The sequence below is a fragment of the Pseudochaenichthys georgianus genome, chromosome 9 (assembly GCF_902827115.2).
Source record: "Pseudochaenichthys georgianus chromosome 9, fPseGeo1.2, whole genome shotgun sequence".
NCBI classification, from domain to species: Eukaryota; Metazoa; Chordata; class Actinopteri; order Perciformes; family Channichthyidae; genus Pseudochaenichthys; species Pseudochaenichthys georgianus.
In genome coordinates this window covers 17,791,760-17,919,254 of record NC_047511.1, presented here as the reverse complement: position 1 = coordinate 17,919,254, position 127,495 = coordinate 17,791,760, and the positions used below count along the sequence as shown (strand labels likewise).

The following is a 127,495-nucleotide window of genomic DNA, read 5'->3' as shown; positions in this document are numbered from 1 at the left end:
CAAAGTAACCGGCCTCCACTCCTGCACAGGGTCACAGTTGAATACATAAAACAAACACAATAATGACCCCTCTCTTTTTCCAGTGTGTGGTGGACGACAACGGCGATCCCACAGACGCACTGACCCCCGAGGCCTTGAGTTTCTGCCAGCAGCACGACGTCACAGCGACCACGGTGTCAGGGATCATAGCCAATAAGGAGCCAGCTATCTACACAGCCATTCAGGAGGGCATAGAGCGCGTCAACGCCAGAGCAACGTCCAACGCCCAGAAGATCCAGAAGTTTGTCATCCTGGAGCAAGACTTCTCCATCGGTGGAGGAGAACTGGGTGAGTTACTTTATTAAAACTGGGGCAAAGGTGCAAACAACACTGTCATCAAGGAAGTATTCACTTCAGCGACAACCAGGTTCAATCAGCTTGGAATCGAGGTCAAGTCGTAATAGAAAGTATTGTGACTGTGTTGTCTGCCAGACAACATTCCACGAAAGGTTGTTCGACAGTGATTAAATGTCTCATTTTGTGGGGTGAAACTTCTGTGTAGCAATGCAGTGGGAGTCACCGACTCAGGAAGGAGATACGGGGAGAGCAGGAGCTTTGATGTCAAACACTGATGGTTTATTTGGAGCTTCGGCCGGAGAATTCACAAAACAAGTCACGAGTCAGAGGTTCTGACTTCACGGGAGAGTTGCCACGTAAAATGTGAAGAACTCTACCCCAGACCCGTGTATTTAGCTAGTTCAGAGAGAATCATCAACATGCTGCATAACAAGATAGAATCATAACACCTCTATCAGCTGACGCCAACAGGCAGGAACAGGGAGACAGAACACTGAGAGCACAGCAGCCAAGTTCAGGACTTATCATGTTCTATCATGAACTGATAAACGGGGTCAAAGCTATGGACCTTGGAAAATATCTCCCCAACATCACCCAAAAACATTTCAAATCTGCAGTGGATCAAATGTTTGTGCCTCTACCTTGAGATTTAAGAGCAGAACAGAATTAACCTGCCTTTCTTTTCTAATTTTCGTCTGTGCAGGACCCACCATGAAACTGAGGAGGCCCATTGTTGTGAAGATGTACCAGGAGAAAATTAACGAATTGTATGGAGTGGCCACGGAAAAGTAGTAGACTGTAATTGCACAGATAATGCTGAGGATAGGTGTTCTGAGAAACTGCAGGCATGTTTATGAATGTTCTACTGTGCACAGAGGTCATGTTGAGAAGTATATCAATCTCTTTTCAACTGAATGTTAAACCTTCAAAATACATTTTTTATTTAAGGGGAAAAATCTTAAATCTGATTGTGTTTTTAATAGAAAAGTGTTTTTGCTGCTATGTTTAAATAAGCTTCTGTTATTATTTAAGCTGTTAAATGTACATAGTCTCAAAGCAGCTGTGCACCTTTTGTAAATAAATCATCCAAATCAGAGCCAAATCTTGCCATTTCCCATTGGCATATACAGATAACTTGTACGGAAAACACTGGATGGTGTCATTCATCATTTTTTAGTTTTTTAAGGAACTTTTGTTCTTCCACTGTGGCCTGAGATGAAACTCACGTGGACATAAGCTTACCAGAATGCTTACACTATGTTTGAAGCGGCAATTCATAAAGATTACTACTCAAAGATTTTACAGCATTAATCGCCAAGCAATTTCGTTCTCATGTTGTGAGATCATTCCAATCTAGCAAAGCTGTATACATCCCCCCTAAAACTGGATGAAATATTTGATTTAAGATAAGAATATCAAGTTGATACATTTTTCCCAACACAAGTGCAATTTTAAAGCATACATTTTTATTTGTGCTTCTCCATGTACAGTTTGACAAATATTAAAATGTTTATTTTGTGGCAGATGTTCCACGATTGTCAATAAAGAGGGAACGAATCGACCAAACTTGTTTCAAATTGTACTTTGAAGAAATGAATCATTACTTTAATTTGTACAGTGTATATTGGAGGGATATAAAACACTGCTCTGCTAAATGTATTTATTTAGCTGGCACATATTAACACATACATAAACTTATGAATATAATCATATGTATATGTTTATATACATATAGAAAACAATGCTTTCAGTCCAAAACACTTTGTTTATTGTGCGTAGTGTCTCTTTTTGGCAATAAATCACACATTTGAATGTAAGAATTTACACAACATTATATGTGAATATTTTACATAATATTAACCTTTAAAGTACCGATATATCACCAAAACCCCTAATGTATATACTGTGTATACGTATATGTGTGAGTGTGTGTGCTGTAGTACAGCTCCCATACATAACAATGTGAAAAGTACATCGACAAAAATTCCCTCTACTTCTCAGTCATATCAGTTTGCATTCTTAAAAAAGCATGTACAAGGTTGGGCTGCACATTCACTACTTGACGTCTGACAGACTGTACTGATATCAGTTCATATATCTGGAACATCCACACACTTGACATAGTTTCTTTGAACAGAAAGACGGATCAACTTCCTTCTGTCTGAAAGAAAACAGCATTACCCCCATTTTACCCGACCAACTGAATGACAACCAAACTTCCACATTTTCAACCAAATGTTAAATGTTCTACCAATCATACTACCTTCCAGTTAATATAAAACAAATATCAATAGAAGAAAATTATACTTTTTTGCCCAATGACCAATCCACACAGCTTCCTGCACATTACTCGTCTGAGGCTGATTTAACCATGCATGTTGGAATTGTTAGTAATGGAACTTAAAACAATGAACAAGCTAAAAAAACACATTATTATCCTGTAAATCAATTGAAACACTGACTTAAAGTGCAGCAGCTAACAGTTTAACCAAGCAGGACCAATAAAGAGACACTTGTAGTGCCGTGGAAAGAGTTCCAATCTTTATTATCCATTAATATCAGAGAGGTTAACACATGCACTGCTCTGCCTGATGAGCTAGCAGGAATGGCAGCTAAAGCTACAGTGTTCCCCACTAAAGGGTCCGTGTGGCAATACAATAAGCAAGGTGAATTATGGTCCCCACATGGTGTCACCACACAAGCCCCCCCAGAATTCACACATAAACAAAATCAGCATGGCGGGGGAGGAAGGACACGCCGACCCCCACGACTCCTGAGCACGGGAGTCGGAAAAGTGACTTCCCGCTTGTGTGGCCCCCCGGAAGGGGAGGGACCGGAACAACAGGTCCTTAAATCCGTGACAGGGGGACGAGGCCGGGGGGCGGCCCCGTCGCGGAGGTCGAGCCAGCACCACAGGCTGGTCCAAGTCCAGGTGAGCAGCCTTCACCCGGTCCACCGAGACGTGCTCGGCCTTGCCACCCAGGTCGACCACCAGGTGCTTGTCCCCGTGCTCCAAGACCCGGAAAGGCCCATCATAAGGGGGCTGCAGGGGGGCCTCTGTGCGCATCGTGCCGGATGAAACACGTGCTCCGCCGAGCGGAGCTCTGCGGGAACCTGGGACACCTTAGTACCGTGCTGAGTAGTAGGGATCGGAGCAAAGGCCTCAGCGGCGTCCTGCAGGAAAGCCGCTGGGCCGTCGCCGACCAGGGAGCCGATGCTTTAGGGGAGGAAATCCCCTGGAACTCTCAACGGCTGCCCGTAGACCATCTCAGCCGTAGAGCACTGCAGGTCTACTTTAGGCCCGTGTCTGAGGAAATGTCCGACGGGGTGCCAAAACGACACACCCACGTTGAAGGCCCGGGCAACGTCCGCGGCCGACGTCGAAACGAGCGGGACCGCCTCCGGCCAACGGGTCGTCCTGTCCACCATGGTGAGGAGGTAGGACAAGCCCTGAGAGGAGGGCAATGGACCAACCAGGTCGATGTTGAAGTGGTCAAACCTCCTCTCAGGCACCAGGAAACGCTCCAAAGGGGCATTCGTGTGGCGGTGCACCTTAGCGCGCTGACAAGCCACGCACTCACCAGCCCCAAGTCCTCACGTCCTTTTTCAGCCCATGCCAGACGAACTTTGCAGCCACCAAGCGCACCGAAGGCTTAACGCCGGGGTGTGACAGGCCGTGCACTGCCTCGAACACAGAGCGCCTCCAGCTGGCGGGAACGACTGGCCACCTTGGAAAACTGACGAAGAGGAGCCTGCACGTGCCGCCGACGCTCAGGGCCACTACCTGAGCGCGGCCCCTCCGTTTCCCGGGGGTTTGTAGCTGCACGGGGCGATGCATTTCTTCGCTATTGTCCCGAAACGTGCATGGTAAAAGCACTCTCCGGTGTCTCCACGCCGGCTCGATACAAGCCGTGTCCTGCCTCAGCCACGCTTTCTTGACTGCAGATGGGCCGCTGAGCGTCGCGGCTAACGTCTCTGCACCGGGCTGTTGTGTAGCCAGGAAAAAACAATCCGCTTTCTCAGCCAAGGCACGGAACGTGTGTGACGTTAGTTAATTTAAAGTAAGTTAAAACCCAATACTCACATTTATTAGTGATTCCTCCGCTTGCGGCTGCTTTTAAATCCATTCTGCTGGGGAGACCGGAAGCCATTTCATTTGAAAAAAAACTTCCTCTTCCCTGCGCGCATTGCACCCTGGGATATGGTAGGCCACGGAGTGTACATCAGATGTATCCTTCAAATTGGGGAAAAGTAGGCTGCATTCGTGGGCCGCATCGGAGGAGTCTCGTCTTTTTTTTTAAATTGGGACAGCCTTCTTTCGGCGGAAGTGACGTGTGCGGTATACGAATGCACCCTTCTAAGGATACAACCCCTGAATTGAGACAGTGGCTGTGTCTCAATTCAGGTCAAAACCCAAGGCGCATTAAAACGTACATTTTCGTTAAATAATATGGATAAATATGTGACGCTAACTAGCTAGCTGGACGTACTGCACTGTTGTTTACACTTTTTTTTTTTTAATTGAATTCAGAAGTTTATTAAAGTCATACAGAGATCTGGGCTCTATTATAGATAAGTTATACTTTATATTACATAAATAGACCAAAGTGAAACATTTAGACCGGTATAGCCTACAGTACGGTGGGATTTATAAAATGCTACCCTGACGTCTGCTATTAGCTTTATTTATTTTTCTGACATGTTCCAATGTTTTACTGTTATTAAACATTGGGACAAAATTACAACCTTTTTATTCAGCTCACGCTGCTTTGAGGTAGGGCTAAAAGAAAAGCCTATTTTAAATATTTCCACCAGATTTGATCATCTTTTATTAGGTTAAAGTTTATTTAATTGATCCTAATCCCATAATAATAAGACAATCAAAAATAGACAGCAGCCTTTTGCTTGATGTTAGTTTGTGCTGTCAAAGGGATGCAGGTGTGACTGTCATTTCATCTCTTTAGTTTTTTAAAAACCAGAACATCATTTTAAATGATCCCTTAAGGATTGTTTGTCTGAAATGCTTAGTTACATTTTGCAATAATACTTTTGCAAACCCTGTGTTTAATATGATTAATTCACTTTTTTCTTTTTCTCTTGTTTTTTTCTCTGTAATTAGGACAATTCTGGAGAAACGGATCTGCTGGAGAAGGACCCCTAATCTGAAAAGTGCACAGTGGATCATCAGGACAGAGCTGCATCCACCTGGACACCCCGTGGTGCTGGAGAAGGACCCCTAACCCCAGCGGATCATCAAGACAGAGCTGCCATCCAGCTGGACCCCTGTGGTGCTGGAGAAAGCAAAACGGCGATCAGGAGCATCCTCCACCCAGAACTCTGCTTTACTGCCGTCCTACAGACTTGTCTTACTTTCAGAATTTGATTTTGGGTCCTTTCTTTTAATAGATATCTAACGATTATAGCTTGACTCTGTCTGATTGCCCAAACAGCTGCTTCTATACTTGCTGCACATATAATACAAATAAACAACTCCATAAACACAACTTTGCTGATATTTGTGTTACTGCTGGTGATGTTAAATAACATAATTGATTTCCTCTGTCTCAATGATGAAAGTTATAATAATAGAAGACATGAAGCTGCAGAGAGAGGATGAATATATTCTTACCTCTACTTTGTGATAAGATGAAAATACAATATTAATTGTAATTGTTAAACACATTGTTATTTCATTTACTGAGGTTTTAAAGATTATTTACAACATGTTGTACATAAGTAGTGGAATAATAGGATATCTCTAGGTCATTAAACTGTCTTCAGTTTAATTTTATTAATACAAAAAATAGGTATAGAACATGTTTAATAGTGTCTTTCATACATTTCATTTTTAGGGGAAGCAGGAGAATCTGTTATAATCACAGCTATTAAGATTAGAACACTAATATTGTTAACAATTCAATCTATACAACATGCTTTTGTTCCTTTAAAAACATATTGTTTTATTAGTACAGAAAATTAGACTTATTTTAAATATATGAAATAATATGATTAAATTGCATCAGCTATATATAATGTACTTGTTAACTTACTAATGTAACATTACTGGGGCTAAAGGAACAGCTTCATCGTATTCACCTGGCCATGGTTCTCTTTATGTAATCTCCGACGGGTGATCTCCAAAAATGTAAAAGTAAAGTTTCTGGATCCTTTTCAGCTTAATTTGCTAGCAGGCTGCTGGAGCAGCGCAACCGAACAGCGCGTATCACGTGACGTAAATACGAAGCGCTCCGTAGGCTAGACCGTCTCATTTCGTAGGCCGCTCGGTCCAGCCTACACGGTCTCGTCGGCCGCATCCTGCGTCGACCGCGTAGGCTGCGTACCCCAAAGGATACAACCCCTGAATTGAGACACGGCCACTGCCACTACCATTTTAACAAAATGGCTGCAATTGTGTCAGACCAAATATGGCTTCAGTCAATATCAAAATCGTTTAACTCTTCAATCAAATACATTTTCCCATTCAATGTTCACCTAGGGCTATGCAATGAGTAACACTAATGACAGACTTGAAAGACGCATGTAACATTTGAAGATAAAATGACACCCTTTAACAAACAAAGTAAGAAGTATCTGACTTTCCTTATATCTTTGTCCACTGCACTGCCTCAAATGATCGTCTTCTTACAGGAAGCACTAGGACAGTATACATTATTTCAAAAATAAAAGCGTTTTGTGTAGCAGTAACACCAATGACGTAATTTTGGGTGACTGACATTTATTTGATATTATTAATAATAATTTGCGTTTTTTTTACCATTTCAGTGTTATATTTAATGCTTGTAATGTTATGTAAATATACATTAGATGTATTTATTGAAAAAAAACTTTTAAATGAAAACTATAGGCTCCACTTCCAGAGATGATCAAAGTGACAAGGCAGTTCCTTGATCTTGGCATTTTAAATAAATTGCAATTTACGTATAAAACCATTTTTTATTTATTTTGTATTTAGTACCATTGCAAAGACAATCTCTATTATTCAACATATATAATGAATGTGAGTATTAGGTCAACATCATGTATTTTGGTGTCTGCAAAAGTAAGTGACAGCACTTCCACCTTTTCTATATGACCCACATAAACTACAGCTGACAGCCGCGGTGAAACTCGAGCGTTTAGAGCCGCATCCGGTGAGAACGCAGTCTGTGTCTCTTTGGTCTATACTGCCTGTTTGCTTTTACCTGAAGCCTGCAGGTTCTTCAGACCAGGCGGGCGAACCACCGTCCAGCTGATGTCCTCGGTCTTGTGCAGTAACTTCTCCATCTCATGCATGTTGGTGAGGACGCTGCGGATCATCGGCAGCAGGAGGAATCGAATCAGAAAAGATGACTGCGCTTCAGAGTTAGCTAACATCAACAAGAAAAAAAAACTGAGAAATATCCTCTTACATTCTACAAATAATGTCAACAGAAAAAACATTGTATTTAAGCTCCAAGCCGATCTCCATTTAGACAACACGCATTTTAAAAGGTTGTTTCGCCTGCCATCTTGTCTGCAGACTTGTCAAAGCATAATTCATGGTTTTTACTAACCGGTATCAGTATGTTGTTACTTCGGCGTCATTTTGAAACGTGTATTACAATTAAATCACGGTCAAATATGTTCATTTTGTTATAGTTGCTCGCCTCAGAGCGACGATAGTGTGTTTAATGTTGACTTGTGCCCCCGCTGAGCTCAGTCCCTCGGGGGACGTAGCAACCGTTGCAGGATAACATAAAATAGCATCCCATTGCCGGACCTATCAGCTATAGATGACCCGGCGGCTACACGGCCAAAGCTCATAAAGTAGCCTACCCTCAAACACTTTTCGGACAAAAGAAAAGGAGCTTCGCTGCCCACTGGTATGCCAAGTACACATCCTTGGAGTATAGCATTAGCAAGGACAGTGTGTTTTGTAAAATGTGCCGGCATAGAGAGTCGAAGTCCCTCCCTTTCAGGGACCTTATTTCGGAACAATTATGTATTGAAGTCAATGGGGAGAGAAAGATTATCTTTCGATCCCGTTTGAATCGTGCCATGAATTACACATAATTTTGCAAGTAAAAAAAAAAAAAAAGTGTCGTGAAACTGCGAAGCGTCACTTTTTGTTTTGTGTGTGAAACCGCTCAATGAACTACATCTCCCGTCTCGCACCACACACACCAAGACGGCCGTCACGTTGGCACATTTCACTTCTTCCTGTCAGAATGAGGTGAAAAGTATTAAACGAGGTGAAAATCACTACAAGTCTGGGCATGTTGAGAGGTTGAGAGCTGTACATACACAAAAGGGGAGTTAGTCGGTTCTGTAAGAGCCAGCATGCGGGACCGGGATTCTGGGATTTGTAGTCTTTCTAGTTGCGTATTTTTCATAGTCAGTTTTACGACAAACTGTGACTTTTTGAAATGGAAATTCTTTTTTAAGATTGACAATTCAAACGGGATCGAAAAATAATTTTTCTCTCCCCATTGACTTCAATTCATGATTTTTCCGAAATAAGGTCCCATGGGTCGGAAGTAGATGGGCGGGACTTCGCCTCTCAGAGAGAGGCGGGGCCGCGGGGAGAAGATACATTAGGCTTGTTTGAGACAAGCAAGACCTGCGCAGACCTGCGCAGTTGCGATCAACGTCTTGCTAGTGCGTTGCATGATGGTTAGTCATTTTGTCCGACTTGCTCTGGAGGCTCGCCCACATGAGACTTTGAAATCTCGCGGGACAAAAACGCCCGCAGCCTTGAGAGCGAGGCGAGGCGAGTTGGCGCAGTTGCTCTCCACGAGCTGCGGAAGCGAAATGCTTGATGGGAAACGGCTCGCTGGTATCTCGAGCTGAGCGCTCATTGGTGGTTTTTACCACGTGCTGCTGATGAAACTCTCCAATTGGCTGGCAAAAGTTTGTTGTTGTTTTGTGTCAGTTTTACGTCGCCACATCCATTCCCTTTTTCATCATTGTTCCACAATGTTTATCATCATGCAATTAATATCTATATATTTTATACTATACTGCTTACCGTTTTCATACTTTATATATCTTAGCATATTCATACACACTGTTCATACTGCTCACAGGCTGATATCTAGTGTATTCATACCCCATTGTCTATTCATCATTCAATTCATTCTATATGTTATTCTGTAGATTGTGTACATTACTTTCCACTTCACTGCTTGTTGCACCTGAGAAGCTAAACTGCATTTCGTTCTCTCAGTACCTGTAATATGTGCAATAACAATAAAGTTGAATCTAATCTTGAGCAGGAACAAATGTATTTACTTAGTACATATCTGACATTAACGATTAAACACATTTGTGCATTCTTTATAAATGCAAACCGAGTCAAGCCGACTCCGGAGGTGGCGGTATGCACCTTAAAGTTGTTTGCAATCCGCCAAAAAACCGAGAGAAGAAGAAGAAGATGAAGAAGCCGTCTCCGAGCTGTCCGACTTCAGGCGAGCTTTTTGAGACCTCCCCCAGCTGCGATCGGCTACTCTCGTCTACTTTCGAGGCGAGCCGCAATGTGTCTCAAACAAGCCTATTCAGTCTCCATGGTTACAGGGACTGGAAACACATCGACTATGCTCTCAGTAAACACGAATGTCATTCTAGGCATAACCTATTTTTATTAGATTATTAACAAAAATCGCGAGAAAACATTTGAACAGGCCAGCCGAAATTACATTGGCCCACCCACAATTGAAATCCTGGCACCGCGGCTGGTAGGCCTATTATGTCTGTGTTATTTGATGCTCTTGCCAAACTTCCTCTCCACAAACTTGATTGGTAGGTAGACTTGACATTCCTGTTGAGTATGCGGTATGTGTTTCCTCATCCACTGCACAGCTAGCAGATCGTGTTGCTCTGACACCTCAGGAGTTAAAGCCCACAGTCCAGAGATGTCGGCAGTCCTCTCACTCACCTGACTCCTCTGAAGCTGGCTGTGTCTCGGTGTGGTGTCTTCTGTATTTAACCTGTAACAAATGGCGGGTAAACACGGCTGCCCATGTTGTCCCAATACAGAAGAGCCCAGGGCAGTTCCTCTGTCGACGGCCAAAGCACAGACCGCTCTGGCCCCAGCAGAACAGCTATGGAGCACCAGCACAGACCAGGCGGTGCGGCTGAGGATGGAGGGCTCGGGTCCGGGCTCAGAAACCCCCATTACCGTCCATCAGCTCTTCATGGAGACGGTGGAAAATTACGGGGATCGTCCCGCTTGCTTTCCAAAACAGAGGGCAGTGGGTGACCCTGACGTGGAGGCAATACTACGAGCAGTGCCGTGCAGCAGCTAAAGCTTCCTCAAGGTTTGTTTGACTGCACTTGACATGATATGCATACATTAATACTTGCGCAGTGGCAGATTCTTTTGGAATGTTGTCACTCTCCTTCAGAACATTTTTTGTGTCTCTTAAGCCTGTGTATGCCCCTACATTTATTAACTAAACTACTATAAGTCATTGTTTAAATAGGGGAATTTGTGTGGCACACATAACGTTTTTACCTATGGTTTTTACCTGCGTTGTAAACAGTACCCCAGAGTTCCCCCACTCTCTCAGCGCATAGTGCGTTGTGTGAGAACAGGCCTGCTGAAAATAACACTGGAGCGTGTGAAATTAACAAGCTTGTGTTTCATCTCCTTGTTCCACGGACATGTTTGTGTCCCATAAGGTAGAGTCGCTTTTTAAATTAGATGTAGGTCAAGAGTAATAGAGGACACAGTGCTGCTGCGTCATTAAAGAAACATGCTCCTAAAAAAACAATGTTGCTTCTTTAAGTTGGGGCTGGAGCGTTACCATGGTGTGGGGATCCTGGGATTCAACTCAGCCGAATGGTTCATCTCAAACGTCGGCTGCATTTTTGCCGGGTAAGATCTCATTTAAAGAACTACATTCCCATGTGGACTTGTAGAGATGCTTCAGCAACCTGACACTGCACATTTTGCTCTGTGCATGCTTATCTCAAAGTCCATCTCTTTGTCTCTCCCGACTCCTGTTTAGAACAAAACAGTTTAAAGTCTAAGGAAACCAAGTACTGATGTTAATCTTGTATCCAGCTGTTGAGTAACATTGAACTTGTGTAGTTAAGGCACGAATCACAGGCTTTTGACTGGATTTGTAGTTATTACAAACTTTAGAATTCTTCAAGTTTCAATTACCCTTGTATAAGTGTTAACTGAAACTGCCTATTTTGGCAAACACAACCTTGAAAAAACTATTTGTTTTATCTTACTAGGCTTTCTTGTTAAGCTAAGTTTAAAAATGGCAAACTCCACAGTGAATAATGCGTGCCTTCAACAGAGATGAATACTCTCCTTTCTCTGATTTGTGCCACAGGGGTCTGGCAACTGGGATTTACACCACCAACTCACCTGAAGCTTGTCAGTATGTTGCTGAAAGCTGTGAGGCTAATATCCTGGTTGTGGAAAACCAGAAACAGCTTGAAAAGATTCTGCAGGTCAGGACCTTTTGAAAATGTTTCACTTTTGGAAGATAGAAAGAAATCTGTCCTCACATGACTTTGTGTAATTTACATTTCTCAACAGGTTAAAGATCAACTACCTCATCTGAAAGCAATTGTCCAGTATAAAGGCGAGCTGCAGCAGAAAGCACCCTTCCTGTATACAGTATGTTCCCTCACCAAACATATTGACAAAGTAAAACAAATGATCTGATAGTAAACTGTATGTGATGCTTACAGTAGCACCATTTACATTTTTAAAGCTAAATTAGGATGATTAAATGTATGTTTTAATAATTCACTTAAATGTATTAAACTGCACAGTATCAGTTACATTTAGTCTGGGTTTGGACACATTTTTCACCATGATCTCTCCATATGTGTAGTGGGCAGAGTTCATGAAGCAGGGAGAAGACGTGCCTGACGAGCAGCTGGATGCTGTGATTGACAGTCTTCGGGCCAATGAGTGCTGCACCCTCATCTTTACCTCGGGAACAACTGGCAACCCTAAAGGAGTCATGTTGAGCCATGACAATGTGAGTTATAGACATTTACTTTATTTTTCTTAACTTTTATTGTAGATTAGATGTCTCTCTAATTAAGTGTTTAGTTTTGTAAAATGTGAAAAACTGACCATTACCATCTCCCAAAGCCAAAGAGGACAACGTGGTGTGAAAAGGTTTACTGGGTCAGGAAGAGAAAGACATTTAAAAAGAATACTGCAGGCTTTGATGTATATTCAGATTAAAGGTGGGGTAGGTAAGTTTCAGAAACCGGCTCGAGATACACTTTTTGTTATATTCCATGGAATGCTCTTAACATCCCGATAGCAATGAATATCTGAAGTGCTTTGACAAAAAAATCCATAAAAAAATGTCATCTGTGGAAGCCGTAATACTGTAAAAAAGCACGACCAATCCGTTGGATTGCCGCCCTGTCTGTCAGCCTTCCATCTCGTGCACGCACAAATGTATCTCGTGCCCTCATTGGGCGTGCATTGCATCAGTACTTCAATGACTCGCCAGCAACAGGCGGCCACTTTCACCAGTCTGCTGACGTCATGTGCGCGTTCATGTGTGTTGGAGGAGGTGCTCTGTAAGGAAGTCTGAAGGAAGGGGCGGATTCTTTTCGGCTGTGTACTTTCAAATTTTAGTGCACTCGAGCCAGTTTCTGAAACTTACCTACCCCACCTTTAAGAAGAATAACATTTTCCCAAACCTGTTTTTCATTTTTGAAGATGCATGATCGTTTTAACAGAATCTAGTTTAGTGGTTCTTCTTGTAAATACTCAATAAAGAGCCATGTGGAACTCCTGAAACTGCTACAATGCTACTGCTGAAATGGAAACACTTTTCAAACTGCTTTCCATGCGACAATATTCCCATTAGGAAATGTATTTATCTAGTCTATTTCCAATGTAAACGATCGAGATACGCACATTTATTTTTTGAAATACGCGCCTAATGACTTTGGGCACTTCCATCGATCCGGGACTTTCCCAGTGACGTCACTGTGTGGGTACGGCTTCCTGGGCCAAAGCTCAATACAGCTGCAAACAACATGGCGTGCAATGCACCAGTGGTTTCCAACAAAAGAAAACGGTCGTCGTCAGGAGCGTATTGTATTGCCCCAGGCTGCACAAATGGTTTTTATACAAAGAAGGAAGAAGTACATTCCATAGGCTGCCACTAAAGGATGAGAAGCTGCTCAAAGCATGGGTTATTTCCATGAAACGGTCCGATCCGCCGCTGAATCAGTACGCACGTGTGTGCAGCGAACACTTTACAAATGACGATTATGTCCACAAAATGAGGTTTGATGAGTCTGGATGCCTGGTTCAATACAAAACATCGGATTTGAAGCCAGGATCTGTTCCCACAATGTTCGATTTCTCATCGTATGCAGTCGGGAACACCGACCGTCCCAGCACGTCGGCCGCGCAAGACAATGACACCAGTGTCAACAAACGTGAAGTTCGAGCCACCAAACGAGCTGCTTCAGCTGCCGAGAGAGAGGTAAATATTGCAGCACAACCAGATTACTAGCTCACACATGTATTTACTGACACAGTGTGACCTTATTAATTTATGTATATATATATATATATATTATGTAATAATGTACTGGAACTGGTGGTATCCCACTCAGCGAGTTCAGAACCGTCGGTACTTTCTGCGGATTCCAGATCGTATGCCACTCTAGTATTCGACCGAATCAGTTCATAAGCATAGGCCATGGGATGCCTGGTAACTGTAGATGCTTCCACATCAATTTCATCTCCCGACGAATAGTCAAATTCATCGTTCAAAACGTCGATCTCATTGCAAAATTCCTCCATCGCTGCCATATCTGCCACGTTGTGTTGACTTCCGGTATGGATACCCGGAGCGAGGACCCACACAGTGACGTCACCATTTGGGACTCCCCTAATGGCGGCGGCCTGGTCCCGGAATTCCCCACCCGGCCGGCGGATAATTAATTTTCTTTTGGCGAGTAATATCATATACAATAAATATTACGATCAATATCCATTGTAAAATGAATAAACTACCAGAATATTATAGCTGTAATGGTGTTTCCTTTCCCCTTTAACATTTAATGCTAAAACATCCAAATACCATCAGACAGTCGGCCTCAATAGGGTATTCAGGAGGGTTTTCAAATGTAATATACATAGATTCAGTAATTGATTCCAACCTTTTTACTGCGAAATTTAGAGCAGCTCCTGAGAATGTAAACATCAAAAGGGCATCAAACAAGAAATGGTGGCCCCTCTCTAAACATCAATGTGTTTGCTTTGTGAAAATTAAAGAAAAATGTCTCTGACTCTCTGATGACTCCTACCTTTGTCTTTAATCTGCAGCTGACATGGACAGTCCGTACGGCATCTCTCGTGGCCGGTCTTAAGTACGGTGAGGAGGTGTTGGTCAGCTACCTGCCGCTCAGCCATGTGGCAGCCCAGCTAATTGACATGTGGATGTGTGTTTGTTTTGCCATGACAACATACTTCGCAGATCCAGATGCTCTCAAGGTATGGAAACCTTGAGCTGTATAAAACATTGAGTTATAATGAAGGTTTTCTATCTTGACTATAATCTCCATTCCGTTTTCCCAGGGCTCCTTAGTGAACACACTGAAGGAGGCTCGTCCCACTTGTTTCCTGGGGGTTCCTCGTGTGTGGGAGAAGATGCAGGAGAAGATGAAAGCTGCCGGTGCCAAGGCATCCCCAATGAGGAGCGCAGTGGCAGGCTGGGCCAAGTCCATAGGCCTGCAGTACAACTACAGTGTCATGAACGGGTAAGGACGAGCAAAGATTGTTTCATTGGTGCCATGCCATTTTTCGGAATTCCAAATGATCTGAAAGATTTCCAATTGGATCGAAAGCCCATTTTTCATGTAACAAATAGTTTTTATTCAGATGGCCCATAGCTTAGAAAATACACACTAGCACCAAACAGCAGCACATGGCTAATGATCACGCACAATGATGTCATCGGACCTTTGCAGCTGCAATATTTGTATTCTTTTGTTTAGGTATTAGGAGTGAGGCACAGTTACAATAGCTAATCAGAGGAAGAGTTTGGCAGAGCATGCCTTCACAATATTAGGAAATAGATATAGCCTATAATAACTGGGATGGTCCAATGATGTCCTTCTGCATAATAATTAGCCACGTGTATCTTTTTGTTGTAATGAGAGTTTGTACTTTCAGAGCAGTCATTGATTTTATTATCAGGCAAATTGGCTTTCAGTTTGGACTTTTAGGGTTGCAAAATAATAGGAAGTCCAGCCTCATATTTGCATTATAAAATGGCCAATTAGCACCGGTCACGCTGAACAGCTGATGCAGCTGAGGCTGACTTTAGCTCTGCATGATTGTGGTTTGACATTTTGAGCTTATGATTACACCATATTAAGTGGAGATACAACACATCAAACATCCTGAGGGGGAAATTGTTTGTAGAAAATGTCTTAGCAATCCATCCTGTAGTTATTTCGTTATGGGTCAATTTCAGCTCAACATTGCTACCTATTTTTTTATGGGCCGTTCTTAATTACTAACAATTCATGACTTCAAATATGTAACACGTGAACATGTGACTTTGTATTTGGCTTATAGGGAGAATCAGGTGCCGTGGGGCTTCATGCTGGCTAATAATCTGGTCTTTAAGAGGGTCCGTGAAGCGCTGGGTTTAGACCGCTGCAAGCTCTGCTTCACGGGCGCTGCCCCCGTCACCAAAGACACTCTGGAGTACTTCATGAGCCTGAACATGCCGCTGTTGGAGTTATACGGCATGAGTGAAAGCTCCGGCCCACATACCATCTCTTCTAACAGCAGCTACTGCATCGCAAGGTCAGCAGCAAAGCATTATCTAACAACTCTAGTATATCAAATGTGATGCTGATATGAATGTGAGAATATTACAAGACTTTGTGAGATTCACTCACCTCTTTTTCCAAGTGATGTTACCTTAAGCAGTGTTGGTTGGAGCTTGCTTTGCCTCCTTCATCCCCATGACAACATTGCTACTGTTGATAAGCGGTGATGATGCAGTGTATATGTTTTGGGCTTTAATTGTGAAAGTGAAATCATGACCCAGAGACGGACCGTTTGCATAGTGAAAGCAAGGCTTAAAGGCATCTAATCTAAATGCAGATAGTGTCATTTATTTACAGCCATTTATTGGTGCAATTAACATTTACTTCATAATCACAAGGGAGAGCTAAAGTGTTATCTATTGCCACTTAAAGTTACGTAACATACCTGTGTAAGATACCATGATCTTTTTCTAAACCTAACCATGTAGTAGCGTAATTAATATTATGTGCTCAAGTCAGTTGAAGACGTCCTGACCCAGGGTCCGATGAGATGGGATTTAAGATGTATTGTTTATTAATGTTTCCTCACTACTACCTTCCTACAGTATTTGCAATATGTTTATTATAAGCAGTTATAATCAGAAATTAATTACGAGGTCACAAGCCAAATAAGGTTGCGAACCACAGGTTTAAATTAGTGCTGTCAAAATGATCGCGTTAACAGCGGTAATTAATTTTTTGAATTAATTGCGTTAAAATATTTAACGCATTTAACGCATGTGCAGAATGGCCCGCCCCATACGTGCCACCAGTGGCAGTGCCAGGGTATGGCTGGGGTAGGCTACACCCATACCAAGAAATGGCTTAGCCCCACCATGAAAAATGATGTTAAAGTAAGCAAAATAAAGTCTGCCAACTCGCGGAGTAAATTGCACAGACAGCAGTTAGTAAGATTGATTTCAGTAGCCACGGTTTTGAAAACTTTTGTCACGTAGTGATCGTCTTCTCAATAGAACATCTTTGATAACGGCGTGGTGTTGTTGCAGGAAGTCCTGACGGAGAATACTCTTGCTGTAGTACAGGGCAGAGCCATATAATAGTAATAATATGGCTCTGGTACAGGGGTGCACATAACTGGTACGCAGGTTATGTGCGTCATCTGAAATGCGTACCGTCACTTGTGTCACAAAGCGCATTTGCGTACCGACGTAGACTACTTGTGAAGCTTTTCCAGAAGGCGGTTCGATCACCGGACGACAGAGTCGGTCTCCGTGTGCACAGACAGGGCTGCTGTTAACGTCGGTCTGTACAACGGAACTGTGCCAAAACTACGCCAACCGGCTGCGGAGGGAGACTCCCCGCTTCACTGGAGAACTGCGCTAAAACAGCTGATCACAACGTTCACACTCTGTGGTCACGAAGTACTCCACTAGCCGCCGCCGCCGCCCCCCCCCCCCTCTGTCGACTTTCCTGAAGTACTCCCCCGTTGATAGAAATCAACACGTAATGAATTAAGACCCCACGGTTTGATTATTGATAGGTGTGTGGGTTGTCTTTCATTTTGACATGCAGACATTTTTTATAATAAACATAGATACTGTATGTGAAATGGATATATCCGCCTTCTTTCATTTATCTTTCCATTCCCACAATAATATACATACATAAATGGCATATTTTGGACATAGTTCGAATGGTGATTAATCATGATTAATTAATTTTTAAGCTGTGATTAATCTGATTAAAATTTGTAATCGTTTGACAGCCCTAGTTTAAATATTCACTAAGGAGCATGTTTTCTTTTATTTTGACCTGAAAAATGTTCTATCAATTATGTACATTGTAATGTATTATTTATATGTACTTAAAAGTTAAAGTAGGGGTGCAGTTGTAGTGCAACATTTGGTCACGGTGAGCTTGTTGTTTATTTATTTGTTGACTCTCCAGCTGTGGAAAGGTGATGCCAGGCGCCAAGACAAAGCTGGAGAACCCTGATCAGGACGGGAGTGGAGAGATATGTTTCTGGGGTCGCCACGTGTTCATGGGCTACCTGAACATGCCGGACAAAACAACAGAGGCCCTTGACCAGGACGGCTGGCTGCACTCTGGAGATCTGGGAAGACACGACAAGAATGACTTCCTCTTCATCACAGGAAGGATCAAGGGTACGTTGTGTTCGCAAAGACAAAAAAACATTATAAATGTGATTCAACACAAGTTAAAAGCAATCAAAAGAACTTGTTGGTAACTGAATGGTTAAACGACAACGTTGCGTTCCCAGAGCTGATCATCACCGCCGGAGGAGAGAACATCCCTCCCGTGCTCATCGAGGACTCAGTGAAGTCCGAGGTGGCCATCATTAGCAACGCCATGCTGATCGGAGACAGGCTGAAGTTCCTCTCCATCATGGTCACACTCAAAGTAACCCGGCCTCCACTCCTGCACAGGGTCACAGTTAAATACATAAAACAAACACAATAATGACCCCTCTCTTTTTCCAGTGTGTGGTGGACGACAACGGCGATCCCACAGACGCACTGACCCCCGAGGCCTTGAGTTTCTGCCAGCAGCACGACGTCACAGCGACCACGGTGTCAGGGATCATAGCCAATAAGGAGCCAGCTATCTACACAGCCATTCAGGAGGGCATAGAGCGCGTCAACGCCAGAGCAACGTCCAACGCCCAGAAGATCCAGAAGTTTGTCATCCTGGAGCAAGACTTCTCCATCGGTGGAGGAGAACTGGGTGAGTTACTTTATTAAAACTGGGGCAAAGGTGCAAACAACACTGTCATCAAGGAAGTATTCACTTCAGCGACAACCAGGTTCAATCAGCTTGGAATCGAGGTCAAGTCGTAATAGAAAGTATTGTGACTGTGTTGTCTGCCAGACAACATTCCACGAAAGGTTGTTCGACAGTGATTAAATGTCTCATTTTGTGGGGTGAAACTTCTGTGTAGCAATGCAGTGGGAGTCACCGACTCAGGAAGGAGATACGGGGAGAGCAGGAGCTTTGATGTCAAACACTGATGGTTTATTTGGAGCTTCGGCCGGAGAATTCACAAAACAAGTCACGAGTCAGAGGTTCTGACTTCACGGGAGATTTGCCACGTAAAATCTGAAGAACTCTACCCCAGACCCGTGTATTTAGCTAGTTCAGAGAGAATCATCAACATGCTGCATAACAAGATAGAATCATAACTAGGGATGCACGATAATTATCGGTCCGATATTAGGAATTATGACGTCATCCCGATAAACCCGATACCAGTATTAATAGCCCCGATAATATACAATATTATATAATAATAATAATAATATACGAAATGTTTTCGCCACAACTCTGTTTTCATTTAAACAGCTCCTTATATCCGTTAGCGCAGCTAGCTAGCACCAGATGCTAACAACAACAACAACAACAATGCACGTAAGGTCTCTCTCTCGCTCGCTCGGGCCACACATACACACACCCTCCCGGTCCTCCAGATGGCCAGTCGGTGCCTGCATGGTGAGCATGGAAGTGTGGTCTGCCACAAGCGGGCGGCAGGAGCGGGGCTGTCAGCATCAGCTTGTAGATGGTATTTTAAACTCGATGCGCTCTGAAACTACTGGGCGGCCAAGGAAAAAAAAATACACATGCGTTAATCGCGTTAAAATAATTAGTGGCGTAAAAATGTTTTTGTTATCGGTCTTGAGAAGCAGGAAGTTATCGGTATCGGTATCGGTTTCAAAAAACCAATATCGTGCATCCCTAATCATAACACCTCTATCAGCTGACGCCAACAGGCAGGAACAGGGAGACAGAACACTGAGAGCACAGCAGCCAAGTTCAGGACTTATCATGTTCTATCATGAACTGATAAACTGGGTCAAAGCTATGGACCTTGGAAAATATCTCCCCAACATCACCCAAAAACATTTCAAATCTGCAGTGGATCAAATGTTTGTGCCTCTACCTTGAGATTTAAGAGCAGAACAGAATTAACCTGCCTTTCTTTTCTAATTTTCGTCTGTGCAGGACCCACCATGAAACTGAGGAGGCCCATTGTTGTGAAGATGTACCAGGAGAAAATTAACGAATTGTATGGAGTGGCCACGGAAAAGTAGTAGACTGTAATTGCACAGATAATGCTGAGGATAGGTGTTCTGAGAAACTGCAGGCATGTTTATGAATGTTCTACTGTGCACAGAGGTCATGTTGAGAAGTATATCAATCTCTTTTCAACTGAATGTTAAACCTTCAAAATACATTTTTTATTTAAGGGGAAAAATCTTAAATCTGATTGTGTTTTTAATAGAAAAGTGTTTTTGCTGCTATGTTTAAATAAGCTTCTGTTATTATTTAAGCTGTTAAATGTACATAGTCTCAAAGCAGCTGTGCACCTTTTGTAAATAAATCATCCAAATCAGAGCCAAATCTTGCCATTTCCCGTTGGCATATACAGATAACTTGTACGGAAAACACTGGATGGTGTCATTCATCATTTTTTTGTTTTACCCTCCTGTTACATTCAGGGTCAAATTGACCCGTTTGAAAGTTTGAAAATCTACGAAAAATACTTTCAAGTATTTTTTTTGTATGAAACTTCTTCTACTTACCTTAATTAGTGTAATAAACAAGTAAAATGAAAATGGTTCATGTCATGCATTTGGAACCCCCCCCTACATGTCTATATCACAGAGATGGTATTCGGGTCAATCTGACCCGGCAGTGAAAGTGGAGGCTAAAAGGGGTCAGAAATACACACACACACACACACACACACACACACACACACACACACACACACACACACACACACACACACACACACACACACACACACACACACACACACACACACACACACACACACACACACACACACACACACACACACACACACACACACACACACACACACACACACACACACACACAGAGGCTGGAAGGGGTCAGAGGGTTCAAATGCGATATACAGAATATATATATCGTAATCTTCCATAGACAGACAGACACCCTGCACCTGGCAGTGAAAGTGGAGGCTAGAAGGGGTCAGAGGGTTCAAAAGTGATACATTGTTATTTTTTACTCTCACACAAACACACAAATACACACACAAATACACACCGCACCTGTTAGTGAAAGTGGGGGTCAGAGGGTTCAAGTCTCAAATGTGTAATGGGTAAGCTCCTCCCACACTGGGATACATTATACTCTGCACTTAATGTACAGTATACTCACAATACTATCAGACAAAATGAGCAACGCAAGTGAAGAGAGGACAGCCCTGGGCTATATGGAATACATCCTTGAGGAGGATCACGACAGCGAGATAGAGGAGAACGTTTCCGAGGATGAAGACTACCTTGAGGTAAACGATGAAGATTATGATTATGATCAATCAGATGAGGAAATTGATATTCGCCCAGATGAGACATTCATGTCCAAAAATTGTGAAATTCAGTGGTCCTCATCCCCTAATGGACGCCAGGCAACACTATCGGCAGCAAACATAATGAAGGCAGTGCCAGGGCCCACCAGGATGGCAGTCTCTCGTGTCACAGACATCAAGTCTGCTTTTGAGCTGGTCATTTCAAACACAGTGCTGAAGATCGTTCTGGATATGACCAATCTGGAAGGGAGACGTGTGTATGGGGAGGAGTGGAAGGAGCTGGACGAAATACATTTACATGCGTATTTGGGTCTCCTCATCCTGGCTGGGGTCTACAAATCCAAGGATGAATCGACAGCCAGCCTGTGGGACGCAGACACAGGCAGGAATATATTTCGAGCCACAATGTCTCTGGGGACTTTCCACATTTTCTCAAGAGTGATCCGATTTGATAATCGTGACACAAGAGCTGGCAGACGTGAGAGAGACAAGCTGGCAGCTATCAGGACAGTGTGGGACAAGTGGGTAGAGCGGCTTCCACTTCTCTACAGCCCAGGACCTAATGTCACAGTGGATGAAAGGCTGGTGGCATTCAGAGGTCGTTGCCCGTTCAAGCAATACATGCCTTCGAAACCGGCAAAATATGGCTTGAAGATATGGGCAGCATGTGATGCAAACTCCAGCTATGCATTAAACCTGCAGGTTTACACTGGAAAGCCAGTTGGAGGAGCCCCAGAGAGGAATCAGGGCATGAGGGTTGTGCTCGACATGGCACAGGGTCTCAGGGGTCACAACATAACTTGTGACAATTTCTTCACGTCCTACAGCCTGGGTCAGGAGCTCCTGAAGAGAAAGCTAACAATGGTTGGAACTGTACGAAAGAACAGAACGGAACTCCCTGCCGAAATGCTGGTGATCAAGAACAGGGTCCCTCAATCCTCCAAGTTTGTGTTCACAGACACCACAACCCTAGTGTCCTACTGCCCCAAAAAGGGAAAAAATGTGTTGCTCATGAGCACTCTCCATAAGAATGCTGAAATCAGCACCAGAGAGGATCATAAGCCGAACCTCATCCTGGACTACAATGCCACCAAAGGGGGGGTGGACAACCTGGACAAAGTCACAGGGACCTACAGCACCAAAAGGATGACGGCACGCTGGCCTTTAGTAATGTTCTATAACCTGATCGATATATCGGCCTACAACGCATTTGTTATCTTCACGGAGATCTCCCCTGAGTGGAACAAGTCCAAGCTGTACAGGAGGCGCCTGTTCCTTGAGGAGCTGGGGAAGGCACTTGTCGTCCCTCATATTAAAAGGAGGCAGCACATGCCAAGGACCCCAGCCGCTGCTGCAACAGTGAGGGAGATCCAGGAGAGGGCTACACCAACTACTCCTATGCGTGAGGTAAGTGTGTGTGCGTGTGTGTGTGTGTGAACACTAACATGGAAATGGATGAACGTTCTTTATTCATTGTGAGCAGTCCTTGTATTGGTAGCAATGAATACAATTGTTCCTACATCTCCATGTTAGTGGTTCTTACAATGCACTAACATCAGCAAAAACATAGTAAAATAATCCTCATCCTCATCTTTCTAGGTTGCCGCTGGGGAAAAGAGGAAGAGGAAAAGGTGCCAGGTGTGCAAGCCGTCTGATGACACCAAGACCAGCACGACATGTGTGCTTTGTGCAAAATACATTTGCGTAAAGCACACATTGACAACATGTCCCTCCTGTGCTGTGTAGACACCACACACACACACACACACACACACACACACACACACACACACACACACACACACACACACACACACACACACACACACACACACACACACACACACACACACACACACACACACACACACACACACACACACACACACACACACACACTTAATTGCTGTTACAATAAAATACTTTCAATACAAATCCTTTTGACTCATTTGGCTTGATTCTAAGTGAACGGGTCAATTTGACCCTGAACAGAAGAGGTGTCTCGTCTCTATTTATCAACATCAACCAATTGTAAAAAAAAGTTGGAACATTTTAAAATTAATTTAAAACATGTTATGTTATGCAAAACTAATGTATTTTATATCAAGGTTTTTCCAATGTAAAAAAGAAAATAGAAAAATGTTTGAATGTATATTTTTGAGAAAAACGAGTGACTTATTCTAATGGAATCATGATCTGTGAGGGGTGAATAACACAATTGCACTAAATATTGCTTTCATTGATAGTAATACAAGGTACAAACTATGTAAACAAAATAATCTGGATTTTGGGGCTTCTGACCATTTTTGGATAATTAAACATGCACTGGGTCAAATTGACCCACGAATATTATTGCTGTTACAAAAAACGAATATAACTTAAGGAACTAAGGAACTTTTGTTCTTCCACTGTGGCCTGAGAGATGAAACTCACGTGGACATAAGCTTACCAGAATGCTTACACTATGTTTGAAGCGGCAATTCATAAAGATTACTACTCAAAGATTTTACAGCATTAATCGCCAATTTCGTTCTCATGTTGTGAGATCATTCCAATCTAGCAAAGCTGTATACATTCCCCCTAAATACTGGATGAAATATTTGATTTAAGATAAGAATATCAAGTTGATACATTTTTCCCAACACAAGTGCAATTTTAAAGCATACATTTTTATTTGTGCTTCTCCATGTACAGTTTGACAAATATTAAAATGTTTATTTTGTGGCAGATGTTCCACGATTGTCAATAAAGAGGGAACGAATCGACCAAACTTGTTTCAAATTGTACTTTGAAGAAATGAATCATTACTTTAATTTGTACAGTGCATATTGGAGGGATATAAAACACTGCTCTGCTAAATGTATTTATTTAGCTGGCACATATTAACACATACATAAACTTATGAATATAATCATATGTATATGTTTATATACATATAGAAAACAATGCTTTCAGTCCAAAACACTTTGTTTATTGTGCGTAGTGTCTCTTTTTGGCAATAAATCACACATTTGAATGTAAGAATTTACACAACATTATATGTGAATATTTTACATAATATTAACCTTTAAAGTACCGATATATCACCAAAACCCCTAATGTATATACTGTGTATACGTATATGTGTGAGTGTGTGTGCTGTAGTACAGCTCCCATACATAACAATGTGAAAAGTACATCGACAAAAATTCCCTCTACTTCTCAGTCATATCAGTTTGCATTCTTAAAAAACTGGTTGTGTTGCTGCGGGAAAGTTACAATGGCATTTCTACGAAAAACAGACCCAGTTTAGCTGGACGTAATGACAATTTATCTAAACATCTTATCCTCCGGAATTGTTTTAAATAGTTAAACTGCATGTACAAGGTTGGGCTGCACATTCACTACTTGACGTCTGACAGACTGTACTGATATCAGTTCATATATCTGGAACATCCACACACTTGACATAGTTTCTTTGAACAGAAAGACGGATCAACTTCCTTCTGTCTGAAAGAAAACAGCATTACCCCCATTTTACCCGACCAACTGAATGACAACCAAACTTCCACATTTTCAACCAAATGTTAAATGTTCTACCAATCATACTACCTTCCAGTTAATATAAAACAAATATCAATAGAAGAAAATTATACTTTTTTGCCCAATGACCAATCCACACAGCTTCCTGCACATTACTCGTCTGAGGCTGATTTAACCATGCATGTTGGAATTGTTAGTAATGGAACTTAAAACAATGAACAAGCTAAAAAACACATTATTATCCTGTAAATCAATTGAAACACTGACTTAAAGTGCAGCAGCTAACAGTTTAACCAAGCAGGACCAATAAAGAGACACTTGTAGTGCCGTGGAAAGAGTTCCAATCTTTATTATCCATTAATATCAGAGAGGTTAACACATGCACTGCTCTGCCTGATGAGCTAGCAGGAATGGCAGCTAAAGCTACAGGTGTTCCCCACTAAAGGGTCCGTGTGGCAATACAATAAGCAAGGTGAATTATGGTCCCACATGGTGTCACCACACAAGCCCCCCCAGAATTCACACATAAACAAAATCAGCATGGCGGGGAGGAAGGACACGCCGACCCCCACGACTCCTGAGCACGGGAGTCGGAAAAGTGACTTCCGCTTGTGTGGCCCCCGGAAGGGGAGGGACCGGAACAACAGGTCTTAAATCCGTGACAGGGGACGAGGCCGGGGGGCGGCCCCGTCGCGGAGGTCGAGCCAGCACCACAGGCTGGTCCAAGTCCAGGTGAGCAGCCTTCACCCGGTCCACCGAGACGTGCTCGGCCTTGCCACCCAGGTCGACCACCAGGTGCTTGTCCCCGTGCTCCAAGACCCGGAAAGGCCCATCATAAGGGGGCTGCAGGGGGCCTCTGTGCGCATCGTGCCGGATGAACACGTGCTCCGCCGAGCGGAGCTCTGCGGGAACCTGGGACACCTTAGTACCGTGCTGAGTAGTAGGGATCGGAGCAAAGGCCTCAGCGGCGTCCTGCAGGAAAGCCCGCTGGGCCGTCGCCGACCAGGGAGCCGATGCTTTAGGGAGGAAATCCCCTGGAACTCTCAACGGCTGCCCGTAGACCATCTCAGCCGTAGAGCACTGCAGGTCTACTTTAGGCCCGTGTCTGAGGAAATGTCCGACGGGGTGCCAAAACGACACACCCACGTTGAAGGCCCGGGCAACGTCCGCGGCCGACGTCGAAACGAGCGGGACCGCCTCCGGCCAACGGGTCGTCCTGTCCACCATGGTGAGGAGGTAGGACAAGCCCTGAGAGGAGGGCAATGGACCAACCAGGTCGATGTTGAAGTGGTCAAACCTCCTCTCAGGCACCAGGAAACGCTCCAAAGGGGCATTCGTGTGGCGGTGCACCTTAGCGCGCTGACAAGCCACGCACTCACCAGCCCAAGTCCTCACATCCTTTTTCAGCCCATGCCAGACGAACTTTGCAGCCACCAAGCGCACCGAAGGCTTAACGCCGGGGTGTGACAGGCCGTGCACTGCCTCGAACACAGAGCGCCTCCAGCTGGCGGGAACGACTGGCCACCTTGGAAAACTGACGAAGAGGAGCCTGCACGTGCCGCCGACGCTCAGGGCCACTACTGAGCGCCGGCCCCTCCGTTTCCCGGGGGTTTGTAGCTGCACGGGGCGATGCATTTCTTCGCTATTGTCCCGAAACGTGCATGGTAAAAGCACTCTCCGGTGTCTCCACGCCGGCTCGATACAGCCGTGTCCTGCCTCAGCCACGCTTTCTTGACTGCAGATGGGCCGCTGAGCGTCGCGGCTAACGTCTCTGCACCGGGCTGTTGTGTAGCCAGGAAAAAACAATCCGCTTTCTCAGCCAAGGCACGGAACGTGTGTGACGTTAGTTAATTTAAAGTAAGTTAAAACCCAATACTCACATTTATTAGTGATTCCTCCGCTTGCGGCTGCTTTTAAATCCATTCTGCTGGGGAGACCGGAAGCCATTTCATTTGAAAAAAAACTCCCTCTTCCCTGCGCGCATTGCACCCTGGGATATGGTAGGCCACGGAGTGTACATCAGATGTATCCTTCAAATTGGGGAAAAGTAGGCTGCATTCGTGGGCCGCATTCGGAGGAGTCTCGTCTTTTTTTTAAATTGGGACAGCCTTCTTTCGGCGGAAGTGACGTGTGCGGTATACGAATGCACCCTTCTAAGGATACAACCCCTGAATTGAGACAGTGGCTGTGTCTCAATTCAGGTCAAACCCAAGGCGCATTAAAACGTACATTTTCGTTAAATAATATGGATAAATATGTGACGCTAACTAGCTAGCTGGACGTACTGCACTGTTGTTTACACTTTTTTTTTTTTAATTCAATTCAGAAGTTTATTAAAGTCATACAGAGATCTGGGCTCTATTATAGATAAGTTATACTTTATATTACATAAATAGACCAAAGTGAAAACATTTAGACCGGTATAGCCTACAGTACGGTGGGATTTATAAAATGCTACCCTGACGTCTGCTATTAGCTTTATTTATTTTTCTGACATGTTCCAATGTTTTACTGTTTATTAAACTTTGGGACAAAATTACAACCTTTTTATTCAGCTCACGCTGCTTTGAGGTAGGGCTAAAAGAAAAGCCTATTTTAAATATTTCCACCAGATTTGATCATCTTTTATTTAGGTTAAAGTTTATTTAATTGATCCTAATCCCATAATAATAAGATAATCAAAAGTAGACAGCAGCCTTTTGCTTGATGTTAGTTTGTGCTGTCAAAGGGATGCAGGTGTGACTGTCATTTCATCTCTTTAGTTTTTTAAAAACCAGAACATCATTTTAAATGATCCCTTAAGGATTGTTTGTCTGAAATGCTTAGTTACATTTTGCAATAATACTTTTGCAACCCTGTGTTTAATATGATTAATTCACTTTTTTCTTTTTCTCTTGTTTTTCTCTGTAATTAGGACAATTCTGGAGAAACGGATCTGCTGGAGAAGGACCCCTAATCTGAAAAGTGCACAGTGGATCATCAGGACAGAGCTGCATCCACCTGGACACCCCGTGGTGCTGGAGAAGGACCCCTAACCCCAGCGGATCATCAAGACAGAGCTGCCATCCAGCTGGACCCCTGTGGTGCTGGAGAAAGCAAAACGGCGATCAGGAGCATCCTCCACCCAGAACTCTGCTTACTGCCGTCCTACAGACTTGTCTTACTTTCAGAATTTGATTTTGGGTCCTTTCTTTTAATAGATATCTAACGATTATAGCTTGACTCTGTCTGATTGCCCAAACAGCTGCTTCTATACTTGCTGCACATATAATACAAATAAACAACTCCATAAACACACTTTTGCTGATATTTGTGTTACTGCTGGTGATGTTAAATAACATAATTGATTTCCTCTGTCTCAATGATGAAAGTTATAATAATAGAAGACATGAAGCTGCAGAGAGAGGATGAATATATTCTTACCTCTACTTTGTGATCAGATGAAAATACAATATTAAATTGTAATTGTTAAACACATTGTTTATTTCATTTACTGAGGTTTTAAAGATTATTTACAACATGTGTACATAAGTAGTGGAATAATAGGATATTTCTAGGTCATTAAACTGTCTTCAGTTTAATTTTATTAATACAAAAAATAGGTAATAGAAAATGTTTAATAGTGTATTTCATACATTTCATTTTTAGGGGAAGCAGGAGAATCTGTTATAATCACAGCTATTAAGATTAGAACACTAATATTGTTAACAATTAATCTATACAACATGCTTTTGTTCCTTTAAAAAACATATTGTTTTATTAGTACAGAAAAATTAAGACTTATTTTAAATATATGAAATAATATGATTAAATTGCATCAGCTATATATAATGTACTTGTTAACTTACTAATGTAACATTACTGGGGGCTAAAGGAACAGCTTCATCGTATTCACCTGGCCATGGTTCTCTTTATTTAATCTCCGACGGTGATCTCCAAAAAATGTAAAAGTAAAGTTTCTGGATCCTTTTCAGCTAATTTGCTAGCAGGCTGCTGGAGCAACGCAACCGAACAGCGCGTATCACGTGACGTAAATATGAAGTGCTCCGTAGGCTAGACCGTCTCATTTCGTAGGCCGCTCGGTCCAGCCTACGGGGTCTCGTCGGCCGCATCCTGCGTCGACCGCGTAGGCTGCGTACCCCGAAGGATACAACCCCTGAATTGAGACACGGCCACAGCCACTACCATTTTAACAAAATGGCTGCAATTGTGTCAGACCAAATATGGCTTCAGTCAATATCAAAAGTTTAACTCTTCAATCAAATACATTTTCCCATTCAAATGTTCACCTAGGGCTATGCAATGAGTAACACTAATGACAGACTTGAAAGACGCATGTAACATTTGAAGATAAAATGACACCTTTAACAAACAAAGTAAGAAGTATCTGACTTTCCTTATATCTTTGTCCACTGCACTGCCTCAAATGATGTTCTTACAGGAAGCACTTCAGAGACAGTATACATTATTTCAAAAATAAAAGCGTTTTGTGTAGCAGTAACACCAATGACGTAATTTTGGGTGACTGACATTTATTTGATATTATTAATAATAATTTGCGTTTTTTTTACCATTTCAGTGTTATATTTAATGCTTGTAATGTTATGTAAATATACATTAGATGTATTTATTGAAAAAAAACTTTTAAATTAAAACTATAGGCTCCACTTCCATGGATGATCAAAGTGACAAGGCAGTTCCTTGATCTTGGCATTTTAAATAAATTGCGTAATTTACGTATAAAACCATTTTTTATTTATTTTGTATTTAGTACCATTGCAAAGACAATCTCTATTTATTCAACATATATAATGAATGTGAGTATTAGGTCAACATCATGTATTTTGGTGTCTGCAAAAGTAAGTGACAGCACTTCCACCTTTTCTATATGACCCACATAAATACAGCTGACAGCCGCGGTGAAACTCGAGCGTTTAGAGCCGCATCCGGTGAGAACGCAGTCTGTGTCTCTTTGGTCTATACTGCCTGTTTGCTTTTACCTGAAGCCTGCAGGTTCTTCAGACCAGGCGGGCGAACCACCGTCCAGCTGATGTCCTCGGTCTTGTGCAGTAACTTCTCCATCTCATGCATGTTGGTGAGGACGCTGCGGATCATCGGCAGCAGGAGGAATCGAATCAGAAAAGATGACTGCGCTTCAGAGTTAGCTAACATCAACAAGAAAAAAAAACTGAGAAATTATCCTCTTACATTCTACAAATAATGTCAACAGAAAAAAACATTGTATTTAAGCTCCAAGCCGATCTCCATTTAGACAACACGCATTTTAAAAGGTGTTTCGCCTGCCATCTTGTCTGCAGACTTGTCAAAGCATTAATTCATGGTTTTTACTAACCGGTATCAGTATGTTGTTACTTCGGCGTCATTTTGAAACGTGTATTACAATTAAATCACGGTCAAATATGTTCATTTTGTTATAGTTGCCCGCCTCAGAGCGACGATAGTGTGTTTAATGTTGACTTGTGCCCCCGCTGAGCTCAGTCCCTCTGGGGGACGTAGCAACCGTTGCAGGATAACATAAAATAGCATCCTATTGCCGGACCTATCAGCTATAGATGACCCGGCGGCTACACGGCCAAAGCTCATAAAGTAGCCTACCCTCAAACACTTTTCGGACAAAAGAAAAGGAGCTTCGCTGCCCACTGGTATGCCAAGTACACATCCTTGGAGTATAGCATTAGCAAGGACAGTGTGTTTTGTAAAATGTGCCGGCATAGAGAGTCGAAGTCCCTCCCTTTCAGGGGGAGCTCCATGGGACCTTATTTCGGAACAATTATGTATTGAAGTCAATGGGGAGAGAAAGATTATCTTTCGATCCCGTTTGAATCGTGCCATGAATTACACATAATTTTGCAAGTAAAAAAAAAAAAAAGTGTCGTGAAACTGCGAAGCGTCACTTTTTGTTTTGTGTGTGAAACCGCTCAATGAACTACATCTCCCGTCTCGCACCACACACACCAAGACGGCCGTCACGTTGGCACATTTCACTTCTTCCTGTCAGAATGAGGTGAAAAGTATTAAACGAGGTGAAAATCACTACAAGTCTGGGCATGTTGAGAGGTTGAGAGCTGTACATACACAAAAGGGGAGTTAGTCGGTTCTGTAAGAGCCAGCATGCGGGACCGGGATTCTGGGATTTGTAGTCTTTCTAGTTGCGTATTTTTCATAGTCAGTTTTACGACAAACTGTGACTTTTTGAAATGGAAATTCTTTTTTAAGATTGACAATTCAAACGGGATCGAAAAATAATTTTTCTCTCCCCATTGACTTCAATTCATGATTTTTCCGAAATAAGGTCCCATGGGTCGGAAGTAGATGGGCGGGACTTCGCCTCTCAGAGAGAGGCGGGGCCGGCGGAGAAGATACATTAGGCTTGTTTGAGACAAGCAAGACCTGCGCAGACCTGCGCAGTTGCGATCAACGTCTTGCTAGTGCGTTGCATGATGGTTAGTCATTTTGTCCGACTTGCTCTGGAGGCTCGCCCACATGAGACTTTGAAATCTCGCGGGACAAAAACGCCCGCAGCCTTGAGAGCGAGGCGAGGCGAGTTGGCGCAGTTGCTCTCCACGAGCTGCGGAAGCGAAATGCTTGATGGGAAACGGCTCGCTGGTATCTCGAGCTGAGCGCTCATTGGTGGTTTTTACCACGTGCTGCTGATGAAACTCTCCAATTGGCTGGCAAAAGTTTGTTGTTGTTTTGTGTCAGTTTTACGTCGCCACATCCATTCCCATTTTTCATCATTGTTCCACAATGTTTATCATCATGCAATTAATATCTATATATTTTATACTATACTGCTTACCGTTTTCATACTTTATATATCTTAGCATATTCATACACACTGTTCATACTGCTCACAGGCTGATATCTAGTGTATTCATACCCCATTGTCTATTCATCATTCAATTCATTCTATATGTTATTCTGTAGATTGTGTACATTACTTTCCACTTCACTGCTTGTTGCACCTGAGAAGCTAAACTGCATTTCGTTCTCTCAGTACCTGTAATATGTGCAATAACAATAAAGTTGAATCTAATCTTGAGCAGGAACAAATGTATTTACTTAGTACATATCTGACATTAACGATTAAACACATTTGTGCATTCTTTATAAATGCAAACCGAGTCAAGCCGACTCCGGAGGTGGCGGTATGCACCTTAAAGTTGTTTGCAATCCGCCAAAAAACCGAGAGAAGAAGAAGAAGATGAAGAAGCCGTCTCCGAGCTGTCCGACTTCAGGCGAGCTTTTTGAGACCTCCCCCAGCTGCGATCGTCTACTCTCGTCTACTTTCGAGGCGAGCCGCAATGTGTCTCAAACAAGCCTATTCAGTCTCCATGGTTACAGGGACTGGAAACACATCGACTATGCTCTCAGTAAACACGAATGTCATTCTAGGCATAACCTATTTTTATTAGATTATTAACAAAAATCGCGAGAAAACATTTGAACAGGCCAGCCGAAATTACATTGGCCCACCCACAATTGAAATCCTGGCACCGCGGCTGGTAGGCCTATTATGTCTGTGTTATTTGATGCTCTTGCCAAACTTCCTCTCCACAAACTGAATTGGTAGGTAGACTTGACAATCCTGTTGAGTATCTGGTATGTGTTTCCTCATCCACTGCACAGCTAGCAGATTGTGTTGCTCTGACACCTCAGGAGTTAAAGCCCACAGTCCAGAGATGTCGGCAGTCCTCTCACTCACCTGACTCCTCCGAAGCTGGCTGTGTCTCGGTGTGGTGTCTTCTGTATTTAACCTGTAACAAATGGCGGGTAAACACGGCTGCCCATGTTGTCCCAATACAGAAGAGCCCAGGGCAGTTCCTCTGTCGACGGCCAAAGCACAGACCGCTCTGGCCCCAGCAGACCAGCTATGGAGCACCAGCAGAGACCAGGCGGTGCGGCTGAGGATGGAGGGCTCGGGTCCGGCCTCAGAAACCCCCATTACCGTCCATCAGCTCTTCATGGAGACGGTGGAAAATTACGGGGATCGTCCCGCCTTGCTTTCCAAAACAGAGGGCCAGTGGGTGACCCTGACGTGGAGGCAATACCACGAGCAGTGCCGTGCAGCAGCTAAAAGCTTCCTCAAGGTTTGTTTGACATGATATGCATACATTAAAGAAAAAAACAATAACATTTTTTGTGTCTCTTAAGCCTGTGTATGCCCTACATTTATTAACTAAACTACTATAAGTCATTGTTTAAATAGGGGAATTTGTGTGGCACACATAACGTTTTTACCTATGGTTTTTACCTGCGTTGTAAACAGTACCCCAGAGTTCCCCCACTCTCTCAGCGCATAGTGCGTTGTGTGAGAACAGGCTGCTGAAAAATAACACTGGAGCGTGTGAAATTAACAGCTTGTGTTTCATCTCTTGTTCCACGGACATGTTTGTGTCCCATAAGGTAGAGTCGCTTTTTAAATTAGATGTAGGTCAAGAGTAATAGAGACACAGTGCTGCTGCGTCATTAAAGAAACATGCTCCTAAAAAAACAATGTTGCTTCTTTAAGTTGGGGCTGGAGCGTTACCATGGTGTGGGGATCCTGGGATTCAACTCAGCCGAATGGTTCATCTCAAACGTCGGCTGCATTTTTGCCGGGTAAGAGCTCATTTAAAGAACTACATTCCCATGTGGACTTGTAGAGATGCTTCAGCAACCTGACACTGCACATTTTGCTCTGTGCATGCTTATCTCAAAGTCCATCTCTTTGTCTCTCCCGACTCCTGTTTAGAACAAAACAGTTTAAAGTCTAAGGAAACCAAGTACTGATGTTAATCTTGTATCCAGCTGTTGAGTAACATTGAACTTGTGTAGTTAAGGCACGAATCACAGGCTTTTGACTGGATTTGTAGTTATTACAAACTTTAGAATTCTTCAAGTTTCAATTACCCTTGTATAAGTGTTAACTGAAACTGCCTATTTTGGCAAACACAACCTTGAAAAACTATTTGTTTTATCTTACTAGGCTTTCTTGTTAAGCTAAGTTTAAAAATGGCAAACTCCACAGTGAATAATGCGTGCCTTCAACAGAGATGAATACTCTCCTTTCTCTGATTTGTGCCACAGGGGTCTGGCAACTGGGATTTACACCACCAACTCACCTGAAGCTTGTCAGTATGTTGCTGAAAGCTGTGAGGCTAATATCCTGGTTGTGGAAAACCAGAAACAGCTTGAAAAGATTCTGCAGGTCAGGACCTTTTGAAAATGTTTCACTTTTGGAAGATAGAAAGAAATCTGTCCTCACATGACTTTGTGTAATTTACGTTTCTCAACAGGTTAAAGATCAACTACCTCATCTGAAAGCAATTGTCCAGTATAAAGGCGAGCTGCAGCAGAAAGCACCCTTCCTGTATACAGTATGTTCCCTCACCAAACATATTGACAAAGTAAAACAAATGATCTGATAGTAAACTGTATGTGATGCTTACAGTAGCACCATTTACATTTTTAAAGCTAAATTAGGATGATTAAAATGTATGTTTTAATAATTCACTTAAATGTATTAAACTGCACAGTATCAGTTACATTTTAGTCTGGGTTTGGACACATTTTTCACCATGATCTCTCCATATGTGTAGTGGGCAGAGTTCATGAAGCAGGGAGAAGACGTGCCTGACGAGCAGCTGGATGCTGTGATTGACAGTCTTCGGGCCAATGAGTGCTGCACCCTCATCTTTACCTCGGGAACAACTGGCAACCCTAAAGGAGTCATGTTGAGCCATGACAATGTGAGTTATAGACATTTACTTTATTTTTCTTAACTTTTATTGTAGATTAGATGTCTCTCTAATTAAGTGTTTAGTTTTGTAAAATGTGAAAAACTGACCATTACCATCTCCCAAAGCCAAAGAGGACAACGTGGTGTGAAAAGGTTTACTGGGTCAGGAAGAGAAAGACATTTAAAAAGAATACTGCAGGCTTTGATGTATATTCAGATTAAAGGTGGGGTAGGTAAGTTTCAGAAACCGGCTCGAGATACACTTTTTGTTATATTCCATGGAATGCTCTTAACATCCCGATAGCAATGAATATCTGAAGTGCTTTGACAAAAAATCCATAAAAAAATGTCATCTGTGGAAGCCGTAATACTGTAAAAAGCACGACCAATCCGTTGGATTGCCGCCCTGTCTGTCAGCCTTCCATCTCGTGCACGCACAAATGTATCTCGTGCCCTCATTGGGCGTGCATTGCATCAGTACTTCAATGACTCGCCAGCAACAGGCGGCCACTTTCACCAGTCTGCTGACGTCATGTGCGCGTTCATGTGTGTTGGAGGAGGTGCTCTGTAAGGAAGTCTGAAGGAAGGGGCGGATTCTTTTCGGCTGTGTACTTTCAAATTTTAGTGCACTCGAGCCAGTTTCTGAAACTTACCTACCCCACCTTTAAGAAGAATAACATTTTCCCAAACCTGTTTTTCATTTTTGAAGATGCATGATCGTTTTAACAGAATCTAGTTTAGTGGTTCTTCTTGTAAATACTCAATAAAGAGCCATGTGGAACTCCTGAAACTGCTACAATGCTACTGCTGAAATGGAAACACTTTTCAAACTGCTTTCCATGCGACAATATTCCCATTAGGAAATGTATTTATCTAGTCTATTTCCAATGTAAACGATCGAGATACGCACATTTATTTTTTGAAATACGCGCCTAATGACTTTGGGCACTTCCATCGATCCGGGACTTTCCCAGTGACGTCACTGTGTGGGTACGGCTTCCTGGGCCAAAGCTCAATACAGCTGCAAACAACATGGCGTGCAATGCACCAGTGGTTTCCAACAAAAGAAAACGGTCGTCGTCAGGAGCGTATTGTATTGCCCCAGGCTGCACAAATGGTTTTTATACAAAGAAGGAAGAAGTACATTTCCATAGGCTGCCACTAAAGGATGAGAAGCTGCTCAAAGCATGGGTTATTTCCATGAAACGGTCCGATCCGCCGCTGAATCAGTACGCACGTGTGTGCAGCGAACACTTTACAAATGACGATTATGTCCACAAAATGAGGTTTGATGAGTCTGGATGCCTGGTTCAATACAAAACATCGGATTTGAAGCCAGGATCTGTTCCCACAATGTTCGATTTCTCATCGTATGCAGTCGGGAACACCGACCGTCCCAGCACGTCGGCCGCGCAAGACAATGACACCAGTGTCAACAAACGTGAAGTTCGAGCCACCAAACGAGCTGCTTCAGCTGCCGAGAGAGAGGTAAATATTGCAGCACAACCAGATTACTAGCTCACACATGTATTTACTGACACAGTGTGACCTTATTAATTTATGTATATATATATATATATATTATGTAATAATGTACTGGAACTGGTGGTATCCCACTCAGCGAGTTCAGAACCGTCGGTACTTTCTGCGGATTCCAGATCGTATGCCACTCTAGTATTCGACCGAATCAGTTCATAAGCATAGGCCATGGGATGCCTGGTAACTGTAGATGCTTCCACATCAATTTCATCTCCCGACGAATAGTCAAATTCATCGTTCAAAACGTCGATCTCATTGCAAAATTCCTCCATCGCTGCCATATCTGCCACGTTGTGTTGACTTCCGGTATGGATACCCGGAGCGAGGACCCACACAGTGACGTCACCATTTGGGACTCCCCTAATGGCGGCGGCCTGGTCCCGGAATTCCCCACCCGGCCGGCGGATAATTAATTTTCTTTTGGCGAGTAATATCATATACAATAAATATTACGATCAATATCCATTGTAAAATGAATAAACTACCAGAATATTATAGCTGTAATGGTGTTTCCTTTCCCCTTTAACATTTAATGCTAAAACATCCAAATACCATCAGACAGTCGGCCTCAATAGGGTATTCAGGAGGGTTTTCAAATGTAATATACATAGATTCAGTAATTGATTCCAACCTTTTTACTGCGAAATTTAGAGCAGCTCCTGAGAATGTAAACATCAAAAGGGCATCAAACAAGAAATGGTGGCCCCTCTCTAAACATCAATGTGTTTGCTTTGTGAAAATTAAAGAAAAATGTCTCTGACTCTCTGATGACTCCTACCTTTGTCTTTAATCTGCAGCTGACATGGACAGTCCGTACGGCATCTCTCATGGCCGGTCTTAAGTACGGTGAGGAGGTGTTGGTCAGCTACCTGCCGCTCAGCCATGTGGCAGCCCAGCTAATTGACATGTGGATGTGTGTTTGTTTTGCCATGACAACATACTTCGCAGATCCAGATGCTCTCAAGGTATGGAAACCTTGAGCTGTATAAAACATTGAGTTATAATGAAGGTTTTCTATCTTGACTATAATCTCCATTCCGTTTTCCCAGGGCTCCTTAGTGAACACACTGAAGGAGGCTCGTCCCACTTGTTTCCTGGGGGTTCCTCGTGTGTGGGAGAAGATGCAGGAGAAGATGAAAGCTGCCGGTGCCAAGGCATCCCCAATGAGGAGCGCAGTGGCAGGCTGGGCCAAGTCCATAGGCCTGCAGTACAACTACAGTGTCATGAACGGGTAAGGACGAGCAAAGATTGTTTCATTGGTGCCATGCCATTTTTCGGAAATCCAAATGATCTGAAAGATTTCCAATTGGATCGAAAGCCCATTTTTCATGTAACAAATAGTTTTTATTCAGATGGCCCATAGCTTAGAAAATACACACTAGCACCAAACAGCAGCACATGGCTAATGATCACGCACAATGATGTCATCGGACCTTTGCAGCTGCAATATTTGTATTCTTTTGTTTAGGTATTAGGAGTGAGGCACAGTTACAATAGCTAATCAGAGGAAGAGTTTGGCAGAGCATGCCTTCACAATATTAGGAAATAGATATAGCCTATAATAACTGGGATGGTCCAATGATGTCCTTCTGCATAATAATTAGCCACGTGTATCTTTTTGTTGTAATGAGAGTTTGTACTTTCAGAGCAGTCATTGATTTTATTATCAGGCAAATTGGCTTTCAGTTTGGACTTTTAGGGTTGCAAAATAATAGGAAGTCCAGCCTCATATTTGCATTATAAAATGGCCAATTAGCACCGGTCACGCTGAACAGCTGATGCAGCTGAGGCTGACTTTAGCTCTGCATGATTGTGGTTTGACATTTTGAGCTTATGATTACACCATATTAAGTGGAGATACAACACATCAAACATCCTGAGGGGGAAATTGTTTGTAGAAAATGTCTTAGCAATCCATCCTGTAGTTATTTCGTTATGGGTCAATTTCAGCTCAACATTGCTACCTATTTTTTTATGGGCCGTTCTTAATTACTAACAATTCATGACTTCAAATATGTAACACGTGAACATGTGACTTTGTATTTGGCTTATAGGGAGAATCAGGTGCCGTGGGGCTTCATGCTGGCTAATAATCTGGTCTTTAAGAGGGTCCGTGAAGCGCTGGGTTTAGACCGCTGCAAGCTCTGCTTCACGGGCGCTGCCCCCGTCACCAAAGACACTCTGGAGTACTTCATGAGCCTGAACATGCCGCTGTTGGAGTTATACGGCATGAGTGAAAGCTCCGGCCCACATACCATCTCTTCTAACAGCAGCTACTGCATCGCAAGGTCAGCAGCAAAGCATTATCTAACAACTCTAGTATATCAAATGTGATGCTGATATGAATGTGAGAATATTACAAGACTTTGTGAGATTCACTCACCTCTTTTTCCAAGTGATGTTACCTTAAGCAGTGTTGGTTGGAGCTTGCTTTGCCTCCTTCATCCCCATGACAACATTGCTACTGTTGATAAGCGGTGATGATGCAGTGTATATGTTTTGGGCTTTAATTGTGAAAGTGAAATCATGACCCAGAGACGGACCGTTTGCATAGTGAAAGCAAGGCTTAAAGGCATCTAATCTAAATGCAGATAGTGTCATTTATTTACAGCCATTTATTGGTGCAATTAACATTTACTTCATAATCACAAGGGAGAGCTAAAGTGTTATCTATTGCCACTTAAAGTTACGTAACATACCTGTGTAAGATACCATGATCTTTTTCTAAACCTAACCATGTAGTAGCGTAATTAATATTATGTGCTCAAGTCAGTTGAAGACGTCCTGACCCAGGGTCCGATGAGATGGGATTTAAGATGTATTGTTTATTAATGTTTCCTCACTACTACCTTCCTACAGTATTTGCAATATGTTTATTATAAGCAGTTATAATCAGAAATTAATTACGAGGTCACAAGCCAAATAAGGTTGCGAACCACAGGTTTAAATTAGTGCTGTCAAAATGATCGCGTTAACAGCGGTAATTAATTTTTTGAATTAATTGCGTTAAAATATTTAACGCATTTAACGCATGTGCAGAATGGCCCGCCCCATACGTGCCACCAGTGGCAGTGCCAGGGTATGGCTGGGGTAGGCTACACCCATACCAAGAAATGGCTTAGTCCCACCATGAAAAATGATGTTAAAGTAAGCAAAATAAAGTCTGCCAACTCGCGGAGTAAATTGCACAGACAGCAGTTAGTAAGATTGATTTCAGTAGCCACGGGTTTGAAAACTTTTGTCACGTAGTGATCGTCTTCTCAATAGAACATCTTTGATAACGGCGTGGTGTTGTTGCAGGAAGTCCCGACGGAGAATACTCTTGCTGTAGTACAGGGCAGAGCCATATAATAGTAATAATATGGCTCTGGTACAGGGGTGCACATAACTGGTACGCAGGTTATGTGCGTCATCTGAAATGCGCACCGTCACTTGTGTCACAAAGCGCATTTGCGTACCGACGTACTTGTGAAGCTTTTCCAGAAGGCGGTTAGATCACCGGACGACAGAGTCGGTCTCCGTGTGCACAGACAGGGCTGCTGTTAACGTCGGTCTGTACAACGGAACTGTGCCAAAACTACGCCAACCGGCTGCGGAGGGAGACTCCCCCCTTCACTGGAGAACTGCGCTAAAACAGCTGATCACAACGTTCACACTCTGTGGTCACGAAGTACTCCACTAGCCGCCGCCGCCGCCCCCCCCCCCTCTGTCGACTTTCCTGAAGTACTCCCCCGTTGATAGAAATCAACACGTAATGAATTAAGACCCCATGGTTTGATTATTGATAGGTGTGTGGGTTGTCTTTCATTTTGACATGCAGAAAAATGTTATAATAAACATAGATACTGTATGTGAAATGGATATATCCGCCTTCTTTCATTTATCTTTCCATTCCCACAATAATATACATACATAAATGGCATATTTTGGACATAGTTCGAATGGTGATTAATCATGATTAATTAATTTTTAAGCTGTGATTAATCTGATTAAAATTTGTAATCGTTTGACAGCCCTAGTTTAAATATTCACTAAGGAGCATGTTTTCTTTTATTTTGACCTGAAAAATGTTCTATCAATTATGTACATTGTAATGTATTATTTATATGTACTTAAAAGTTAAAGTAGGGGTGCAGTTGTAGTGCAACATTTGGTCACGGTGAGCTTGTTGTTTATTTATTTGTTGACTCTCCAGCTGTGGAAAGGTGATGCCAGGCGCCAAGACAAAGCTGGAGAACCCTGATCAGGACGGGAGTGGAGAGATATGTTTCTGGGGTCGCCACGTGTTCATGGGCTACCTGAACATGCCGGACAAAACAACAGAGGCCCTTGACCAGGACGGCTGGCTGCACTCTGGAGATCTGGGAAGACACGACAAGAATGACTTCCTCTTCATCACAGGAAGGATCAAGGGTACGTTGTGTTCGCAAAGACAAAAAAACATTATAAATGTGATTCAACACAAGTTAAAAGCAATCAAAAGAACTTGTTGGTAACTGAATGGTTAAACGACAACGTTGCGTTCCCAGAGCTGATCATCACCGCCGGAGGAGAGAACATCCCTCCCGTGCTCATCGAGGACTCAGTGAAGTCCGAGGTGGCCATCATTAGCAACGCCATGCTGATCGGAGACAGGCTGAAGTTCCTCTCCATCATGGTCACACTCAAAGTAACCCGGCCTCCACTCCTGCACAGGGTCACAGTTAAATACATAAAACAAACACAATAATGACCCCTCTCTTTTTCCAGTGTGTGGTGGACGACAACGGCGATCCCACAGACGCACTGACCCCCGAGGCCTTGAGTTTCTGCCAGCAGCACGACGTCACAGCGACCACGGTGTCAGGGATCATAGCCAATAAGGAGCCAGCTATCTACACAGCCATTCAGGAGGGCATAGAGCGCGTCAACGCCAGAGCAACGTCCAACGCCCAGAAGATCCAGAAGTTTGTCATCCTGGAGCAAGACTTCTCCATCGGTGGAGGAGAACTGGGTGAGTTACTTTATTAAAACTGGGGCAAAGGTGCAAACAACACTGTCATCAAGGAAGTATTCACTTCAGCGACAACCAGGTTCAATCAGCTTGGAATCGAGGTCAAGTCGTAATAGAAAGTATTGTGACTGTGTTGTCTGCCAGACAACATTCCACGAAAGGTTGTTCGACAGTGATTAAATGTCTCATTTTGTGGGGTGAAACTTCTGTGTAGCAATGCAGTGGGAGTCACCGACTCAGGAAGGAGATACGGGGAGAGCAGGAGCTTTGATGTCAAACACTGATGGTTTATTTGGAGCTTCGGCCGGAGAATTCACAAAACAAGTCACGAGTCAGAGGTTCTGACTTCACGGGAGATTTGCCACGTAAAATGTGAAGAACTCTACCCCAGACCCGTGTATTTAGCTAGTTCAGAGAGAATCATCAACATGCTGCATAACAAGATAGAATCATAACACCTCTATCAGCTGACGCCAACAGGCAGGAACAGGGAGACAGAACACTGAGAGCACAGCAGCCAAGTTCAGGACTTATCATGTTCTATCATGAACTGATAAACGGGGTCAAAGCTATGGACCTTGGAAAATATCTCCCCAACATCACCCAAAAACATTTCAAATCTGCAGTGGATCAAATGTTTGTGCCTCTACCTTGAGATTTAAGAGCAGAACAGAATTAACCTGCCTTTCTTTTCTAATTTTCGTCTGTGCAGGACCCACCATGAAACTGAGGAGGCCCATTGTTGTGAAGATGTACCAGGAGAAAATTAACGAATTGTATGGAGTGGCCACGGAAAAGTAGTAGACTGTAATTGCACAGATAATGCTGAGGATAGGTGTTCTGAGAAACTGCAGGCATGTTTATGAATGTTCACTGTGCACAGAGGTCATGTTGAGAAGTATATCAATCTCTTTTCAACTGAATGTTAAACCTTCAAAATACATTTTTTATTTAAGGGGAAAAATCTTAAATCTGATTGTGTTTTTAATAGAAAAGTGTTTTTGCTGCTATGTTTAAATAAGCTTCTGTTATTATTTAAGCTGTTAAATGTACATAGTCTCAAAGCAGCTGTGCACCTTTTGTAAATAAATCATCCAAATCAGAGCCAAATCTTGCCATTCCCATTGGCATATACAGATAACTTGTACGGAAAACCACTGGATGGTGTCATTCATCATTTTTTATGTTTTTTAAGGAACTTTTGTTCTTCACTGTGGCCTGAGATGAAACTCACGTGGACATAAGCTTACCAGAATGCTTACACTATGTTTGAAGCGGCAATTCATAAAGATTACTACTCAAAGATTTTACAGCATTAATCGCCCAAGCAATTTCAGTTCTCATGTTGTGAGATCATTCCAATCTAGCAAAGCTGTATACATCCCCCCCCTAAAAACTTGGATGAAAATATTTGATTTAAGATAAGAATATCAAGTTGATACATTTTTCCCAACACAAGTGCAATTTAAAGCATACATTTTTATTTGTGCTTCTCCATGTACAGTTTGACAATCTTAAAATGTTTATTGTGGCAGATGTTCCACGATTGTCAATAAAGAGGGAACGAATCGACCAAACTTGTTTCAAATTGTACTTGAAGAAATGATCATTACTTTAATTGTAAGTGTATATTGGAGGGATATAAACACTGCTCTGCTAAATGTATTTATTTAGCTGGCACATATTAACACATACATAAACTTATGAATATAATCATATGTATATGTTTATATACATATAGAACAACAATGCTTTCAGTCCAAAACACTTTGTTTATTGTGCGTCAGTGTCTCTTTTTGCCAATAAAATCACACATTTGAATGTAAGAATTTACACAACATTATATGTGAATATTTACATAATATTAACCTTTAACGTACCGATATATCACCAAAACCCCTAATGTATATACTGTGTATACGTATATGTGTGAGTGTGTGTGCTGTAGTACAGCTCCCATACATAACAATGTGAAAAGTACATCGACAAAAATTCCCTCTACTTCTCAGTCATATCAGTTTGCATTCTTAAAAAAGCATGTACAAGGTTGGGCTGCACATTCACTACTTGACGTCTGACAGACTGTACTGATATCAGTTCATATATCTGGAACATCCCACACACTTGACTAAGTTTCTTTGAACAGAAAGACGGATCAACTCCTTCTGTCTGAAAGAAACAGCATTAACCCCCCATTCTTACCCCGACCAACTGAATGACAACCAAACTTCCACATTTTCAACCAAATGTTACAATGTTCTACCAATCATACTACCTTCCAGTTAATATAAAACAAATATCAATAGAAGAAAATTATACTTTTTTGCCCAATGACCAATCCACACAGCTTCCTGCACATTACTCGTCTGAGGCTGATTTAACCATGCATGTTGGAATTGTTAGTAATGGAAACTTAAAACAATGAACAAGCTAAAAAACACATTATTTATCCTGTAAATCAATTGAAACACTGACTTAAAGTGCAGCAGCTAACAGTTTAACCAAGCAGGACCAATAAAGAGACACTTGTAGTGCCGTGGAAAGAGTTCCAATCTTTATTATCCATTAATATCAGAGAGGTTAACACATGCACTGCTCTGCCTGATGAGCTAGCAGGAATGGCAGCTAAAGCTACAGGTGTTCCCCACTAAAGGGTCCGTGTGGCAATACAATAAGCAAGGTGAATTATGGTCCCACATGGTGTCACCACACAAGCCCCCCACAGAATTCACACATAAACAAAATCAGCATGGCGGGAGGAGAGGCAACGCCGACCCCCACGAATCCTGAGCACGGGGAGTCGGAAAGTGACTTCCGCTTGTGTGGCCCCCGGAAGGGGAGGACCGGGAACAACAGGTCTTGAAAGCCGGACAGGGGACGAGGCCGGGGGGCGGCCCCGGAGCAGGGACCGAGGTCGACGGCCAGCACCACAGGCTGGTCCAAGTCCAGTGAGCAAGCCTTCAACCCGGTCCACCGAGACGTGCTCGGGGCCCTTGCCACCCAGGTCGGACCACCAGGTGCTTGCTCCCCCGTGCTCCAAGACCCGGAAAGGCCCATCATAAGGGGGCTGCAGGGGGCCTCTGTGCGCATCGTGCCGGATTGAACACGTGCTCCGCCGAGCGGAGCTCTGCGGGAACCTGGGACACCGTTAGTACCGTGCTGAGTAGTAGGGATCGGAGCAAAGGCCTCAGCGGCGTCTGCAGGAAAGCCCGCTGGGACAGTCGCCGACCAGGGAGCCGATGCTTTAGGGAGGAAATCCCTGGAACTCTCACCGGCTGCCCGTAGACCATCTCAGCGTAGAGCACTGCAGGTCTACTTTAGGCCCGTGTTCTGAGGAAATGTCCGACGGGGTGCCAACAACGACACACCCACGTTGAAGGCCCGGGCAAACGTCCGCGGCCGACGTCGAACGAAACGAGCGGGACCGCCTCCGGCCAACGGGTCGTCCTGTCCACCATGGTGAGGAGGTAGGACAAGCCCTGAGAGGAGGGCAATGGACCAACCAGGTCGATGTGAAGTGGTTCAAACCTCCTCTCATGGCCACCAGGAAACGCTCCAAAGGGGCCTTCCGTGTGTGGCGGCTTTGCACCTTAGCGCCGCTGACAAGCCACGCACTCACCAGCCCAAGTCCTCACGTCCTTTTTCAGCCCATGCCAGACGAACTTTGCAGCCACCAAGCGCACGAAGGCTTAACGCCGGGGTGTGACAGGCCGTGCACTGCCTCGAACACAGAGCGCCTCCAGCTGGCGGGGGAACGACTGGCCACCTTGGAAAACTGACGAAGAGGAGCCTGCACGTGCCGCCGACGCTCAGGGCCACTACCTGAGCGCCGGCCCCTCCGTTTCCCGGGGGTTTGTAGCTGCACGGGGCGATGCATTTCTTCGCTATTGTCCCGAAACGTGCATGGTAAAAAGCACTCTCCGGTTGTCTCCACGCCGGCTCGATACAGCCGTGTCCTGCCTCAGCCACGCTTTCTTGACTGCAGATGGGCCGCTGAGCGTCGCGGCTAACGTCTCTGCACCGGGCTGTTGTGTAGCCAGGAAAAAACAATCCGCTTCTCAGCCAAGGCACGGAACGTGTGTGACGTTAGTTAATTTAAAGTAAGTTAAAACCCAATACTCACATTTATTAGTGATTCCTCCGCTTGCGGCTGCTTTTAAATCCATTCTGCTGGGGAGACCGGAAGCCATTTCATTTGAAAAAAACTTCCTCTTCCCTGCGCGCATTGCACCCTGGGATATGGTAGGCCACGGAGTGTACATCAGATGTATCCTTCAAATTGGGGAAAAGTAGGCTGCATTCGTGGGCCGCATTCGGAGGAGTCTCGTCTTTTTTTTAAATTGGGACAGCCTTCTTTCGGCGGAAGTGACGTGTGCGGTATACGAATGCACCCTTCTAAGGATACAACCCCTGAATTGAGACAGTGGCTGTGTCTCAATTCAGGTCAAACCCAAGGCGCATTAAAACGTACATTTTCGTTAAATAATATGGATAAATATGTGACGCTAACTAGCTAGCTGGACGTACTGCACTGTTGTTTACACTTTTTTTTTTTTTAATTGAATTCAGAAGTTTATTAAAGTCATACAGAGATCTGGGCTCTATTATAGATAAGTTATACTTTATATTACATAAATAGACCAAAGTGAAAACATTTAGACCGGTATAGCCTACAGTACGGTGGGATTTATAAAATGCTACCCTGACGTCTGCTATTAGCTTTATTTATTTTTCTGACATGTTCCAATGTTTTACTGTTTATTAAACATTGGGACAAAATTACAACCTTTTTATTCAGCTCACGCTGCTTTGAGGTAGGGCTAAAAGAAAAGCCTATTTTAAATATTTCCACCAGATTTGATCATCTTTTATTTAGGTTAAAGTTTATTTAATTGATCCTAATCCCATAATAATAAGACAATCAAAAATAGACAGCAGCCTTTTGCTTGATGTTAGTTTGTGCTGTCAAAGGGATGCAGGTGTGACTGTCATTTCATCTCTTTAGTTTTTTAAAAACCAGAACATCATTTTAAATGATCCCTTAAGGATTGTTTGTCTGAAATGCTTAGTTACATTTTGCAATAATACTTTTGCAACCCTGTGTTTAATATGATTAATTCACTTTTTTCTTTTTCTCTTGTTTTTCTCTGTAATTAGGACAATTCTGGAGAAACGGATCTGCTGGAGAAGGACCCCTAATCTGAAAAGTGCACAGTGGATCATCAGGACAGAGCTGCATCCACCTGGACACCCCGTGGTGCTGGAGAAGGACCCCTAACCCCAGCGGATCATCAAGACAGAGCTGCCATCCAGCTGGACCCCTGTGGTGCTGGAGAAAGCAAAACGGCGATCAGGAGCATCCTCCACCCAGAACTCTGCTTACTGCCGTCCTACAGACTTGTCTTACTTTCAGAATTTGATTTTGGGTCCTTTCTTTTAATAGATATCTAACGATTATAGCTTGACTCTGTCTGATTGCCCAAACAGCTGCTTCTATACTTGCTGCACATATAATACAAATAAACAACTCCATAAACACACTTTTGCTGATATTTGTGTTACTGCTGGTGATGTTAAATAACATAATTGATTTCCTCTGTCTCAATGATGAAAGTTATAATAATAGAAGACATGAAGCTGCAGAGAGAGGATGAATATATTCTTACCTCTACTTTGTGATAAGATGAAAATACAATATTAAATTGTAATTGTTAAACACATTGTTTATTTCATTTACTGAGGTTTTAAAGATTATTTACAACATGTGTACATAAGTAGTGGAATAATAGGATATCTCTAGGTCATTAAACTGTCTTCAGTTTAATTTTATTAATACAAAAAATAGGTAATAGAACATGTTTAATAGTGTATTTCATACATTTCATTTTTAGGGGAAGCAGGAGAATCTGTTATAATCACAGCTATTAAGATTAGAACACTAATATTGTTAACAATCAATCTATACAACATGCTTTTGTTCCTTTAAAAAACATATTGTTTTATTAGTACAGAAAAATTAAGACTTATTTTAAATATATGAAATAATATGATTAAATTGCATCAGCTATATATAATGTACTTGTTAACTTACTAATGTAACATTACTGGGGGCTAAAGGAACAGCTTCATCGTATCCACCTGGCCATGGTTCTCTTTATTTAATCTCCGACGGTGATCTCCAAAAAATGTAAAAGTAAAGTTTCTGGATCCTTTTCAGCTAATTTGCTAGCAGGCTGCTGGAGCAACGCAACCGAACAGCGCGTATCACGTGACGTAAATACGAAGCGCTCCGTAGGCTAGACCGTCTCATTTCGTAGGCCGCTCGGTCCAGCCTACGGGGTCTCGTCGGCCGCATCCTGCGTCGACCGCGTAGGCTGCGTACCCCGAAGGATACAACCCCTGAATTGAGACACGGCCACAGCCACTACCATTTTAACAAAATGGCTGCAATTGTGTCAGACCAAATATGGCTTCAGTCAATATCAAAATCGTTTAACTCTTCAATCAAATACATTTTCCCATTCAAATGTTCACCTAGGGCTATGCAATGAGTAACACTAATGACAGACTTGAAAGACGCATGTAACATTTGAAGATAAAATGACACCTTTAACAAACAAAGTAAGAAGTATCTGACTTTCCTTATGTCTTTGTCCACTGCACTGCCTCAAATGATCTCTTCTTACAGGAAGCACTATACATTATACATTATTTCAAAAATAAAAGCGTTTTGTGTAGCAGTAACACCAATGACGTAATTTTGGGTGACTGACATTTATTTGATATTATTAATAATAATTTGCGTTTTTTTTACCATTTCAGTGTTATATTTAATGCTTGTAATGTTATGTAAATATACATTAGATGTATTTATTGAAAAAAAACTTTTAAATGAAAACTATAGGCTCCACTTCCATAGATGATCAAAGTGACAAGGCAGTTCCTTGATCTTGGCATTTTAAATAAATTGCAATTTACGTATAAAACCATTTTTTATTTATTTTGTATTTAGTACCATTGCAAAGACAATCTCTATTTATTCAACATATATAATGAATGTGAGTATTAGGTCAACATCATGTATTTTGGTGTCTGCAAAAGTAAGTGACAGCACTTCCACCTTTTCTATATGACCCACATAAACACAGCTGACAGCCGCGGTGAAACTCGAGCGTTTAGAGCCGCATCCGGTGAGAACGCAGTCTGTGTCTCTTTGGTCTATACTGCCTGTTTGCTTTTACCTGAAGCCTGCAGGTTCTTCAGACCAGGCGGGCGAACCACCGTCCAGCTGATATCCTCGGTCTTGTGCAGTAACTTCTCCATCTCATGCATGTTGGTGAGGACGCTGCGGATCATCGGCAGCAGGAGGAATCGAATCAGAAAAGATGACTGCGCTTCAGAGTTAGCTAACATCAACAAGAAAAAAAAACTGAGAAATTATCCTCTTACATTCTACAAATAATGTCAACAGAAAAAAACATTGTATTTAAGCTCCAAGCCGATCTCCATTTAGACAACACGCATTTTAAAAGGTGTTTCGCCTGCCATCTTGTCTGCAGACTTGTCAAAGCATTAATTCATGGTTTTTACTAACCGGTATCAGTATGTTGTTACTTCGGCGTCATTTTGAAACGTGTATTACAATTAAATCACGGTCAAATATGTTCATTTTGTTATAGTTGCTCGCCTCAGAGCGACGATAGTGTGTTTAATGTTGACTTGTGCCCCCGCTGAGCTCAGTCCCTCTGGGGGACGTAGCAACCGTTGCAGGATAACATAAAATAGCATCCCATTGCCGGACCTATCAGCTATAGATGACCCGGCGGCTACACGGCCAAAGCTCATAAAGTAGCCTACCCTCAAACACTTTTCGGACAAAAGAAAAGGAGCTTCGCTGCCCACTGGTATGCCAAGTACACATCCTTGGAGTATAGCATTAGCAAGGACAGTGTGTTTTGTAAAATGTGCCGGCATAGAGAGTCGAAGTCCCTCCCTTTCAGGGGGAGCTCCATGGGACCTTATTTCGGAACAATTATGTATTGAAGTCAATGGGGAGAGAAAGATTATCTTTCGATCCCGTTTGAATCGTGCCATGAATTACACATAATTTTGCAAGTAAAAAAAAAAAAAAGTGTCGTGAAACTGCGAAGAGTCACTTTTTTTGTGTGAAACCGCTCAATGAACTACATCTCCCGTCTCGCACCACACACCAAGACGGCCGTCACGTTGGCACATTTCACTTCTTCCTTTCAGAATGAGGTGAAAAGTATTAAACGAGGTGAAAATCACTACAAGTCTGGGCATGTTGAGAGGTTGAGAGCTGTACATACACAAAAGGGGAGTTAGTCGGTTCTGTAAGAGCCAGCATGCGGGACCGGGATTCTGGGATTTGTAGTCTTTCTAGTTGCGTATTTTTCATAGTCAGTTTTACGACAAACTGTGACTTTTTGAAATGGAAATTCTTTTTTAAGATTGACAATTCAAACGGGATCGAAAAATAATTTTTCTCTCCCCATTGACTTCAATTCATGATTTTTCCGAAATAAGGTCCCATGGGTCGGAAGTAGATGGGCGGGACTTCGCCTCTCAGAGAGAGGCGGGGCCGGCGGAGAAGATACATTAGGCTTGTTTGAGACAAGCAAGACCTGCGCAGACCTGCGCAGTTGCGATCAACGTCTTGCTAGTGCGTTGCATGATGGTTAGTCATTTTGTCCGACTTGCTCTGGAGGCTCGCCCACATGAGACTTTGAAATCTCGCGGGACAAAAACGCCCGCAGCCTTGAGAGCGAGGCGAGGCGAGTTGGCGCAGTTGCTCTCCACGAGCTGCGGAAGCGAAATGCTTGATGGGAAACGGCTCGCTGGTATCTCGAGCTGAGCGCTCATTGGTGGTTTTTACCACGTGCTGCTGATGAAACTCTCCAATTGGCTGGCAAAAGTTTGTTGTTGTTTTGTGTCAGTTTTACGTCGCCACATCCATTCCCATTTTTCATCATTGTTCCACAATGTTTATCATCATGCAATTAATATCTATATATTTTATACTATACTGCTTACCGTTTTCATACTTTATATATCTTAGCATATTCATACACACTGTTCATACTGCTCACAGGCTGATATCTAGTGTATTCATACCCCATTGTCTATTCATCATTCAATTCATTCTATATGTTATTCTGTAGATTGTGTACATTACTTTCCACTTCACTGCTTGTTGCACCTGAGAAGCTAAACTGCATTTCGTTCTCTCAGTACCTGTAATATGTGCAATAACAATAAAGTTGAATCTAATCTTGAGCAGGAACAAATGTATTTACTTAGTACATATCTGACATTAACGATTAAACACATTTGTGCATTCTTTATAAATGCAAACCGAGTCAAGCCGACTCCGGAGGTGGCGGTATGCAACTTAAAGTTGTTTGCAATCCGCCAAAAAACCGAGAGAAGAAGAAGAAGATGAAGAAGCCGTCTCCGAGCTGTCCGACTTCAGGCGAGCTTTTTGAGACCTCCCCCAGCTGCGATCGGCTACTCTCGTCTACTTTCGAGGCGAGCCGCAATGTGTCTCAAACAAGCCTATTCAGTCTCCATGGTTACAGGGACTGGAAACACATCGACTATGCTCTCAGTAAACACGAATGTCATTCTAGGCATAACCTATTTTTATTAGATTATTAACAAAAATCGCGAGAAAACATTTGAACAGGCCAGCCGAAATTACATTGGCCCACCCACAATTGAAATCCTGGCACCGCGGCTGGTAGGCCTATTATGTCTGTGTTATTTGATGCTCTTGCCAAACTTCCTCTCCACAAACTGAATTGGTAGGTAGACTTGACAATCCTGTTGAGTATCTGGTATGTGTTTCCTCATCCACTGCACAGCTAGCAGATTGTGTTGCTCTGACACCTCAGGAGTTAAAGCCCACAGTCCAGAGATGTCGGCAGTCCTCTCACTCACCTGACTCCTCTGAAGCTGGCTGTGTCTCGGTGTGGTGTCTTCTGTATTTAACCTGTAACAAATGGCGGGTAAACACGGCTGCCCATGTTGTCCCAATACAGAAGAGCCCAGGGCAGTTCCTCTGTCGACGGCCAAAGCACAGACCGCTCTGGCCCCAGCAGACCAGCTATGGAGCACCAGCAGAGACCAGGCGGTGCGGCTGAGGATGGAGGGCTCGGGTCCGGCCTCAGAAACCCCCATTACCGTCCATCAGCTCTTCATGGAGACGGTGGAAAATTACGGGGATCGTCCCGCCTTGGTTTCCAAAACAGAGGGCCAGTGGGTGACCCTGACGTGGAGGCAATACCACGAGCAGTGCCGTGCAGCAGCTAAAAGCTTCCTCAAGGTTTGTTTGACATGATATGCATACATTAAAGAAAAAAACAATAACATTTTTTGTGTCTCTTAAGCCTGTGTATGCCCTACATTTATTAACTAAACTACTATAAGTCATTGTTTAAATAGGGGAATTTGTGTGGCACACATAACGTTTTTACCTATGGTTTTTACCTGCGTTGTAAACAGTACCCCAGAGTTCCCCCACTCTCTCAGCGCATAGTGCGTTGTGTGAGAACAGGCTGCTGAAAAATAACACTGGAGCGTGTGAAATTAACAGCTTGTGTTTCATCTCTTGTTCCACGGACATGTTTGTGTCCCATAAGGTAGAGTCGCTTTTTAAATTAGATGTAGGTCAAGAGTAATAGAGACACAGTGCTGCTGCGTCATTAAAGAAACATGCTCCTAAAAAAACAATGTTGCTTCTTTAAGTTGGGGCTGGAGCGTTACCATGGTGTGGGGATCCTGGGATTCAACTCAGCCGAATGGTTCATCTCAAACGTCGGCTGCATTTTTGCCGGGTAAGATCTCATTTAAAGAACTACATTCCCATGTGGACTTGTAGAGATGCTTCAGCAACCTGACACTGCACATTTTGCTCTGTGCATGCTTATCTCAAAGTCCATCTCTTTGTCTCTCCCGACTCCTGTTTAGAACAAAACAGTTTAAAGTCTAAGGAAACCAAGTACTGATGTTAATCTTGTATCCAGCTGTTGAGTAACATTGAACTTGTGTAGTTAAGGCACGAATCACAGGCTTTTGACTGGATTTGTAGTTATTACAAACTTTAGAATTCTTCAAGTTTCAATTACCCTTGTATAAGTGTTAACTGAAACTGCCTATTTTGGCAAACACAACCTTGAAAAACTATTTGTTTTATCTTACTAGGCTTTCTTGTTAAGCTAAGTTTAAAAATGGCAAACTCCACAGTGAATAATGCGTGCCTTCAACAGAGATGAATACTCTCCTTTCTCTGATTTGTGCCACAGGGGTCTGGCAACTGGGATTTACACCACCAACTCACCTGAAGCTTGTCAGTATGTTGCTGAAAGCTGTGAGGCTAATATCCTGGTTGTGGAAAACCAGAAACAGCTTGAAAAGATTCTGCAGGTCAGGACCTTTTGAAAATGTTTCACTTTTGGAAGATAGAAAGAAATCTGTCCTCACATGACTTTGTGTAATTTACATTTCTCAACAGGTTAAAGATCAACTACCTCATCTGAAAGCAATTGTCCAGTATAAAGGCGAGCTGCAGCAGAAAGCACCCTTCCTGTATACAGTATGTTCCCTCACCAAACATATTGACAAAGTAAAACAAATGATCTGATAGTAAACTGTATGTGATGCTTACAGTAGCACCATTTACATTTTTAAAGCTAAATTAGGATGATTAAAATGTATGTTTTAATAATTCACTTAAATGTATTAAACTGCACAGTATCAGTTACATTTTAGTCTGGGTTTGGACACATTTTTCACCATGATCTCTCCATATGTGTAGTGGGCAGAGTTCATGAAGCAGGGAGAAGACGTGCCTGACGAGCAGCTGGATGCTGTGATTGACAGTCTTCGGGCCAATGAGTGCTGCACCCTCATCTTTACCTCGGGAACAACTGGCAACCCTAAAGGAGTCATGTTGAGCCATGACAATGTGAGTTATAGACATTTACTTTATTTTTCTTAACTTTTATTGTAGATTAGATGTCTCTCTAATTAAGTGTTTAGTTTTGTAAAATGTGAAAAACTGACCATTACCATCTCCCAAAGCCAAAGAGGACAACGTGGTGTGAAAAGGTTTACTGGGTCAGGAAGAGAAAGACATTTAAAAAGAATACTGCAGGCTTTGATGTATATTCAGATTAAAGGTGGGGTAGGTAAGTTTCAGAAACCGGCTCGAGATACACTTTTTGTTATATTCCATGGAATGCTCTTAACATCCCGATAGCAATGAATATCTGAAGTGCTTTGACAAAAAATCCATAAAAAAATGTCATCTGTGGAAGCCGTAATACTGTAAAAAGCACGACCAATCCGTTGGATTGCCGCCCTGTCTGTCAGCCTTCCATCTCGTGCACGCACAAATGTATCTCGTGCCCTCATTGGGCGTGCATTGCATCAGTACTTCAATGACTCGCCAGCAACAGGCGGCCACTTTCACCAGTCTGCTGACGTCATGTGCGCGTTCATGTGTGTTGGAGGAGGTGCTCTGTAAGGAAGTCTGAAGGAAGGGGCGGATTCTTTTCGGCTGTGTACTTTCAAATTTTAGTGCACTCGAGCCAGTTTCTGAAACTTACCTACCCCACCTTTAAGAAGAATAACATTTTCCCAAACCTGTTTTTCATTTTTGAAGATGCATGATCGTTTTAACAGAATCTAGTTTAGTGGTTCTTCTTGTAAATACTCAATAAAGAGCCATGTGGAACTCCTGAAACTGCTACAATGCTACTGCTGAAATGGAAACACTTTTCAAACTGCTTTCCATGCGACAATATTCCCATTAGGAAATGTATTTATCTAGTCTATTTCCAATGTAAACGATCGAGATACGCACATTTATTTTTTGAAATACGCGCCTAATGACTTTGGGCGCTTCCATCGATCCGGGACTTTCCCAGTGACGTCACTGTGTGGGTACGGCTTCCTGGGCCAAAGCTCAATACAGCTGCAAACAACATGGCGTGCAATGCACCAGTGGTTTCCAACAAAAGAAAACGGTCGTCGTCAGGAGCGTATTGTATTGCCCCAGGCTGCACAAATGGTTTTTATACAAAGAAGGAAGAAGTACATTTCCATAGGCTGCCACTAAAGGATGAGAAGCTGCTCAAAGCATGGGTTATTTCCATGAAACGGTCCGATCCGCCGCTGAATCAGTACGCACGTGTGTGCAGCGAACACTTTACAAATGACGATTATGTCCACAAAATGAGGTTTGATGAGTCTGGATGCCTGGTTCAATACAAAACATCGGATTTGAAGCCAGGATCTGTTCCCACAATGTTCGATTTCTCATCGTATGCAGTCGGGAACACCGACCGTCCCAGCACGTCGGCCGCGCAAGACAATGACACCAGTGTCAACAAACGTGAAGTTCGAGCCACCAAACGAGCTGCTTCAGCTGCCGAGAGAGAGGTAAATATTGCAGCACAACCAGATTACTAGCTCACACATGTATTTACTGACACAGTGTGACCTTATTAATTTATGTATATATATATATATATATTATGTAATAATGTACTGGAACTGGTGGTATCCCACTCAGCGAGTTCAGAACCGTCGGTACTTTCTGCGGATTCCGGATCGTATGCCACTCTAGTATTCGACCGAATCAGTTCATAAGCATAGGCCATGGGATGCCTGGTAACTGTAGATGCTTCCACATCAATTTCATCTCCCGACGAATAGTCAAATTCATCGTTCAAAACGTCGATCTCATTGCAAAATTCCTCCATCGCTGCCATATCTGCCACGTTGTGTTGACTTCCGGTATGGATACCCGGAGCGAGGACCCACACAGTGACGTCACCATTTGGGACTCCCCTAATGGCGGCGGCCTGGTCCCGGAATTCCCCACCCGGCCGGCGGATAATTAATTTTCTTTTGGCGAGTAATATCATATACAATAAATATTACGATCAATATCCATTGTAAAATGAATAAACTACCAGAATATTATAGCTGTAATGGTGTTTCCTTTCCCCTTTAACATTTAATGCTAAAACATCCAAATACCATCAGACAGTCGGCCTCAATAGGGTATTCAGGAGGGTTTTCAAATGTAATATACATAGATTCAGTAATTGATTCCAACCTTTTTACTGCGAAATTTAGAGCAGCTCCTGAGAATGTAAACATCAAAAGGGCATCAAACAAGAAATGGTGGCCCCTCTCTAAACATCAATGTGTTTGCTTTGTGAAAATTAAAGAAAAATGTCTCTGACTCTCTGATGACTCCTACCTTTGTCTTTAATCTGCAGCTGACATGGACAGTCCGTACGGCATCTCTCATGGCCGGTCTTAAGTACGGTGAGGAGGTGTTGGTCAGCTACCTGCCGCTCAGCCATGTGGCAGCCCAGCTAATTGACATGTGGATGTGTGTTTGTTTTGCCATGACAACATACTTCGCAGATCCAGATGCTCTCAAGGTATGGAAACCTTGAGCTGTATAAAACATTGAGTTATAATGAAGGTTTTCTATCTTGACTATAATCTCCATTCCGTTTTCCCAGGGCTCCTTAGTGAACACACTGAAGGAGGCTCGTCCCACTTGTTTCCTGGGGGTTCCTCGTGTGTGGGAGAAGATGCAGGAGAAGATGAAAGCTGCCGGTGCCAAGGCATCCCCAATGAGGAGCGCAGTGGCAGGCTGGGCCAAGTCCATAGGCCTGCAGTACAACTACAGTGTCATGAACGGGTAAGGACGAGCAAAGATTGTTTCATTGGTGCCATGCCATTTTTCGGAAATCCAAATGATCTGAAAGATTTCCAATTGGATCGAAAGCCCATTTTTCATGTAACAAATAGTTTTTATTCAGATGGCCCATAGCTTAGAAAATACACACTAGCACCAAACAGCAGCACATGGCTAATGATCACGCACAATGATGTCATCGGACCTTTGCAGCTGCAATATTTGTATTCTTTTGTTTAGGTATTAGGAGTGAGGCACAGTTACAATAGCTAATCAGAGGAAGAGTTTGGCAGAGCATGCCTTCACAATATTAGGAAATAGATATAGCCTATAATAACTGGGATGGTCCAATGATGTCCTTCTGCATAATAATTAGCCACGTGTATCTTTTTGTTGTAATGAGAGTTTGTACTTTCAGAGCAGTCATTGATTTTATTATCAGGCAAATTGGCTTTCAGTTTGGACTTTTAGGGTTGCAAAATAATAGGAAGTCCAGCCTCATATTTGCATTATAAAATGGCCAATTAGCACCGGTCACGCTGAACAGCTGATGCAGCTGAGGCTGACTTTAGCTCTGCATGATTGTGGTTTGACATTTTGAGCTTATGATTACACCATATTAAGTGGAGATACAACACATCAAACATCCTGAGGGGGAAATTGTTTGTAGAAAATGTCTTAGCAATCCATCCTGTAGTTATTTCGTTATGGGTCAATTTCAGCTCAACATTGCTACCTATTTTTTTATGGGCCGTTCTTAATTACTAACAATTCATGACTTCAAATATGTAACACGTGAACATGTGACTTTGTATTTGGCTTATAGGGAGAATCAGGTGCCGTGGGGCTTCATGCTGGCTAATAATCTGGTCTTTAAGAGGGTCCGTGAAGCGCTGGGTTTAGACCGCTGCAAGCTCTGCTTCACGGGCGCTGCCCCCGTCACCAAAGACACTCTGGAGTACTTCATGAGCCTGAACATGCCGCTGTTGGAGTTATACGGCATGAGTGAAAGCTCCGGCCCACATACCATCTCTTCTAACAGCAGCTACTGCATCGCAAGGTCAGCAGCAAAGCATTATCTAACAACTCTAGTATATCAAATGTGATGCTGATATGAATGTGAGAATATTACAAGACTTTGTGAGATTCACTCACCTCTTTTTCCAAGTGATGTTACCTTAAGCAGTGTTGGTTGGAGCTTGCTTTGCCTCCTTCATCCCCATGACAACATTGCTACTGTTGATAAGCGGTGATGATGCAGTGTATATGTTTTGGGCTTTAATTGTGAAAGTGAAATCATGACCCAGAGACGGACCGTTTGCATAGTGAAAGCAAGGCTTAAAGGCATCTAATCTAAATGCAGATAGTGTCATTTATTTACAGCCATTTATTGGTGCAATTAACATTTACTTCATAATCACAAGGGAGAGCTAAAGTGTTATCTATTGCCACTTAAAGTTACGTAACATACCTGTGTAAGATACCATGATCTTTTTCTAAACCTAACCATGTAGTAGCGTAATTAATATTATGTGCTCAAGTCAGTTGAAGACGTCCTGACCCAGGGTCCGATGAGATGGGATTTAAGATGTATTGTTTATTAATGTTTCCTCACTACTACCTTCCTACAGTATTTGCAATATGTTTATTATAAGCAGTTATAATCAGAAATTAATTACGAGGTCACAAGCCAAATAAGGTTGCGAACCACAGGTTTAAATTAGTGCTGTCAAAATGATCGCGTTAACAGCGGTAATTAATTTTTTGAATTAATTGCGTTAAAATATTTAACGCATTTAACGCATGTGCAGAATGGCCCGCCCCATACGTGCCACCAGTGGCAGTGCCAGGGTATGACTGGGGTAGGCAGTGTTGGGAAAGTTCACTTTCTACATGAACTAGTTCAGTTCACAGCTCACATATTTTAAAATGAACTAGTTCAGTTCATAGTTCATAATTCAACATTTTGAACTAAAGTTCATGGTTTCAAAAATGAACTAATTTATAGTTCATAGTTCTTTTTTCAATACGTTGCTGCGAGCTATTATTTGTCTCCTGTACGATGTTAATGGGCCATTTCAATTTTTACAATATCCTCAGAGGGCCGTACAAGTTATTGACCTCTGCTTAAAAAAACTAAAATCACAGCTCATTCATTTCATTCTGTGCAAAGAAAAAGCAACCTCCTAATCCAGATATCTCACCATGACTCGCGTATGCATGCACGTGCAGGGTGTGGCGTGACCACCTAAACAGAAAGATCATTTATGGACACAAGATGTGTGCAAATGTATTTAGTTTCCTATCCATGTGAACATGGTTTAAGTGGGGGGGACCTAACCTCCTCTAGGGGGGTCCGGGGGGCATGCTCCCCTGGCAAGATGTGTTGCACTTTGAGAGCAACATTAGGAGATCTATGGACACATCTCTCAACACCCAAACACAACTGTAAGCAGATTTTCTTTTAATTTATGGATATTTGACAAATCACTACCCTTTCAAACTGTATTCTTCTTTATTAATAACTGTCTTATAGTATTTTATACCTGTTTACTTTATTCTCTTATTTTTTTTATAACTATAATGATCATATAAAGATGTGCCTTTACCTCACTGGTTGTAGACAAAGCTTCTTATATTCGTTAGCATAGCTAGCTAACCAGATGCTAATGACAACAACACAGTTATTATAGTATGACAGATGAGCAGATCGCCACTGGGCTTACAACTAAAGACACAGACACGCAGAAACTGTGGCATGTGTACGGACTTATCGGTACTGCAATTTCTGAAGTGCTGGAGTGGCGTTCTGGTGCTCTCCGTCAGAACTGCACCCCTGTCAGTCGAGACATATACCACGTGATGACACGTTAGGCTCGTGTTGTGTTCAAGGACCCTGACCTTGGCCAGGAAAAACAGGTACTCGCTTGTTTAATTTTTTTGCGGTCTAGATTTCTTTCATTTTTTTATTTTTTGCGTGTGTTTATAAATTACCTCGAGGGCCGTACCAAATTGTCTCGCGGGCCGTATACGGCCGGAGGCCGGAGGTTCCCCACCCCTGCCGTAGAGTCTCACTCTGAGCGAGTGCTGCTGCAGCTGCTCTCGGCTTCGTCCATACTAATTCATTCATTCATTCATTCAATGCTCGCCGGTTCCGCGGTTCCACATTGTTTGTTGTGAGGAGTCTGATATATTTAGTATATTTATATTTTAGTGCGACAGCCAGGGGTGACAGGCGCGTACGCGTCACAGGCAGCTTGCTGTTGCCAGATTGGGTGGTTTTCCGCATTATTTTGAAGCCTGTTTACGGTGTGTTTTAACTGGGTTTTCGGCTGAAAGGCATATGAAATCTGGCACACTTTTGAACGCCGTTATAATACAGTGCTGAGAATGAACGCACGTTTGAACGCCGTTATACAGCGCTGAGAATGAACGCGTTCTCAATTACGTTCATCTAGCGGAAATACAGTACGTTCAGTTCACGTTCGCCCAAAATATGAACGCGTTCATGAACGATCGTTCATTGAACGCGTTCAGGTACATCACTGGGGGTAGGCTACACCCATACCAAGAAATGGCTTAGCCCCACCATGAAAAATGATGTTAAAGTAAGCAAAATAAAGTCTGCCAACTCGCGCGGAGTAAATTGCACAGACAGCAGTTAGTAAGATTGATTTCAGTAGCCACGGTTTTGAAAACTTTTGTCACGTAGTGATCGTCTTCTCAATAGAACATCTTTGATAACGGCGTGGTGTTGTTGCAGGAAGTCCCGACGGAGAATACTCTTGCTGTAGTACAGGGCAGAGCCATATAATAGTAATAATATGGCTCTGGTACAGGGGTGCACATAACTGGTACGCAGGTTATGTGCGTCATCTGAAATGCGTACCGTCACTTGTGTCACAAAGCGCATTTGCGTACCGACGTAGACTACTTGTGAAGCTTTTCCAGAAGGCGGTTCGATCACCGGACGACAGAGTCGGTCTCCGTGTGCACAGACAGGGCTGCTGTTAACGTCGGTCTGTACAACGGAACTGTGCCAAAACTACGCCAACCGGCTGCGGAGGGAGACTCCCCGCTTCACTGGAGAACTGCGCTAAAACAGCTGATCACAACGTTCACACTCTGTGGTCACGAAGTACTCCACTAGCCGCCGCCGCCCCCCCCCTCTGTCGACTTTCCTGAAGTACTCCCCCGTTGATAGAAATCAACACGTAATGAATTAAGACCCCACGGTTTGATTATTGATAGGTGTGTGGGTTGTCTTTCATTTTGACATGCAGAAATTTTTTATAATAAACATAGATACTGTATGTGAAATGGATATATCCGCCTTCTTTCATTTATCTTTCCATTCCCACAATAATATACATACATAAATGGCATATTTTGGACATAGTTCGAATGGTGATTAATCATGATTAATTAATTTTTAAGCTGTGATTAATCTGATTAAAATTTGTAATCGTTTGACAGCCCTAGTTTAAATATTCACTAAGGAGCATGTTTTCTTTTATTTTGACCTGAAAAATGTTCTATCAATTATGTACATTGTAATGTATTATTTATATGTACTTAAAAGTTAAAGTAGGGGTGCAGTTGTAGTGCAACATTTGGTCACGGTGAGCTTGTTGTTTATTTATTTGTTGACTCTCCAGCTGTGGAAAGGTGATGCCAGGCGCCAAGACAAAGCTGGAGAACCCTGATCAGGACGGGAGTGGAGAGATATGTTTCTGGGGTCGCCACGTGTTCATGGGCTACCTGAACATGCCGGACAAAACAACAGAGGCCCTTGACCAGGACGGCTGGCTGCACTCTGGAGATCTGGGAAGACACGACAAGAATGACTTCCTCTTCATCACAGGAAGGATCAAGGGTACGCTGTGTTCGCAAAGACAAAAAAACATTATAAATGTGATTCAACACAAGTTAAAAGCAATCAAAAGAACTTGTTGGTAACTGAATGGTTAAACGACAACGTTGCGTTCCCAGAGCTGATCATCACCGCCGGAGGAGAGAACATCCCTCCCGTGCTCATCGAGGACTCAGTGAAGTCCGAGGTGGCCATCATTAGCAACGCCATGCTGATCGGAGACAGGCTGAAGTTCCTCTCCATCATGGTCACACTCAAAGTAACCCGGCCTCCACTCCTGCACAGGGTCACAGTTGAATACATAAAACAAACACAATAATGACCCCTCTCTTTTTCCAGTGTGTGGTGGACGACAACGGCGATCCCACAGACGCACTGACCCCCGAGGCCTTGAGTTTCTGCCAGCAGCACGACGTCACAGCGACCACGGTGTCAGGGATCATAGCCAATAAGGAGCCAGCTATCTACACAGCCATTCAGGAGGGCATAGAGCGCGTCAACGCCAGAGCAACGTCCAACGCCCAGAAGATCCAGAAGTTTGTCATCCTGGAGCAAGACTTCTCCATCGGTGGAGGAGAACTGGGTGAGTTACTTTATTAAAACTGGGGCAAAGGTGCAAACAACACTGTCATCAAGGAAGTATTCACTTCAGCGACAACCAGGTTCAATCAGCTTGGAATCGAGGTCAAGTCGTAATAGAAAGTATTGTGACTGTGTTGTCTGCCAGACAACATTCCACGAAAGGTTGTTCGACAGTGATTAAATGTCTCATTTTGTGGGGTGAAACTTCTGTGTAGCAATGCAGTGGGAGTCACCGACTCAGGAAGGAGATACGGGGAGAGCAGGAGCTTTGATGTCAAACACTGATGGTTTATTTGGAGCTTCGGCCGGAGAATTCACAAAACAAGTCACGAGTCAGAGGTTCTGACTTCACGGGAGAGTTGCCACGTAAAATGTGAAGAACTCTACCCCAGACCCGTGTATTTAGCTAGTTCAGAGAGAATCATCAACATGCTGCATAACAAGATAGAATCATAACACCTCTATCAGCTGACGCCAACAGGCAGGAACAGGGAGACAGAACACTGAGAGCACAGCAGCCAAGTTCAGGACTTATCATGTTCTATCATGAACTGATAAACTGGGTCAAAGCTATGGACCTTGGAAAATATCTCCCCAACATCACCCAAAAACATTTCAAATCTGCAGTGGATCAAATGTTTGTGCCTCTACCTTGAGATTTAAGAGCAGAACAGAATTAACCTGCCTTTCTTTTCTAATTTTCGTCTGTGCAGGACCCACCATGAAACTGAGGAGGCCCATTGTTGTGAAGATGTACCAGGAGAAAATTAACGAATTGTATGGAGTGGCCACGGAAAAGTAGTAGACTGTAATTGCACAGATAATGCTGAGGATAGGTGTTCTGAGAAACTGCAGGCATGTTTATGAATGTTCTACTGTGCACAGAGGTCATGTTGAGAAGTATATCAATCTCTTTTCAACTGAATGTTAAACCTTCAAAATACATTTTTTATTTAAGGGGAAAAACTTAAATCTGATTGTGTTTTTAATAGAAAAGTGTTTTTGCTGCTATGTTTAAATAAGCTTCTGTTATTATTTAAGCTGTTAAATGTACATAGTCTCAAAGCAGCTGTGCACCTTTTGTAAATAAATCATCCAAATCAGAGCCAAATCTTGCCATTTCCCGTTGGCATATACAGATAACTTGTACGGAAAACACTGGATGGTGTCATTCATCATTTTTTAGTTTTTTAAGGAACTTTTGTTCTTCCACTGTGGCCTGAGAGATGAAACTCACGTGGACATAAGCTTACCAGAATGCTTACACTATGTTTGAAGCGGCAATTCATAAAGATTACTACTCAAAGATTTTACAGCATTAATCGCCAAGCAATTTCATTCTCATGTTGTGAGATCATTCCAATCTAGCAAAGCTGTATACATCCCCCCTAAAAACTGGATGAAATATTTGATTTAAGATAAGAATATCAAGTTGATACATTTTTCCCAACACAAGTGCAATTTTAAAGCATACATTTTTATTTGTGCTTCTCCATGTACAGTTTGACAAATATTAAAATGTTTATTTTGTGGCAGATGTTCCACGATTGTCAATAAAGAGGGAACGAATCGACCAAACTTGTTTCAAATTGTACTTTGAAGAAATGAATCATTACTTTAATTTGTACAGTGTATATTGGAGGGATATAAAACACTGCTCTGCTAAATGTATTTATTTAGCTGGCACATATTAACACATACATAAACTTATGAATATAATCATATGTATATGTTTATATACATATAGAAAACAATGCTTTCAGTCCAAAACACTTTGTTTATTGTGCGTAGTGTCTCTTTTTGGCAATAAATCACACATTTGAATGTAAGAATTTACACAACATTATATGTGAATATTTTACATAATATTAACCTTTAAAGTACCGATATATCACCAAAACCCCTAATGTATATACTGTGTATTCGTATATGTGTGAGTGTGTGTGCTGTAGTACAGCTCCCATACATAACAATGTGAAAAGAACATCTACAAAAATTCCCTCTACTTCTCAGTCATATCAGTTTGCATTCTTAAAAAACTGGTTGTGTTGCTGCGGGAAAGTTACAATGGCATTTCTACGAAAAACAGACCCAGTTTAGCTGGACGTAATGACAATTTATCTAAACATCTTATCCTCCGGAATTGTTTTAAATAGTTAAACTGCATGTACAAGGTTGGGCTGCACATTCACTACTTGACGTCTGACAGACTGTACTGATATCAGTTCATATATCTGGAACATCCACACACTTGACATAGTTTCTTTGAACAGAAAGACGGATCAACTTCCTTCTGTCTGAAAGAAAACAGCATTACCCCCATTTTACCCGACCAACTGAATGACAACCAAACTTCCACATTTTCAACCAAATGTTAAATGTTCTACCAATCATACTACCTTCCAGTTAATATAAAACAAATATCAATAGAAGAAAATTATACTTTTTTGCCCAATGACCAATCCACACAGCTTCCTGCACATTACTCGTCTGAGGCTGATTTAACCATGCATGTTGGAATTGTTAGTAATGGAACTTAAAACAATGAACAAGCTAAAAAACACATTATTATCCTGTAAATCAATTGAAACACTGACTTAAAGTGCAGCAGCTAACAGTTTAACCAAGCAGGACCAATAAAGAGACAATGATCTTGAACACCCTGATCATTTGAAGACACGTTTTTATCTTTGGTAGAAAACAAACACTAACGTCACAGCTTTGGGTGTGGCCCTAAGTGCTGCATACTTTTAGAAAATAATTAACAAAAATGTTCTGTGTTTTAGTGTCAGTTTATCAAAGGTCAAATCAGTTGTTGAACTAAATTGTTTACCCAGGAAACTTACACAACTGATATAATTTGAATTGTAAGGCATGTTAGATTCATGCAATTACAGAACAAATGATCCTTCATCAGGTTTATTATTGTGTGTTTATTTTACAGAACTGATACAGTACACATTTGGATATAGAGTACTCATGTGAATACACTGTGCAGTATTATCTGTCAGTAACAACACAAAGCTGTCCAAATACAACCCTCTTAAATGAATAAGTTGTTACCACTGATGTTATGTCCAAACACCAAAACTCTTTGATAATAAAGTTATCGATGAAGGTTTAAGATCATCTAAAAACAAGCGTATGAAAAAAGACATTCAGACATATTAAGCTATTTAAGGCATAGATATATATTTTACACCATATGTTGAAAGATGACAGACTGCACATTTGTTAAAGGGCTGGTTCACCCAAATGACAAAACACGAATGTTCTCTTTTAACTCTTTAACTGAGAGATATGAATTTTTAAGATTTCCGATCACTTCGATCCACATCCATGACATTTTATCACCTTATAATGATGTGAACTTGTGAAAAGAAGCAACAACAATTAATTGGAGTCATGCTTCTTGTAAAATGATCCATTCAAGTCCAAGTCCCTCTTTGCTTTGCCTGTTTTTAAGTGCAGAGCAGGTAGCTTACAGTGGTTTTACCAGAGCTATGTCGCTGTTTACCACACCCTGCCAGTGACAAAAAACAGAAGGGAAGTGGACTAAAAATCTACATTTTGCTCTGTCGCATTGGAATGGAGGCAAAACAAAAACAACCTCAACATTTTAAGAACAATTGGTAGATATAAATAATAAAAAATATGTGTTGTACTTTGGGTGAACAGACTGTTTTAATCAGGGCAACACTGGCTTCTTATTTTTTATTTGGTAGTGATGGCGACTCCCTTGTTGACCCAGGCGTTGGAGTTGAGTAGAGAGAGCATGAAACGAGCCACGTCTCCTCTTCCCACTGCGCTGCCTACAGGGAGACCACTGCCGTCGGGCACAAAGTACCCCTCATGGGTCAGAAACTCTTGAGCTGGAGAGACACAAAGATTACAAAATCAGCCGTTAGCTGTTAGCACACAGAGCTCACAGCTCCTCATATCTGTTCAGAAACTGGACAAAAGTTAAACAAGTACAAACCACAGACAGACTGTCTGTGTCATGGCGAATACAGTCGCTGGTTTATTTCTGTCTGTAGGCCGTTCTTGTGAGTGTGGACGAAGCATATACAACGTTAGCTTAGCCTGGTCGATCCGATCTTCATTCAGAAAAAAAGCATTTAAAAAGGTTTTTCGCCTGCCGTCTTATCTGCAGACTTGTCAAGCATTATTTCATGTTTTTTACTAACCGGTATCAGTATGTTGTTACTTCGGCATCATTTAGAAACGTGTATTACAATTAAATCACGGTAAAATATGTTCATTGTGTTGTAGTTGTTGTAGCCCCCGAGCCAGCGCGTCTTGTTTGAATGATGCGAGTAAACCTATGGAGTAAACACAGCTGACAGCCGCGGTGAAACTCGAGCTTTTAGAGCCGCGTCCGGTGAGAACGCAGCAATAGGTGTGTCTCTTTGGTCTACTGCCTGTTTGCTTTTACCTGAAGCCTGCAGGTTCTTCAGACCAGGTGGGCGAACCACCGTCCAGCTGATGTCCTCGGTCTTGTGCAGTAACTTCTCCATCTCATGCATGTTGGTGAGGACGCTGCGGATCATCGGCAGCAGGAGGAATCGAATCAGAAAAGATGACTGCGCTCCAGAGTTAGCTAACATCAACAAGAAAAAAAAACTGAGAAATTATCCTCTTACATTCTACAAATAATGTCAACAGAAAAAAACATTATATTTAAGCTCTAATTGCAGTTCTTTGTGCTTACAATTCTAAATTAGAATTTAAAGTTACAGTACCCTGTTCTTCCAATGAAAATCAAAAAACAAATGTAAAACCAATATCCAAAATATAAAGAGGCAGTGGCCATGCTAGGATCTCTCTGAGTTTCTTTCTTGAAGTTTTATCCAAATCTGAACAAAATAATAAACACAATCATTTTACTGAATGCTTGATTGAAATCCACACTTTAACACTTGATATCTGAAGGTAATTCGAGAATGATAAACAGAAAGAGATTACAGTTTATCAAAACAAAACCACTCCTAGGACATTGATACGGTGGACTTATTTCATTATTTAATCTTACAATGCATCATTACGTGTGCTGCACTTACGCTCTGTGTACCAGGAGGTCATGGTGATGATCTTGTTGACCCGGGCCTCTCGCATGGCGCTGATCATGCTGGTCATGGACAAGGTGTAGCCCGAAACCCCCGAGAAGAAGGAGGCCGGGAAGCCGAGGCAGGACATGACCACATCCTGTCCTTTGAAGTGAGTCTTCAGACTGTCTGCTGAGAAAATATCAGCCTCCACCACCTATAGAAGTAGGGAAACACAAATAATTACTGAGGTGAATTTTACTTTTTTCAATCCTGCTGATGGATTTATTTGAGGCTTTATCTTGTGTCATGTCCGTTTTGTCCATCTTTCTTCACTTGTTGTATTCTCTTGTAGCTTGCGTGGCACTGTACAGTAACTGTTTGCAAAAATCTTGTAAAATAGAAGAATAAAAAGCATTTGTTGGGGAATATTTGGATGGTGGATAACAGTGTAGATTATTAAAGTGTTTTTAATAGGCAAGGCAAGTTTATTTATATAGCACCTTTCAACACAGGGCAATTCAAAGTGCTTTACAAAAAGGAAAGACATTAAGAAAATGGCATTTGAAAACAGTCATTAAAAAGAAAAAATAATAAAAATAAACATTAAAAGAAAAAATACATGGATAAAGATTACAGTGCAGTTTAAGATATGAAATTAATAGTTCAATTAAAAGCAGCGGCAAAAAGAAAAGTCTTCAGCCTGGATTTAAAAGTAGTAAGACAAGTAATAGCCAATAACACAGTTCTTTGGCTCAGAAGAATTACATGTGTTAGCCAATACTCAATAGCTAATATTAAGTAAACTGTTATTATTTGGGCTTTTAATGGGATTTGTTCAGAGTAATAAAATAACACTGGGCTTTTTATCTTGGCAGTGCCCCACCTTCCTGTGTGCACAGTACCACACCCACATGTAAAAGTTGTTTTGGCTTATGTTAAGGAACATAAGTAGCACATGTTTTACCTCATACAACCATCCTTTGGACATGATACAACATTTATCATTTATTTTGTGACTGAACTTTGAGCCCAACATGCACGGAGCAGCAGCACAACGACTACCACCCATTGGTTCCACATACCTTGAGGTTATCATGATGCACGGTGAGTTTGGCGGGGTTCCTGACGATGGCGGTTACGGTGTGGCCCTGCTGCAGCGCCTGGTTGACCAGATACTGTCCGGTCTGTCCCGTGGCTCCCAGCACGGCGATCTTCATCCTCACACTCTGACACACACACACACACACACACACACACACACACACACACACACACACACACACACACACACACACACACACACACACACACACACACACACACACACACACACAACACACACACACACACACACACACACACACACACACACACACACACACACACACACACACACACACACACACACACACACACACACACACACACAGTTCAGTCAGGGCGGAAGCTTATCAATACACGACGCGTGACCAATGCTCTGACCTCTCCCTGTTTCACAAGAGTACAGAAATGATTTCTATGGTGCAATAAAGAAGCTCTCTCTTCGGAAGTTCGGTTTGTCATCTGATGGATTATGTGTTTAAATTGTGGATTCATGCTATACTGAATCCTTGTTTCTACAAGAGTCACTAAATAAAGATAAATACTTTTATAAAAAGGTTATGTTCAATGAAGACAATGTGTGGACGTTTTCTTAACATTTTAAGGGGGCAAATTATAGTTTTAAATATTAATACATCTACCATTATGTGTTTTAAGCTGTCCAGCCTTAATTTAAGTCCAACAAACTATTATAAAATAAATATATAAAATACAAAAATAGCACCTGTTATGCCCCAAGGACGCCCTCTGCGGGTCCTTTTTTTTTTTCACGACACTGTGTCTCAGGCAGGGGCACCGCCAGGGATGTTGGGCCCCATGAAAAGATATCACATTGGGCCCCACCACCAGGCCCAGGTCACACCAACCAAGCACAATGCTGTAACCACACCTCCAGAACCCAACCGACTAATTTATGCTTTAAATAACTACCTGTACAGGCTTGCATCCAGGGGCGGACTGGCCATCGGGACGAATCCCGGTGGGCCGGTACTGAAGTGGGCCGGTCGGACGATGTGGGCCGGCCGGTAACCGGCAGGGCTCGACATTAAATGCCCCGCTGGCCCGGAAGCACTAGACACCCTGGGCCAGCATAACGTACTTTCCACTTGCCCGCTTGGGCCACTAAAAATATTGCTTTAAAAATGTTTTTCCTGTGGTATTGGTATCTTGACTAGCAATTTAGTTAAATTGTTTCGTTTATTAACGCTACAACATAGCGTTCCGTGAGTCGGTTGTCGTTGTTGGGTGAAAAGCAAACAGCTGTTTGCTGCGGAGCGCAGCGCGAGCAGGCTCCCATGAGCGGGAGCGCGCTCCTTCACTACAGATTATCGCGCCACCTAACCATTCGCCAAAAGTTTTTAATACCAGCGGTAACCGGTCAAGCGACGTGCAAAAAACAATCTTCAAATAAAAGAAAGTCACCGGAGGAGTTAAAGGAGAGTGACAGGGAGTATGAGAAGAAGAGGGAGAGAAAGTTTCAGCCAGCTTGATCGATGGAGTTGGCTTCTAGTGGTGCAGTGACGCGTCCTAAAACCCTTTTATAATCTATCGATTAGATTTATGATTCGAAAATTGTAAAAGTAGGGTAGACATGTGGAGATTATCCGGCTGAACAAAACGTGTATTTATCAAACAGGTTTGTTTTCCATAGACCTTATTTCCAGCTATTTTCCAAAACCCTGTGGAGAAATCCCACTGCTTTTTGTCGAGGGAACCAGCAGCTTACTTCCTGGTTTTATGACGCGTCACTGGCTGCACCTCTCAATATGATGCCAATATAAACAAGGTCTTCTGTCGGCTCTGTACATCAATGCCGACCTATGCTGACAAGTAAGTGAAGAGTAGACAATATAAAGGTATTGGCGAAATGTCCCAGCAGTTTAGAATAATGAAGGCTCTAATCAAATCAATTACATAGCCATTACATGTCTAACTCCTAATGACAGGAAGGCAGAAAGTGCATTATACAAATAATAATACTCATAATAGCAGACATTTTTTAACAATGACCACAATATCATTATTTTAATAAACCAAATATGAACAATTGAGGAAAATGAGAACTGATGATTCAAATGTTGTAGTACAAGTAGGCTAGTAATGTAGTTAGTGCATACATTACTATTGCAACAAATGTGTTAATTTTCTTCATTATTAGTCGATTATCTTTTTGGACGAATGCTCCGGGCCAGTGGTTACAATGGTGGGGCCAGTGATAATACAAGTCTGCGGTGGGCCGGCGCTACCGAAGTGGGCCGGTGGAGAGTCCCGGGCTGATTTGTAGTCCCAGTCCACCCCTGCTTGCATCTATCTTGTAGTCCAATACTAACTGCACAATATTTACTGACACTGAGCGGTGAACATATAACACTGTGCAGACGTGCAACATTCTACTGCAGTATAATTCACTATTTTATATAACACTAACATTCCTAGACCTCAATAGTCATCTTTTATGGTGTACATGCCTTTTTAAAAACATTTTTGAATGGAACATTCAAAAATCTAAATAAATATAACTTAAATATACATGACCTCTTAAATAAAAATAAAGTGAAGTATTAAAGTGTAAACGGACAACAAAACGGAAATGGAAATGAAAAGGCCTGATGGTGGTGCTCAATCAGAGCCTATTACCTGTTCTCAGTCTTTTTCTCATCATGCATCTTCTGTGTAGTGATCCAATATCGTTACCATAGCCTTGCCGTTTAACAGTTATAACGAGCCCTGGCTCAGCCTTACTCACCAAGAGCCCAGCGCCTAGCCTTCTTACAGGCAAAGTCACTGATCAAGTCCTTGAAGTCCAGCTTTCTAGCAACTGGCTTTCAATGGACAGCATGGCAAGACTGCAAAGCCTTATGGGGGGACAGGGCTGTGGAGCCTAGAGATGGATGTGTTGGTCCTGGCACCAGGGGGAGGGACAACTGGTTTAGTATGAATAGCTGCTAAAAATGTACCTGCATTTATTAAATGTCAGCTAAAAGAAGAGTGAAATGAAAAACCTCTGAATTTTCTGTGAAGATATTAACAGTACTTAAAGGTGGGGTAAGTAATTTTGGAGAAACCAGCTCGAGTGCGCTAGAATTTGAAAATACACAACCGGAAAAAATCTGCCACTTCCTTACAGAGCCCCTCCTCCAACACACACAAATGCGCACATGACCAATGAGGGCATGAGATAAGTTTGTGCACTGATGGAAGGCTGACAGGCAGGTAGGCCATCCAGTTATTTTAGCCGGGCCGGCTAAAATGATTGGTCGTACTTTTTACAGCCACAGATGACATTTTTTTATGGATTTTTTGTCAAAGCACTTAAGATATTCATTGCTATCGGGATGTTAAGAGCATTCCATGCAATATAACAAAAAGTGTATCTCGAGCTGGTTTCTCAAACTTACCTACCCCACCTTTAGGTCAGCAAAACATTACAATTATTATTTACAATGGACTACGCTTAGCTAACAGACTAATTTCCACCACTCATGGGTCACACCCACCTTTTCTTTTGAAAAACTGGATGACATACTGTCGCCCTTTAGTCCCTCTTTCTTGTCTTTCTCTCCTTTCTTTTCTTTCTTGAAAGCCTGACTTTGTTAGTCATTGAAACATCGTACGCACGTAAGTACTAGCATCCCTGCTCACATGCTCTCACTCTCTGCTAGAAAGGACCGGTGCCGCACAGCGTTTGAAGGCAGGACAAAACCATTACATGTAAATAGAGGGGGGTGTTTGATGCATTGGATAATTAACTTTTGGAAGAAAATAAGTTAAATGAACCGTAAGTTTAGTGAGTAGGCCTACATTATCAATATGACGTTATATTAAGTTAATTATTGATGATTGATGAAAGGTTACTTAAAACGTTTTTTCTTAATGTTCTAAAAATGTTTGGGGCCCCTGTCAGTCACGGGCCCTTAGAATCGTCCTAACCTTTCACCCCCTTACGGCGCCCCTGGTGTCAGGGGATCTTAATATTTAAGAACCTATTAATGTGTTATACCAGATTAACAGGAATAATCTCAGCTAACTGACGATATAAACCATTTTTACCAAAACAAAACACAAGTCTCATAAGAAGCATCTAAATGACCCCTGAGCGAAAAATGCTAACGCACTTTGGCACAGAACTCAAGATAAAAGATACCCTTATTACTTATCGTAGCTGCACATACAATATATCCGATTAAAGCTGAGGTTCGACAGATTATTTAGGTATATATATCATCACTAAGTGATCCGAACTCGCGACAGGGGAAGCAAACTCAGACATCACAACACGTACCTTTACGTAGCTTTTACGGGAGATCCTCTCACCGTAGCTGTCAATCTGATCAAAAGACTTGTTCAATGGCATTACAACGAGGAAAAACGCGGATTAATCGGTTAATCCATAGGTTGATAATGTTAATGTTAATTTATAATCCATAATTCCATTTTTATGTAAAAATCGGAGAGTAAAAGTTAGCTGCTAATGGTAGCCACCAGAGTTATCGCAGCTTCCGGTCTTGGCTATGCGACAGTCTCACACACACACACACACACACATTACCAAATAAGGAGTATGTGGGAAATCCCCTCGATTCCATTGGCTCTGACGGTTAGAAAGAGATGTCAATCAGCAAATTCGAACAAGGGGGGCCAGAGATAGGTCAAATCCACCCAAATGACCCCAGAAGTGTTTTTTTGTGCTAAATCTCTCTAAAAAGGTCAAATTTCACTTGTTTTGCATCAATCTTGATACAGGGTACTTATTATATGTTGTAGTTTGGATTCCTAAAGCTTTTAGTCTACCATCCCATCATTCAAGGGTGGTTTTCAGTATAAGTATTTTTTTTTTACTGTGTTCAATCTGAATTTACTTTAAAATAGAAACATCTATATTGATTCTGACACTTCTACATCCAACTCACAGGTGTAACCTTGCTTTGAGAAAAAAGATTATTAATTTAACCCTTTTAGAAGGGAAGATATGGTCATTTGTTCTGGGAATGTCATTTTCGAGCCTGAGACCTGAAAAACAGGCTCGGGGTTTAACAAGATTGAAACAATTATTAGATTGCCTACATTTTTGCAGGGAATTTGACATTGGATTGCACATTGCTATCAATCGTATATATGTCTTATGGGACTTTACACAACATTAAAACAAAAATTCATTACCACTTTTTTTTAAGCTGTCACAGCTGAGTAACAGGAACATTTAAAATGGAGGTCAAATATGGACACAGTGTGTCTTTGTTGAATTTGAACAGATTATCATTTCTGCAGCAGTGGAGGATGACGAGTTTGTGAGTCAGATGCTCTCTGAAGATTACAATAAGCTGAATTCATCTCACATTATGTTGGTTAGGCAACCATTTTGAGAATGAATTTCCTGGAAGTAGTAGCTGCTATGTTTAAGTTTATTATCGTCAACTTGGAGCCACATGCTGCACTGTGACATCAGCAGAGTTAAATAAAATGCAAGGATGGGCTATCATTTTATTGATTCATTTTCTATAAAAATGTAAAACCCTTGTTATGGGACTGACTTTTTTCTCAATTGAAAAAGCCAACATTCTTAATAGATAGATAGATCTTTAATTTGTCATTGTACAGGTACAACAAAATTACAATGAACTCAAGGTGCCAACACGCAACAACAAGACACTATAAAAACAACAAGACAATATAAAAACAACAAGACCCCCAGGAATTTGATCACTGAGACTCTCTCCACACAGCCTCCATCAATGTACAGGGGCTGCATGTCGGTCTTATTCCTCCTAAAGTCAAGGATCATTTCCTGGGTTTTCAGCTTGTTCAGCTGCAGGTTGTTTACTTTGCACAACGCTAACAGTTGCTCCACCTCGTCCATGTACGCGGTCTCGTCACCCCCTGAGATGCAGCCCACCATGGTGGTATCATCAGCAAACTTTATGATGGAGTTGCTGGTGTGGGTGGGGACGAGATCATAGGTGTAGAGGGCGTAGGGGGCTCAGTACGCAGCCCTGTGGTGACCCGGTGCTGAGACTGAGAGACGTGGAGGTGTGGGTGCCTACCCTCACTCTCTGGGGGCGATCAGACAGGAAGTCCTTAATCCATAGACACAAGGAATGGGATACTCCCAGGACTGATAGCTTGGTCACCAGTCTGTCATGGAGGATGGTATTAAATGCCGAGCTGAAGTCCACGAAGAGCATCCGTGCGTAGCTCCCCCTACTCTCCAGGTGAGACAGGGTAGAGTGGAGAGCTGTGGCGATGGCGTCCTCCGTGGACCTGTTGGCCCTGTAGGCGAACTGGTGGGGGTCCAGACCGGGAAGGAGGGATGAGATGATGTGGGGACGGACCACCTTCTCAAAAACGTTAGCGGGGGTAGAGGTGAGTACCACTGGACGGTAGTCATTTAGGCAGCCGATGTTGTTCTTTTTCGGCACCGGGATGATTGTGGATGTTTTCAGGCAGGATGGGACGATGGCCTGGGACAGGGACTGGTTGAAGATCTTGGTGAAGATCCCTGCCAGCTGGTCAGCGCAGTCTCTCAGCACCCGTCCCGAGACTCCGTCGGGCCCCGCTGCTTCTCTCGGGTTTACTGCCTTCAGTGTGCATCTCACCTCGTGCTCCGTGAGGATGAGGCTGCTGAGGGCAGGTGGGTGTAATGGTGTGGCTGCTTCCGATAGCCCCGTCTCATAGTGGGCGTAGAAGGAGTTCAGCTCCTCCGCCAGCTGAGGGTCACCCCTGTCGGCCGAGGGGGGGCTGGGTTTGTAGCTGGACCCCCTGCCACACCCACCTGGAGTCGTTGACCCGGAAGCAGTCCTCAATCTTCCCCTTGTAGTCCGTCTTGGCCCGCTTGATCCCCCGCTTCAGGTCGTCTCTGGCAGTGCTGTACAGCTCCCTCTCACCAGTCCTGAAGGTGATGTCCCTCTCCCTGACCAGGTGCTGCACCTCTCCAGTCATCCACGGCTTCTTGTTGGGATGAACCCGGATGCGCTTATCCACAGTGACGGAGTCTGAACAGTGCCTGATGTATCCCAGGACTGCTGATGTGTACTGTTCCAGGTCTTCATGTTCGGAAAAAACCCAGTCGGTGTTCTCAAAACAGTCTTGCAGCTGTGGAGTGGCATCTAAAGGCCAGGTTTTAAATGTCTTTATCGTGGTGGAAACACTTTTCCTGATGGGGGAGTAGGCCGGAATTAGGAGAAGGGACACATGATCTGACTGGCCTAGGTGCACTAGCGCTTTAGCTCTGTAGCCCCTCTTAATATTCGTGTAGACCTTGTCCAGTGTGTTATCCCCCCTCGTGGCATATTTAACATGCTGGTAGAGTCTGGGAAGCACTACCTTTAAGTTGGCATGGTTAAAGTCCCCCGCAATGATGTGGACAGCCTCACTGTGACAGCCTCAGGATACATGCTTTGTTGACTGCTAATAGCATCATGTAGCTGACTTAGCGCCGCGCTAGCATTGGCATCTGGTGGAATTAGGGCTGCACGATATTGAAAAAAACTGACATTGCGATATATATTTTTTTCCCCTGCGATATATATTGCGTTTTTTTTAACTATATTTAACCGGATGAAGGATTTTAGTCACAGACATCTGGATCTTTACTGGTTGACTCATCATACCTTAAGTCATGATCTAACATGTCATGATAATGCATGTTGCTTACCCTCAAATAAGGGGGTTCATCTGTGAATGAAGAAGAGAAGAACCTTTTTGTATCCAAAATAGTTCCAGATGGCAGATGTTGCTTTTCTTTTTGGAAGTAAATCTTCATTCTCGCCGGTATTGTCCTCCTGTTCTTCGCTCATTTTTTACCGGTGTTTTGATGGTCCGCTATAGCGGGGCGGGGCCTGCTGTGATCTGATCAAGAATGATTGTGATTGGTGGTTTGCTGTGCATGCAGAGCCTGCACGTCACTCACTCAAGTACCCCAGAGCCGCGCAAGTTTTCCTTTTGTAGCAAGCAGCAAAAATGATTGTAACATGACGTGTTTGAGTTAATTTACCTACTTAATATCGCACGTCCTAAAAAAAAATGTATACAAAAAATTAATAAAATCGCAAATCCCTGCGATGTGAATATCACGCATGGGCATATCGCAGTTATCGCCATGACACGATATATCGTTCAGCCCTAGGTGGAATATATACTGCAGTTATCAATACAACATTGAACTCCTGTAATCCTGAGATACTAATGAAAGATAAAATGTATCAAATATTGTATGTATTATCCATTCGTTATTGATTCAAACTTGAATTCAAAAAATAGAATAAAGTATATTTTAGGGAAGTTTTTATACTTTTTAAAGAAATAATATGTTACATTTCTCCACTAACATATCTAAACCCAAATACATCATTGCAGACAGTATGTCACCCCGTTTTTCAAAATAAAAGGTGGGTGTGGTCCACATACTTGCCAACCTTGAGACCTGCGAGTGAGAGGTGCCTGTCATCTTCCCTTTACAAGCTTCAAAAATGTATTTATGGTGTGATTTTGGAAATAAACGTTTCATATTCTGAAAGCCAAGACTTTGTTTACTAACTAAACACCCGAACCTTGAAAAACTAGTTTTTTACGCAAATCCACGTTTATTTTTTATATGAACCGTTGCGACTTCCGACTGATTATTTCCTTATTGTACACGTTTATATTAATTTATTTTACATTCAGTGTTCTCTGATTGTATGCTACAGGTAGGCTGTCATTTTATTAACGTCCTTTAATATTGTAAACGTTGTGTTATGCGTTTCTTTCCTGCAATATCGGATGTTGAAAGAGCTGAAGCTGCAGTTCATGTTCGCTGATGCAGCTGTTGTGTTCTATGATTGTATGCTACAGATGATATGGTCGAGTACCAAAAGAAAGAAAGAAGTTGTCTGCCTTCCTCTTTGAGAAACATACACAACGTAGACAGACACCGGTCACACGTGCGACAAAAGTATCAGATAGGCTTCAATTTACTTTTGATTGTCTATAATTAACTATAGAAATACGCGAAAATCCTTGATCTCCCGCACCATCTCCCCCGTCTCCATCACCGTGCCTACGTCAACCACCTCCCCTCCCTTCAAGAAAGCATCTGCAGTCTCCGAAGCCTGATAAGAATGTGTGTGTACAAAACACAACAAACTCTTACTGATATGTGCTGGGTCCAGGCTCAAGGGCGTATGGCACTCTCAACTCTTTCCAGGACATGCCGGGGCCCTGCCTGCCAGTAGCTTTGCCGATATCTGTGTTGATAGGTAATAGATTAAGAGCGGTGAATCATCTTAGAAACAGGAAGCGCCCAAACGTTTGTGTGAGTTTACCTAATTTAGCAGTGATTCCATGTCAGCCACAGCTTGTTACAAAAAACATGACTGATAGTGTGTTTAACAAACTTAAACTAGCTTTATTAAATGTCAGGTCTTTGGCAGGAAAAACATTTTTAATCAATGATTTTATCACTGAGCACAATCTCGATTTTATGTTTTTAACAGAAACTTGGATTGAACAAAATAACAGTGCAGCTGTTCTTATCGAATCAACCCTTCCCAACTTTAGTTTTATGAGTCAGGAAAGAATGCATAAGAAAGGGGGTGGAGTTGCTATTCTGTTCAATGAGTCCCTTCAATGCAGGAAGACATCTTATGGGAACTTTGCTTCTTTTGAATATGTGGCCCTTCAGCTGAAATGCTCCTCTCGAGCTCTATTCCTAAATATCTATAGACTACCCAAATACTAACCACAAAGCGATATTTAACTGAAAATACTAGGGAAATGTTTACTCAGAATTTTTCTACCACACTTGCCCCTGCTAACACCTCAGTAAATGAGCTAGTAGATCATTTTAATTCAAAAATTAAAAATGTTATAGATGCCATTGCTCCAATTAAGGTAAAGGAAGTGTCTGGCAAGAAAATATCTCCATGGAGAAAGGCCATGACCGTGAAAACAGAAAAAAGAGAATGTCGAAAAGCTGAACGCAGGTGGCGAAAAACAAATCTCCAGGTTCACTTTGACATTTATAAAGAGAGACTTGGCCTTTATAATTTGGAATTGAAAAACGCACGACAATCGTTCTTCTCTGACATCATTACCAAAAACAAAAACAACGCACGTGCCTTGTTTGCTACCGTCGACAGACTAACTAACCCCCCAGTGTCAGTAGCCTCTGAATTTCTATCCACCAGGGCGTGCAATGATTTTGCCTCCTTTTTCACTGACAACATTCAGAAAATCAGACAAGCAGTCAGTGCCTCTGCATCAGGAACAGCAAATGTGTTGTCTCTGTGTCCACTTAACATCAAGTCAAACACCATGACACAATTCCATCAGATTAATGATAAAAACCTAGAGGACATTATACAACTTCTGAAATCCTCCTCCTGTTGCCTTGATATTATTCCAACAGGATTTTTCAAAGATGTTTTGCCTTGCATGGCCTCAGATCTACTTCATATAGTAAACAAGTCTCTTCACTCAGGTGTTTTTCCACAGGCCCTGAAAATTGTAGTCATTAAACCGCTCTTAAAAAAGCATAATCTAGACGCTTCAGTAATGAACAATTACAGGCCCATATCAAACCTCCCATTTCTAGGTAAAATCATTGAAAAAGTAGTCTTTCAACAGTTCAGTAATTTCTTGCATTTAAATAGCTGAGATGTGTTCCAGTCAGGCTTTCGTCCAAACCACAGCACTGAGACTGCTCTTGTAAAGGTCTTCAATGACACCCACTTAAACACAGACAGTGGCAGAACTTCATTGTTAGTATTATTAGATGTCAGTGCTGCGTTTGACACTGTTGACCACAACATATTACTAGACCAGGCATCCTCAAAGTCCGGACTCCGGTCTGAATCCGGACCGAACCACAACTGTCTATGGCAGTGGTAACCAACCTTTTCAAACCCAAGATCACTTTTTATTCCAAAATGTAAACCGAGATCTACCAATCCGATATCTTCCAAAAAAAACACTTTGGAGTAAGACTATTCATCGTCATATTTATTTTTGCAATCAATTTATGTTACAACAGGCTCAATGTACGTGTAAAGATGCACACAAAGAAAGACACAGTTATGCACAGTTATCTGTTCAATACAAACTATTAATATTTACAGTATCTGTTCAATGCACTATATTTAGTTTCTCAGTTCAATTAGTAGTATTCACATGTACAGATATTAGCCCAGTTCAATGTAATCCATATTAAGTTTCTCTGTTCAATGCACAATATATTTTCAATGCTCAAGTTGCTCTATCAGCCTGCCTTTAATGAGACTGTTGTGACTGCACATTATCTGTAAGCCTTTTGTAATCTGGCTGATAGTTAGTGATTGCCAGCCGGAGGCAGTCAGTAATATGTGCGTCAGTCATACGAGTTCTATACTTGGATTTAATTATTTTCATTTGTGAAAAGGCCGTTTCACATAAGTATGTGGAGCCAAGGTAGGCCTTCAGTTTAAGCGCACATGACACAATCAGTGGATACCTCTCTCTCTCACGAGTGACCAAAAGTCCTGATCTCTTGCTCTGGCCTTCAATTCAATGTCGCTTTGCATTTCAATGATCTCCATGTCAACACCCATTGGTAATGTAAACACCTCCTGCATTTTAGCTGACAGCTGTTCAATGTCAACGCTGAGGAAAGGGTTTGATACAAAACCAACTACTTGCCCCATGTCTTGTAGCTCTACAAATCGACAGTGTTGTGCTAGTTACTGAAAACCAGTAACTAGTTACCATTACTAGTTACTTCATTTCAAAAGTAACTCAGTTACTTTACTGATTACTTACACCAAAAAGTAATGCGTTACTGTGAAAAGTAACGTTTTAGTTACTTAAAAAAAGGGCTCCCATTATATTAATGCCCTTATAGCCTTCATTTCAGTACTGTTATTGCATTGGAGAATAATACAATCTGTTGATCAACTTGACATGCAATCTGGATAGCATCGATATTAGCTGGCTTTACATTTTTGTATATTCTCCAGGTAGTTGGAAAAAGTTTTCCGTTTCATATGCCGTGTGCCGCCCGGACATGCTATCATGCTAACTAGCTCCCTGAAAGCGGGTGACTCCACTGTAGCAATAGCCTGCATGTGTTCTACAACATACCGTGCAATGGCTTTATCGACTTTTCCCTGGCTAGCAGTCCCTTGGTTAAAATCCAGCCGCTGTTGCTTAGGTGGAGGTGGAGTGGCGTCGGCTGAGTCTCTGTGGTCTTAGCTACTAGCTTCGTCCCAGCATGTTGTGTTTGCAGATGTTTTAAGAGATTTGAATGACTGGTTTGGGCAGTAGATAGGCTCTTTGACCCGCCAGGACACAACTTACATTTAACTAAAACGTTCTTTTCTTTGTGCTCGACAATAGTGAAATAGTGAGAATATCTCCAGGTGGAGAAACTAGACTTGAGCTCCGCCGCCGCCATGATAGTCTTGTTAGTAAACAACACAAACACGCCCACAGCCCGTCTCCGCATGTGACACAGAAAGTATTTAAGTACATTTACTCAAGTACTGTACTTAAGTACAGTTCTCATCTCTGTTCACCTGGCTGTTGACTATATAAAAAAACGAACGCAGTAACGGAGTAACGCACTATGTAGTAACGGTAACTGAGTTACTGAATTTAAAAAGTAATGCGTTAGAGTACTAGTTACTGCCAAAAATAACGGCGTTACAGTAACTCGATTTGCAGTGTTGGGACTAACGCGTTAAAGTAACGCGTTAGTCCCAACACTGCAAATCGAGCACCAAATTCTGATGTCAGTTTGTTCAAATGGGCGCAGAATTGTTCAGGATGGAAAGCAGTTTTGTCTGTGAGGTTTTGTGACACCTTTTCAAGATTTGGGAAGTGTGTCAGCCTCGCATGTCTTAACTGAGTGGTCCACAAACTGAGCTTCACTTTGAATGCCTCCACTGCGCTAATCATGTGACCAAGCTCTCGGCCTTTCCCTTGCAATTCTCGGTTAAGGTCATTGAGTTTTGCAGTCAGATCGGTAAGGAACCCCAAGTCCAATAACCAAGTATCATCGGACAGCTGCTCATACTCCTCGTTCCTCGACTTCAGAAAACTGATGATCTCTGGCAGCAAATCCAGAAAACGCTGGAGCACCTTGCCCCGACTGAGCCACCGTACATCTGCGTGAAGGATCAAATCTCCATACACAGAGTCGAGCTCATCCAATAAAGACTTAAATAGCCGCTGCTGGAGTGCTTTTGCGCGAATTGAGTTGACAATCTTAACAACAACATTCATTACATGTGACATGTCAATTGCTTTAGCTGCCAATGCCTGTTGATGTATCACACAGTGATAGTTTACAAATGGTGGAAAGTCTGGGTATTTTCTGCACAGCGCAACAAATCCTGAACGAACACCGAGCATCGCTGGTGCCCCATCGGTTGTGAAGGACACTATTTTATGAATGGGAATCTTGTACTCACAAACATAGTCCTTGAATGCCTTGTACACATCCTCACCCCTGGTTCTTTCTTTCAATGGGATAAGGGCAAGAAAGGCCTCCTTGACAGTAAAATCCGTGAAAACCATCCGGACAAACACACCTAGCTGGGCTGTGTCTGTGGCATCGGTAGACTCGTCAAATTGAATTGAAAAGTATTCCGAGAGAGACAAGTCTTTTAATACTTGCTGGGATACATCTTCGGACAATGACTGGACTCTTCTGGCTACAGTAGGTGCACCAAGTGGTACACTTTTTATCCTCGCTTTTATGTCCTCTTTATTTTTGAAATCCACAAACAAGGACGTCAGCTGTGGCGCTCATTGCTTCTTTAATCATCTCACCATCCGTAAATGGTTTTTTGTGCTGAGCCAAAATATGGCTAATCCGGAGGGATGTTTCTGTAGCTGCATTGCTCTTTGCTGTAGGCGCGATGAAAAGCGACTGCTGTGCTTTTAGTCCTCTTTCAAGTTCATCAATTCTTTTGGTTCTTAGTGCGCTGTTGAGTGGATATGAGTCTTTGAATTTACCATGGGTGCTCGCATGATGGCGCTCCAGGTTGCCCCGTTTCGCCAAGGCTACCGCCTGTTGGCATATGAGGCATATAGTCTTCTCTTTCGCTGATGTGAAAAGAAATTCATGCTCCCATTCCGGGTGGAAATAATACGTTTTTGATTTCTTTTTCGCCGAACCCTCAGCCATATCGATGTTGGTTAAAGATTAGCAGAACTTGGTACAGTTTAAGTTACTCCTCAAGATGACCGTTAAGATACGATTTTTAACCCCACCCACAATTGCATGCAGCAATTCATAGACGTCAACATATCTAATAACCAATTGGAGTTTGTAAAATGACCTGTGCATGATTCAAATCGACAAACCAGAGCTAGGTCTAAAACGTTTGTTTAAACAACCAACCAGAGCATGAACTTTTTTTCTTTGGAAAATATTTTTTTTTTGGAAAATATTATTATATATTTTTTTAAATGCTAGGGATCGACAGTGAAGGCTTTGAAGATCGACCAGTCGATCGCGATCGACCTGTTGGTTACCCCTGGTCTATGGACTCTGAGCAAATTATGCTTTTCATATGTATTATCTGTATTATCTGTGTTATCTTTGAGACAACGCAAGGAGTCAAAATACTCCGCTATGTCCACTGCAAACAGCGCTCTGTCTGTCTGTCTGTGTGTGTCTGTCAACGCATTGGTCCAATCACATTCAGCATCCCGTCAGCGTTTTTTCCCCCCCACCAACAGTCTGCGAATCAGAGGCACAGTTGGGCGGGTCTTCGCGGAATGCGGGTGGGAAAAATGCGTGCGTGTTTAAAAAAAAAAAAGTCAGAGCGAGAGTTAACAGCTCATCTAGTTGCATCTGTACTGTAGCTAGTAGCCTAGTTTCACCTACCGGGAGCCCGGGTGGCATGGGGTGGCAACTGCCACCCTAAAAATAGGCCTTGCCACCCCAGTTGGCAGCTTTGTTTTGAAAGAAAAGTTGTGGCTCATCGGACATTTATGAGAGAACGTCTCTAATGTCCGAGTGCAAGTGAATGCAGCACAAGACGCACGTCTTGTAACCCCTCCCCCGGCCCTGGCGCGAGCGTGGACATATGATTGGCGGTGATTTAATTTGAACGGTACGGCGCAAAACGAGACATTGATTCGGACCCAAGTACTGAAGGAATGAGGTATTTGCGGTCTACAATGACAGAGAAGAGACTGTCAAGTTTGGATGTACTCAGCATTGAATCAAAACGCACTAAAGCTTTGGATCTTACTAATTTTGTGAGGCGTTTTGCTGAACAAAATGGTAATCGCCGCATTCAGCTGTAATAGACATGTCAACTTGATGCTCTGCTCACGGATGAGCATACAAAACGGTTAAGATGATGACCTTACGTGTGTAAATATATTGTTTTCTTTGTGGGGGTCCGTCTGCCCCCAAAAAACAGTTTTAAGTCCTGAGAAAGTCAAATAAGATGGTGTGTAAAACTACACTGCCCAGCCAAAAAAAAGTAACCACTTTGATTTAACTAGGCCAGTAGTTAATGGCATTCCACTGAATAATAACTGAAGTATAAAATAATGCATGACTGAAGTGATGGAGACCATGTTTGAAGGCAAACAAAAAGAGGAAATAACAGGTCAAATCAAGCAAATCCCCCTCTCAGATTCCACAGCAAGAACATAAATACTGGCTGGTGATTTGATTAATCAGCTTTGTGATGGAATAAAAAATGCACAATGCATTTCCTTAGCTGTGGATGAGTCCACTGACACCACTGACAATGCTCAGTTGCTGGTGTTTGTGAGTTTTTATGATGAGGCAAAGGGGGAGTTTGTTGAAGATGTGTTGGGCCTGACGAACCTCAGTAGACACTAGGGGTGTAACGGTTCACAAACATTTCGGTTCGGTACGTACCTCGGTTTTTTGGTCACGGTTCGGTTCGGTACAGCAGAATTTTTTTTCACAAAACAAAACATATATATATATATTTTTTTATTATTATTAAACTGTGAATAATGTATTCACTCAAATAAATATAATAAAATAAACATTAAGGTGCAGCATTTCGATGAACTGAAATAATCTATATTTGAACTTTACTGTACAAGTACTCACAAAACATAAATTATTAGTTTTGGGTTTTTAATTATTATTAAACTGTGAATATTCACTCAAATAAATACAAAATATAATCAAATGAACATTAAGGTGCAGCATTTCGATGAACTGAAATTATCTGTATTTGAACTGTACTGTACTAGTACCTAAGCAGCCAGTTTGACATTATGACTTGCTTGTCATTGTATTTTCATGTTGTTTAAAGAAAGATGAACTTGTCCACATTGCTTGCCGAAAGGGCAGATCTGCTGGCACTAGCAATGTCTCCTGCTGTGGAGAAAACCCTCTCGCTAGGGACAGAGGTAGCAGATACAGCCAGGTAGCGCTTTGCTAACATGGCAACATAAGGATATTTGGCGTTTGTAATAGCTTTGGCTCGGTCTGAAGTTTTTGCGAGTGGTGGAGGCTCAAATGCTAGCGGGAGTTGGGTTTGCACTTCAGTCTTTTTTCTTTTGGTACCGGTGATATTCACGTTCGGGTGATGCCTTTTCAAGAGTGTGCAAGTTTGATGTATTGCCAGCCGCATAACCAATTTTAGTTGAACAATGCCGACAAACAGCTTTGGTTTGGTCCACCTGTCTTTGTCCGTTATCCTTGTATGTAACTGCGAAACCAAAATGTTCCCAAACCGGAGACTTCAATGATGCTGGAGGATTTTCGAGCTCAACTTTATCTGCGTTCGCCATTAATTTTCGACAGTTCCTCAAATTACTGACTAAATCCCTCTGACCAGCTCTCATAGCATGCCCTCTCATCCAATGAAATGACTTGCTCGCTCTATGACGCGATGAGCCCAATGGGAGCAAATTACTCTGAATGCTGCGACGCAGCACCTGAGATTACTTCCAAGAAGTTGTTCACGTTCTCAATTTTTTACGTTTAACGTTATATTCGTTCGGTACACTTCGGTACACACGTGTACCGAACCGAAGGGCCCGTACCGAATAATTTCGGTACGGGTACGTGTACCGTTACACCCCTAGTAGACACACAAGGGGGCAAGACATTTATAAAGCAGTAATGGGAATGCTGAATGAAAGTGGGTGCAGCTGCCTTTATTCATAACTCTGCAGCTCTGCGACTCTGAGGGATCAAGCACAGACACAATAACAATGACAACTGCTGCATACAGATTATTTTTGTTTTTGCAACCTCGTGTTAAGAATCTTGTTGCAATTGTTTAAAAGTTTGAATGACCGTACTAAACGGACCTTTGTCTTATTAAAACATTAACCTTTAAGATTTGTATTTGAGTACCCCTGTACTAGACCGACTGGAAAACTGGGTGGAACTTTCGGAAACAGTTCTAAATGGGTTTGAATCCTACTTAAAGGACAGAAACAACTTTGTTTCTATAGGCAAATACACATCTGAGTTGACAAATATGACATGTGGGGTTCCTCAAGGCTCCATCTTGGGGCCTCTTCTCTTTAACATCTACATGCTACCACTGGCTCAGATAATGAAGAACAACAAAATAAGTTACCATAGCTATGCAGATGACACACACATTTACGTAACATTTTCACCAGGAGACTATGCTCCAATTCAAACACTGAGTAAGTGCATTGAACAAATCAATGACTGGATCAGGGTTTCCGCTAGGATTTTTCCTCGCCGGTCAAATGTCCGGGCAGAATTTATTTTACCGGACTAATTTGAAACTTACCGGTCATATTTCAATAATAATAAGAGTTGTGTAGCAGAGTTTCCGTTAGCATGTAATTACCGGACTATGAGCAGATATGCTTCAGTTTAAAACTCAGTTCACGGGGCTCATTTTTATATTGCTTCAGTTTATAATTGTAACAGATCGAAAAATTCAGATTCATTTTTCAAAAAATGATTCCACAAACAACATAATTATTACATTCAAACAAACTACTTGTAGTAGATAACGTACATTATTCAAAAGTTTACATTACATTTGAATAATAACACGGGAGAAACGGATCCTCTCTTTTCCCCTCTCCCTCCCTCTCTCTCCTGACAGCACGTCAGTTTCTCATGCAGCTCCTGCAGCTCGCTAAACAGAGGGCGGGGCTTCAGGTGATTATGCAGAGCTGCGTGTCTCCAGACTCAGCAGCTGATCTGATCTCTCTCTCTCGTCCGGTTACACTTCACTCGCGTTTATGTCCATATCGATCAGATCCAGCTCTCCTGATCGGCCTTTGAGAGCACCGATCAAACTATTAAGAGTGAATATCGGCCGATAATGACCGGCGGCCGATCGATCGGAGCCTCCCTAATTATTACCAGACATTTTGACCGGTAGGTTTTGAATTTACCGGTTTTTAATAAATTTTACCAGCTAAAAACCGGTAATTACCGGCTAACGGAAACCCTGGACTGGATGTGTCAGAACTTTCTTCAATTAAACAAAGATAAAACTGAGGTAATGGTTTTTGGAGCCAAGTCAGAACGTATAAAAGTTAGCGCTGAGCTTCAGTCTGCAATGTTCAAAACAACAGATAAAGCCAGAAATCTAGGTGTAGTCATGGACTCTGACCTGAGTTTCAACAGTCACATTAAAACAGTTACTAAATCAGCCTACTATCACCTAAAGAACATATCTAGGATTAAAAGACTAATGTCACAGCAGGATTTGGAAAAACTTGTCCATGCCTTTATCTTCAGTAGACTCGACTACTGCAATGGTGTCTTCACAGGTCTCACTAAAAAATCTATTAGAAAGCTGCAGCTGATTCAGAACGCCGCTGCTCGAGTCCTCACTAACACTAAGAAAGTGGATCTCATCACTCCAGTTCTGAAGTCTTTACACTGGCTTCCTGTGTGTCAAAGAATAGATTTCAAAATATTGCTGCTGGTTTATAAAGCACTGAATGGTTTAGGCCCAAAATACATTACTGACCTCCTGCTAAATTATGAACCATCCAGATCTCTCAGGTCTTCAGGGACTGGTCAGCTTTCTGTCCCCAGAGTCAGAACTAAACATGGTAAAGCAGCGTTCAGTTATTATGCTCCAAATATCTGGAACAAACTCCCAGAAACCTGCAGGTCCGCTGCAACTCTTACTACTTTTAAATCCAGGCTGAAGACTTTTCTTTTTGTCGCTGCTTTTAATTGAACTATTCATATCTTAAACTGCACTGTAACTTTTATCCATGTATTTTTCCTTTTAATGTTTATTTTATTAGCTTTTCTTTTTTAATGCTTAATGTCTTTCATTTTTTGTAAAGCACTTTGAATTGCCTTGTGTTGAAAAGTGCTATATAAATAAACTTGCCTTGCCTTGCCTTGCCTTACCTTACTATCACCTAAAGAACATATCTAGGATTAAAAGACTAATGTCACAGCAGGATTTGGAAAAGCTTGTCCATGCTTTTATCTTCAGCAGACTGGACTACTGTAATGATGTCTTTACAGGTCTCACTAAAACATCTATTAGAAAGCTGCGGCTAATTCAGAACGCTGCTGCTCGAGTCCTCACTAACACTAAGAAAGTGGATCACATCACTCCTGTTCTGAAGTCTTTACACTGGCTTCCTGTGTGTCAAAGAATTTATTTCAAAATACTGCTGCTGGTTTATAAAGCTTTGAATGGTTTAGGCCCAAAATAAATGTCTGACCTACTACTAAATTATGAACCATCCAGATCTCTCAGGTCTTCAGGCAGGGCTACCAACATTTGAGTTCAGCTTGGAGTGAGATATTTTTTTTGGTGAACCGAAAAAAGAAACGTTCATGTGTACAGTGTTACAAATGTATTGAACATGTACAAACTAGTACATGAACAAACTAGGGTTTCCCATTCCCGGGCGCGACAGTGGAATACGCACATACACAGTGTCCCTGCGACTCTTACAATGAAGGCTCGATAATCAGCTCACAGCATATAAAATGGCATATACAGTAGGTGTAAGCAGAGGTAAAGTGCTATTTTACAAGTGGGGGGGTCCTCACCTCCTCTATGGAGGTCCGGGGGCATGCTCCCCCGGGAAGATTCTTTTTTTTTTAAATATTGAAGTTAAATGCATCAACCTGGTGCATTTTGAGAGCAAAATTAATTTATGGATACATCTCTCAACACCCATATGAAACAGAACTGTACACAGATTTTCTTTTTCTTTATAGATATTTTACAAATCACTCACCTTTTAAACTGTATTCTTGCTTTACTGTCATATAGTATTTCATACCTGTTTTCATTTATTCTCATAAATGGTGACCAAAACGTTTGAGACCCACTGAGATAACTAGACTAAAGAGTCCCTTACCTCACTGAGCTGTAGTTATCTCTTAGTCTGACAGGACAGAGCTCTCCCTTTCCTTGTTTTAGAAACAGCTTTTAATATCCGTTAAGCTAACCAAATGCTAACAACAACAATGCAAATAGTGAGTTTGGTAGAAATATACTGTATAATAGTAAAGTTATTTAAAGGAATGGTCCACTCATTAGATAATTAATCAAAACTTCAGTATTTAGTGAAACATTATGTTTAAACCATACCCTGAAGAAATCAGCGATATTCCCCGGTAAATAATGATTTTATAGCTCTTTTTTATCAAAACCTGTATATTCCATCTGGCCGCCGCCATTTTTGCCATTTTCAGTAGTCACGTGATGGTCGTGACGTCATCCATGCGTTCACTTTGTCAACACACGGAAACATGGCGGAGTATTTGAGTTCGGACTCGTCAGCAGAGGAAGAAGTTTTGACCAATGTGAAGAGATTGGATGGGGGAATCAGTATGACAATACGACACCCTCTGTCCTTAGACCCTCACATTGTACAAGGAAAAACTTCCGGAGAAAACCCACAGTTTAAAGGGAAAAATGGGAGAAACCTCAGGGAGAGCAACAGAGGAGGTCCTGGATGGAAAAATGGGAGAAACCTCAGGGAGAGCAACAGAGGAGGTCCTGGATGGATATCCTCGTGGATTCATCTTCCTATTATACACACATGCATTTCCAAACATTTGGACTACCTATGTTGCAAATGTATTATCTTTTCAATTTACACACGGCATCTATTGCACGTCTGTCCGTCCTGGGAGAGGGATCCCTCCTCTGTTGCTCTCCCTGAGGTTTCTCCCATTTTTCCCTTTAAAACTGGGTTTTCTTTGGAAGTTTTTCCTTGTACGATGTGAGGGTCTAAGGACAGAGGGTGTCGTATTGTCATACTGATATTCTGTACACACTGTGAAGACCACTGAGACAAATGTAACATTTGTGATATTGGGCTATATAAATAAACATTGATTGATTGATTGATTGATCCCTCTCCCAGGACGGACAGATGTGCAATAGATGCCGTGTGTAAATTGAAAAGATAATACATTTGCAACATAGGTAGTCCAAATGTTTGGAAATGCATGTGTGTATAATAGGAATATGATATAAGATACTATATGTATGCGTGTGGTACCACCCTTGATAGCGATTCCCTCTCTAGTTTAGCATACTCAGCTTCGTTGTCCCTGGCCATAGAATCACGATGTTATGGGGCCGGAAAAAACTGGGGGGAAATACACACTAGCCGGTACTACGCTATATTGAAAGGCCCCCAAAAACTGGCCTGGACGCTAAAGGACGTTAAAACGGGGCGAGCCGCTGCAATGGAAATGCGCTATAACATACCTTATTCTTACTCCGAGCACTACTTCTGCTCCTCCGTCGCTTCACACTTGCAGAGGGCTATTTCTCAACTGGCCGAACTGGTGTCCTGGTCGGTGATGACACCAGAAAGACCGATGGTACTGCATCTCCATTAAGTAATGGTTGTTCCATAAATCCCATGTTATGTTTTATCATACTCTCAGAGTAGTCGTCCGGAAATTTGAAATGTTCGCTGCATACATGAGCCTGTGAATCTTTCGGTTCGGGCCGGCCACATTTCGCTAGCCACTGCCTCCGAATGTACTTCTTACGCTTACCTTTTGGCAACAGATGGAACCGAGCATTCCGTGGATTGTTTCTATCAGAATTGTGGCAATATTTCGCGATACAGTGAGGCATATTTGAAGAGAGAAACTACAGTAAATAACATGGAGATCAACGTGTCTTCGAAAACCAAACGCATGGTTTACGTCACGTCCGGAAAATGGCGGCGCCCACAGTGTTGATGTTATTTCGGTATATAATCAGTTTAAAATCACTGATAATGTCATCGGATTAAAAAAAAAAGAAGAAAAAAAGCATATTCTTCCAAACTCCTTGCTGTAGTATGACACACAGGAGACTATTGATGTGTGTAGTGAGTTTGGTAGTAATAAGCTGTATAATAGTGATTGAATATTATTGTATTCTCTTTTTTCGGAGTTGCACTTTGCAGACGGTCCCTGAGCACTCGTTTCTTCTCCGGCTGCAGATAGATACCAATGTAATGTGTCCAGCTCGAAGGACGGCGCGTATTGGCTTTTTTTGATCAAAATGTGATTGTAGTTCGTTGTCAACCTTACCACGGTACTTAGGAGATGTCATTTGTGTCTGAATAACGTTTTGTTCATGCGTTATTGATCCGTGAAATCAGAATCTCCCAATATCATTCCAACTTTACTGAACTAAGCCAGAAGACCGTCTCATTTCGTAGACCACTCGGTTTGCTGTTCCTTCACTTTATTTTTATATTTATAATATACATACATTTTGGACGAAAACTTAGCGTGAGGCAAGTGTGGCGTGAGTGCGTGAGATATGGGTTAATTGCGTGACTCTCACGCTCAATGCGTGAGTGTTGGCAGCCCTGCTTCAGGGCAGTGGCCGTTTCTCAATCTCGAGGATGCTGGCTTGGTAGTCGCGTACTTCCAAGTCACTTCCTTCAGAAATGAAGCAAGTATGCTTCCAAGCCACGGCTTCGGAAAACAAAGAAGAATGGAACTGTGTCAGTTCAGCCATTCTCCGCAAGGGTTTTTGAAATTGGTCCGTGCGCAAAGCATTGTGGGGATTTTAAGGACGCGAAGTCTACCCATGTGCAGCCTCGACATTTCCCCCAAACCAAGGACGTGGCCTCGGTGGAATTCCAAGTATGCTGGACATTGGAACAGTACTTCGGCGGCACTCGATGACGTAGCATCAATGGCGGATTTAGGATTGTAGGAGATCCGGGGCTTAGCCCAGGAGTTGTTGGGTTGGGGGGGGGTGCAGGGGTACAGTGCTATTTTTTATAAGTGGGGGGTGAACTGAACATCCTTTAGGGGGGTCGTTGGCTCCTCTTGGGGGGTCCGGGGGCATGCTCCCCCGGGAAGATTTTTTTTTTAAATATTGAAGTTGGAAGCATCAATCTGGTGCACTTTGAGAGCAACATTAACCCTACCTTAATAACACCTTAAAGCGGACAAAAGGCACTGGAGAACACTCATTAACACCCTTTAATGAAGCAAACTAATGCCTTAACTCACTCAAATAGTCGTTTACTTATTAAGGTGAAACGAATGTGAGTAGAGTTTTAAAGGATGCGGATAGTCTCACCTTGATTCTGGCGCATTGCTTTTCGTTTTATAGATCTATTCTCATCCACCATCTTTGTTTGTGACGTAAAGAGTGTAAGAGTCACGTTTCTGAATCTGACACTCTGAGTGGATGCAGTCACAGCCAATCGGAGTCTGATTCAGAGGGTTGCCTGTCAGTTCTGTTGTTATGTGTACTGAAACGAGAGCCGGTATAATTCCACTCGCGAAAACAAAATACAAATGGGAATACGTTATTTTAGTGTCTTAAAAGTAGACTGAGGTATGAAGGGTTAACGTTACATCTTAGGATAATTTTTAGTCATGTTCTGTATACATACTAACATAAAGGTATACTTAGTGTGGTTACTCCATGTTTACTAGCTATAACATTAACGTTACATCACTCTTTTGTACTTCTTACTCAGTCAGCCAGAGTGCAGATATCACCATTAGATTCACAAACCTGAAACATCATCCATTTCTTGACTGCTGGTGATGACATTGTTGTCCGCTGCTGATACTGCTGCTGCTGCTGCTCATACTGCTGCTGCTGCAGCTTGTGGCGCCTGCTTCAATGACAATAGCCTTCTAATATCACTTTATAGGCTATTAGCTTAAAACTCGTCAAGCACTAGGAAGGATCACTTCTTCTTCAGGGCAGACTACGCAGTACGCAGGCTAATGTCCCACAGTGGCTGCCTCTCTGGTGGACTCCGGTACTGCACATTACTCCCGAGACTTTAAAAAAAAAAAAATTAATTAATTAATTAATTTTTTTTTTTTTTTTTTTAAGTGAAACATCCGGGGCGTTTCAGAAAACATCCGGGGCTTGAGCCCAAGTAGCCACCCCCTAGCACCTCCACTGCGTAGCATACTTGAAATATTGGCTTGGAAGCCAGTATCCTCGAGATTGAGAAACGGCCACGGCCTCTGTCGAATATCCAACCTAAAACTAACTTCACCGCGGTCACATGCTTTTTTCTGTCATGCTGAATCTGTGCTTGAATAATTATAGCTCCAGGTGACACTTGCACACTCACACACGGAAGTATCCTGTAATAAAAGGAAACGTTTGATACTTATTATAAAAACAACCTTATGCATGCATCATTTGGCTTTCAAATAATTCTGAAAAAAACCAATCTATTATTCTTTATATTTCCCAATTCTGCCGTAGGCCTAGTAAATTGTGTGTAAATCCTCAAAACCTCTGACATTTTAAAATGTAGACCAGGTATATTCAGTGTTGGGTGTAACGCGTTACAAAAGTAACGGAGTTACAGTAATATATTACTTTTTGCTGTAACGACGTAATGTAACGCATTACTAATGAAATGTGGGTAATATATTACCCTTTACAATGCTCAGTAACGCAGTTACAACACATTTTAACCCGAAATGAAATGGTGTTTTGTTTTTTAAGAATGTACTAACATAGTGAGACATTCCGACACCAGAGACTAAATTGATTAGTAAACCTGGAGTGTTTACCCTTCAGGCTTCGCGTCGGGATCTTCGGGGCAGTTGAATGTTATGCACCCTCTATTCAAAAAAGAGAACGGAGCGAAAAATACAAACAACAAATTGTGTCAGGTGCGCGTGCATCATTTCCAAAGTGCTTCCACAGCAGTGACACACATCTGTGTATAATCATTTATACGAAAATGTTTAAAGCAACCATCACTAAACGCCAGCAACACTGCATCTACTGCAGACAGTAGCAACAGGTCGGATGGGGACATCACGTTACCCTCCGTTGTGGACAATAGCTTACTCCCACCTGACTACGCACCCGCAGGTGCCAGGATACCACGGCAAAACAGAGCCTGCCCAGGTATATCTAAACAAGTACCCGCCTGTACAGTGGAGTTAGGCGGTCATTTTGCAGCTCGTGGTATACAAATAGACAAGGGCTTGAATATTCATGTGAAAATAGTGCCATATTCTGCCATGCCTGTAGAAATGTTGGGTCAAAAATAATGCATACAATAGCACAGGTGCCTTCACAACGAATGGCTACAGAAAGATCTCATATCCCAAGCTTATAAACAAGCTAATGTTGCAGCTGAAATGATCTCCAGGTCACAAAGTCAACCTCACATGATGATGTGATACCAGTTTTCAAGCACAGTAAATATTCTCTTCCCAGAGTATATGATGGGACCAAAGTGATGATTTAGTACATGGTTTTAATAATACTTTTGTTTTTCAATGTTTGCCATTTCAAACCATGAGCAGTTCAAATAATATTTGCCTTGATTTACAATATGTTCATCATTTGATTGCACTTTTAACTTGAAATGTTCTCACTTGCTTGGTTTCAAAACATAACAAATGCCATCATCTGTTCATTGGGGACCATCAATGCTATTTTTCATTGCTGTTGCCGGCCACTATTGCTCATGTAAACCTGCTACTGCTGCGCCCCCTGTAATCTCAGAGGCACCCTGAGTCATTTTGTTCTGGAACCGGGCCTGTACACGGCCATATACTAAACAAACTACAGAGCCCATTACGTGCCCTGTTATTGTTTACTTCCTGTCTGCCTTCTTCTGGTGATTTATCTGATGTCCAGCGCTCCGTCTTTTAACCTCTTTTCCTTTCTCTTTCCTGATCCTCCTTAGCAACCTTCATTATAGTCCTTGACAGTGGTCTGTACTGCTGGATTAAGAACGTGTCACATGTTAAGAATTTATAATCAGAATCGAGTATTCAACTAAGCCGTGCAATACAAGTTGTTAGTATAGCCTTAAGGGCCTACACAGTTGTTATGCTATACCACATTGCCATTCACTGGATGTATAATGATCTGCACTAAACTACATTTTAGCATTTAAAATACCTAGCCATTCTTTTGCGGTTATTTTGGTAAAAGTAACTAAAGTAGTGTAACTCATTACATTTCAGAGACAGTAATATTGTAATGTAACTTATTACTTTCAAAAGAGAGTAATAAGTAATATGTAATATATTACATTTTGGAAGTAACTTACCCAACACTGGGTATATTGATAAGTAGGCCTAAGTATTGAAAAATAAATGAACTTTCTATTAATACAAGGCAAGGACTGTTAAATATATAAAGACTGTTGAACACGATAGCATTAGTTTTAAGTACCGAACAAGCTGTCAATGGAGTTAACGTAACAACCACATTGAACCTCACATGAACCCATAACAGAACCTGTGTTTGTGAGCGACTCAAACAAACACACCTCCTTAAATCATGCAACAAGCGGAGCAACACACGTTTCTCCTACATTTCTCTCAAATCTGACAATTCTCTATTAATTGATGTCAATATAAAACACAGGACAGCTTGCTTTTAGCTTTTTTAAAGGTTTCTAGCCAACATTAGCTAACTCACCTCCGCCATACGTTTACAGTGCTGCGGGATGCGTTCAAGAGCCGCGGCGTTCAGGTATGTTTGTAAAGCAACGTAATGGGTTTTATATATTAAATAACATGTCAATTGATGTTGGTCATAAACAGGATGATGTTACATGAACCTTTCAAGTTAATCTCGTAGTGAAACTGCATCGCAAATATTTGATTAGCACCTAGCGTTATAACGTTGTGTAAATGATTAGCCATTCGTTGGAAATTAGCTTAATTATTAGCCATGTGTAATATTTTATTCCTATCAAGTTCTAATACATTTTATTTATGTGGTCATTTTTCAAGATAAAATATATAAATAAATACAGCTATAAAGATACAACTTTGACTGGTAACCTTTGGTGTACATTTGACCTTTTTTCATTTAATTTAATTGTAATAATAATGATTCAAAGATGTAACTGTGTGGGACTTGCAGCAAGTGAAATGAAGTAATATTTTTAAATTATGTTCTAAATCACTTGTTGGGGTTTACATTGGGGAAACATTTGAGGGGTAAAAACAGTGATAAATTAGTTAAAGTTAATACTGAATTGTTTTTGGGGAGACATACTTTTTCTTACAGCCTGCCATGAACATAACTCTAATGTCAGACAACTATCATCGTTACAAGTGAAACATGGAGATTACCTTTATTTTGCTCAACATAAGGTGACATCTAACAAACATCATCATGCTTAGGTTTGGTAATACCTTACTTACTTCATAGCACACAATCCAAAAAAGAAGCCCATGTGATAAAAAAGACCAAAAACACATCCTGGCCGCTTGTTACTTATAGTTTCCCGCGGCACTTCACCCTCTTCCTATAAAAAGCCCAGTCTAGTCGCATCAAGTCATTAGCTCAAGTAATCCACTTGTGACTCTGTGCCTTTCTCATACGATCACACACTGAAGCACTAAAGACTAAACCAGCTTCAGCACAGACTCACGGAGCTTGATGAGGCCTCTGTGCTGAGTTACTGGGTGTTGCTGTCATTCTCACAGTACAATGAATGGTCTGATAGACATCCTGCAGTTCTTGACCTGATCCTGTTGGACTGTTGGAGGATGAAACTGAACAAATGGCTGTTTGAACATTCATTGAAACTGCAAGCCAAACAACTTGGGAGCTGGTGACTGGATTGAAGAGGTGACCACGTAAGTACACTGCTGATTTAAAGATCAAGTGAGTTAAACCATAAAAAAGCAGATAAAGACAGAAACATCTTCATGTTCCAGATCTGAATCAAGAGCTTCTCAAAATGTATTTTAGTCCACTTAAAATGCCAGGCTTACATTGTAGTACAGATCTCTTTACATGTTAGGAAAGTCACCCATCTGTTCCTTTTTAAAGTAGGTCATAACCAGCAAGAGAATTATGTGCCACCCAATTCAATGAAATGTATATTTTAGGTTTGATTGATCAACCTAAAATACAGATTGATCAATCAACGGTTGTGTACATTGTAAACATTCATTAAGGGATTATTTGTTTACCGTATACAACAGATGATGATTTAAAACAATAATTTGTCCATTTCATAAAAACTACTTCAGTCCATATAGATATTTCCTCCCTTTTTCAGTTTCATAGATGGTATTATTTTAGTCTACATTTAAAAAAAAAGCCCCGTGCTTTAAGATTGAGGCCAATCACAGAAGTGAGGAGCCAGCAGTAATGAGATTAAAAGGTTGAACGTCTTCCAACTCCAGCTCTCCAGCTGATGACCAGCCACGCTCAACTTTCCACTCTGTCAATGAACAGGGTCAACTGGACTGTAGCAGGTTACTTCAAGTTGTTGTAAAGTCTGTTTTGTGACTCCAAAAAAGTAATGCATTCCTAGTAGAGAGCAGTTTAGGATTAATTACGTTGTACTTAAACTATACAGCTGTGTACATTCTTTAATGTCACCTCTGATAGCTTTTACATAATGTGAGGATTGTTTGGTGCTTTGAACAGGAACAGTCATGGGATGTGGCGTCTCAAAGTCCAACCAGTTCCACAAAAACTCTGGAAAAGGTAACGATGATCCTTCAAACATTGACCGATACACCTATTTTTCTCTCTTAACCTTCTGAGATGTATATAAATCCTCACCACTATGTCCCACTTGTTGTCTACCATAGTTTACCCTTCAGATGTAATCTCTCCCTGTTTTATTTGTTGTAATAATCTGTATTTTTCTTTGACCTTTTTCCTCTGCTGCTGTCTGCAGCTGTTATAAGTAAGCCACACCTTGCTGTGATTGTTGTTGTTGTTGTTTTCCATATGAGTATGAGGGCAGGTGGAAGCAAGATTGAATACCCAGCTTAAGCAGAGATGTTCAGATATTTCACACAAGCTAAACACATTTTTGTTGTGGAGGGAATTTCCAGTTGTTGTGGTGAGTCTGAAATGATACATACAAATAATTTAGTTGAGAATTGAACTTAAAATAAACACCAAAGAGCTACAAGCTATAGTGATAATGTGGTAAATCTTATTTTTTTACTTCCCTTCTTGTTTTGTCTGTTAAGGTCCGTGACAGATTGTTGGTCTCAATACAGGGCAGGGCAACCTAAGAGGATATCACAGTATTGTTCAAAAATATGTTTACCGGTGTTGACATAAATATCAAATGTTGGCAATATCACAATCTCTTATAGGCTCCTTTTCAATACATAACAAATGTCAAGTTTGTTTTAAGTCATAACTGAACCAGAACTTTCTTTTTAAATGTGTCTCTTAATAAGAAGGATACGAAGAACGATTATTAACTGAATGTTGGAAAAGCAATAGCATGTTGTGAACAATTCTATCATTTGAATATTTTCTGATCATCTTTTGTCGTCGTTTCAGCTATAAAATCTGCCGTTCTGATTCAGCGATGGTACCGTCAGTTTGTCGCCCGCAAAGAGATGAGGCGGAGATACACCTGGCACATCTTCCAGTCCATCGAATACTCTGGAGAACAGGCTCAGATAAAGGTGAGAAACAACAGGGATGGTCCTGTATATGTCTCTAAATAGTAAGAATGAACATAAGATCTTAACTTTCACGTCTCCTCCACTTGTAGCTTTATAACTTCCTCGGCTACCTGATGGACAATTTCACACCTGCAAGCAATGAGCGTAAGCTTTGACATTTTAACAGACAGTTTATTTGACCAGCATTTCCTGAATCCCTGACTTTGAACTGTCCTCTTGTCCTTGCTTCCAGGGAATTTGATCTCGCACATCTTCAGAGAGAATGAGGTCTGTCGGGATGCAGAGTGGGAGAGGTACTTCTGCTACAAGAACATCGAGGTGCCAGATCTTTACTCAGGACCCCACCTCACCTTTCCTCTGACGGTGGAGCAGGCGGTGGGGCTGGTGGAGGCCTTCAGGAACAAGAAGGTAGGTGCACACCTCCACTTTGCAGTCCAGCCTTAAAGAAACATGTACCTCTGTCACAGTTCATGTACAGACTCACTGCACATGATAGTCTACTTCTCGTGTTTCACTGGACCCGAAATAACATGACCAGCATTTAACATTATGAAGTTTTAAAGAAATCTGACAGGTTTGCAAGATTTTTGGACACTGTCAGATCCACAACAGACATTATTCTATAGAAACATGCTAAGGTGTGTCAATTGACCACTATCATGTTTATTCATTTAAGAAGGAGTCTGCTTTTTACTTAACAAGTATTTATTGGTATTAATTATATATATATATATATATAAAATAAAAAACATCTGTATCTTCATTGGCATGTTATCATTATGACATTTTCCTTCTTAACTTGTTGTTTAGGCGGCAGAAAAGCAATCTTTAAAAAAAATTATCATTTGTTTATTGTTGTTGTTTCACATGCTGTGCTATAAAAAATACCTACTGTAAAGCTCAAACCTATGAATCAAAATATCACTGCTGTGATCTTACCTGTTCATGTGTCTAAAACCTTTTTGCTAATAAGTCTCTCTCCCAGTAGCAGCTGCACTCGCGCTACGTCCTCCAGCTCCTGCTTGAAACGTGGAAACAGCTTCGGCTATTGCCAAATATCAACCGTATCTCCACCTGCCACAGCAAAGAAATCACTATTTGTGGTGAGATTTGATCAGTTCATCATTTTACTAACTTAAAGTGATCTGATTCCAGCGTCTAGATTGCTAACTGAATCTTTTGGGGTTTTAGACTAATCAAGAAAATTGCTCTCTGTTGTGAAGCACTTTCTGACTTTAATGTAGGCAGTTTGTTTATGTTTGTTGTTATTTATTCATCAACATATATCCTCTTCATTACAGGAGATTTGCATGGACAACTGGAAGACCTGCTGCTGATTTTCTACAAGGTACACATTTTCTCTTCTAAAATCTAAAACTGATAGAATGGCTGACGTGAAAATGTTTTTTTCTCATGAGCTATGATTATTTAATTTTAAAAAGAGGCATCTATAGAAATAAATATTTGATTGAAATCCTCTACTGTTATTAAAACCTCCAAAACCTCCTTCTGTACTCCAGGGCCCGATAGTAGTTATCAGGTTGCAAGTAATTAATTATTGTTTATTATTTCAATTTAAATGATTGAGTGAGTATTTATATATCATATGTAAAATAAATATTCAAAAACACTAAGGTGTCTTCAAATGTCTTGTTTTGTCTGACCAAACCACGTTTATTTTTATTTTCATGATATGCAATTGAGAAAAACAGATTTATTTTCTAAAATGAAACTTGAATGATTAACCATTTTCAAAACGCTATCAGCTAATCGTTAAATGAGTTATGATACGTTTGACTGTCAAGCTGCAACATGCTGCATTATTCTACATTTAGAAAACACCGAGTCAGTGAACCAGGATCAGTGCTGTGGCCTGTAATGTGTTTACTTTGAGATTACAGATTGACTCACTCCTGATGGCTTCATTTGTTTACATCACAGAATGACATGCCGTCCTTGGAGAAGCCGTATCTGTTTAACGGAGACTTTGTAGACCGCGGCAAAGACTCCATAGAGATCCTCATCATCCTGTTTTCATTCCTGCTCGTCTATCCAAGTGAAGTGTACCTCAACAGAGGAAACCACGAGGACCACATAGTCAACCTGAGGTGAAACCATGTCTAACTGGGGGGGGGGGTGAAGCCTAAAATCAGAGTTTCTAACTGTCATCTTGTGTGTCTCTGGCTGATGTAGGTACGGCTTCACAAAGGAGGTGTTGTCTAAATACAGGGTAAGTTGTTAGCACCATACAAACTTTCCATGCACATGTTTGGTAAACTCCAACCCCTGCTTATTTAGTAATCCCGCCTGCGCCTACACACTCAGTAAAGCTTGATACGGGCCAGATTCCTTCCTAATATAAAAAGGGACACTCCTCCTCGCGGCTGAGAGGATTTGACGTCTTTAAAGTTGACTGTCTGACGTCAAAGATCCACAAGGGAATCCCCAGATGTCCCAAATGTTTTAGGTTACTGTCCTTTGTTTGGATACAATTATAAACAAGTATTAAGCTCACAATCTGGAAAAATACATTTTAATTGGAGCCATACCCGGACCAAATGTATTAATCAATAAGAATACAAATACTTTATCTTCTATACTTTAAATAAAGATAAAGACCATAAAGTAGAAATGTGCGCATTGTACTACAATTGTAAACTTATGTCCTACAAACACAGATAAAGACAACAACAGCATCATGACAAGACAAATTCATAAAACAAAGTTAGAAAGTACTGGACAGGCGATGCAAAATAAGTGATCCTTATCAAGAAAGATGTTCAAATGTCAATGTTAAATAATGACATTTTCTGCATACATTGTTTTTATCTTAATGTATTTGAAATCAATAAAAATACAAGTTTGGATGTGGGACCAGTACTGGGGGTTATTGTTATTATTTATTAATTAAACTTGTTGATGTTGTTTTAGATTACAAGTTGTGGTTGCAATTAATTCCCCCCCCCCAACCCTATTTATTTAAGTCCAAAACAGATAAAGCTGAATTATTAGATGGCAAATATATCAAAAGTAAATGTTCAACCACAACAATATAAGACATATAAAATCATTCTAATAATTTCATAAAAAATAAACAGAATGTGGGCTTGGTGTTTTGTGTATGATGGCAGACAAAGTGAATGAACAGGTTAAATGTCAAAGCAGCGCCATCCTCAAACAAGCGGGACATTTGGCATTTCCTAAATATGTTTGCTGTCAAAGTGTGGGAATTCAAATCAGGTGAAATTATTGTGTAAAATGTAATCCTGGAATAAAAGGAAAAGAGTACAAACTTAACTCGGGCTATAAGATATGGCTCCTCTTTCATGTTGGCAACAAACTCTAAAACTGAAGAATAAAGAAGGGATGGGGAATTTAATTCCTGTTCGTCCTCAGATGCACGGCAAACGGATCCTGAAGCTGCTGCAGAAGATTTTCAGCTGGTTGCCGTTAGCGACTGTAATAGACCAGAAGGTGCTGGTTATCCACGGAGGGATCTCCAGCACCACCGACCTCAGCGTCCTCGCCAGAGTGGACAGACACAATGTGAGCCTCGAACACAGGCATGTTCATTTAAAATGTTTTATCAATCATCCTGAACGCCATTGCAATTCCTGCTCTGTTTTTGTTCCAGTACAACTCGGCGCTGAGGCCTCCGAAGAAGAGACACCAGAGAGTAGCGGGGGAGTCCATCGACTCGGACGAGGAGGCGGGGTCCACCAACAAGGTGTTCCAGCGCAGACCCTCCCTCACGTCTCCCAGAACTCTGACCAGAAACAGCTTCCAGAACCGCTCGCTGCAGGACTTCTCCGACCGGCTCAGAGCGAACACGGTGGAGGAAGTGGAGGTCCACAAGAGGCTCCCGGGCCCCTTAGGACCAGAAAATGACACGTCTCAGTCCTGCGAGTCTATCAGCAGCGAAGACGAGTGGAAACAGGTGAAGAACGACTAGTGAGGGCTTTGCTCAGATACTTACAAATATATAGCATGGAATTACACATTGAGTTTTTTTTTTTTTAAACCTTTGACACCTGAGGGTATTCATATGAAAACAGATGTGAATGTCAGGGGATCTGGTTCCAGCCAGTGGCTTCTTCTTCAAATCAGCAGCTGGGTATATCAGCTTGGTCTGAGTCCGAACACAAAACAACATCGCAAAATGTATCCAGTTGAACAGATAAAGATTAGCCACTGACATCGCCGAACATCATCATCATTTCTAAGCTAGGTCGACCTTCCAACCCTCAACCATCCTTGGTCTTTTGTTTTGTTCCCAGGAGACCCTTAAGTCATAACCCTGTTTGAGTAGAAGGTCATCACTCATTAATGGTTTTACGCGAGTATGGGGCTTGTGTGTTCTTCTCAGGTCTAAAGTTTCCTGAATTAGATTTTTAATTAGTGACGTCATGAGAATTTTTATTTCATTTTGATTGCGAGGGCTTAGTCAGTCCTGAGTCACAGCCTGACAGACGCTCCATCAGTGATCAACACTCGCCTGCTGAGGATTGTTGCCTGTGTGGAGCTTTAACGTGCTGTAATCCAGCGCATCATGAATCCCTCTGCAGTGTGTTCACCACCGTCACAACCTTAAGCACCATCAGGAGAAGTCAGTGGTCTCATTTGATACTTTGGTACATCGTTGTAAACAACTCGGAGTAACTCATTCAGTAAATTGTCTGACCTGTAAAGCGCCTTCCGCTGTAAACACGAGTAACAGCAGCTGGAAATAACTGGTATTTAATTGTTGAAATTCAGAATAAGATATTTTAGAATTGCTATTCCAGTGAACAGTCAATCAAATCAACACAGAGTCCGTTAGTAGCTGTTGTGGAGATCTTGATCTTATGATCTTGCTCAGCAGATGGAGTTTGTAGATGTTATATTTCCCTTTTTCTAAGGATGCTCTATCCATCTTGGCTTGAAAACATGTTTTTTTCCTTATCATGACCTTGTGTTGTCAACTGCTATTTCTGAGGGTTCCTTTTCCCGTTTTATGTCCCTTTTTTTAGAAAGGTCTGAAATTCTCTAATTCAATTATTTTTGATTTTCAGGTGTACCAGTATTTCATTTTGCACACAAACAATCAGAAGGTTTTAATCTAAATCTCTCTCGTCTGTCCTTCCCGTGGGCCTCCAGATCCTGGACTTGCTGTGGAGCGACCCCATGGCTCAGGATGGCTGCGTGCCCAACGAGGTGCGGGGCGGGGGCTGCTACTGGGGCCCCGACGTCACTGAAGACTTCCTGAACAGACACAACCTGCAGCTCATCATCCGCTCGCACGAGTGCAAACAGGAAGGTTACGAGTTCTGCCACAACCGTAAGGTGAGCTCAGACTCTGACAGCCCGAAGACCCTCTAATGTTTTCAGAATTAACTAAATGATTTTCTTTCATTTCACCTAGGTCCTCACACTGTTCTCCGCTTCAAACTACTACGATGTGGGAAGCAACAGGGGGGCCTACGTGAAGTTGGGTCCAGACCTTGTGCCTTATTTAGTTCAGTACCAGGCCAGCAGCATGATCAGAGAGCTCAGCGTGAGACAAAGGTACAACAACACTTCCAGAAAGTCTTCATCTAGACAGTGGGAGTCATCGGTTTATTATTTATGCATTTTATCAGTTTTTGGCTATAGAAATGTCAGAATATTTCCTGTAACACTAACAACAAGCCTTTGATTATTTTTCTGTGTTTTATTTGTTGTTGTCTTGTTTGCAGTGCGGGGCGGAGCGAACGCTCAGCCAACAAAGTCCTGCGGGAGCAGCTGTTTGCACATAAATCTGACCTGATCTGTGCCTTCAAAAAGTTCGACAGTGAAAACAAAGGTGTGTGTGTGTGTGTGTGTGTGTGTGTGTGTGTGTGTGTGTGTGTGTGTGTGTGTGTGTGTGTGTGTGTGTGTGTGTGTGTGTGTGTGTGTGTGTGTGTGTGTGTGTGGTGTGTGTGTGTGTGTGTGTGTGTGTGTGTGTGTGTGTGTGTGTGTGTGTGTGTGTGTGAGTGAGATTCCAGCAGTCAGATCAGGTGTTATTTAATTGTGTTGAAGTTCTCTTGTGTACTCGAAGTTCTCGGAGGACAATGTGCGGCTAGGGAGAAATATGAGCTCCCAACTGTTATCCCTATTCAGATAAAGACTGTGGGCTGACCCAAAGTCCATTCATGAACGTTTGGCAGTTTCATAGAAACTTGTTGTCTTGGGATTTACTCGCTATTCTTGATTCTCAAGTACATTATAAGCATATCATGTTTTTTATGTAGTTTAGCTCATCAGTTTGAGTTATTTCACTTCAAATGTACTTGAACGTTTTGTTTACAGGGGAATATTTAGTGTAACTTTCAAAGAATATGATTTATAATGGCTTTACATTTTATTCTGGTCCTTAGAAATAATACTTCTGAACGACAGGGGACGTTCAGGTGGCAATAAAAAGTCACTCACTACATGACACGTAGAAGTGTGCAAGCTTGGAACTGAATCCTGTTGGCTTAATGGATAATCAATTGAAATATATTGTGAAAATGTTTGGCTTGGATCATTATAATGGAAGGTTATGATGGTCAACCCCATGTTTTAAAATGAGTTGTTGAAGCAACAGTTTGTTATACAGATTTGGTATTTTTGGTGCTAAAAAAAAGTTGTGCTCCATTTAAAAATGGTCAACATCCATTTAAAGTACCACAGGAAGGCCTTAAGGAATACCATCAGAATGCATGCTGTGATTTGGTATAATAAACGTACGATAGGACTACAATCAAACATCCATTGACATAACTGGAAAACAGTTGTTGGATAAATCAGGTGACGGATGACATTTCCTCCTCCCTCAGGTCGTGTCAGTCTGGCCAACTGGGCGTCTGCGGTGGAGAGTGTGATGCGGCTCGGCCTGCCCTGGAGGATAATGCGCTCTCAGCTGGTCACCGGTCGCTCTGCCGACAGCTCCATCGACAGCTCCATCGACTACTACGAGTGGTTCAACGAGCTCGCCATCAAGGGAGCCAACGCGGACGTGAGTTACCGAGCTGGAGACAGAACGCCCAGAAATAATGCCGTCTGATTTGATATCTGCTTGCATATGTTGATTCAGACACACTCTAACTTAAACACACTTAAATACTGTTTAAATAACTTTCTTGCAGCATATTGACCAGAGTCTGCTTGAGACTTTGTATCGCCACCGCTCCACCTTGGAGACCATCTTCAGAATCGTAGACGCGGACAACTCAGGTAAAACTATTTATTCATCACTGGAAAAGAAGTTGCACCATTTGTGCCCAAATACTATATTTGACATATAACAAAAAAAGCCATGTAAGACAATATTTTGTCCGAGCATCTTACTGTACAATACTTCAAACTTTTAGCAATAGTTAAATGCAGGGCTGCCCCTGACCAATTTGTGGCCCCACGCAACATTGTGTGAAGAGGGTCTGTGTCACTCCTGTTAGCACCGGAGCCTCGCAGCGGGGAAACTGTGGCGCGCATAGTAGCACCGCATTTGCGCATAATATGAGTTACGCCACATTTGCGCATATGACGAGGCCCCCTCCGGAAGATAAGGCCCCACGCAGTCTGCCTGATCTGCGTGTAGGGAGGGGTGGGCCTGGTTAAATGAGGAAAGGCTTTCATATAAAATATTATTTTAGTCTATATGTGTGCATATCTTTGATATTCAGCTTGTTCTGAGTACATAGATTTGTTTAGATTGTCATGGTCTTTGGGCACATGGGACTAATGATTCATTCCTGAAAATAGGAAGATGTATATAGAAAAAACTATTGTCCCATATGCCCAACGATTAAATAGAAAGTTTGTTAACCCATTATACAAAGACTTTTCTGATGCACAGACCATCCAATGAGAGACGGTGTTCTTCAGTGGAGGTGTGTCAAGGCTTTGTAAAGTGCTTATCCACCTGTAGCTATGTTTAGACGAGGATTAACCCACTGATCTACTGGCCTCCCCCTCCTCTCACCGCGCACACATTTGCCCCTCTCAGCCGGTTTCTATCACAGCATCTTTAACTTCCTCCCTCCACCCAGGCTTCATCACCATGGAGGACTTCCGGCAGACCTGGAAGCTGCTGAGCGTCTACCTGAAGATGGAGATCACGGAGGAAGCCATCTCAGACCTGGCCGTCACCATCGACAGCAACCAGGACGGCAGCATTGACATCGAGGAGTTCATGGAGGCCTTCCGCCTCACGGACAAGAAGAGCCGACTGGAGCGAGGACGCAGCATGTTCATGGGGACGGCCACCGACCTCACCAAGCTGGAGGGAGACCCCCACATCTGAGCAGAGGGAAACACTGAAAACTGACCTCAGCTCAGATTCCTCACCGGGTAGCAGGGGGAGGGGAGACCGGGGAGATAAAGCCAAGCTGCTTCTATGACGCACATTGAGACGTAGGATGCTGCAGAGCAACAGCCGTGTTGATCACATGGGATTAAGGCGAGGCTAGAGTTCAGGGTATTTGACAGCACATGTCCACTTGACATTTCAGTGTAGTTTTAAGGTGAAACCAACTGTTTATTTTATTAAGATATAATCACACAAAAAGTGTTGCATAAACCACAAACACAGAAACAAAAGAACATCACATTTAGGCTGAATTGTTCAAAAAATAATAATATTAGATTCTGCATTTATTAGCCATATCGGTCATTATTTTTTATCAAAAGACTTTAAAAGTGAAAAGAATACTGCAACTGACTCGCCAATTTTTATTTAATTTTCTTAAATCAAATCCCATATATAATCAGTAGTGAATGTTTTTCTAGATGTTCTAGATCTGAGTTGATTTCATGATTTTTTTTTTTTTGTCTGACCAGAAAACCTAAAACTCCTAAAAGTATTAAATGTAATACATTGTTAGGCCGACTAAAATAAATCACATTTGACACCCCTAAACAACAGAATGTTTGGATATAACCTAAACAATTACTCAAATGATTAATCAATTGTCAAAATAGATGCATTATACAGATGCAATACATTATTTTCAAAATCTTTTAAACTAATTATTGCAGCGCCTGTTCATAAGAGGCCAATAAAATGCATTTCTCTGATGCCCCTTCAAGTGACTCAGTTTAAAATGATATCAAACCAAAAAACAGCAAATCCACACAATTATCATAACATAAAACTGTGAATGTACCCCTTTTCCTTGAAAGAATTATGATTATGTTTCTGTTGAATCACTGATTGCTGACTAAACTGTGTGTGTCAGTGTGCAGATGTTGATTTCAAACGGCTTTGCATCTCCATATATGTGCAGAAACTACACTCCTCTTAAAGGCTTTAAGAAACAAAACAACATTGTACGATACAACAATTGATCATTGTGCAGCTTTACATCAGTTGCACTAATTAATTGCAGCTAAAGTGTTGCAGGTGCCTTAGCGAAGAAGTGTTTTAACTTCTAGAGGCAAAGTTAAGTGTACACTGATGTTGTTTTGTATCAGTGCCAACTGCCAACAAGTACCGGGGTCCCTCCTGGTCTCAGGCGGGATTCAAACCCTCACCCTGTCCAGAACGGTGAACTCATGCTTTTGTTAGGATGTATGTCTCATACAGTTGCAGTGTTGTAAATGAAGATGTTCCTGTCTCTATGCTAAGCTATGCTAACCGGCAGCTGGCTGTGGCAGCATATTCAATCTAGAATCAGTCTTCTATCGTCGAGAACGCAAATAATAAGCAAAACGTTGTACTATTCCTGTAAGATATGTAGACAACATGATGTTTTAGGTTTGGTATATCTTCTCTGTCCATTATTAGATCAAGTTCCAACATTGTTTCAAATATTATTATAACTAAACCAAATCAGGAAATCACTCAGTGTGCATGTACAACATTTTGATGTATGGAGAATGTAAACGTTATTATATGCGGGTTTGTTTTTGCATGCTGACCCCTGTAAACGTTTCAGAATTCATTTATGAGTCTGTTATTTAATTAAATGGTGTTTGTTAATTTGAATTTTAAGAACCATAACTGATCCAAACATTGTATATTAACCACATGTTACTGAAGGCCTTTAGAATTGTTCCAATATAATAAGTATTATAACCATGATATTTTACCAAACAATATTTTAATAGATATAATATTTTCTATTAATGTATTTCCAAACCTCAAACAACAGAAAGGTGCACTGCACTTACTTTAGGGCTTCAATTAACTAATATTTTTCATAAATGATTGATAAATCTGCTAATTTTGTGTTTGTTAGAGTTTCTTCCCCAACACATGCTTAAACTGCACAGACAGATCGAATATCTACGATCGTATTACACACTGAAAGATTAAATTCAACCATATAAATAATCTATTAGTTTAGTTAGATAGTTGAGGTGCTGTTAAATATCTTTCACATTCAAATCAGGCCACATTCTCAACTCAACTCATCAATGACCATTCTGTTATAAGGATAGTAAGATTGGTTTTCAGAAACACCAGCAGGGGGCACAACAGACCAATTAGTACAACTTGTAGTCGTACAATTACCTGGACTGATAATAGAATTAACACAAACTGTTATTTTAAAGACACAATTATCCACAAAAAGTTATTAAATATTATTTTAAAATAGTAGTTAAATTACAGCTGGGATCCTGAAGGCATCACCACATCATGAATGTGCGCTGCAGCAACAGTTACTGGACACCCAGGGGTTAACAGCATGATCTCCCTGTAAGCCCCTGAGGTCGGGACCGTAGTTTTCCTTTCAAATTATAATCTTTCAAGTGGGTGGATATTTAAACATGTACGGAGTTGCCTGGGTTAAAAAGGAATTGAAACGCACCCATTGTTTACCTGGAGAGGAGTTTGTCGAAAGAGTGGACTGTATTTTGAGATTCTCAAAATGACTTCAGAAAAACGTTAAAGGAGATGGAAAAACAGCTTCACAGACACACAAAAAGATATACACAAAACAGCTACAAAACTACGAAGACACAGGGTTCCATTATTGTATTATTTCCCAGTATTGTATTACACAATAAGCGGATGTAGTTTTATTCACTTTCCTGCCATTTAGCTACAAGAGTAAACTGATACTGCTTGAGAGTGTTACTCAAATCCATAAAACGAATAAACAGTTGTATGTAAAAGTACTACGTCCAGTGTTCAAAGTCTTACTTAATTTAACTTTACTTTAAGTAACTTAAAGTAAAAGTAAGAATCAGTGGTAAACTAAATGAAAAATTATGACATGTTTTGTTGTTAAATGTTATTCCAAAAGAAACTAACTAACCAACTCAAACAGTTTTCAGGTTAATGATCTCTCCAAGAATTCCCTGTCAAATGAAGTAAAGTAATCTTTTTTATAGCAGGAATTGATTCCCCCGTGATGCTTTTCACTCAGCACCACCAGAGACCCACACGGTGGTGACAAGCAGGACAAAAGAAGAAGGCAGTTAGACCTATTTTTCTAGTGTATTGGAGGAGGGGGACACACCCATTGTTGTCTGTCTGCAGGTGGTCTTACCGTTGTAAAGCTGCTGAAGCTTTGCCTTAATGGAGACGTTTGAAAGAAAGATTCTCTGAATCGTCTCTGAGCACTTGCTGTGATAAATAAGGCCTCTGCCGAGGGCCCAATTACACTTTTAAACAACATTAAAGTCCTCCGCTGGTCTTTAAGGGAGCCATTAGTCTATTTAGATGCTATTAGATAATATGCATTTTTGGAGCTCATTGTGTCCGTGTGACTTTTTGTCATCATGTGTACAATTGTATTCTCCGTTTTTACGCTGATATAAAAACTATTTCTTCAATAGTCTCATCAGTGAGCTCCAATTGTATCTCCAATGAAGGTTTGTGAACTGACAGAACACAATAAAAGTGGGCAAAAATATTCATTATATCATGTTCAAAATGTGTGAAACTTGGTAGATGCATAGGCCAAATATGAATACTTTAAACTGGCTATGCCTTAATGGGAGATAAGTCAGACTTGGATTTTAAAAAAGAACATGTCCTGCATGTGATGTAAAGTTAAAAAGGTGATAAACAAAGACAAACATGACCGTTGACTCCAGAATTTACAAGAAGGGACTAGAATTCTATTAGCAATCGGCAGCAGAGACACAACGTCAGCAGAGAACGTTGAGTCGTCAACCCTATTGAAGGTCAATAAAGTCCAAAAATGAATACTTTAAACTTAACGGAAAGCCTGAACGAGACAGTGCGTACATGCTGACGCCTGCAGGCCCTGAAAGGATAATCTGAAGGGCAAAAACACGTGAGGTCTCAGAAGAGGTCAGACCAGGGAAATGTAACTTCGCCCGAGGCCACAAGTTAGGATACAGCTGCAGCTATGTGCACCCTTTATGTGTTTCTGTATCTTTAGATGAATAACACAACCTCCTATGCTCCCTAAACACCTGCATGCACTTGTTGCAGTTCAGCCAGAAGTAAAAGCACTGGAGGGCTCCTGGATGAGTCACAAACCTTGTTGCAGCATAAAGCATTATTACTTTTAGCAATGAAAGGTGCTTTAGAAATAAAATGTATTATTATTATTATTATAAAGCATGGGTTTTACCTGAATGTATTATGCATACAGGTGAGTCTAAACTAAAGAAGATCATATGTATGTAATAAGGTAATCGCAGGAAAAATAATTAAACTTTATCAAAGCCTTTGGCCCAGTAAGGCCTATTGCAAAATGCTTGGTCATTATTAAAAAGCGAGTTCCCTTTTTCAAAGACAGTCAAGACTGCATTTAATCAGTTAATGTTTAGAACAAAGTGATAAAGAGAAGACAGTATACAGTGATTTGTTACACATAGCATATGAAAGCAATACAATTACATAGGCCTGATTATCCACATTTTACAAGCAACTGAATTTTGACATTTAACTTCTAATATATAAAATAATTGTGACATTTAAAGCAGTAGGCCTACCGTAGTTATGGGGGGAAAAGCCAGCGTGCTTTCTGTCAGAGTTTTGACAGTAGAACTACCAGGAGCAGCCGGTTAGCTTAGCGTAGCATTAAGACTGTAAACTGTAAAAAAGTACAAGGATACTGGACAAGCATTTTCAAACACCTTGCTTAGGCCTTGGACGTGGTATTGACACCATGTGCAGAATCTGCCATTTTTGGAGTAGGCCTACTACCTGGCCACCGAATGATGAGGAGGAAAACTAAGGACAGTAGGCCTTTAGCCTTTGCATCTATTTTAACACGTAGAAGAATACTCCTAGAATGGAAATCTTCGATACCACCTAAAGCATCTCCATGGCTTAAAGATCTAATGACGTGTCTGAACTTGGAGAAGATTAAATATAACCTGAGGGGCTCTTCAAAACTATTTGAATCTGTCTGGGGCTCTATGATATTGACTATGAATGTATGTGTTTTTTTTGTTTCAGTATTTATATACATGTATGTACGTACGTAAAATGATTCCTTATCTATTAATTTTCTTGTAATATTATCTTTTACATTACTTTATTTGTACCTATAGGCTATGTATCTATTTATTTATTTATTTACTAGCTAGGACCGGGAGGGCAGGGGGGGAAGGGACAAATATTGACTGTATAAATCTAAACTCATTGTGCCTGACTCAATTAAAAAAAGAAAATGTAAGACTGGAACAAGTGTAAGCTAGCCTGGCTCTGTCCAAAGGTTTCAACATGTCACAACCATCAGCACCACTATGACTCTATGTTTAACTTGTTATCTCTTGTTTGCTTAAGCTTTACAATCGCTGAAGTGTAAATACATCACATTGTGGTGTAACTTGGTAGGCTACCTGTTTTAGTGCAAGGATAAGCCAACCTGCTCTAGCTTTACAGCATTGAAATGTGTACAACTTAATGTATCTAAATGTTGTGAGTTATATTTCTACTTATTAGAAGGTTCTCTCAAGCTTTTCCATTCCATCAAAAAGGTACACATTTAGATGTAGAAAATGCACTATGTTGCTGATCTGATACTCAGTGAATTACATAACTGTCAAAGTAACCTGATGGGTTAGGCCTGATGATTGTTCATGTTTTAATTTGAAAGAGCAACTTTTAAGTTTGTGAATATTGTAATTATATATTTTTATCTGGACTTGTAAAAATGACTTAAACAGGTAAAGTATTTAAAACCATGAAGCAAGAAGTTGTCTACTTTAACTTCTAGTTGAAGTCAAACCACATAAACTCAGATAGATGCTTTTGAAGGTTAAATCTTTTAATGCTCTAAACTCAGTACATTTCAATAAAGTATATTCAAAATAAGAAGTGAAGTTGCTTATAGTTTCCCCATTCATGTATTATCTTCCTCTGGGTTTATTACCACTAACTGGTTTATATATCTCTCGCCAACAGAAATACAAAAGACAGCAGAAAACAATGTGAACTTTGCATTTGATTGCAACTTTTATTTTTTTGCAAATACACTATAAATGTTTACAAAAGCACTGTAGAAACATCTGTGCAGTGTAAATTATCAAAACTAAAAATGGATATTACTTTAGATTCATTTTGCACCTCACATGACAAGGACTGTCCTATTCAGCAGCAAAACAAATGAGTATATCTCAAGAGGAAACGTCCGTTAGTGATTTCAGAACATGGGGAGGTGCGGTTTGTTACACCAAAGAGCAAAGTAAGGGAAATTATAATAACGAAAGGATGGTATGGCACTAGTGCTCATCCCTGAAGGAGGGCTTCATTCATCTAGATAGTTTACACAGCATCAATGCTTTTACTTTACGCAGTCAAGATAATCAGCCTTCCAGTAAAAAATCACTCCAGTTTGACAGAAATGGTGTTTACAGGTCCACAAACACAAATTTACTCATACAGGTTCAACACCCAAATCTTAAACCATTCATGAACACTCTTACAGACATTGTACAGCTTCCAGTGTGAAATACTGGTCCATCTTTTTAGTTATTTCAGTGTGAAAAAATGTAAATGATCAAAAATGAAATGTTGGATATTACACACAAAAACGACAACTAAATAACGCTACAGAAACAAATACTGCTACACAACAAATCACAAATTTAGGGGAAAAACCAAATCAAATAATACACATAAATATTGTGTGGCCCCTTACAACATTTTTTATTTTACACAACTCTGTATTGCTTTGACTTACTTAATACTGAGATCTGCTCATGAAGAGCATTGATTACTTTTATTTGCTTTTGCACCAGGGGACAAAAAAAGCAATACCCATCAAACCAACTTGTGAAATTTCTCTCATTTTCTTTTCCTTATTGCCTTGTTGTAAAAAGGCACAAACATACATGCGTTCACGCTCACACAACACTGCTGCAAATACTTCACATAAGTGGTGGCACAATTTAAAAAAGAACAAGGTAGGGGGTGGTTTTGTGGCACAACCGTTATCACAGAGGAGTAAACACGGTGTTGGGGAAGATCTATGTGTGTTCTCTTTGGTCAAGCAGTAATAGCAGTAGGCTTGAAAGATTGGACTCAAAGGTCGGTGTTGTAGAAGTCAGACAGCGGAGGAGTGGTGGCTCAGGCGTGTTTAAACACTTGGGATTAAGGTCTCATAGGTTCAAGTTTTTGAAAGGTGGATAACGATGCACTGTGAGTTTGCACAAGGCGGCGTTTGCTTGCATTTATGTGGAATACAAAAGGCCTTTAGTGAATCGATTCAACCTTTCTCCACCAGTGTGATTATATAACCCAGACTTCTGACACCAATCTTTACATGAAGAGGAGCGCCATTATGAGGCGCCTCCAGCGGATTGTTACGTTTACTACTACTATAATAAAATGATAACAATACATGTGATATGCTCATCTGCTAATAAGAGGAATAAGTGTGTTAAGTGTGATAGATTTACAAAAGTGTTGCTAGTGATAACTAACTGCGTATTCCAATAAATGGCAGCAAGCTTTGGGCTTTGTATCTTGTGCTCAGGTGTCCAAAAGGTGTTGTGACACAGAAAGCCTTTAAAGAAACAGCTTCTGCAGATCAACCTGAAACAAGAATACGAGCACGTTTTGTACACGCATGTACAAATACAAGTCCAGGTTATGGCATTTCTTTTTTTTTTTAGCAGCAATAACTAATACAATAGTATATCAAAAGAAGACACTCCATGTGGTGGAAAGCAAGGAACACAGAGGCACGGATGTGCATTTAACATCCATCCTAACCAATACTTACAAGGACAAAGAAACTAAATGTATTGAACATTTGGACCACCTTCATTGTAAAGAACAGGACAAAAAAAAAAACAGTAAAAATAAATTGAAATGTTTTGAACGTATGGACCACCGACATTGTAATGAACAGAACAAAAGAAAACAAGGAAATAATTGAAATGTATTGAAGTTAGGGACCACTTGGCTTGTAATGAATAGGACAAAAAACAACAATGAAAATACATAGGGCACAATTCCAGGCAAAGTGCAGGGAATTTTCCACGTTGACATTATTATGGCCTTAAATTTACTTCCCATTAACAACTACCGCTGTTGGGTTTGACGTGACAAGACGAGTGTGGCAGACAGAAAAACAACGACGCATGAAACATAAGACAAACAGTGATTCAAGTGCTGTGTGCTGCGTTTTGCCTGAATGCCTACAGCTCCTTGGCAAACTGAAAGACTGCACAGCGGCGAGTGGTGCCCAAGGCTCCCTCAAAAACCCCCAATGATTCCACTTTTTTTGTTTAATAGTCACGGCACTTTGATAGTGTCTTTGACCGATCAGCTGTTAATATATATGGTAACAGGATGAAAAAAACCTGGTATCCTTGTGAGGACTAGTTTTAGCCATCCAAATTGTGCTTTCTCTAATAACAGTGTAGACTTGCAGGAGCGTGTCGACACCAGAGCAACGTTAGTGTCTTTCAGCACACCTAGAAGGACTGCCTACTGGATTTTGGTCAGAGGTATCTCAACATTACCCCTTTTACATATTTACAATAACGAGATTTCCAGCTTATTTGAACACTGTATGAACATTAAGAACACACTGAACCATTATAAGGCAGAAAGCAGGTTCAAGTCTCCCTTTTAAGTTCTGTGGGTGTTTTTTCTCCTTTTTTTATTTGAACGTGTGACGAGGCCTAAAAAAAAAGGCGCAATTTTATCAAGCTACTGGCAGGAGCCCTAATAAATTCACAGCTGAGTAGTCATCAGCTGACTACTCCTAACTAGTGTTCTGGAGGAGGGGGGGGATGAAAATCACAAGTATTCCAGGTGTTACTACACTGTGTGCGTGCATCCAAAAAAATAGTTTCCCAGGACAGCGTAAGATAAAAGGTGCACACACACTTTTTCTAACTGATACTGGAAGTGCGCTGCGTATGTGTGTGCACCAATTCATCTTAGGACCACAAGGCAAAATGCTAGAAATGGTTGGGCTCAGTGTTTTTTCTTCTTTACAAAAAGGATATGCTTAGCAAAACCATTGTATTTTCTGACCGCAGGAGCTAAGAGTTTCGTCCTAGGTTTTCCGATTACGGGGTCTTTCCTTTTAATCTTTCAGCTGCAAGTTTTCTCCTCTGACGTAGAGGAAAAGAGCGAGGATGCGACGCTAACAACAGCAATTGTTGTTCAGGTGAACAGTAAAACTCTCTCAGAGCGGTATCAGTCGGCAGAGTCTGTGTGCGTCAGCGTCACCTAAGCTACTGTGTTCCCACAGAAGAGTTATGGGAAAAAAGGCTTGTCCTGGCCCAGCCTCTTGCCTGGGTTCCCGTCATCATCTTTAAAAGGCCGACCAGGACGGAAACGAGGAATGAGAGTTTTTTAAGTTGCAGTACGGCAGGCGGCGAGGGCCATGCTCAGCAGGTAGAGAAGAGGAGGACAGACAGTCAGAGGGCTCAGTTTGAGGAGCAATGTCTTTGTTGTCTAACATTTACCGGGGCTTGTGTCCCACGCTATTCCTTTTTCCTCCTCAACCCTCATAAAAATAAGAGTAAATGAGCCTGCTGTTTATGCAAACCCACCACCCGTGGTAATGTAACACCCCTGTGCTGCTCCCTCAGCCCCCTTCCTGGGCTCCACACTTGGGGAGGGGATCCTTGATCAACACTTCTGGGCCTCCACTGGAGACATGGCAATGTAGGAGCCGTTCTTCATTGGCTGATTGGCGGGCATTTCTGACGGCTCGTCGGGTTTGTCGCTGACCTGAGTGTAGGCCGTGTCGTCTTTCACCGTCTGCGTGGGAGGACAGAAGGCGTGAGTACAAACTAGCGAAGTGGAAAGATGTCTAAATATTATTTTATGGACACAGACAACAATGAGAATAAATGCTTTTGAGTGAAATGGTCACATTAAACCACAAACATCCAAGTATTCACAAACACCACTGACAACTTTTACTTTAACTAAAAGAAGAAATACACTGAGGCGGTAACTCAACAGATAAAGAGTATCATGTCCCAAATTAATTTAAATTATAACAACCAGAGATGATGGATAACAAATTAAGAAGGAGAATAGCAAACAAGGCAAAAATTAAGACTTACAGCAAAAGAATGAAAAGCTTCAGTAAAATCAATACGTTTTACTTCATTCTAAAACAGAAAAGGGGAAAAAGGGGGGGAGGTTACAGAAAATTTAAATTAGAACATGGTTAATACAACACTTCTTCACAGTGCAATTAAGCATGTTTTTAACATTTTCTCTTTCTTCTCTAAACTACTGACTAAACTGTTGCATGATAAACAAATAGTCTGGGGAGATATTTCCCATTTAATGAGATTGAGATGAGGAGATTGATACCGCTCACGTCTGTATGCTAACCATGATGCTACGGCTAGTTAGCTTAGCCCGAAGCTTTGATCATTTTCTGCTATTTTCATGATTTTATAACAGTACCGTGTTCTTTTTCTTTATAATCTCATTATTCTTTTACACTTTGGCAATATTGTTCTTGTTGCGTTCATAGCAGTAAACTATATTTGATTGAAATGACTGGAAATAGAGGAAAAGGCTTTGCCTATAATAATAAAATCCAGATGGGCCTACATGCACCTCTTTAACTTACTAATTAACCAGGTGGATCTTGTTTGTTAAAAAATCCAAGTACCAAATAGTTAAATTAACACTGTTTTAAGACAAAACAGATCCTGGAGCATATTTATCAAACAGACATAACTGAAATCAATCTTCCCATCTGCCCCGCATTAACAAAAGTGAATATTTTACAGAATATCAAACTGCTCCCTTTGAGATGTAGCATACGACTCTCTGGACAGTGAATAACCTAAACTGCAGTAGCCTGAGGGCAGTGCCAGTCAGGGTTCAAATCAATAATCCTGCACTACCGGAGATAAGAGAGCTGAACATGTGCTGGACCTTATTCTCAGTACGGCTTGAGCAGTTCAATGCACTTTGCTACTCGATATTGCAAAGCTAGCTCTTAGCTACACTGAACTGGAACTAAGATACAACGACTGTTAGAAAACATTCAACAAGGAAAAAAACAAACATTTAATTCAGAATTGTGGGGAAATTGTTCATGCTGGCTTTGCTGCACAGGAATCATGCAATGTGTTAGTTAACATGCTTTGGGGTTAAAACCTGCAGCAGCTCATTGAGGAAACCGTTAACCATGCTAAAACTGTTTACTGTGAGATATTACCGCAGCCTTTATACTGTGAGCTAATGTCAGTGGGTAGCACAAGCCTTTTCGCTAACTGAATTAAATACTACATTTTACTCCACCGAAGCACAGGGGGAGAAGAAGCTCCTACCTTCTTCTGGCGGTTTCGACAGAACAAGACGACCAGCACCAGCAGCAGGATGATGCCCATGCCCACGATTAGCAAAGGGAAGTTTGACACCAGAGTCACAATCAGGAGGAGTGTCCTCATCTGGGATGCAGAATTATCATCGATGGTTGCAGTCTAGAATTGAGAGACATGATGATTATTGATTTGTGATTCAAAAATGATGAGAGCCGGATTCGTGTCGGACATTTGAATGAAAATTCTCACCTCATTGACGAACATGATGGGGAAAATGGTCTCTTGGATCAACTTGGTTTTACTGAAATTGAAGAATAGAGACAGATGTCAGGGAGGACATTTGGCTCAACATGTGACCATAATGAGGACACAAGTGTGGCAACAGTGGACGGGGTCAGAGTTGGACAAAGATCGACTCACGGGAAGCCTGTGACTCTTTTCAGGATGATATTGAGCTGAGCTCTCTTGCAGGCACGGATGGGAACCCCTGAGGTCTATAACAAAAAGATAAAAAGCGTTATTTATTATTGGGCTTTTGAATGCGTGTTTTGTCCTAAAATACGAGTCAAGCACTGGTGATGTTGAAATATATATATATTTTTTTTTAAAGGTAACTTGCTGGCCAAAAAACACAAATAAAAGCAGAGCTAATTCTATGGTGACTCAAAAGAACTATTAATTGAGATAAAAGGCAGTTAACAACCAACAAAGCCAGCCTCAACACAGATCGCTGCGCAGGGCTGTAATCAGTAGGGATATTAAATATTAGTCATACCGGTTGCAGGTCCAGATACGTCTCGTGCTCCTCCTTGTTGGGGTTAAGCCCTTCAACAGCATTGATGTACTTTGGGTCGGCTTGATAAAAGTGGGGAAAAGATACCACGATGGGAGCACCTTGAATAAAAACAAGAGACAAACATTAGTGAGGAACAACTCAAAACCACAAGGCAGAAAAAAGATTTATGAGATAAGATTAAATGGTATTTAGTAGATAGTGGTATAGTGCAATGATAGTTGAAGAATGTTTATAGTCCTAAGGAAAGATAAGCTGGAAAAGTAAACAATATTGTGTTTCAGCACTAAAAACACAGTTTTTCCCTTAATTTAAAATGTTCACATTTTATCCATAATTTAACTGTTTAAATTGGATTTTCTTTTAAGTTACATTTCCAAATAAAAAGGTCTTATAACTGTTTGTAAGCCTTGCCTACAATGAAAGGAATTAAGGTCCTGGTGGAGACATTTTGAAATCTTTATTTATGAATGTGTGGACTAAAAGAACCAAAGTATATATTGCTGCTGAAGCTTAAATAACATTATTATTTTTTGTACTAAACTGCTACAGAGGAGGTCATAAAATTAATCACAAATTCAAATTGTGTTCAGTTGACGTACAAACTGTGAACGATAAAAAAAGACACGGAATGATTTTAACCACAGAGGCAGTTTCAAAATGACACCCTTGCACATGACATGACAACAGGGCTCGGTCGTGATTGGCTCTCTGAAAGCATCACAACAATCCCTCCAATCAGACGCCTTTGCCTCATATGAAAATGAGATGCTGAAACTACAGCCAATCAGTTTCAAGCACATACATCAATACATATAGTGATGTGTTTCTCGCACTGGGTTTGTATGTGTTAGAACAAAATTACAGAAAAATAAGCATCCTAAAGAAAGTGGCTGTAAAATAAACACAACAGAGTTGTGTGGCTACAGCAGCATATCTGTGGGCACACTGTCCTCGTGTGTCAAGCCTAATCAGAGCAATCCCACTCCACTCAATGACCATTATAAATACCTCAATGGCCTGCAAACACAGACAGTATAGTTAATCATTGAACCGTGTATTGAGTGAAAATCAGGCATGCTCAAACAGTGGGAATGTCAGATAGCAGACAGGGGACACGGCTGCTGACTGAAAGGACATTTTTTTGGGGGTAGAATAAGGAGGGGGAATGGGTAAATGGGTCAGACTCTCTGGCAACTGAGAGGGGTGTGAGAGGGGGGCAAGTCCCTTACCTTCGCGACAAACGCTGACTTTAAGCACCCCGGTGCCGAGACAGTCTCCAGCTGGCACACAGAAGCCCGCGTTGGCGGGGTTTTCCTTGGGGTTCATGAGAACATCGTTTGGGGGTGCAAAGCGGTACGCCTGGATGCCTTTCACCTCAACGTCTTTTACGTATGCTAGATGGATAGACCTGAGGAAAGAAATAGATTGTCAAGATTGCGTTTATATGGCTTTTAAGAATAAAATCAAGCACTTTCAACCTAAACTAATGATTTCCAGGATTGACAAGCCTTTATTTTCACATTTAAATGCAATAGCTAAAGAAAAGATTTTCAGAATGTCACCAATGTGTAATGTGGCTTTTTACCAGCTGTTAATATGAACTTAAAATCTATGTTTTCATCATGGTCATTAAATGCTTAGCTAGCTCCAGTCCGCTCTGTGACATGGGTGAGACCCGGGGAGAGAAGCTATAGGATTGCTGCATTGTAGATATTTGAAACGATTTGGAGTTTGAATTGGTAGATAAAACATATTATGAAATATATAAAGTTAATACTCCTAACTCTGAAAACATAGCAGTGAAAATCAAGCTTTTCCTAACTTCCAAGACTAACTCTGTAAATCTAGAAAAAGTAAATAGATGTAATGTTCCTTTTATTCTTTAATCTTCTGGGCATCCGAAATACGTAAATAAGCTTCCTGCTCCAGATGATAACTTCCTGTTTAATCACCCCTTCGAGCGTCTTGACTTTCCCACATGTGTTTTGTTCATCAACAGTCTTATCAGCGGTCGTAAAAACTACTACTCATGTCCTTATTTGTCTGTAAGCATATTTTAGATGACTCGAGTGCAATTTCCTGACTTGGGAGTTCTCGTCCTAGCTGCGCCCGAATTGCTTTGACCGTAAACAAATGTATAACCACGTGCTTACCTGCAGAGATCAGCAGCAAAGATGTAGAGCAGCTCGTTCCTGTTGATCAGAGGGTGGAAGACTGCGCCGTCTGTACCATTGATCATGTTGCTCGAATTGGAAGACCACCACGTCATCTCCCTATAAATTCAGAAAATGACTTGAGTACAACTATGAGGTATTTTGACATGACTGTTAATCTCAGGCCATTTCATGATTCGACTCTGCTCTTTCAGATAAAACAAAGTACTTGTGCAACACTATATCTGCCGGTTATTGATCATTTATTTTTGAGTTGGCCATTGCGATTTCACACAGCCAACACCCAATGACAGATTAAGGTCATAACAAAGAAAATGCTCACCTTTACATATTCAGAACTTTGTTAGTTATTCTTTCACACCAAATGAATCGTCTCACTACATGTTCCCCCTTTAGAACATTATATTTATGACAGAGGCCACCATTCTGCACAATGATTACAGTAGCTTGTGATTTTTGGAAGTACATTTTTTTTTTCTGATAACATCTCCGTTTTGTTTATTTTATAGTTAAGCATTTTCAATTTGGTTGAATATGTTGAGCCACTGTGTACTTTCAGTTAAGAAAAGGATCTAAAAACTAAACCTTCTGATTTAATATAAAGTCACTTTGATATCCAATCATTCATTTTGCAATAATGTTCAACATAGAGCCAGTGGAGCAAAGGCTGTCCCCCTCTGGACTTTCCAATACGGGTTTTGTAACTACTGTAGGTGAATGTGAATATCACGACTGGGAGGAAGTGGAAGCCCTGCGCCGACAAGACAAAGTATTTCCTATCATGAAGAAAGCAGGACATGACATGCCATTACCTGAGGCCATTCCACGTGTCGATCTTGCCGTAATCCATGTAGTTCTGCTCGCCGGTGTGGAACACAAACTCTCCTTCATGGGTGCCATTTTTCTGCAGAAAACAGGACGAGGTTCAGAGAAACAGCGCCAATGTTTCTTATAGGACAAACGAAGGAATGTGAGACAACTACTGCTTTGTATTTTTTACCATAAGCAAGCCCATAGGACTAGACTACAACAATACATTGGTGGGTGTTTTCAAATCATAATTTTCGACCTCTGAAAAATAAGTTGACTAATCTGCCACTTATTGCCTGAAATCGTTGATTTAGCATTTTGTCTATTACATTTAAAAATTGGGAAAATGCAAATGTTCTACTTTCTACAATTGGACATCTTTAAAATTGCTTGGTGGTCCGACCAATAGCCAAAGTACTGTAGACATTTGATGATAAATCTGAGAAAAAAAGGATCCATCTTTCACATTTAAAAAGATGAAGGCTCTGAATCTCTGATTTAAAAAAATGACTGAAACAATTGTTAAACTGTTTGTTTTCTTCTGATCAACTAACAACTAATGTATCAGTAAGTTCTAAAAATGCTTCACTCAGGGTCACAGGGCTGCTGTTGTCACTGCCTGTGCTAAGTTGCAGACGTTGCTCTATAAACAGGAAGTACAAGCATCTTCCATCAGCATTTGGCCAATCTCACTTCTCGTACATGACGTTGCCACAAGCACGCCTCATGTCTTAATAATCCCTAACAACCTTCAAGCAATAACATCTAGCTTGCATCGACAAATACATTCATGGAAGGGAGTGAAACATACCTTCCACATCAGCCCAAAATAATCGTCCACTTCTGGCTTGAGGGACTTGACCTTTGTGAGGACAGGGTCTTTGAAGCCCCACAGAACCTCGTGGACAGTGCGGGTCATGAACACCTCAACGCCCATGCTGTTCAAGTACATGGAAACTATAGTTCGCAGGAAGAAGGAGTAGGAGTTCAGCTCGTTCATGATGGCCTGAAGAAGAGAGAACAGAGTGGAAAGATTAGTTCGGTTTCTGCTTGCTATATGTCTTTTGTTTTGTGTGGAAAATCTCATGAATTAATGCTCTATTTAGGTTCACTTGGTCTGAAATGAGTGACGTTTTAACCTGACAAAATGTCACAATAAATCTAAGAGGACCATGGCTTGGAATGTGTTAAAGGGACAATGTGAGAAAACATACATGCCAATCAAATGAGTCCAACTAAAAATCTAAGGGACATGATTACTAGCTGCTGCCAGTCCTAATAACACACATTATCCTCTCCAGACACAATGTCTTACCACAAACGGGATGTTGACAGTCCTGATAAGGTCGACCTCAGGGTTACCAGCTGACTTGTCAGGAACAAACACAAAGGTTTTGGGATTCAGTGCAAAGAGCTTGGTCCCGTTCTCCAGGAAAGTGATGTTCTCCCGCGGTCTGAACTCCCTGGGGTGGAAATGTCAGTTAGTCCAGATGTCTTGTGTTTTGATGTCACACATTGGAAACAGAACGATCCCAGATGGATAATGCAAGATATCTTTCCTTAACCAGGGATTTTATTACAAACATGGAACCAGTGTCCATCACTGTTTATTACAGCTTCATTTCAAAACGTACCTGTAAGTATACGGTCCGATCTGTTTTAAAGATGCCTTTCCGCCTGCCAAGAACACCTCAGGATTGGTGACATTGAAGAAGTAATACTCCATATAAACGGGTGGAGGGGGATTCTTCCACGACTCAAACATTTGACTCTTCTCTGTCAAAGTTATTTCCTGGAAACAAAAAAATACATATTTAGAGTGAGAATCAACAAAGAAAGTGTTGAGGAAAAGACAGGTTTTGAAAGCTCAAATTGTACACTTTGGGGAAACAACAATGTTTTATTCACAATTGGACACTTTCAAAGCTCTTCACCGTTCTGATTGAGTGCCACCTGAGAGCACACATGGCACTTTTCTGCAAGGAGCTGGTGCCGAGCCAAAAAAAACAGAGGGAAGTGGAGAAAAGTCCTTCATAGTTGCAAAAACAGAAAAACCTCAGGACAGGAAGAAATGTCTCGTTTTATGGGGTTTTTTGTCTACGCAAAGTGACCACAGAACGTAGACGATGGTATCGATCTGAGTGATGTCACAAATGTTTCAGCTGTGATCATGTGGGAAAAGAGTCACCAGTGAGTAACCTTGTATGACATCATCTGCCACAAGAGTAACATAAACTGTTAACATTCAGCTGTGAGAAAACAAGCCAACCTTGGAGTAGAAAAGCTTCCAGTAAGTTAACTAAAGGCGTTTGACACTGAGAAAAAAGCATGCTTTTTCCAGGTGTATTTTTAAACTAGGGAAAGGATAGCCCACTTCCTTTGTGTCTATTTAATGGTGAGTTCCTGAAAACCTTCCGCCACTGGGTACAGCGAGGTGCACACTCGAGACGCTATACAGGGTTTTTTGCAATCAGTAGTTGCCGTTGAGAAAATATAGTTTAAGGTGTGGCTGGCACTTCCTGTTTGGCTTTCAACTTCAAACACGCTGTGCTCTATAGTATTGTTTGCAAGGTTATATTGTAACATCTTCTTTCCTAAAACAAAATAAAACTTTCAACCAAAAAGGGAAAATGTCTCACAAATGATGAATTACAGCCTTCACCCTTTCTAAATATGTAAGTAAGGGATATATATATATATATATATGAAATAGTCCAACAATACTGAAAAAATGCTCTTCTTGATGTTCAAGAGCCAAAAATGATGTATTTGAATGTATTGTCTTGTTAAACAAACATGCCAAAGCCCAAAGATTTACAGTTAAACAATGATATAAAAAGAAAAGAAAATCTTCAAATTGAAGAAGATAATTAATCACTTGACTATTGCAGCACTGGAAGTGTTGCTATTCTGCGTCCTAAGTGTTCTTTTGGTTGTTGTTGCTGTATTCTTATTCCAAATAATGACCACTTACAGATGTTGCATTGCACAATTTCAGATTCTACTCAGGACACTATGTCAGTTGTGTTAAAGCCCTAAATTATGAGCTAGAGCTGCGTCACAGTTGCACAACTACTTCTGAAGAAATAGAACTTGAGGTATTTAAAAGAGTGAGATTCTCTTGAGTGGATCATATCATATTCGTCATCTTAATTAAGAGCTGAAGGGAAACCAGGTAGTGCAACGGAAGTGCATGACCATCATGTACACTCTACGGGAGTCCGATAAAACATTATACCAAATGAGCAGAACTGACCAAATGTGTTCCCTTTCAAAGCTAAAAATGCAAACGGACACTTTTGAAACGCTTCTGTCTCGCCTGGCTTTCCCCTGCAGCACTCTGTGGGACTGTAGCTCACATGAATCCCTGTGTTTGTCCACCTTGAACAAAGGTCTTTCAAAAAGGCCTTCATCAGAGTCGGGCTATATAACCAATCATTTATCTCTTCGAAAGAAATCCTTGATCTATCAAACAGAAAAACAAGTTAAGGACAAAGTGGAGAGGTTTGTGGGTGTAATCAAAACACAGGTTTATTTATTCACTGATGGAAAGGTAAAATAAATAAGGACGACACATTAAACTAATAAAACCAGCCCTTAGCCAAACAACTTCAGGCACAGCTTAGGTGTGACAGGATCCTGCTTTGAACCGCACATGGAAAAAAACCTGTTTTGAATATTCAACATCCAAGTGTTGCGTCATTGCAACATTTTGAGCTAAAACACACTCAAAATGTATAGCGGTATGACCTTGTTCTTGAACACTTTAAAGCTCAAATCAGTCATACTACCTTGAAAGGTCTGCTCTCCTACACAGGGGTGAGCGGAGTGTTATAATAAGCGGGTGTTTTTCTTTTTAAGTTTCCGTGTCTTAGCAGAAAAATTCGGGATAGGCAGAGCCTGGAACAACAACAAGGAACAACGAGGCTGCTCGCAGGCAGAAATCATGCCCCTGAGGCCATGAAGTCTGTCAAATTGCTTGCATGGCTGTAACACCGCCCCCCTCCGCACCCAGCTCAGAAACAGAGTCTGTATCCCGGAGGTAACTTGTCCTGAACAACTAAGCTACATCAGTATCACCGAGAGGATTAGCTATGCTGTCATTTCATGTAATCGCCGGCCACATCAGAACTATGTCCCCTGTTGATGAACTTTGAATAACTCTTTTAATTTGGGTCCCCCGGGTCGCTGCCGGGAATCAGAATCAGACACAAATGAGCCCCCGACCTATATTTAACCGCAGGAGGGGGAAGCTGTGTCCGGGGGGGGAGGGGGGGGGGGGCTTTTCTGATGAGCTTGTTTCTACTTAATAAGTTTGCGTGGGGGTTACGGAGAGGCACAGAGCATCCAACAATGTGATTTATGTTACTTCGAGGAATGCAAGGTATTTTGAAAGGGTGGATGGCATAGGGTGTCAGCTGCCAAGCCACCCCATCAGCCCTAAACTGAGGCACCAGTACCCAGAACTGTAGACATGAAACCAATTTAGGACCAGCTGAGGTCGGAAAGAAATGTTAAACCCTACTTTACTACGAAATGTCAACCTGAATGGTAAATCGTTAGTTCAATAAGGAATCCTATGTGTTGGGTTAATGATTTACAGTTCGTCTCAAGAAAGGAAAGAGATCACAAGATGGATTTGTGAGGCAGTAAAGACTAGCAATAGACCAGTATTGCATTTCTTTTTTACACACACTAGGAAACATCAGAAGGACACACATTATTTTGCCCTTGAATCACCATGTATCCGTGTTTAAAGAAATAACACATCATGCAAATGAAAGCAGATTTGTTTTGGGTTAATACAAGTTGAACAGAGATGGGTGCCTGCCAGTCAGGGACTGTCCACTCACACAAGCTCCCTTCCCCCATTATGGCAGAGCCGGCCCACCTCCCCCTTACCACCTTCTCCCTCCTTGCTGAGATTTCTACTACTACTACTACTACTACCACCACCACCGGTAACACTCCAGTTATGTCAACCATCATGCAGAAATGTGTCACCCTGCCAATGGGCAGGTTACCTGAAAGCTCCTAGCAGAGAAAACATATTGAGCATTTTATCTAGACTCTCTTCCATTCAATAGTTGAATCCTGTGATGAGTTGTCAGAACATATACAAGCTGCAGATCATTACAGTAATGCGAAAGGAGATAGTTTTAAAGTAAATGTTCATAAATGGGGGGTAAGGTCATGATAAAGTCATATATTTGAGTCACACCTTCTTAATTCCCCTTGTGGGAGTTGTACGGGATTTCTACCTTGTTTAATTGCAAGCTTGAACAAAACACAGACGCTGCACAAGATGCAATATGATTTACGTTGCTTGGCTTAGGTGGCTGAAGAGAAAGCCTTTAAGTTCATCTGGCTGAGCTGCAGAATTCAGCAAAAATATAATACACCACTATTGTAAACAGCTTAAATAAAAAATATTTTAAACTGCATGATCTTGTGACAGATAGGCTGCGATCAGTGAGTGGATGAATGCGCAGTATTGCCCACTGCAGATTAAATGCTTTAACATTCAAAATCCTGATATATGGGAGAAGTGAGAAAGAAGGAGAAAACATAGAGAACCATTGGCGATTTTTAAACTGATGCAAACTCACCTTTTTTAAACGGCTTTGTATCATTGTTTGGAAGACTTGAGCCACGACCAGGGCGATTCCCACTATCAGGAGGTGAGCGCACACGATACCGGTGGCGTAAATGGCACAGGATCTCCGAGTCATGATGCCGGGCGGATGTGTTGTCGTCTCAGGGGTGGATAGAAACTTCACTGAAGTCGATGAGAACTTCCCAAAAAAAGATATATAAAAATTCGACCTAGAGATAGTGATGTGTAGGACCGTGGGACCTCGGATCTGTCGTCTCCGGAGTACCAGCAAGGGATTAAACTTCTCTCTTCTCCGCCCGGTGGAGTGCCCAGTGCGGCTGTAGGGTAGAACAAATGTCAAAAACGTTATCAAAATCTGAGATAACACTTGAACCCAGAGAGAGAGGGCGGACTAAACTGATCGGAGGCGGTGGTGAAATGAAACAGCAGCTCTCAGCACATCGTAGAAGAAGAGCGAGCTGTCCTCCTCCTCCCCTTTCTCTACATTAATGAGCCCAGTGAGGCGAACAGCGTCGCTTTGGAGAAGCTGCATGGGCGGTGTGTGTGTGTGTGTGTGCGTGTGCGTGTGTGTAAAACAGAGAAATGCAGTGATGGTGCTTTGCCTACATGGCTGATGTCACTATATAAAAAAACACGTGATAAATCAACTACATTATTTCCCCTATTTTATTTGTTGGCGTCTTTATATGCACACGTTTTGATTCATAACAAACTTTACGCTTGTTTTTTGTACTGTTGTGATCTAATTTCAAAGTTACTGGTCATTAAGAGCAGGAAAGAGGATTATGATTCATGAATGAGAGCAGCAACGTGTGGTAGTATTTCACCTTGCTTTGCTAATCAGCTTAACGGGGTTGTCTCGATGCTTACATCGAGGGGAAATTATTTACACTTTGACATAACATCCCATCATTCTCGTATTACTAAACTCTCACTCTCACAGAAAAAGTGAAGCTGAGGAGATCAGATTTATTATACT

At 41.6% G+C, this 127,495-nt stretch overlaps 7 protein-coding genes and 1 pseudogene across 10 annotated transcripts; 5 read left to right on the top strand and 3 right to left on the bottom strand.

Moving 5' to 3' along the window:
• The first annotated feature begins 9,892 nt into the window (after positions 1-9,892).
• Positions 9,893-20,819, top strand: LOC117452290 (long-chain-fatty-acid--CoA ligase ACSBG2-like; annotated as a pseudogene).
• A 524-nt stretch (positions 20,820-21,343) lies between these two features.
• On the top strand, positions 21,344-23,224 carry LOC117452583 (piggyBac transposable element-derived protein 4-like). The gene is made up of 2 exons (XM_034091295.1): positions 21,344-22,885; positions 23,078-23,224. Exons 1-2 carry the CDS (start codon positions 21,344-21,346, stop codon positions 23,222-23,224), a joined length of 1,689 nt encoding a protein of 562 aa, XP_033947186.1.
• Positions 23,225-24,083: 859 nt separating this feature from the next.
• Positions 24,084-29,388, bottom strand: LOC117452287 (uncharacterized). Of its 2 annotated transcripts, XM_034090809.2 has the most exons (3): positions 28,896-29,388; positions 26,881-28,086; positions 24,084-26,781 (listed from the first exon to the last, which is right to left on the bottom strand). In XM_034090809.2, the coding sequence occupies exons 2-3, from the start codon at positions 26,945-26,947 to the stop codon at positions 25,520-25,522; spliced, it is 1,329 nt and encodes a 442-aa protein (XP_033946700.1). In that variant the 5' UTR covers positions 26,948-28,086; positions 28,896-29,388; the 3' UTR covers positions 24,084-25,519. The 2 variants fall into 2 exon arrangements, with proteins under 2 accessions (XP_033946700.1, XP_033946699.1); XM_034090808.2 differs by lacking the exon at positions 28,896-29,388 and having other exon boundaries at positions 26,881-28,501.
• Positions 29,389-32,364: 2,976 nt separating this feature from the next.
• On the top strand, positions 32,365-42,133 carry LOC117452285 (long-chain-fatty-acid--CoA ligase ACSBG2-like). The gene is made up of 12 exons (XM_034090805.2): positions 32,365-33,111; positions 33,534-33,622; positions 34,091-34,211; positions 34,300-34,380; positions 34,603-34,752; positions 37,079-37,246; positions 37,331-37,512; positions 38,336-38,569; positions 40,477-40,694; positions 40,811-40,950; positions 41,031-41,274; positions 41,987-42,133. The coding sequence occupies exons 1-12, from the start codon at positions 32,788-32,790 to the stop codon at positions 42,073-42,075; spliced, it is 2,040 nt and encodes a 679-aa protein (XP_033946696.1). The 5' UTR covers positions 32,365-32,787; the 3' UTR covers positions 42,076-42,133.
• Positions 42,134-50,877: 8,744 nt separating this feature from the next.
• On the top strand, positions 50,878-63,050 carry LOC117452286 (long-chain-fatty-acid--CoA ligase ACSBG2-like). The gene is made up of 12 exons (XM_034090807.2): positions 50,878-51,619; positions 52,042-52,130; positions 52,599-52,719; positions 52,808-52,888; positions 53,111-53,260; positions 55,587-55,754; positions 55,839-56,020; positions 56,844-57,077; positions 60,676-60,893; positions 61,010-61,149; positions 61,230-61,473; positions 62,186-63,050. Exons 1-12 carry the CDS (start codon positions 51,296-51,298, stop codon positions 62,272-62,274), a joined length of 2,040 nt encoding a protein of 679 aa, XP_033946698.1. The 5' UTR covers positions 50,878-51,295; the 3' UTR covers positions 62,275-63,050.
• Positions 63,051-63,229: 179 nt separating this feature from the next.
• On the bottom strand, positions 63,230-94,616 carry LOC117452288 (flavin reductase (NADPH)-like). 2 transcript variants are annotated; one of them, XM_034090810.2, is made up of 5 exons: positions 94,465-94,616; positions 67,603-67,746; positions 66,533-66,734; positions 65,908-66,072; positions 63,230-65,344 (listed from the first exon to the last, which is right to left on the bottom strand). In XM_034090810.2, exons 1-5 carry the CDS (start codon positions 94,471-94,473, stop codon positions 65,187-65,189), a joined length of 678 nt encoding a protein of 225 aa, XP_033946701.1. In that variant the 5' UTR covers positions 94,474-94,616; the 3' UTR covers positions 63,230-65,186. The 2 variants fall into 2 exon arrangements, with proteins under 2 accessions (XP_033946701.1, XP_071060447.1); XM_071204346.1 differs by lacking the exon at positions 94,465-94,616.
• ppef2a (protein phosphatase with EF-hand domain 2a) lies at positions 94,465-106,365 on the top strand. The gene is made up of 18 exons (XM_034090811.1): positions 94,465-94,518; positions 95,504-95,636; positions 96,439-96,498; positions 97,318-97,445; positions 97,535-97,589; positions 97,678-97,853; positions 98,434-98,548; positions 98,747-98,793; positions 99,387-99,553; positions 99,639-99,675; positions 100,842-100,991; positions 101,080-101,382; positions 102,582-102,767; positions 102,847-102,989; positions 103,160-103,266; positions 104,264-104,442; positions 104,573-104,660; positions 105,476-106,365. The coding sequence occupies exons 3-18, from the start codon at positions 96,447-96,449 to the stop codon at positions 105,727-105,729; spliced, it is 2,187 nt and encodes a 728-aa protein (XP_033946702.1). The 5' UTR covers positions 94,465-94,518; positions 95,504-95,636; positions 96,439-96,446; the 3' UTR covers positions 105,730-106,365.
• Positions 106,366-111,789: 5,424 nt separating this feature from the next.
• Positions 111,790-127,024, bottom strand: scarb2a (scavenger receptor class B, member 2a). Of its 2 annotated transcripts, XM_034091658.2 has the most exons (13): positions 126,509-127,024; positions 122,534-122,691; positions 122,215-122,362; positions 121,711-121,905; positions 120,902-120,993; positions 120,069-120,188; positions 119,145-119,323; positions 117,895-118,013; positions 117,540-117,613; positions 117,369-117,420; positions 117,126-117,278; positions 115,896-115,943; positions 111,790-115,584 (listed from the first exon to the last, which is right to left on the bottom strand). In XM_034091658.2, the coding sequence occupies exons 1-13, from the start codon at positions 126,629-126,631 to the stop codon at positions 115,453-115,455; spliced, it is 1,593 nt and encodes a 530-aa protein (XP_033947549.1). In that variant the 5' UTR covers positions 126,632-127,024; the 3' UTR covers positions 111,790-115,452. The 2 variants fall into 2 exon arrangements, with proteins under 2 accessions (XP_033947549.1, XP_033947550.1); XM_034091659.2 differs by lacking the exon at positions 115,896-115,943.
• Positions 127,025-127,495: the final 471 nt, after the last annotated feature.

Excerpts from the sequence above, each read along its gene's own strand:
- LOC117452583 (XM_034091295.1), top strand. The coding sequence starts at position 21,344 with ATGAGCAACGCAAGTGAAGAGAGGACAGCCCTGGGCTATATGGAATAC. Across the intron at positions 22,886-23,077 it reads CAACTACTCCTATGCGTGAG|GTTGCCGCTGGGGAAAAGAG; the intron begins GTAAGTGTGTGT and ends TCATCTTTCTAG.
- LOC117452287 (XM_034090809.2), bottom strand. The coding sequence starts at position 26,947 with ATGGCTTCCGGTCTCCCCAGCAGAATGGATTTAAAAGCAGCCGCAAGC. Across the intron at positions 26,782-26,880 it reads CGGAGGAATCACTAATAAAT|CCCGGTGCAGAGACGTTAGC; the intron begins GTGAGTATTGGG and ends GCTACACAACAG.
- LOC117452285 (XM_034090805.2), top strand. The coding sequence starts at position 32,788 with ATGGCGGGTAAACACGGCTGCCCATGTTGTCCCAATACAGAAGAGCCC. Across the intron at positions 33,112-33,533 it reads CAGCTAAAAGCTTCCTCAAG|TTGGGGCTGGAGCGTTACCA; the intron begins GTTTGTTTGACA and ends TGCTTCTTTAAG. Across the intron at positions 34,753-37,078 it reads TCATGTTGAGCCATGACAAT|CTGACATGGACAGTCCGTAC; the intron begins GTGAGTTATAGA and ends TTTAATCTGCAG.
- LOC117452286 (XM_034090807.2), top strand. The coding sequence starts at position 51,296 with ATGGCGGGTAAACACGGCTGCCCATGTTGTCCCAATACAGAAGAGCCC. Across the intron at positions 51,620-52,041 it reads CAGCTAAAAGCTTCCTCAAG|TTGGGGCTGGAGCGTTACCA; the intron begins GTTTGTTTGACA and ends TGCTTCTTTAAG. Across the intron at positions 55,755-55,838 it reads CAGATCCAGATGCTCTCAAG|GGCTCCTTAGTGAACACACT; the intron begins GTATGGAAACCT and ends CCGTTTTCCCAG.
- LOC117452288 (XM_034090810.2), bottom strand. Across the intron at positions 66,735-67,602 it reads TGCATCATGATAACCTCAAG|GTGGTGGAGGCTGATATTTT; the intron begins GTATGTGGAACC and ends CTACTTCTATAG. Across the intron at positions 65,345-65,907 it reads GAAGAACCTGCAGGCTTCAG|CTCAAGAGTTTCTGACCCAT; the intron begins GTAAAAGCAAAC and ends GTGTCTCTCCAG.
- ppef2a (XM_034090811.1), top strand. The coding sequence starts at position 96,447 with ATGGGATGTGGCGTCTCAAAGTCCAACCAGTTCCACAAAAACTCTGGA. Across the intron at positions 97,590-97,677 it reads CACACCTGCAAGCAATGAGC|GGAATTTGATCTCGCACATC; the intron begins GTAAGCTTTGAC and ends CCTTGCTTCCAG. Across the intron at positions 102,990-103,159 it reads GAGCTCAGCGTGAGACAAAG|TGCGGGGCGGAGCGAACGCT; the intron begins GTACAACAACAC and ends TCTTGTTTGCAG.
- scarb2a (XM_034091658.2), bottom strand. The coding sequence starts at position 126,631 with ATGACTCGGAGATCCTGTGCCATTTACGCCACCGGTATCGTGTGCGCT. Across the intron at positions 122,692-126,508 it reads TACAAAGCCGTTTAAAAAAG|GAAATAACTTTGACAGAGAA; the intron begins GTGAGTTTGCAT and ends TTTTGTTTCCAG. Across the intron at positions 120,994-121,710 it reads ATTTTGGGCTGATGTGGAAG|AAAAATGGCACCCATGAAGG; the intron begins GTATGTTTCACT and ends TGTTTTCTGCAG.